General features: G+C 41.4%; 7 protein-coding genes across 14 annotated transcripts; 4 read left to right on the forward strand and 3 right to left on the reverse strand.

Annotated features, from left to right (window-relative positions):
- The first annotated feature begins 17,101 nt into the window (after positions 1-17,101).
- LOC146497919 (phospholipid hydroperoxide glutathione peroxidase-like) lies at positions 17,102-22,033 on the forward strand. The gene is made up of 8 exons (XM_085139437.1): positions 17,102-17,155; positions 18,397-18,454; positions 19,207-19,301; positions 19,395-19,539; positions 19,819-19,970; positions 20,851-20,875; positions 21,032-21,091; positions 21,463-22,033. The coding sequence occupies exons 1-8, from the start codon at positions 17,148-17,150 to the stop codon at positions 21,493-21,495; spliced, it is 576 nt and encodes a 191-aa protein (XP_084995563.1). The 5' UTR covers positions 17,102-17,147; the 3' UTR covers positions 21,496-22,033.
- A 111-nt stretch (positions 22,034-22,144) lies between these two features.
- On the forward strand, positions 22,145-47,521 carry LOC146497920 (phosphatidylinositol 4-phosphate 5-kinase type-1 gamma-like). 7 transcript variants are annotated; one of them, XR_014870491.1, is made up of 18 exons: positions 22,145-23,367; positions 27,130-27,158; positions 27,301-27,390; positions 27,529-27,659; positions 27,747-27,864; positions 29,542-29,694; positions 30,149-30,448; positions 30,682-30,890; positions 30,969-31,052; positions 31,422-31,470; positions 31,635-31,719; positions 31,816-31,986; positions 32,869-33,025; positions 33,125-33,193; positions 33,300-33,861; positions 34,019-34,053; positions 36,293-36,379; positions 36,485-47,521. XR_014870491.1 is itself a non-coding variant. In XM_085139434.1 (18 exons), the coding sequence occupies exons 3-18, from the start codon at positions 27,301-27,303 to the stop codon at positions 36,485-36,487; spliced, it is 2,343 nt and encodes a 780-aa protein (XP_084995560.1). In that variant the 5' UTR covers positions 22,145-26,641; positions 27,130-27,158; the 3' UTR covers positions 36,488-47,521. The 7 variants fall into 7 exon arrangements, 5 of the variants coding, with proteins under 5 accessions (XP_084995560.1, XP_084995555.1, XP_084995557.1 ...); XR_014870492.1 differs by having other exon boundaries at positions 36,296-36,379; XM_085139434.1 differs by lacking the exon at positions 34,019-34,053 and adding an exon at positions 34,445-34,519 and having other exon boundaries at positions 22,145-26,641.
- On the reverse strand, positions 47,061-74,501 carry LOC146497921 (ephrin type-A receptor 4-like). Its single transcript, XM_085139425.1, has 19 exons — positions 73,847-74,501; positions 73,121-73,188; positions 70,739-70,936; positions 70,313-70,423; positions 69,548-69,902; positions 60,687-60,842; positions 59,561-60,097; positions 56,573-56,697; positions 56,269-56,428; positions 56,068-56,179; positions 55,216-55,274; positions 54,901-55,014; positions 54,616-54,801; positions 54,482-54,543; positions 54,086-54,295; positions 53,596-53,772; positions 51,131-51,318; positions 50,746-50,931; positions 47,061-48,411 (listed from the first exon to the last, which is right to left on the reverse strand). Exons 1-19 carry the CDS (start codon positions 74,001-74,003, stop codon positions 48,294-48,296), a joined length of 3,279 nt encoding a protein of 1,092 aa, XP_084995551.1. The 5' UTR covers positions 74,004-74,501; the 3' UTR covers positions 47,061-48,293.
- A 6,927-nt stretch (positions 74,502-81,428) lies between these two features.
- LOC146497922 (C-C motif chemokine 20-like) lies at positions 81,429-82,920 on the forward strand. Its single transcript, XM_085139438.1, has 4 exons — positions 81,429-81,562; positions 81,683-81,794; positions 82,306-82,383; positions 82,509-82,920. The coding sequence occupies exons 1-4, from the start codon at positions 81,481-81,483 to the stop codon at positions 82,621-82,623; spliced, it is 387 nt and encodes a 128-aa protein (XP_084995564.1). The 5' UTR covers positions 81,429-81,480; the 3' UTR covers positions 82,624-82,920.
- Positions 82,921-99,503: 16,583 nt separating this feature from the next.
- Positions 99,504-101,341, reverse strand: LOC146497923 (uncharacterized). 2 transcript variants are annotated; one of them, XM_085139441.1, is made up of 4 exons: positions 101,190-101,341; positions 100,943-101,051; positions 100,745-100,819; positions 99,504-100,617 (listed from the first exon to the last, which is right to left on the reverse strand). In XM_085139441.1, the coding sequence occupies exons 1-4, from the start codon at positions 101,260-101,262 to the stop codon at positions 100,551-100,553; spliced, it is 324 nt and encodes a 107-aa protein (XP_084995567.1). In that variant the 5' UTR covers positions 101,263-101,341; the 3' UTR covers positions 99,504-100,550. The 2 variants fall into 2 exon arrangements, with proteins under 2 accessions (XP_084995567.1, XP_084995566.1); XM_085139440.1 differs by having other exon boundaries at positions 100,943-101,054; positions 101,190-101,340.
- A 9,185-nt stretch (positions 101,342-110,526) lies between these two features.
- On the forward strand, positions 110,527-111,349 carry LOC146497924 (monocyte chemotactic protein 1B-like). The gene is made up of 3 exons (XM_085139439.1): positions 110,527-110,648; positions 110,760-110,868; positions 110,991-111,349. The coding sequence occupies exons 1-3, from the start codon at positions 110,582-110,584 to the stop codon at positions 111,109-111,111; spliced, it is 297 nt and encodes a 98-aa protein (XP_084995565.1). The 5' UTR covers positions 110,527-110,581; the 3' UTR covers positions 111,112-111,349.
- Positions 111,350-116,337: 4,988 nt separating this feature from the next.
- On the reverse strand, positions 116,338-118,531 carry LOC146497925 (eotaxin-like). Its single transcript, XM_085139443.1, has 3 exons — positions 118,187-118,531; positions 117,971-118,085; positions 116,338-116,830 (listed from the first exon to the last, which is right to left on the reverse strand). The coding sequence occupies exons 1-3, from the start codon at positions 118,251-118,253 to the stop codon at positions 116,554-116,556; spliced, it is 459 nt and encodes a 152-aa protein (XP_084995569.1). The 5' UTR covers positions 118,254-118,531; the 3' UTR covers positions 116,338-116,553.
- Between the last annotated feature and the right edge of the window lie 24,913 nt (positions 118,532-143,444).

The following is a 143,444-nucleotide window of genomic DNA, read 5'->3' on the forward strand; positions in this document are numbered from 1 at the left end:
ACGAATATGACTGCACATTTACTCCAACATCATCCTAGTGCAAAGACAAGTGGAAGCAGACAAAAACAACAAGCAGCATGCTACAAACTTTACCCGAGTCATTTAGACAGCCGTTAGCACATGATTCTCCTTATGGGGACCTGATATGTTTAATATGCTGCTGAGAATATAGCCCAGAAGAAGCGTATAGTATTGCTTTTATTCTGGAAACAGCCATTTCTCTGTAATAAACTCTCTTTTCCAAAGATGAGTGATTCCTCAATCAGATATTAATTTTTTTTATTACTTTGTTGTTTCAGCAACATTAAATTTAAAAACTGTACTTTTGAGTTAAAATATATATTTATAATTTTAATAAATGACAAATTAAAAAGGCATGGACATTTTTTTTGTATCAAAAAAATATCAAACCGTGACACCAAAGTATCGAACCGAACCGAACCGTGAATTTTGTGTATCGTTGCACCCCTACTGTTTAGTCACATAAAATTCTCTGCCACTGCACAGGAAATATGAACCAACAGCTATAACATACCTCCTGTTTCTATTTTTACAGCATACATTTTCTCTGCTACATAAAAAACCCACACCTACATATAACCTACACAAGTAACGCTCCCATGTTAATGCATCGGTGCATGTTCCACCTTTAAATGTGATAACACAGACGGTTACATGCTTATGTGTACTTACTTACTGATTACTCAATAAAATACATCATTAATGCGGCATGTGTGTAAAATTCTTCAGATGTCTTTCTATTGTTTCTTCTGCATTCTCCAGCTGCTTTATAGGCACTAAAGAAAGGCCAGTAGAGCGATGGGGACATGCAGCACGTCAACCTCTGAGCGTGAAGCAAAGATATTATCATCGCCATACATATCCGAGTCTCCTGAGCACTCTAGCTTGTGAAATAGACAAAGAAGGTATTTTTTCTTACAATATCTTTCCTTTTCAAGTCACATCTGAATTCTTGTGCGGCTCTGACATTTACCAACATGTATCAGTACAGGTATTGACAATTCATCAACAGGCAAAAGAACATCAAATACATTCATATAAGGCTATCAAATTACCCCTGAAGGCAACATGACTTTAACTGTTTGTGCCGTTTGTGCATCGAATTTCTGCTACGTTTAAGTCAAGACTTGTCGACAATTTTACACGTGGTTTGACTTTTCAAATAAAGTACAATGTATCTTACAGGTCTGGCCCAATACCATTTAAGTGTACTATAATGTACTTTTAAATGTCAAAAAGTATTTTTGTCTATTTGAGCTTTCTTCCCCCCCAACTCCTCTTTGAAAGACAGCATGAACTCCTTCAGTTACTTGGCTACTTTTGGATCTCCTCCTCCTTGCATTTATACTTTTGTGTTTATGTGTGAGCTCTCTCCATCCCTTGCGACTGCTTGGCATTTTGACAAGTGTGTGACAGTTAAATCTGTTGACAACGACAGCATGATGAAGCCTTACACAATATGCTGGCAACGAACAGTGTCTCTCAAACAGACAGAGAGGAAAGAAGATCGACCAAATGGTACACTGCATATTTTTGACAAGAAGATAAACACAACAGCCTGGGTTCATCACCAGTATAAATAAATCGATGAATGAATCATGGCAGACGCCGATTGGCTGAGGGACAAGAGAAGCTCGATTTTGTTCCACCATCAACAGTTGTCAATACTTCTCGAAACTACTGATCGATGTCCACGACGCTCGTTTCTTCCAGGAGTTAATCGTCTAATTCGAGTCAAAGGAGATAAGCAGGATTTGTTTTCTTGCTCAGTTGTTTTAGAAGACTGCATAAGTGTAAGACATGTTCACAATCACCCAGAGCATCGTTAGGACTTTGGCAAAGTGAAAAATAAAAATAGTGGCACTTTAACATGATTCTCACACTTCCAGCACACTGCCATTGAACACGAGGTGATCACAGGTCTGCTGTGTCTCTGCACACTTTATTTGCTGTTGCTTTTCACGGGGAAAAAAAATGTTTCCATTTATAATGCCTATTTTTAATTAATTCACAGTCTGCAGAAGCAAAAAAAAAAAACTTCCCGCTGTCTTCGAATTAACTGCTCAGCATCAACTCAGAGCTTGAGGGGAACAAAAGGAAATGGCAAGGACTGAAGTACATTTCTAATAGGAAGAATTAAATGATTCGTGGACCCTTAAGGCTCCTTTAGTATATAACATCCTGAACAGTGCTTTTGCCGACCTTTTATAAGGGCAACATGTGGATGACTCATTGCCTTACTTCACAGTGTAAACATGAATGATTGCTGGTATTTATTGTATAGGGCGAAGCAGCAGCAGGAAAAGGGGAAAGGTAACAGCAGGGCAGTGAGACTGGAGATGTTCAGTGTGACTCTCAGGAGCACTTCGCAATCCATAATTGGGATCGCAGTAGTCATAGCTGTTTCACAGTTTCAGTCTGTCTTTTTAGTACACCTTATAAGTACTGGATTAGACCTCCTTTTTTGCCTTCAGAGTTACTTTAATTCTTCATGGGACAGATTCAACAAAATGCCAGCATCACGGAGTTGCTGCAGATTTTTCAGCTGCTCTATTAGAGGCTATTTGCATATGGTGAACTCATTCTCATGTTAAAAAAAAACAAGTTGGTGTGATCTGAGCTTTGTGACATGGTGCGTTATCCTCCTGGAAGAAGTCATCTGATGACTGGTACTCTGTGGTCAAAAAGAGAGGGACATGGTGAGCAACAATAGTCAGGTAGGCTGTGGCATTTAAACAATGATCAGTTGTAACTAAGGGACCCAAAGTGTGCCAAGAAAATATCTCCCACACCATTACCAAAGAACCTGATCTGGTGATACAAGGCAGGATGGATTCATGCTTTCATGTTATTTATAACAAAGTCTGACTCAACCATCTGACTGTAACAGGAGAAATTAAAACTCATCAGACCAGGCAGTGTTTTTCCAGTTTACTGTTGTCCAATATTGGTGAGCCCAGTTTCCTTTTCTTAACTGACAGGCATGACCTCCCCCTCCAGTGTGGTCTTCTGCTCCAGGTTTTACATCTTGAGCTCTTCTGTATACCTTGGACGTAATGAGTGGTTATTTGAGTTACTGCTGCCTTCCTCTGACTGCTGGCATCAACAAGGAATTGTTACCCAGAGATTTGCCACCCACTGGATATTTTCTCCTGTTCAGATCATTCTCTGTAAACCCTAGAGATGACAGTGTGGGAAAATCCCAGCAGATCAACAGTTTTTGAAATACACAGTCCCATCAGGCACCAACAAACATGCCACATTCAAATTCACTTAAATTACTTTTTGTCCAAATCCTGATTCTCTGGTTTTACTTCGGCAAGTCTTTTTGCTCATGTCTACATAGTTTCATCCACCGAGTTGCTGCCATGTGTTTAGATGTTTGTGTTATCAAGTGCTGAACACAGGTACTTTATAAAGTGGGTGGTTAATGTACATACGACAAAGTCGCCCAACTTGCTCAACCAAATGTCCTCAAGATCAGTGCCGAGAAGACCAAAGTCCTTACTACTGACAGGTGACCAGCTACTGTGCATCTCAAAGGCGTGCTAATTGAACTAGTGTGGGAATTCAAATACCTCAGCTATCTGGTGCAGGAAAAGAAAGTGGCATCAATGGCAGAAATACACCCAAGAATCGGTCAAGCGGTGGCAGCTTTCGCCTCTCTCCAGTGGTGCATCTGAAAGCAGACAAACGTTACCATCTTCACCAAAATCCGCCTGTATGGCACACTGGTATTGCCCATTCTTCTCTATGGATCTGAAACCTGGGTCATCCTCAAGCACGACCTCAACAAGCTTGAGGTCTTCCAAATGTGCTGTTCGCGTCAGATTCTCCAAGTATCCCTCCGTGACTGTCTCAGCAACAGCGCGATACGTAGTCAATGTCACCATCAACCCTCGATGGAAGAGCTGATCCAGAAGTGATGACTGCAATGGTTTGGTCACATTTACCGCATGAACAACCATCCCCTGCTGCATCACCTTCTGCTGCAGCAGCACCCCGCCCACTGGACAATCAAGGGTCACGCAAGAAGACTTTGATAAAGCAAATTGAAGACTATCTTAAGCAACAACGTCTAACCCTCAAGCAAGCAAAGGTCAAGGCCAGAGATCGCAAAGCCTTCAAGTGCATCGTTGACCAAAATAGAAACCCTAGAGCACCCACACCAGTGTATTGGCTTCGTGGACGACCTCCCCTGCCCACCGCCAGCTAGGGACAAAAGAAAGAAAGAAGAATGCACATACTGTGATCCACTGCACACTTCACATGCAACACACCAATGGACAAAGTTCTGTAAAAGACTGTTTAATGAGGTTTTATTTAGTTGAAAATATCCTAAAAAGATTGATCTTAACATTAAAATATCACAAAATGTACAATATGTTATGAAGTAGTAAATTAATTAGATGGCACGCGACGTGTGGGACTAAAAATTTATCAGGAATGTCAGACTAATCAGATTGTTCCAATATTTGCTTTTCTCTCTCTTTGTTTTCAAAATTACGACAAAACAAGAGGTAAATATTTCACAGTTAACTGTATAAAGTGTTTTGAAGAGATTGAGAACGGAAACTAGGAGGACTTGGTCAGTTGTTGAAGCGTGACCATCGCTCCATCATTTCACCACTTGGAACATCCAACATGAATTTCCAGTCTCAGGTGATGTGGGGAAGCCTGCTTGTCAGAATCCTTTAAATCATCTCTCTCAACAGGCCCTGTCAAAACCCTCAGAAGTCGCCTTGTTACAGTGTGCGTGATGTAACCGTGAGAAATGCGGCACCTGTCATATTATAAGATAAGCTTGAAGAATCAACAAAGGTAAAAAGCTTTACAGAGGGATGATTTTTTTTAAAAAGCCTACACACACTTGAATAAATTCAACCCAAATGTCTTTCTTTGGTTTTTATATTTTATTTCTAGCTGTCTGGCTTGTTATACGCACTGACTCATTCATGTGCAGAGCTGTTATTTGTGACTTAAGACAAGCCTACACGTTTGGTGAATGTGACCAGCAGGGCTTTTGCTATCTTATTAACAATCTTCCGTGTAAAGGTTCAGTGTCCTTGCTGTCGCCTTTCCTCTGTTAAGGTGCTCACACTGCCGGCCTGGCCTTAAGAGTGTTGGAAATGGAGGTGGTGAGACAATAACAGGCCACACTTAGCACAACAGACCCTGTGTTTATTTATATTGTTCGCACTCCCACAAACTACAGTTGGAGACTTATCAGGTGCCAGCTAACTTGGATGTAATTAGTATTATGATTTTATTGGATTACATTTTCCCTTGCCAAAATTTTGACCAAAAGCAGCATCTATAACTCGGTTGCCTTTATACAGGTTCTTTACTGGGACTTCAAAAACCATGGAAAAATTATTGCGGCTGTTATGCAAGTGACTATTGATACAGGATGGACATGCCTACACATCTCCCTCCGTGGGTTGTGTGCACAGACAGATGACAACCTGAAAGATAAATATGAATAAATGAGTGAGGGAATGCAGTGAATGCAGATGTTTCTGCACAGGTACAGATGTTTCCACAGAGCAATTAGCAACCAATCCTGCTCTGTGGAACACGTGACACGTGCTCTGTGGCTGAGCTCAGATTACTCTGATTTAGTACATGAGGATGAAAGGGGAAAAGAGCTAAGTGACTTTGAAAGATGGTTATTGTTGAGGATCCACAGTCAGAAAGACTGTTTACTCGTGCATTTCTGAACACTGATAAAAATGACATCAGTCAATAGGGTAGGAATTTGTAGTCAGTAGCCCAACATTTAATGATTGTGGTTCATTTGTGTGATTAATCCAATATATTAGGAAAAGCTGACAAACCAATCTTTGGTGACTGAGGATTTCATTTCAGAACATAATCAGGCTGCTGATGATACCATGCCGTATGAGTGAAACGGTAAGGTTACGATGCAAAGCTGCATGGACATTGAAAGTTTAGCAGTGCAAAAAGCACTGATGTGTGAAGAAAACTGGGGGGGGGAGTGTATATTTTGTACTGCAGGTGAGTCATTCTGATCACAGTTTAATTAAAAAGAAATTGAGATGTGATTGAAGTGCAAACTTTCAGCTTTAATTAGAAGTTTAAGCTACTAAAGTTCAAACCAAGGATCAGAATGGGGAAAAAGCTGTTTTTAAGCCTTGTTATTGCCTAATGTCAGAGGTCAAAGGCTGTAATAACACAATAGCCACTTGTTGCGGCCAAGGTATGTAGAAGAACATCTTTGAATACACAATATGGTGAACCTTGAAGCAGTTGGGCTACAGCAGCCCAACCACACCAGGTGGTGTGGTTGGGCTGTCAGCTGACAACAGGAAACTGAGGCTAAACTGTATAATTTACAGGGGCTCACTATGATTGGGCAACAGGAAATTGGAAAAAAAAGAGTTGCCTGGTCTGATGAATCTCGATTTGTCGTGCAACATTCTGATGAAAGTCAGACTTTGACATCAAAAGACACGAATGCCTTGTACCAACAGTTAGTGACTGTGGTGGTGTGGGGGATACACGTTTGGCTCTATACAGCTAACTGAGAATTGTTTAAATGCCACAGCCTTCTTGAGTTGCCGATCATGTCACAGTCACAGTATACTCATCCTCTGATGGTAACTCGCCATGTCAGAAAGCTCAAACTGGTTTCTTGAACATCCCACTGAGTTCACTGTTTATAAATGGACTCCACAGTCACCAGAACTGCATCAAATAAAGCAACTCTGGGATGTAGTGGAACAAGGGATTTGCATCTTGGATGTGCAGCTGATAAATCTGCAGCAGCTCCATGATGCTATTGTGTCAAAATCTCAGAGAATTGTTTCCAGTATGTTCATGTGTGTGTTTGAGAAAGAGGGAAATGACATTTCCTGAAATTGTATGCACTGCGTCTGTGTCAAGTCCACCAGACCATCTCCACCTGTCAAAGCCTTCCATCGTCCACTCTTTAAACCATGTCAGCTGTGGACAATTACAGAAAGAGAAGAGGGTGGTAAAAAAAAAAAATCATTTTGACTAGTACCCTTCAAGCATTTGAAAGTGTGACAATACAAGGGAGGGTCTGTTTTAATCCATGTTCTGTCTTCCAAATAATTATCCTTTCAATCAAGTTTTATTTATAGCATGGCAAATATATGCCTCCTCACTAGGTTATGCTTCATAACCACAGGAGTGTGTAATTACTCATGTCTCTGGTGGTATGGGTCTAACAGCTTCTGCAGAATTCCTCGCTGCAATTCAATCCATACTGATGACAGCTCCCACAAACAGCTATGTAATTCCATATGTAGAAGCTGAAAACAGACAATAAAACTTAGAGCCTGAGTAATGCCGGTGATGCTCTGTGCTGCATATGTAATAGCATCTTTGATATACTTAAGTACCTCGTAAAGACGCATCTGTTCTGCGGTTAAGTTATATATAAGCATATAAGATTTTAAATAAACTGAGTGGCTTGTGATGCCAAAAGGACACAGCATTGTTCATAATAATCCCCATTACGAAACAGTCATCTCCAGTCACGCTGAACATATACACATATAAAGGTTTAGTAAAAGGACTATCGTGGCTCAAGAGTTGGGTGTTCGTCTTGTAATCGGAAGGTTGCCGGTTCGAGCCCAGGCTCGGACAGTCTTGGTTGTTGTGTCCTTGGGCAAGACATTTCACCTACCGCCTACTGGTGATGGCCAGAGGGGCCGATGGCGCGATATGGCAGCCTCGCCTCTGTCAGTCTGCCCCAGGGCAGCTGTGGTTACAACTGTAGCTTGCCTTTACCAGTGTATGAATGTGAGAGTGAATGAATAGTGGTATTGTAAAGCGCTTTGAGGGGTCCCGAAAAGCGCTATATAAATGCAATCCATTATTTATTATTTATCATTATTATTATTACAAGAATTACTCCAGTCAGACAAAAAATAGTCAATAATTTGACACATTTTTATGGCATTCAACAATGGCCAGAAGAGTGTTGAAGTTGAACTTTGGCCGCGAGGATATAATAAGATGATTTATTAAGTTATATCTAAAATGTGCATTTTAAGGTCACAGAGACCTTGACCTACCAGTTCTGACATAGACTGTATATAAAGGATGGTCGTAAGTAGTGGTACAAATGGGTGGACCTTCAGGGCAACGGAAAGCCACGTGACTGCTCGTTATATCACAGCGGAGTGGTAGATACAAAGCCCTGTACTGCCCTATTAGATGAAACTTTATTTGGGTGGGTTCCTCCGGGAATTCAGTTTCCAGTAGCACAGCACCGACAGAAGTTGCAGAATGTGAGCAGAAATATATCATATATACACATATATAAATACAGAGAATACAAAAGGGATAAATAGAATAAAAAGGAATGAGAGTACAAGGGAACAGCACATTTCAAGTGTAAAGGCACTACAGCTTACTTGTTCCCCCCTCCTTTGTCCCCGTTTCCCCTCCAGAGAGGAGTTAAACAGTTTGATGGCGTGTGGGACAAAGGACTTTTTAAGTCTGCTGGTCCTTGACCTTGGGAGAAGCAACCTGTCACTGAACAGACTCCTCTGGTTGTTTATGGCCGTGTGCAGACGATGCCCAGCATGGTCCATAATGTCCATATTGCACCTTAATTTGTTTTTACACAAGTGCGTGGAATGAGTCTTCAGTTGAATGTTTTTTAATAGGCAAAAAATACTTAAATAAGTAAATGGCGAATCAAATTTTTGTCTTTTTTTTCTATTTTTGCTCATCCGAAAATTGATCTGATTTTTGATCCGTTGCACCACTAGTCGTAACTGTATAGTTTCTCATATACAGTATTTCAGTTCATGTAGTAAATCATGATGCAGTTTAGAGTAAAACGTGTGATAAAGCAGGTTACGGTGTCTGTTATGTCACGAGCAAAACTGATTTTAAAACAATCAAGATACAGTGTTTAAAATCCTGAACTTATGGCTTTGCAAACCAGTGGGTGACATAACAGTTGCTACATCCATTTTTTTGCGACGATATTTTTAATCAGCTTATTCCACTCATTCATCTCAACAATCGTGTCAGCTGAATGAAATTCACTCAAGATGCCTTTGTAAGAATTGACATTAGTTTATGACGTGAGGATACGGTGACCTTGACTAGATCTTAGATCTTTGCCCACAAACGTCCAAACAATTTCACGATTATATCCATGTGAAAGTTCAGGATCAATTAAAAGAAATCCTCTCAACCTTTCAACACCAGTGAACATGAAAACACAATGCCTCTGGCCCCAGTAATGCAAGACATAAAAGTCACTGGACAATTTTGTTAATTCACAAAATATCATATGTAATATTTATTATTATATAGTAAACATAATCACTATGCAACATATATCATCCATCCATTCGCTTCCGCTTATCCTTTTCAGGGTCGCGGGGGGCGCTGGAGCCTATCCCAGCTGTCATAGGGCGAGAGGCGGGGTACACCATGGACAGGTCGCCAGTCTGTTGCAGGGCCAGCACACAGGGACAAACTACCATTCGCACTCACATTCACTCACACATTCACACCTAGTGGCAATTTGGATTATCCAATTAACCTATCCCCACAAGCTGCATGTCTTTGGACGGTGGGAGGAAGCCGGAGCACCCGGAGGGAACCCACGCAAACACGGGGAGAACATGCAAACTCCACACAGAAAGACCCCGGCCTGATGGTTGAATTGGACTCAGGACCTTCTTGCTGTGCGGCAACAGTGCTAACCACTGTGCCGCCGTGCTGCCCTTACATGGTTGCATTTCAATGATATTACAGCTATATCTTTATGATGGTTCCCATTTATTTAATTCTACACGTACATGGATTTTTTAAAACCCCTATTGTTTTTCTTAATAAAGCTGGTTTGCATACATTGTTCTTAGATGTGCTTTTTTCTGTGTTTATCTTCCCATGATAGCAAAGAAACCCTTTCTGTGAAGCAGAGTTTGAATACCTTTAAAACACAAAATAATAAATCTGTTCAAATAGCTCCATGGGGTCTTTTTTAATATTCACCAAGTTAATTCCTGCGTGAATATCTGGACAGGTCTTACAGAGGTGGTTAGGGGTGGAATGTAATGATATTACTTTCTTCCGATGTTCCATCACATCATTTTCTTCAGTTTCATCTAAGCAGGTGGTTGAGCCACACTACATGAATTTCACAAGAATAAGTGAAAGTTCGGCTTATTAAAACAATTTGCTTTCTTTAAAACTGAATAATGTAGAGTCTGTGCTGCAATAAGTTTCACTGTATGTTGTTTTTTTTTTCATTTGAAGAAAATAACTGTCATAGATAAACATGTTGTACATTGTTACAAAATGTTTTTATTAATTGCTAAAAAAAACTGAGAAGAAATCGCCTTATATCTCATTTTTACTTTGCGATATCACAGGAAAAACACACACCAGGGACATCGTGACACATAGAGACACAAGAAAAGACTAATACTGGGGATTTTTTTTTTAAAGCAGAGGGGCAGTAGTAAAGGAAGCAAAAGAAATACAACAAACAGACATGAAAGAGAAAGACCTCATTTAAAGACAGCTGCTGAGGTAAGTCATGCTGTGAGGCAGCAGGTGAACACTGGTGTATTACGCTCCCTTTTGTGACATTGCTGACACACTCAACCCTTTTAAAAGAGCAGAGTTGTGTTGTTGTGATAGCCAGCAGCACATCGGGCAGCTTAATAGTATAAAATGGCACAAATTCGAACGAGCACATTTCCAACCGAGGCGCTTTCTCTATAGTCTATCACATGAATCGTGTTCAGTTTCTCTTTTTGAGTCATAGTGAAGCTACAAAAAAATTAAATAAGTATCCGTTTTCATTGATTCATTGACTTTTAGGGGGAAAAAAAATTTGTTCCTTCAAGTAATTTATCTCACAACAGGCTGCGATTGAGCTTCTACTCTTCTGCAGCTTGTTTCAAACATATCGGTGTCACTCTGTGAGAAATGGAGCCCATAAACCCACCAGTCAGGTGAGATTCTAAATTAGCACGCAGCCTTTCTTCACCTCTGAGAGCATGTCAGGGACCAAGCAGTAAAGCATAAAGGACACAGGTGTTTTAATTCAAAAAGGGGGTTTTATTGACCCAAAAATATGAAAATATATTTAACAAAGCCAAAACTTAAACAGGCAAACCAATAAAAGAGGTCAACTCAATAGACTAAACGCAAGATAATAATTAACAAACCCTGAAACAAACATAAGATAAACTGACCTGCTGAAATGACACAGGGGGAACTTAAATACTGGTTTAGCTAAACCAAATGACACACATGGGGGAAAATAAAATGGCTGCCATATAACCAACTAATACAAAACAATTAAACAAATATGAAACACCCCCCAGACAATGAAGCATGTGGTTCTATCCAATTAGGCTGTCAGTGGTACTTCAGGTCTCCCAGCCCTTTGCCACACCTTTTGCCAGACAGGAGGAGACGCCAACCCCCAGGTAACATGTGTGGTATGCCATCACAGAGCGGTAATAATGAAAATGAAGGAATTCCTTTCCCTCTGTTTTAATAAGAAAGAAACTGGCTTATCCCACTTGTTCCACAAAAGTGCAGTTTGACACCTGCTTTAAATTAGAAACGATCCTCATGAACACAAAAGGGGAAGCTGAACAATACAAGGAAAAGTAAAATGCTTTAGTCAAATCTTTAAAGGTGTCACAAATTTGCCAATTTTACTGCAAAGTCTTCACCTTACCAGGTTTTAAGACTTTAAGACTTACTTGGCTTGTGTTGGAAAACAGTCAGCACCAGTGTGCATATATGAAATGTTTCTCATTTCATGTCCACTGTACCTCGCATTCAAACGCCCTTGCCACTCAGCAACACTGCTGTCGCCTCATTGCCTCACTGTGGGTTAATGTTAAATGCTTAATGAGCTGTGCCTGGATTCCAGACATAGCACTTTCAGTTACAGCCAAACAGTTGATGGTGGAGCGTTTGTTTGTTTTTTAACTGTATTAGCTGTATGTTTTGTCATCTCTAGACATGCTTTTGTTAAGTGTCTTTTACTGCAGTTCTGAACAAATATGTTCATGTAATAATGACAACACATGAAATGTGAGAAGAAGATTTTATTTGTTGTTGCTGTTACCTTCTTTAGCAGGTAAACAGAGTGTCCCCAAACTGAGGAAACAAATGAGACTGCTGGAAACCTGAAGTGGCCACCAGCAAATACGCTACACCTTATATTTTTTTAATGAGGCTTGAGATGTTCTGTAAGAGTGTCTTTGCCCAGTTATTTTAAAAAGGCATTTAGGAAAATAAAATCCCTTGAAGTTTTATGTTTACGACATGTGAAGTCATAATATGCTGAAGTCAGATTGAGGTTTCTGATAGAATGTCAGGCAGTGGCTTCTGAAACTATAGGTGTCGATCCTGAGGAAAAATTTAAGAGCTATTGAAGTGAAATGCAGTGAGCTGGCTGCCAGTTGCTTATCAGCATAACGTCGAACATTTCAACGCAGGGCATGCCTGCCTGGTCTTACTACTATTCTCTCCAGGAAGATAGATGGATAAGCAGGCTGATCTGGACTGTTGAGATGCAGTCGTGGGAAACAGACTGCAGAACATGTTGCCTTGCCAACCAAACCCCTCAGAGTGTGAGGGTTAAATGTAAAAAGATTCTCTGCCAATGCAAATATAGGTTGCCATCTGTTTCCATTACACTCCTTTTGTTTTGTATTCCAAAAACATGTAAGAATGTGGCATGGTGGTGTAGGTGTTCTGGTGAGTGGTCCCTTCTCAGCGTGATCCTTTTTTTTTTTTTTTTTTTGCTGTGAGAGTAATGTGCATATTCAGATAGTAATTACAACACCATCCTATGCCTTACAAGGAACTGGGGTATGATAGCAGGCACACGTGGGGCCCTCATAACACATTCTCCAAACTCCAAATTAATAGCAACGGCCAATGTGGGAATGTTAGCTGGCCTGCACATTTGGGGTAAAAAATTTAAACCCAGTAAATACCAGAACATTTGATGTAAAATGATGTGATCGAGCCGTCCCTCTAACTCTCAGCGGTCCAAGTGAGCTGATGCGGGGTTTTACTGTGCCAATAAAAATAAAGTCAACTTCTGAGAAATTCATGAAGTTTGGTGGTCAACTTAATTTATATGTGACTATTAATTTCCAGCGGAGCCGACGGAGGGTGAAGGCAAGAAAACTGCAAACTTGTTGCTTAGGAACAGTGAGAAATAACCCTAACTTTTCTTGAAGCATCTGATCTTATCTCCCATGGTGCACATAGCTCTGCGTGTAAGTGTGTGCGCATGTGGTTGTGTGTGTGTGTGTGTATTGCGGGGGGTGGGGGAGTCAGGTTTAGCAGAGGTTGTTTCTAGGCAACTGTTTTTTGTTTTTTTTTATGTGAAACTTGTTTGTTCTTCTGTGTTCTCTGTTGTTTCCTATTCATTATTGCTCATTTTTTCACAAATACGACTTTTCATCATTAGGGCAGGGTTGTCTGGTTCTGTGGCGTATGAGCCAACATAACTCTGTGATGATTAAATGACAACAAATAACAGCAAAGTTGCTTTTATAAATACTTTTAATTACATTATACATGTATGGACAGCTATTTTCCAGGGGTAACTATCTGCAGTGCAGACTTTGATGGAGTGGAAATATTCTCACACTTTCAGTCTGAGCTTCTTTTTTTTTTACATGCTTGTATTTATTAGCCTCTTTAGTTGACACAGAGACATATGCAGTTTTCGCCTTCACTTTTTCCATCCAAACTTCAGCTGAAAATGTGCTGTAATTGGTTTACCTCAATGCTATGTTGGTCACTTGCACACAGATGTTCCATACGCATGCCTAGTTATTTGTGAATATCTGACCTATAACAAGCAGCTGTTGGCTGGCTGCTTAGTTCTGCCTCAGATGAGAGCAACCTCTTTGCCACAGTCGACATACAAATAAATAAACCGTTTATTTATCAGGCTTTTAAACAATATCGAGCTCGTGTCATGCATCAGTTTGAAATGTCATCTTGTGACCTTTTTATCCCCCGTTGTTGTGATTAAACCTGTATTTGTGACTCTGTTTGCTTGTGTGTGCGCTTGTCTGTAACAGGTGTTGATACATATTAACAATATTTCAGGATATTTGTCCGGCCTGGCGCGATGCATTGTGCATAATATTGTCTCAGCTTGACACTGTATTATAAATGAACACAGTTCATATGACATAGTTACACACTAATTTGTTTCAGCTGTGCTACGCGGAAGAAATTTAACCCCAAACCACCTGCACACCAGAAAACTGTATCATTTCATAAACATTCACTTCGGCAGTACACGCAGAGCAGCTAATTACAGCGTCCACACACACACACGCACACACCACATTGATGCTACTGATTCCTTTTACAGAAGAACCCCTTTGATTCAAGTTTTAATTGGCTATATGTGAGGTGCTTAATTATGGTCTTCAAATGATTCAGGTGGAAACCTGTGGTGGATTCCGCGTTTTGTCATATCCTAATTAAAAGCTTTTTTCCTCTGAAGACATCCACATCAGCCAACCTCACTGAGCGTTACGCCGTGCAGGAATATTAACAGCAGGTTTGCATGGGAATCCTTGCAATTATGCAAGGCCGTCCTTTGCCCTCATTATCAAACCAATTTGAACGAATCAAAATTCTAAGCTATGAGGCTCCATTTGTGCAAGAAATTATGCCCACATGCATGCTATGTGTCAAATCTCGACCATTCAGTGCCTTATAAAATGTGAATTTTTAGTCCATATCATCAGCTCATTAAACATATTGCAGATAAAAGTAACTAACTGGAAATGTTACAGATTTTCTCTGCTCAGGTGACTTAGTTATATCGCTGTGATGTGACACAATCCAGTTTATCAGTCCATGTTCACATTTCTACACTTGTAGCTTTGTTTTTCTTTGCATTAAATAAGATCTCATGAATACAGTGGAAATACAGTAAATCCAGGTCTTTATGTCTGTAACAGATAACACTGATATGTCACATTTTATTAAAAAAAAACAAACAGAAATCACAAGTTGTAATAAGCAAGTAAATAAATAAAATGTTTCTTTTATTAATCCAATAAAATGACACACAACATTTTATTTGAAAAAGAAATTACAGGCCAACTTTTCCGTAAACAATAACCTCTTGATTTACACTTTTAAGTTATTCCTTTGTGTTTTAAAGCCAACTCCAGTAACTAGTTTGAGGAAGGATCACATCCAAATTAAAGCTGCAAAACTTTGTCTTAAGGGGTCTGACATTAAACCACTGCAGAGTCCCAGATCAAAGGTATAAAGGAATAAGCCACCAGCCTAAAAATAAAAATGAGTTTCATAAACCACAGTCTTGTTTTTCTTTCTCAACTTAAATCTCATTATTCTTTCCAGGACTTAAAAGTTATCAACTGAACATAGTAAACTTTTCTACAATGGCGTAGTGCCCTCTGTTGGAAGAATAATGAAACTATGGTGCTTCTTTTGCTTTTCTGGACATCATGAATTATAGGCTCACATGGTTTTAAAAAGTCAAGTATCACATTAGATTAGTGTATATCTGCTAAGTGAGTGTAGGTATCCAGTGGTCCTTGAGATCTTCACTTCATTATATAAAAAATGTGATACTTCTTTAATATTTTCATGTGTTTACATACAGTAAAATAGGCTGTATTATGAATTATCCAATATAGTGTGCTCATGATAGAGAATAAACACATTCAGTCCAGTGTTTTATCCATTTCTCGCAGTCTCGTTTACAAAAATAAGCAGTCAGGAGTGACAGCACCTCAGGCCTCAATGGCATCTGTTAGTGTGTCTCTGTTGCTGTGACAAGGCTGTGCATCCAAGGCATCTGGCTCTTTCTAATTTCACAAGCATATTTAGACACAAACTTAAATGAGGATTTCCCTGAGTGGTCCTGGTGCAACTTGTTACCCAGTGAGTGAGTAAGCAAAAATCTCAGCCTTTAACGCTACTGTAGGAAGGAACAAAGTCTGTCCTTGTTTTGAGCTCTGAATCGGTTTTGTAGCACTTTCTCTTTTTGGGTGTTTGTTACAACTTGAATCTAAGGCTCTCGCTCGCAGAAACTGATTGAGAATGTCGAGCTTTAGGTGATCACTAATGGTCCTTAGAGTAAATAGGCCACATATACACATCTATTATAATCACACACTCACTTTTTTGGTTGATGACAATGGTGTATCATCATCAACCAGCTGGGTGGGCAGGAGCGCAGTATGGACATCTATCTTTGTGAACATGAGAACTCAAGAATGAGGCAATGTTGTTGCCATCAGTGCAGAGTCTGAATCTTAGTGAGTGTGACCTCATGGTCAAGATCATATTTTCTGAAATAGTATCAAATGGATACTATAATCAAAATGTCAAAGTCAAGGTCAGAGGTCAATTTCTCTGAAACTCTGAAAATGAATGTGGTAACTCAAGAAAGAAGTCACCCATGGTGACAAATTAATACCATAGGTGTGTCTACAAAAAGGCTGAGGGGGAGCATTGGCAGTTCCCAGTATTTCTTTTAGAAACAAACTCCAGTAGAGGAAAACTGGGGATGATGCAATTTCAATTAATTTTTTCAAGGGAATACTAAAATGACAATCTTAAGATGAAAATGTTCAATTTTATTTTATTTATATAGCGCCAAAATACAACAGCAGTCGACTCTACACACTTTATATAGTAAGGTAAAGACCCTACATTAATACAGAAATGTAAAACTGAAACTTTTGGTTTAATTTACAAAAGGACGAAAAAAAGAAGAGGAAGAAAAAGGATGAGGAACATTATGGATGTTATTCTAAATATCATGTCCATTTGAGTAATGTTGCCCTGTGAGGCTTAATTAACGTTGATTCGTTTTAAAAAGTCTACTTTACAAGCCATAACGCTGCAACGGGGTGCAATGCACTCAAAGTTATTTCAGCGACGCAGCAAGAAGGAAGCTGCTGCAGTCGTTCGTTAGGGCTCTGTATTTGCATGATTTTACGCAGGATATTCTGTGCTTACAAAATCACAGCTGATCCCATGTAACACCAACCCCTTTGCTAGGCTCTTTGTGGGCGGAGCCGGAGGGCCGAAGAAGTCATGTGATCATTGTGCCCACCATGTGGCTGTGGAGATTAGTGATGGGATTTCCGGCTCTTTTTAGAGATCCGGCTCTTTCGGTTCGGCTCACTAAAAAGAGCCGGCTCTTTCGGCTCCGAACCGGCTCTTCAGGTTGTTTTGTTGCTTTAATTAATTTATTATTAACAATAATATTAAATTATGCACAAAAGGAATTACTAACGTAAAAAAAGTGGTTTTATTTATATATGTTTATATATAAATATATGCGGTGGCCCCTAGAGACAAAACACGTACAAACTCCAAAACACATTTCTAGCATGAACTGAACTTCCAAAGCAGAGCTACTAGATCACTTAAATTACACAATTGAAAGCATGTGTGTATTGTTTGTGTATTTATACACAGGCACTCATATATATTCAAATAATTTAAAAACAATGTTCATTTACCTCTTACTACCACACGCCAAATCCGGTCGTTGGTACTTGCTGGCTTGTGTAGCCACTACGTAACAAAAGCTCAACACTGCGCCCAGCATCCTGGAGCACTTCTGTTGACTTTTGTACGTGTTTTGAGTTTTTATGTGCTTCCGAGTTTGTACGTGTTTTTACGTGTTTTGGAGTTTTTACGTGTTTTGGAGTTTGTACGTGCTTCAGGGTTTGTATGTGCTTCAGAGTTCGTACGTGATTTGAAGTTTGTATGTGCTTTGTCTCTAGGGGCCACCGTAAATATACTTTTATTTATTCACTCCACATAAAATGTAATAAATAAATCATATAATACAAAAATCAACTATTCACATTTCAACTTTTAACTATTTAAATTTTCAGCTTTTTCCTTTTACAAATGTAAAGTGAAACAACACAAAACACTGCAAACCACAACACAATTAAATACAAATTAAAATATGAAAACAAAAAGAACATGCATCTGTCATATGGGCCCGCATGAATAAACTTTCTGAATCCTTTATCATCTGCAACTGAAAATAGTTGTGGATGATTACTATACCTTTCTAATGTGACGTTGTTGTCCCTGGCTTTCTTTCTCTCCCTCCGGCTCTGTTCCTGTGCTACTGAGTGTAACTACCACCCCTCCCCCCTCTGCCCAGAGCAAAGCACAAGGCTCGTGTGCTGAGTGAAGCAGAAAAAAAGTGCGAGAGGGAGGCTGAGAGAAAGAAAGAAAAAAAAAACCCACGTGACGGCTCGCGATAAGGAGCCGGCTCGCATCGTTCACGTCAAAGAGTCGGCTCTAAGAGCCATTTCGTTCGCGAACGACCCATCACTAGTGGAGATCGTCCGCAGTCTTGAGTGTGGTAGGGAGCAGAGGAGTAGTGAGAAGTATGGTAAGTAGACATAGCAAAGCTAAAAACCTGCCCCCTGCTTTATATTGCCAGGAGTCTAAAAAACGCGAATATGTCTTCTTATATCCGCTGTAAAACATTAAGTGTGGCTATTTTTAGACCGCAGTGCAACAGATAAATGGATCCGATGTTTGTGTTGCTGCAGCTGCTAACGCTAGCTTAAACCCGTTTATAGCAGACCAGGGGCGCTATTTAACGGTTCAGCCTCAGTCGCTGCACACAGCGGACTCTGTTCGAGCTTATAATTGATGTCTTTTGTGATGCTACAATGCTTGGGTTGTCTGTATGAAGATTAAAAACACCTCTAAAGTTGCTAGTCATTCCCGGTGATAAGAGAGCTAGGTGATGTAAGCTAACGTCAGAGAGAGTCCGTGTTTTTGTGTAATCGCTTTATTTCCCCATTTAAACCGATTAAAGCTGCTATTGGGAATTAAAACGAAGGCTGACTGGAGAAATTTGTTTTAATCAGCTTCCCACCCCTCACCCCTTCCTCTGCTTATTAGAGGCAGGCTTGTGTAAAGGTACGAAATGTTGGCTTTACAGATTAAACTTGTTATGTGTAGAAACTGATGGGCGGAGACGTGAATGGTGACACAGATGGGCCAAAGTGCGCCTGTCATTGAGAGCACTGACTAACTTGGTTTCTCTTAGGCCCTATTTATTATAGGGCCTCCGCTGTTACTTAACCACACAGACTCACTCATGTACGCTTTCTTTTCTTCACCTCTGTGCAGTGTGCTCAGGTGGAAGACTGGCACAGTGCCAAGTCCATCTATGAGTTTTCTGCCAAGGACATAGACGGGAATGAGGTGTCTCTGGAGAAATACAGGTAAAAGTAATATTAACACAATCAACCACTTGGCACCAGTAGTTAATGCTTGAAATTAGCATTTTAACCTCACCTTGTGCTCTGTTTCGCCAGAGGGTATGTGTGCATAATCGTAAACGTAGCCTCTAAATGAGGAAAGACCAGGGTAAACTACACTCAGCTAGCGGGAATGCACGCCTCCTATGCTGAGAAAGGTTTACGCATCCTGGGATTCCCGTGCAACCAGTTTGGAGGACAGGTAAGGTGGATAAACTCCAGCCTTCTTTATTTTGTGCTTTCTCCAACAAAATTATTTATGTGGCCATAAATGCAACACGAGTTAATTTCACTGTTCTGTGTGAATAAAGTGGGCTGGCAGAGAGGAGACCGTACTAATTGATTTGCACTCTGTACCAAACATGCGTGCTAGACTGTTGCATACTTCGGATCTATTTTCCAATTGGTTATATTTATATCTGTGCATGCTAACATTTTCTAGCTTAATTTAGTAGTTGTTTGTTGTTTTCGTGGCATTCAGGAACCAGGGACAGAAGCAGAGATTAAAGAGTTTGCCAAAGGTTACAATGCTGAGTTTGATCTCTTCAGTAAGATTGAGGTGAATGGAGACAACGCTCACCCTCTGTGGAAGTGGATGAAGGCTCAGCCCAAAGGCAAGGGAACCCTGGGAAAGTAAGTTATTCTATGTTCTGTTTTCTTGGCAATATGTCTGTCTTTTAAAAGTGTACAGTGACAATGTTCATGTCGTATCATTCATGTCCTCCTGCAACAAAACCTTCCTGTGTCACCTGTAATCTCATAAGTGAAGTCTGTGACTGAAATTCTGGTCATGGATAATTACAAATTCTGTGTTTCTACACAGTTTCAAGTGTGGTAGCTTAAAATTGTAGCCATGGAACGGACTGAGTTTGAAGTATTTTGTAACTATTACCACACGGTGTTGAAACAGCTGGCAGGCATGACGTCATTTTACCCTGAAATGGGAGTTGCTCTTAATCCCACTGCCTTCATCCTCCCTGCTTCTTGTCGTTTTCTGCCGAGTTTGTAGAAAGACGTTTACATGATTTAATTTCTTGCACTGTCTACACTTTGCTGCATTGTAGATGAACTCAACAAGGGACATCAAAACCCTCTGGGTTTTTTTTCTTTTGACTGAGTTTTGTACATTTTCCTTCCAATAAAGAACACAATTCACATAACAGCAAGCAAAGAAATCATACAGTAAAATGCATAAAGTATCAGGGACAAAATAAGGTAAAGGAATGGATCGTGTTGCTATGCAAAATGTCAACTATTGTTTGTTATATGCAGAATATCCTCATTACTCACATCTGCGGGTAGGAATCGAATTTCCATATACAGGGATTTGCATAATTATTGATATTTTTTTTGTATGTTTTAACTGGGAGTAGGATAAAAGGTGGTGTAGCCAAAAAACAACAGCAAAATCTGCACATCAGTGTAAACCCACAGAATTCCAGTTTAAATAAACAACAGACTTTTAATGTTTGCAGTATGGTTTTCATTTGTACTTTTTTTTTTTTTCCAACAGCAACATCAAATGGAACTTCACAAAGGTAACTAAGCTAATACAATCAGAACTCTTACTGCGATGCTCTTCAGTACTTAATGCTGTTTTCTTTTCTTTTTTTCTTTTGGGGGGGTGTTGTTGTTTTTAACTACAACTGCATTTGAAAATTAATGCTTTTCATTGCTCTCTTATTTCTCACCAGTTTCTTATAAGTAGAGAAGGACAAGTAGTGAAGAGATATGGCCCAACAGATGATCCCAGTGTAAGCTGCAACTACACTTTTTCTCCAGTATATACTTGTGCATTCTCTAGAATACAGCACCTTTTGAAGGATGTGGGGTATAAGACGCTTTCAACCTCTGTGGGCATATTCTAGTAATTTCTGTTAATATATGGGCAAGAGGCCCTGTGCACAGTTTCTATGCTGATGTTAATGTCAGAGGATGACTGAAACTCTTCAGATTTTGAGACAGTAGGTTGTTTGTGACTTTTGCACAGTGCAACTCATCACTCAGCATCCCAGCTCTGTAACCATCTGGTCTGCCCAGTACACTTATCTGTGTGTTATATGCAGTATTTGCTGCTATTCTGCAACTCTGCCGTAGTAACATTTGCACTTGTTTCTCTGTGCAGGTGGTGGAGAAGGACCTGCCCACGTACCTGTAATAATACAGTCTCATCTCCCATGTGTTTATTTCACCTCTGACCTCTCTTATGGACCACAGGGTTGTGTCTGTGTGCCTGGACCAGTGACGGCCTGCCTGTAAACCCAGCACTGGGTGGGGCACGGCCTGATGATCCCTTGCGTGCAACTTATCTCCAGAGCCCACTCACACTAAACCTCGTATGACCATAAGAGAGAACATCCACTGGTTAACCAAAGTAGAGACACTTCACAGCATACTGCAAACAGCCATTGCTTTTTTAGTCCAATACAAATACCCTCTGTTCTGAATGGTACTTTGACAAGTTTGTTCATGTGTCATTGTCAGTTTTATGTGAAAACACCGAAGGCAATAAATTTAATCGATTTCTGCATAGCTACCGATATTATTGTTTGCACTTAAAACGACAAAGGGCCCAATGTTGTACCTGAAAATCATGGCTTATATAATGAAATTAGAAAATAAATGTAGTTGTGAATATTGTGTTGATGTGTTGTTTATGCACCTGCACAACAGAAGTAAATGATGGTAATTCTAAATTGCTAGAAGTGTGTCTGTTTATTTCTGATAGAGTATGTAAAAGCTTGGAACCACACAGCATTTTTTTTAACACTTATATTTTTACATATAGTTCTCAAGGCTTTCTGAAAGCCTTGTTTTTTTGTTTGTTTGTTTTTGTTCTGTCATTTTCAGTCCAGTCCTTGACCATTTTTAGAGGAATGCTTGTTTGTTAAGCAACTTAACACTGATCTATGAATTATTTAAGTATGATTCATCAACCTGTGTTGTCTACGCATAACAGAAAACTAAACAAAGATCCAGTTTTGTTTTATTTTTATTTTTTTGGTTGAATCTATGCAAAATCCCAGAGCTTGAAATACATAAAATAGTTTTTTGTTTTTCACCAGTGAGGTCATTCCTAAAAATTAAAAAACAGGTTTACCGGCATGGTGTTCAGTGTAAGAAATTTGTGGAAAAGAAGTGACCTTAAAAGTGATCTACAGCAGATAAACAGTATAACAGAGTGTTAGGGCCGCATTAAGGAAAAAAAAAACAAAAAACTAGTATTCATTTTGAGAATAAAGTCAATCCACCCCCCAACTTGTATGTCCTTAAAATACTTGTAAAAACGAATTGTTTATTTTGGGGAACTTTGTCTCATTTATACCTAAAAATAGTTTTTTTTTCTTAGAAGAGGTAATGATAGAATAAATAGGTTGTGTTGTGGATATTTTATTGGCCACTGGTGTCTTGTAACACAACATACATCCTCTTTATTGAATGACAGTGTAACCACTGGCATCCTTGCATCATACCTTTTAATATGCACCAATACATCCAACTCTTTATAGTTCGTGTGTTTTTTTTTCCTTGTGTGCAGCTTTCTGCGCCATTGTTTCAACGTCCTTATATTTACAGAAGCTTCTTACTTTTCTAAGTTTTAAGTAGCACCTTCTTACTTACACGTACAGGCCTATCGTTTCCCTCCAGTGTATCCCGGCCTGCTGTTACTTTGCTGAGAGCTGCGGGCTCGCGCTGTAGTGGCACGCGCCCTACCCGGTGCGTGATAACGACGATGACGCAGAACAGCGGCAGAGATGATCGGCACCGCTGGCACTGAGCATGTCCGCGCCGCTACACTTCCACAGCGATAAAACCTGCATCCGTGGAGTTATGTGGTGGGCATTTATAGCAATAAACATCGGACCGGGGTTCTGCATCCAGCAACATCTGGTTCCCGCTGAGGAAGGACGCGGCTGCGCATCGTGATCAGGAACCGTCCGGGAGATGGAAGCTGGAACCGGGGATGACGGCAGCCCGAGCGAGGCAGCGGCCGCTGGCCCATCTATGCAGCTTGAATTCGGGGACCCTGGTTCGTATGTTTTAGTGAAATTGTCAAACTGCCATCATTTCATCACATGGTGGCGGTTTTATTAATAGCCGCCGCCTATGAGAGCTGATCTAACCCGGGAAGTTGGGCATAGCTGGGCAGCATCCTACCCTGCAAACAGTGCGTGGACACAGCTAGGCACAGACGAGAAAATCACACCAAAACAGATCCACAGAGTAGTAGCCCAGGGTAATCCCACTAAAGTGTGGGACTAAACAATAGATTGGTGGGTTGAATAACTCAAGATTGAAGTCACTGTGTTCTTTAAATGCCACTGACTCACCGCAGGCTGGCACCAGCACAAGGTGCACATTAGGGATGTGTCCACACATTCCCACAAGACCAAATAAAGCTGAGCTGAGATGAAAGTTAATTTTCCCAAATGAGTACGTGGAAGCGTTTACTTGCATGGCAAACACACGACAGCAGTCATTTGTATGTGCATCATCATTAACAGGCTGACAAACACACCGTTAGCTGTTGAGCATCCAATGGTAAACGTTGTGTGCTCTCTCTCCGTCTCTGTCAGGTGTCATTTTATTCTCCTCCGCTTCTCTCCGTCCTCATAATTCTTGCCATCTGTCCGGTCCTCTTCCGAGCTATATCTGGAGAGTGGCTCATGTAATCTCTTGTGGAATTAAAACATAAATCACACAGTAATCTCTTAAATGCATATCATTTTCAGGCATTGCGGTGGACACCACTGCTTCACATACCACAGAGCATGCCATGGCATTTTAATTTTGTTATTTAATTTTGCAGCAAATTTCCTTTCTGTGCATGCTCAGGCGTAAGCGGTCCACAAAATATATCTGAATGCAAAGAGCATCAAAATCTACCCCCGTGTCTAGTGTCACATTAATGTCACAGCAACAGGCCACCATTTCTTCCCCCCAGCTGATAAGGAAAAGCTATAATCCTCTTTGCCATCAAACGAACAGCCCTCAAGGCATATTTCTCTCAACACTGACAGAAAATATGTCATAACAAGAATACCTCAGTGAGCTCTCAGTTACTGCACATGTCCTTTAAACTCGTTTATTACACATTCAAAGTAAATTCATCTTACAGGTGGCCTGTCACCCACATACTAATCTCAGATGACACAGTGGGGTTTGTCCTGTTTATTGCTTGCAGCTCAGTGACACGTTATTCTAGCCTGACCCTAATCCCACAGAGACTCTTTGTGTGCACGTCCACCCCAGGATACTCCTCATTGTTTTGCCTGAGAGGCTTTGTTGCAGTACTAATCTGCAGTTTACAGGTGCATACATCCTGACAAAAGGCAGAACGTTTTGCCCCATTGCCACTCAAAACAGTCCTCTTAACCTCCCCTCAAAGAAATCATTTAATTCTTCATCATCCACTTATTTTTGTTTGTGCAATCGTGCGCATCATGTGTTAAAATAATGGTTTTTGTGTGTGTGTGCAAACGAATTATTGAGCATTTTCGATTTTACCTATGGTGATGTCAAGTTGTAATCAGTCAGTTTGTCTAACACATATTGGATTGATTGTAATGACCAATAATTGTTTCCGGAGGATGAAAACCTTTGGTGATCCCCTGACATTTTCACTGACACTACACAGTTCACCTTTTAGGCTTTGAATTTAGTGCCTGACCAATATATTTGTAGGGCGATGGACCAGCCGATATGAGCTATTCTTCAATATATTGATCCTGGTATTTATTATATCAGAAAAATACAAATTTTAAAAGTATCACGGTCGTGGTAGTGTCCTCCAATGTCTTTGGCTGTTGCTGTGGGTTTATGGCAGGCTTTAGTTTCTCTTAAAAATATCTTCTATAATAAATACCAACAGAACAGTGTGTACTCCACTTTTTTATCTAACACACAAAATCTTGCACTCTAAAAACAATCCCACTAAAAACCACACTGCAAGGTAGGAACCAAAATTACTTGGCAATAGGTGCCATGAAAAATAATAATGCTACACATAAACGTATGTTGAGATAAATAGTAATTAATAAACGTAATAACGAAAAACCATAAAGTTGTATTATAAAACCTGATGTGCATTATAAATCAACAGCATAAGTTACACAAATGACATGTGACCAAAAATAAATGCTAGTGCAGTAACTATGGTTACAAAGGTAGGGAAGAAACACCGCTCATCCGTGTTATGAGTGGTTATGTTGCATAGTTTGTCCACCAGAGGGCACTTTGCACTTTCCTGTTGGTACCTGAGCTGAGCATAAACAAGTAATACACTAACAAGATTATTTTTACACTGTGTTGTCATATCATCTTAACAAGAACTCATAAGTAACTGCACATAATACATGTTAGTGAGATCTATTTATGTTTCATGTGTTGTAAAGAAGAAAATAATTGCTGATATATTGGATTTCTAAACTGACAAATATTTAAAAATCTTTCTCTAGCTCTGGCCCTAACAATTGCCATTAAAAGATAAACTCCATTAACTGTTTGCATCCTGTAACTGTAACCTAGGAACATTGTACTCATGAGCAAACACATGCAAACTAATGACACTCCTGGGAGCCTCAGCTGTGCATTGTCTTTAGAGTACTCAGCAAACGCCCCACTGAGATAGTGAACAGCTGCTATTGTGAAGCAAAGAGTCGGTAAGAGGAGAATACACTTGTATTAATGGCCTTGGAGGACTGTGTGCTACCCATACTGTTGTTAAATCAAATATTCTGCATGTTAGTTTAAGTTTATGACAGTTGAGATCATACTTGCATTTTGAAGAGTCGACATCAAATTATGTGATCAGCAAACTGCTCTGTTATGATTAACTGACAGCAAAATCTGCTACAGTGTCTGCTGTGTACTTTAACATGGCTTTCTCATGCATTATCTCAGCATGTTTTGTTAACGTTGACTCTCATACAACATGGAAGTTACCATGAAGTTGCTTCCTGCTCTCTCATCCCATTAAATACATACAAACACAGCCTAGTTGCGTCCTTCCTGCCGCTTGGAAAGATTTTTTCCTAATCCTTGCGTGTGATTGGTCGGTTATGTGATCTGGACACCTCGGCCAATGGCAGCACTCAGATTAAGAAGGAAGTCAATCCAATAGAGTTTTTACCTTCTCTCTACAAATCTCACTGATCCAGGAATAGAAAACACAGACGGTACGCTGCAGCAGCCTGACTGTTGGATGTCAGTTTGATTTAGACAGTTTCACTGCATCCAGTATCTTGTTTTTCTTTCTGGATTATCAAACAATTTTTAACTTGTAGAGACTAAACTCTTCTGCGGTGAGTTTAAACACCAATTTACTTGGCAAGATTAATAAATGCTGCAGAAGTAGCGTTTGAACATTTCCATTTTTAAATGAACTACAATGAAATGACCCTGAGCCAAGTAATGTGGAACAGAATGCTAATGACAATGCTGCTATACTGGCTTTTTCAAGCTCTACAGATAAAGTTTTTCGCGTTAAAACCTACAAAATTAAGAAAGTTTGAGCTGATGTTGCATACTATCATGTAGTGCTCATAATCGATGTTGCTACTCTGAACTAGGATCCTGAGCATCCACAGAATGAGTCTGGCTGTTTCTTTTACTTTGGGATATTTGACGTGTGCTTTCAGTCTAATTTGGGGCTAATTATTTAGCTTGATATTAAAGCTAGAGGTGCACACTCACTCATGCTGAGTAATGTACAGATGTGGGCACTGAGTGAGTGAAGTGTGAAGAATTTACAGCTAAACATTTTTCTCCTTCTTTCTGCTTCTGTCCACAGATTCAAGCAGGAAGGCTCAAATAACAGAGGTGCCATTGTTGCTTCACATTCTACACCCCTCACCTGTCTCTGTGTCTTGCATCTGCTCGATCTGTTTTCTCATCTATTTGTTGCTTGAATAGTTCATTTCATTGTAACTTTCATGGGAATAATACACGTTATCTGTGACAGATGCCATCCCCATTCGGATCAAGCCAAGGGCATGAGAAGAAGATTGGCCACAGGAGGGTCGATGCCTCAGGAGAGACGACTTACAAGAAGGTTTTTCTTTTATTGTTTTTTTTCTTTTTTGCCTGTTTGTCTCTTAATACTGTTTGTAGGTTTTCGTGGCATCACAATTTCAACTGTTTGCCACCCACACCTTGGTCTGTTGCTCTTTTCTTTGTTGTCCGCCTCCAGACAACCTCCTCTGCTTTGAAAGGTGCCATCCAGTTGGGTATCGGATATACTGTTGGCAACCTCAGCTCCAAGCCCGAGAGAGATGTGCTCATGCAGGACTTCTACATGGTTGAAAGCATCTTCTTCCCCAGGTACATTCATATCAGTAGATGTGCATACAATTTCCATGAGATATTGCTTCTTATCCTCTTTCTGTTGTCGCGCTTTACTCCATACAGTGAAGGCAGTAACCTCACACCAGCCCACCACTTCCCAGACTTCAGGTTTAAAACCTACGCCCCTGTGGCCTTCCGCTACTTCAGAGAGCTTTTTGGGATCCGACCGGATGATTACCTGGTGAGATACTTATTTTCTCTGATGACTCACAATGCACTCAGTGTATTTAAGTATCATCTAAATTACAGTGTAACTAAACTGTTATTCCTTTACACACAGGATGAGCAGTGAAGATTTCCATAAACTAAAGATAGCATAGCATAGCTTAGCCATCAGTCTCAATTCATCAGCTAATATCCTTCTACACATCCTAGTGGAAAATCTCATATAAAGCACATTATTTAAGTTGCATTAGCCTGCCTACAATTGTCACTGTCTCTGCAAGCCACTTTGTAACCCACCTCCAAAGTCATCCTGACTGAAACTTGATTCCGAGTATTTCACTGTAATTTAACCGTTCTCTCTCAAACTATATTAATCCTGCCCAATACCTCCTATTTGTCAATATTTAGCTAGAATTGTATTTGCATAGTAGGAACATTGTGGGAAAAGCAGTATGTCGATATCATTTCCACCAGTTATTAGACATGACGCAATATTTTTTAACTCAGATGATCATGTGACACGGCAAGGCGCCCATCATGTGTCCATCCACAATTTAAATATCAGTCCTCATCCTGGAGTATTAGTCAGAATATATTAAAGCTTACACATAATGATCTTCACCCGTGTTGTGCTCAAGGTCAAAGTAATAGTTGCTGTGCTGTGAGCACCTTTACATCTTTACAAGAATTACTCTTCTCCCTAAAGCATTGGTCAGATTTCAGTGAAACTTGCACACAATGATAACCTAATGAGTTCCCACTCAAATCATGCCCAAGGTCAAGGTCAAGATCAAGGTCACAGTTCTCAGTTGCACGACCATTCACACACTGTGCATGTGCACATGAGGTGACATAGCGTGTTCTCAGCAGCACATTTAAGCTCACATTCTACCTGTGCCAGAGGGAGATTAGCTGACTAAAGCCTTCCTTTTAAAATTCCAGGTAGTGTCAGCGGACGGTCAGAGCGGTTTGTTTTTGTGTATGCATGTGTTTGTGCTGCCGGTGGAGGGGTGGAGTAATGAGATAATTGCATTTTGTCAGCTAAGCCATAGAAAATTGCCTTCCTATGTGAGGCAAATTAGCTACAATCAAAGGGTACGCGCTTACCTCTCAGTTCATTTCTCCAGCCTCCAACCAGAGAATTACCTCAAATACCTCAAATGTCAGATATTGTGAGAAGTTTGCTGATGTTACTGGAATGCCTCCATGAGGCTAAAGCCTAATGAGCTTTGGTAAAACATCATCCCTGCTTTCTGCACACTTTTATAAGATAAATGAATGCAACAGTAAAGATAGTAAGTTCATTTGAGTGACTAATACAGCATTAATTTGTAGTAATCTCAACAGCCTATACACACATAGTTTCTTTATTGTGCTGATGAGTAATGTCGAGTGAGTGGGTAGATGCATTAGTCCTTTGGTTGGATGGTGGAAAGCTCTAGTGGCTCAAACATGAGCAAAGCTATGCAGCCACCCAAAAAAGACGTAATGAATATTGTACGAACTTCTGACTATCTAATTATTCAGTCAAAACAGGTGACACGAGCATAATATGAAATTAATGAATTAGTTTGCTTTTGTAGCATTTGCATGTTAAAAACATATTTCCAGAGATCGTAAAGTCAGACTGTTTGAATTGAGGAAATGCACCAGGTGAAATTGTACTCTGTTTCTTATCTGTGCTTCTGTCTAGTATTCTCTGTGTAATGAGCCACTGATTGAGCTGTCAAATCCAGGAGCTAGTGGCTCAATTTTCTACGTGACCCGCGATGATGAGTTTATCATCAAAACTGTGCTGCACAAAGAGGCTGAGTTTCTGCAGAAATTGCTCCCTGGATACTACATGGTAAGTATCTCATCCATTAGAATCATTTTGGGAAAGTAAGCCAAATGAATGATTTCCATAAGTGTGATAATATGTTAGGAGTTGGAGAATGAAATCTTGCTTTGGATTTGAACTGCACATGCCACAGAGCAGACCAGCAACAGAAACTTCGAGTCACCTTTATCCTCTTAATCTAAACCTCTGCGGTTGGCCCAGGTTAGCGGTGATGTCAGCAGTTGGTGGTGTTTTGATAGGTGAGAGCACGGAGTTAGGCTGGGTACTCCTTAATTGGCGAAGCACGGACACGGTGGAGAAACACAAGCATGAGCTGAGGCCTGGTGTTGAGTCACGCTGTTTCGCATGTGCATGGTACTGAAATGGGATGAAAGCCACAGATTGCAACCAAAATGAACCACTAATGTGCCACATTTTCTTCCCTGCGCCTCTCTCTCTCCCTTTATAAATCCCTCTTCAGAACTTGAACCAGAACCCCCGGACTTTACTGCCAAAGTTTTTTGGCCTCTACTGTGTCCAGTGTGGAGGAAAGAACATCAGAGTGGTTGTGATGAACAATATTCTACCACGCTCCGTGCGCATGCATCTCAAGTTCGACTTAAAGGGCTCAACATACAAGCGGCGAGCATCCAAGAAGGAAAGAGAGAAGTCCAAACCCACTTTTAAAGACCTGGACTTTCTGAGTGATATTCCTGAAGGCCTCACACTGGACCAGGACACATACGGCGCTCTGGTCAAAACGCTGCAAAGAGACTGCCTGGTAAGAGGGCGAATAGAAAGGAGCTGGATAAACTGGTCTTTGTAAAAGTAGATTAACACTGTGCATCTAGCAGCCAAGCCAACCACACATCTTCCTGGTAGTTCATGAAAGAATTTGAGGAAAGCAGGAAAAAAAAGCTTAAAAGGCTCTAACATTAATTCCATACTCAAATATTAATAGTTTTCCTCAAAGATTTCATAAATATTTATTGCATTTTATGTGTTTTACATCAGGTTCTGGAGAGTTTTAAGATTATGGACTACAGTTTGCTGCTTGGGGTCCACAACAAGACCCAAGCAGAGAGAGAGCGTCAGTCTCAGGGCTCACCCATCAAAGGAGGGGATGAAAAGAGGCCCGCAGGGCAGAGATCCTTGTATTCCAGTGCCATGGAGTCAATACAGGGAGGCTCCACATGCAGGGACACTCTGGAGCAGGATGACACGTAAGACAGCACTTCAAAAAGCCTCTCCTCGTCCTCACCTCAAATATGTACACAGGGTAACTTTTCTGCTCTCTTTAGCATGGGTGGGATTCCAGCTATGGGTGCTAAAGGGGAGCGCCTCCTGCTGTTCATTGGAATCATTGACATTCTGCAGTCCTACAGGTAGGTGATCAGTGTGTGCTACTTGTGAGACAGTGTGCCACTGAAGAAAACACAACTAAGGCTTAGTTGGGTGCAGAAGTAGCACAGTTCTGGGAAGATTATTAAGAAAAAATGCACTGTTAATACTCAAACCCTTAGTTTTTTACTGGGAACTACTTATGTCATCAAGCATGTCATATTTTAAATAGCTGCAAAATCATTTAATAATAATATGCAGGTGAAAGGAATGAGGATCTACATAAGAAAAACTAGAAATCAACCTTTATTTGGGAAGATTGCTTTATGTCGGCAATATTAGCCACTGATTTAGCAGCAAACTGCTAGATATGTGCGGCACCTAATAAATAATTGAATTTTTCCATCTGGCAGGCTGATCAAGAAACTGGAGCATTCCTGGAAGTCCCTCATCCATGATGGAGTGAGTATCTTTTATGTAACTGTTATGTAATAGTTTGAATCCAAGCCCAACAGACCAGTCTAAACCATATCTTGTTTTTTGTTTTACGGCATATAATAAGGATAGAAAATGTTTATATATTTTATCTTCACTCTTTCTTTATTGGGACCTGTATTCTCCCACAGGACACTGTGTCGGTTCACAGACCGAGCTTCTATGCTGAGAGGTTCTACAAGTTCTGTAGCACAGTTGTGTTCAAGAAGAGCTGCTGTGAGTTCATGCACGTGCATAGGTCGCCGTTTGTAGCGTTTCCTGTGGTCCTAATAAAGGGAACGAGTCCAAGTAATCCGTCTGCTGAATTTACAGCACTGCGATCGTCTCCATCCAAGAGAGGACGAGGGGTTCTAATGTCCAAGTCCAGCGCAGGAGCCAGCTCGACGGGGCAGCGTCCTTCACTGACTGATGACAGGCCAGAAAACTTGGACAACTTGGAGAACCTAAGAGGAGCTCGCAGTTTCCCCATGCTGGAGGACAATGGTATGACCTTTTCTAAGCTTTAATTGAAAGAAATGACTTGATAAGAACAGAGAAATATTTCCCACAGGGTGCACAAAGGTTTCCTTTAAGGGTTTTCTTTCTTTCTGGTAGAAGGGAGTTTTTCCTTCCCATTGTCGCTAAACCGCTTGCTCATTAGGGGCTTTACCTTTACCTTACAGTCTAAAGCACCTTGAGGGAACTACTGTTGTGATTTGTGTGTTAGAAAGTTACTTAAGAAAGCTTACGTCTCCTTTGTTGTTGTTGTTTTTACACCAAGTTAAAAGCTAATACAGCAACGCGATTGCCCAGTTGCAATGGTGATTTAACAGCGCAGCTTTCTAACGTTGACACCGACGTCCTCTATTCTCTGCAGCTGAGTGCTCCTTTTCCCTTTAAGTAAAATAAATCAAACATTACTGTTTATTATTAACATGCAGTGATGAAGCAGCAGCATAGCAGCATCAGAAACAAAGTATAAGTAAAAGTAACAAATCAATACTAGATGACACAGGAAGGGCATAATATGAGGTGTGCACATCAATACCAGATGGATATTACTTCAGTAAAAAAGGGAACATTTGTAAACTTTCTAAGACCTGTAAGAGCAAGAATGTAAGAAGACAATTAAATTTTAATTTTGTACAGGTAACTGAGTTTAAGGACCACTGCAAGCATATGGCAGAGTTCAGATATCAGAGGTTCAGAGAAGAGTGCAGTGCAGTGTCGTACACTCAGATAGATCTTTGTTCTGTGGTACAGCCTCCTGAGATGCACCTTTAATGTTAGCGTGCTCTCTGTTTCTTAAAGAATTTATGTCCTGCTCATTTTTTCATCTCTCTTGCGCACACAGCTCATGATCTCTTACCTAACTATGCCCCTCAGGGAAGGAACCGCCCTGCACCCCTCCTTCATTTGAAGATGCCACCACAGCATCTATCGCTACCACTCTGTCATCAAACAACTCCCTACCCACCACCCCATTCGATACACCTGAGCACCCTCGCTACAGGAGGCAAATGCTTTCACCAAACATTTCCAGGTGAGAATATCCGATGAATATAAAATGTTATATCTAATCTGCTCTTATGATATTGTTCTTCCACGGTCATGCTTGCCCTGTGCTTCTGTCTGCTTTCAGGTCACAAAAAGAGATAGTTGAGGTTCACGGTGAACGCCAGGACACCATAACAGTGGAGGTGGAGCTCAGGTAGATGCATATGCAGTGCGAAAATCCCAGGATGGTTTCCATTTATTCTATTCTATTCCATTCATATGTGGTATTCTAACATTGTTCTATGTCTTGGTTAATGCAGTAAAATCCCAAACAGCACGGAGCTCACACAGATGACAGAAATCCCCACATCCAGCCATCCAGCAGCTGATCCTCTGCTTCCTGTCACTGCATCATCTATGTCATCCACTCCTCCTTCTGTTAACCCCTGCTCTCAGTATTCATCACCCAGCCTTCCTCCTTCCTTTGTGTCCTCCTCCTCCTCCACCACCACCTCTCAGTGCAGCGGGTATTCATCCTCCACACTTACTTCATCAATCCGTCCGTCCACCAAGCCACTCACATCTCCTGCTTCTGCTCAGTCTTTAAGCCTTTCTTCTCCAGTCTGTCATTCCGCTGCACGATCCACAGGTCCAAACAGCTCCACCCTTCCTCCTGCATCAGCATTCACCCCCATCTGTCCGGCATCCTCTCACTCCTACTCCCACAACTCCTCTCACCACCTGCCATCGACGCCCCCCTCCTCTGTCCCTCAAAGCCCCCAGGTGTGTCAGCAGTCACCACGTACATCGCGCAATCAGCTGTCTGTCTCCAGCAGCCACAACTCACTGGATGGGGAGGTGCAGGTTTCCGACATATACTTTGTAAGTTCCCCCGTTTTTGCGCTCCAATTAAAGCTTGTTTTAAAGGAGGTAAAACAAACCACAATGATCATACAGCTGATTTATGAGAAAATCCATTTTCAGGGAGTAAAGATGATTTTATCTGATGTTTGTCTTTGATCTGCTGGGTCTTTTGCAGTGGCCCAGTCAGGACAGCGTGGTAGAGTTGTGATGGTGAGGGGGGGAGAGGGGGCTCTGTCTGTTTGCACGCACTATAGGAAATGCTCTTGCTTTTCAAAATGCTTTATTTCAACTGAAGCACGAGGCTGCCAGGAGCCACCGTCCATGCTTTTTGATTGTTGCCTTTTCTGCACAGCATGATTCTTAGCTGCTGATCTGCAGTCATTCCTCCTCTCAGCTTCACTCACAGCTCTCCACAGCTCTATCCTTTGTGGGATTTTTTTTTTTTTTTTTGCTGCATTCTTCCATTCATTACACATTTTCTGCTTTATGTTTCTCTTATAACTCCTTCTATATTCCCATGCATATTATTTTTCCATATAATTTTATGCTCAGATCACTTCATTTTCATGTGTGTGTCCATGTGTGTGTGTCCATCCATCAGTATGCAGATGGCAGATATTGGGTGTACTCTCCAGTTCTTGGCCGTCGTAAGCTAAACTCTAGTTCAAGTTACAATGTAAGTCACCATCAAAGTAGTTAGCTGTGCATTAGTCCAGGAGATGTTTGTACACACTAGACTACACTGGTAGTAACTGTTCCGTTGGGCCTGTTGCACACATAGCTACTTAATGATGTTTGAAGGTAAAATAAAGTCTGTTTCCTATGATTTATTTCATGCGGATGTCACAAGAAAGGGCGCTGCATATAAAACTGCATGTCATATAGCTTGTTGCCAGTAAAGATTAGTTGGAACATGTAGGTTTCTGGACCTCTAAATAAATGTAGTACAATATGTCTGAATAAATGTGTGTTTGGTTGATGATTTGATTGTTGTAACAATGCTTTTTGGCAGTAAATCTTATTCCATTGGAAAGCCAGTTTTTCCCCTTAAAATGTCCCACTTTTATAGGGCAAAAGCATGCCTATGGTTCCTAAGTGCTGACAGGGTGAGAATCTATATTGCCGTGGTAACAATGAAACATTGGACAATGAAAGTGAGGTCTATAGATGAAGAATAAAATAAAAATACAAATAAAAAAATTGGTGTTGATGTAAATACCAATGTTAACTGCAGTTGTTAATATGTAAACATAATATTGTGTTGTGTTAATGTAAACATTGTACATCAAAGTGGTTTTGGATCTGATTGTCTAAAATCTGGCAGCATTCAGCATGGTGATGGCTGAGGGATCAAAGCTGTTCCTTAGTCTGTTTTTGTCAGTATGGATCTGAAACATCTGCCTGAAGGGAGATGTTTCAGATCCATAAATGACCAAGGTGAGATGGGTCTTAAAGGATTTTATTAATGTTCTTGGGACAGTGGGAGCTGTGCAGATATCGGCTGTATCCTTCAATTTAGAGATTGCACTTGGGTTCACTCCAAATAATAATCCAGCTTAGTTTTGTGGAACATACAATCAAGTAGCTAATCCAGACCAGTAAAATGTGGCACACTGGGGGCAGACGCCAACTGACCGCTGCAACAGGGTCCATGCTCACAGGTGCTGCTAATCAGGCACAAATCAGCCAATTGATTGTCCGCACCTGGGGTACCAGAGGCTCGAAACAAGAGTCAACAGCAGAATAAGCTGTTTGGCATTAGCAGAGAAGATTTGGCAAGTTTTTCATGGCCTCGACCCACAAATGCATTTTCCTTACAAGTGTGGCAGCAGAAACAGGATTTCCACCAGTAAATACTTGGCAAGAAGCATTTCTTTGTTACAACAAAGAAATAATCAACCAAACACAAACGTCCTTACTTTTTGTGCTACATGTAATTGACTGTAACTTGTACTTGCTTTGTGCTTTTAGTGATGTTCAAGCTTCTTTGAACCTCTTTGAATGTAATCATCCTTTCTGGGGCAGTAAATGACCGTGACGCTAACATTTTAAGTTTCCATATTACATTAATTATTTGTGACTTTAAAAAGCAGCAGCGAAATAATTTACAAGCAACAAAGAGGGGAAGTAACATCTACTTCACACAGACCTAGTTTCCCTTTTGAAATTATAGAGAAGTTGGAGAAGCCGCCCTTAAAGCTGATCTGCATGATTTGGACAGAGTGGCTATGGCTTGATCTGATGATGAGGCTTTTATTTCAGATTCTGATTTTAATGTTTATAAGTGCATCACCTTCAGAAGCCACAACATGCAAAATTGCACATTGCAGCTTTAAACTGTTCCGGGAATAGGGATTGTCTCTGCGGAGCTCTGTTTCCCAAATCAGTGTTAAGTCCTCTGCTCTTCTTTCTTCTTGCGCTGCCCTCTGCCGGCTGTGTTTGGTAACAGCAGACTCAGGAGGATCGGAGCTGGGCGTACTCTCCTCTGCACTGCAGCTCAGAGTCCAGACGGGGCTCAGATGGGGAGAGTGAACCAGTAGGTGCACGGTTCATTCATGAGTCAAAGTTAAATCACAGAACCGACACGAGTGGACGCATTTGCTTTGCCAGCCTCTCTAATGTTAATCTTCTCTTTCTCCAGTAACTCACAGAGGAGGCAGCATCGATGGGTGCAGCCAGAGGTCATCCATGAGACTTTAACGATGAAGCCACCAGGACGCGCTGATTGGCCAAGCTGCATGTGAGAGCTTGCTTTGCCAATAAAAACCAAAGGAGTGAACTTTTTTTTGGAAGTATTTAGCTGAGCCGAAGAAACAATCAAAAATCTTACAGTATTATAGTCAACATTTCAAAGCATCAGCTCCAGGACAATCTTACTGATATCAAGTGGAGGTATCACGCTGGCACTGTGAATGCTTTCAGTGTTATAAAAACGGGGCTCTCTGTGCAACAAACACAACATGATAAATTTTAGAGTTGATCCCAAAGTTTCCAGATATACCAAACCTTCACGTGCTTATTTTCTGCCTCTTATCCAGAATCAGGTTGCCGGCTGGAGGCAGGCGAAGCAACATAGTCCAGATATCACTCTCTCCAGCTCTGGCTATGCAATATGGACATACTGTACGTGGTACTTCTTTGTTTTTGACTCTACCCGACTTTACTACTTCATGTTTTATTTGTGTGTCCATTTGTCTTTTTCACTAGAGGCATGTCAAAGCTGTGTGTAACTTTATTCCTAGCACTTTATCGGTGTACCAGTGGCTAAGGTCTTTTTATTATACTTATGTGTGTTTTATTATCTTGTCGTCAGCTGTTGGTCGAAAACACGCTCAAACACAGTTGATGTTGCGGGTGTCGTGCGTGCAGTGTTCTCTCTCTTCCAGTCCACTCGACAAACTCTGACGATGAAAGCTTTTGTTTAAATTGCCTTACTGATTTTAACTAAGGTATAATCGTAACCAGTGTTTATTCATATTTTCTGATAATATGTAACAATTGAAAAAACACAGAAACTCTTAAATCCATATGCGACTGTGAGAAACTGCGTTTTATAGCAGTTTAAACAAGAAATCGGCCAAGAACTTGCTCGTTTTCCATATTCAAAGAGGTCAAGAGAGGGAAAAAATGAGAAAAAAGGTCTTTTGTAAATTGTTGATAATCTGTGTGTGCTGTACCACATGCATCTGTGCCCTTATGCCTCTGTCTGTGCATGTGTTTGCATGCGTATAACGTGTGACTGGGAAACGAATATTTTTTGTTTGTCAAAAAGTTGCTATCACTGTTCAAGGCCATGAAAGTCCGAAGCAGCTGCACGCCTGCTGGCTACGCGAGAAGAGTCGAATCGGCCACCCCGGATTAATCAAGATTTACCAAATTAAACAAAGTACGAACTGAAGCATCCAAGAAAAGGCACGCTGTACTATCCTTCTTCCACACACTGTGATGCTTGCTAAAGCAAGTTTGTCCCCCTGACTGTGTCCATAAGCAGCACTGCACCACATCACTGCATTATTTGAAGTTAACCTGCCTCGTTGTAGGCGACGGTGTTTGTAGCTTGATCACTGTGTTAAATATAATTAAATTATATTGTGTAATTTGTTGTTGTTGTTTTTGTTTTCTAAATCACCCTCACAAACAAGTTGTCCACTAGATGGCACCAGAGTGTCTCAGAAAAGGAATTCTCAGTGCCTGAAACGTCGCACAGTGTTTCTCACCCCTTTTAGTTGAACCGTAGAATTAAATTGCATAAAGACATATACCAGAATATCAGCTGCTTATAGGTCATTTTATTGTGTTTCTAATGGATGATAAAAGGGGGGCTTGTATTTAAAGCCACGCATCCCACTCCTCCACATCACACTGACATTTCAAGGCATGCAAACATAATGATATGACATCTCGACTGCTTTTCTGGAGATTGTGTTCATGTATTTATTTTCATAAATCAGCAGAGGACTTACTGCTATAAATGCGGCGCCATTCGAAAGAGATAGGGCTTCAACCAAAACAGCTCACCAGAAATTTTAGCTGATAGTCTGCATAAAGTGATGCTGGTCATAGTGGTTTCTATTATAATGAACAGAAAACAGAGGAAAGACAGAGTGATGCTAATTATAATGAATAAAAAGTACTGAGGAAATATACTGAGCACGCACTTGGGTGTGGCCTATACAAAGATGGGGGACAAATTAAAGGATAAAACAGCATAAAGGTGTTTTAATAATGATTCTCTAAATGTCTGTAACACAACTGGAGAGATGACACAGCACCCTTACAAAATATACTCAGTCATTTGGTGTTTTGATGATAGCGGTGGCGAGATCCAGAAATCTGCCAAAGTTGTTCTGGTGACTGTGAATGCTGAAGCATATGATTCACATCATTTTTACACTCGTCAAGCAACCCCTCGTGCCTCATGAATGGGAGCGTCGTCATCTCGGAAGAGACTGCTGTAACTGGAAAGAAATGTTTCCAGTGACAGCAGATAAAGCTTATCGCTGGATTCAGCAGTCTCTCTCCTCGAAGGGGAAACGTGGACCCAAATCATGCCGGCAAAAGGGCCTCAGAGTTCAAGTTTTCCTTTAATTTGTAAGCATGTGAACACATTTGCTTTCAGGAAAAAGTAAAATACAAATAAAGTGCAGAGTAAATATAATCAAGTGTGCAGGGAATTTGCTGACTGCTGGTGCAGGTACACTTGTATTGCTGCGTGCTTGTGTGGGCCAGAGCTGCGAATGTCAGTCAGGGTGACAAGTCAGGCATGTCGGGCACTGATGGAATGTGTGATGGACAAGGATCAGCAGCCACCTGCCCAATTGTCCGAGAATGAAATTGTCCCTCTCTTGATTTTCCACTTTTTTGTCCTTCTACCTTTCAGTGCACACGCATATACACACACACAGACACACACCCTTTCCCCCCTCTCCATCCTATTTAATGCCTGCTTCCTGATTTTCAGCCAAAAGCATATTCTTTAACAAACCCAGAAGTGCAACTAACTCCATGTTTAAAGCCATGTTTTTGTAGCTACATTTCACAACTGTCCACTCAGGCAATCATCGAGATACTTTTTTCAAAAGAGGACAGCTGCAAGGATACACTTGCTCAACGTGTGTGTGATTGTGCCTGTTAAAAAAAACTGTCTGTTCAGGCTGTGTGTTGCAGCTTTCTCAAGTACTGCTCAGCTAGGTGTGTGATTGTAGTCATTTCTCAACAGAAACTAAAGACAAAAATACATTTTAGAAAATGAAAACATGTGCAGCTATCTTAGCGAGAAGCGATTTGAGTGCCCAGAGCGAGGAAATTTTGTGAAAGGTAGAACATTTTGGCTGGCTCAAATTTTTTCACACCTTAAGCAAATGCAGCCGCTTTAGAGTTAAGACCTGGTTTTAGAGCTAAAGTTAGAATAAGGTTTAAATTAAGGTTGCGGTGTGACTGGGCATTTTTTTGTAATAGTTAAACTTGCGAGTAAAAAAAGCCTCTGACTGTGTGTTTGTGGGTGTGTGTATATATACACATTTACTGGTTACTTCATTAGGTGCACTTGTTCAGTGCCTCGTTAATACAAATATCTAATGAGCCAAGTCTGAGTAAAGTGAGAAACCACTGATCTACTGGGATTTTCCCACACAACCATCTCTAGGGTTTACAGAGAATGTTCTGAAAAGAGAAAATATCCAGTGAGCGGCGCTTCTCCGTGCCAAAAAGCCTTGCTGATGCCAGAGGTCAGGGACGAATGGCCAGATTGCTTTGAGCTGACAGGAAAGCAAGAGCAAGTTAAATAACCACTTGTTCCAACTAAGGCATGCAGAAAAGCATCTCAGTATCCACTACATGTCAAACCTTGAAGCACCTGGGCTACAGCAGCAGGAAAGTATACAGGGCACTATTCCAGTTAGGTAAGAACAGGAAGCTAAGGCATTGCTTGGCCTGACGAGTCTCAAGCTCATTCAGATGATAGGGTCAGAATTCAGCGTAAACAACACGAAAGCATGGATCCATCCTGCCTGGTATCAATGGTTCAGGCTGCTGACGGTGCTGTAATGGTTTAGGGAATATTTTCTTGGCATGCTTTGGGCCTCTTAGTGCCAACTGAGCATCATTTAAACAAAAAAATAAAAGATACATGCTGAATCTATCGAAACGCAGGTCAACATGATAGCATCATCGGACTATTGTCTGTTTGTTTTCCCAGTTTTATTTTCACATGTTGAGAACCTCTGCTTTGGGGTTACTTTGGTGAAAGTGACCAACTTTTAACCACCAAACAGAGTGAAGACCAGATGTACAGAGGGCCAGACAGCCTTTTTTAAAAAAAAAAAAAAATTATAAGTGAGAACAAATAACATAAAAAAAAAATCTGTGTAGCCAAAGTTTGATAGAACAGTGAACAGTACTTTATTCCACTTTGCCATAGAGCACCATAACAGTCAAACATGTACTGGTAAAACATTACTAATCCACACAGTAACACAAGCAGGCATGTTATCCAGTTTTAACGAATATGGCATGGGTACTGTTTACTGTGCACTGATCCAGTACGTACACTGTACCACTGCTGTACATTCACCTGCAATGGAAAAAGAGTCCTCATTAAAATTCACTACATTTATCTTCTCTTCAAGTGATTATTTTACATCTTGCATCACTCTCACCCCCCACTGGTTGTGGCAGATGGCTGTACCTGCTTCTGCTTCAGGTTTGCTCTTGTTAAAAGGGAGTTTGTCCTTCCCACTGTCACCAAGTGCTTTCTTGATTGGTGGGTTTTTCTTGAATCTTAAACCCCAGGTCTATATTTTTGACCATTTGTAGAAATGTGTCTTCATTAGATAAAAAAATGGGCTCGCTTGATGAGCGCTAAAATGAAAAAAAAAAAAAATTCTTTAGTGTGAAATAGTTGCATCAGACCTGCATGATGTTTCCTAGCTTGGAGTTTGCATGTTCTCCTAATGTCTGCTTGAGGCTGTTTTGTAAGCTCCAAAGCCAATCACATGCATATTAGATGCACTGGAAACTGAATGACTATCTTTCCTTTCCAATCTATTTCTGCTCCTCCCCTTGCTTTCTGCTCGCATGCAGGCTAGGATAGACATCAGACACCTGTGACTTTGAAAAGTAATATTATCATGGTGATTATCACAAAAAGAAGAAACAAAGAGGTTGGGGAATGAAACATAGACCATAGACGAGGAGTAATAAACTAAAAATATTTCGAAATAATTCATGGATTTAAAGAAACACGGTGGAGCGACAGCATCTGTACCTGGGGTGAATGGGCCATCACAAAGCTGAGCTTTCATCTGCAGGAAACATAAACAAATGGCTTTGTTCTTTCAAAGCAGAGAGGGGCGAAAGCCAGAACAAACAGGGTGAGTGTGCAGTGTGTGTGTGCGTCTGCACACGCACGTGAAAAGAAGAGAGAAGAAGAGGAGCAGAGAGAGAAAGCAGAGAAAGAGAGATCAAAGCAGGGGGTATGTTTTTGAATCTCTGTGTGGGAGGTGGAGCCTCACCTACCCAGAATGCCTTGCCTCACTCCTTGCAGCCCACTCAGGTTTTTAGGAGCATCACTTTTCTTTGCAGCCAGCAAATTATGATACTACCTCTTCATCAGTCATCTCCAGCTATTCTGAGAGAGTCTTGAAATGGTGACTTGATGCGAAGTCAGTTGCTGATCTGTGATGCATAACCTGTATCTCCCACTCACAGTTCAACACTGCTGACAATGGAGTGATGAAGTGCGCTGGATGAAAAGTCTACTAAAATCCCAGCTAGAGCCTTGGTTGAATCTTACCGTAGAAGATTCCCACTAAGTTGGATCAGAGCCCATCTCCCCCTTTTCCCAGTCTCATGGCAGGGATCGAAACATCTCTTTTTAACTTGGCGTGAGAAGCTGCTAACAGATGTCTGCGCGTCCACGCGGAGGGAATGCTGTGCCCTCTCACACACACATGAAAAGCCTTGAAAGACTCTCCACTGCGTTGACAGTGTCTTAAGGCAGTGTTTATCTTTGGCAGGCTGAAGAAAACAAAGCCATCGATTTCTAATCCTAATCCCCTTCTACTGCTTCTCTCCTATTGATCATCTAGCCATCCTTAATGAGATGGATGAATAAAGGGATGGAGGGCTGATGAAGGACAAAACTTTCCCTGACAGCGTGCTGCCGTGCTTCGCCTCTGCCCATGTTTTCTTAATCTGTCTCTTTTGCTCGTGGGGTTCTCGTCAATTTAACGTGGTTTGCGGTGGAACATAATACAAATCCAGCTTGGTACTTTTGTGGAGCTTTATCAGAACTAGAAGCCTGCAGATGCGTCAAGGTTTTGCCTGTATGTGCACTGCACACATAGAGGCACAAAGATGCATGCAGAGCGAGATTGGATTGACCACTTATCACTTATTACATTTCTCCTCTGCCCTGCTTAAACAGAGTCAGACAAGCATTCCCCCAACTACCTGATCTTAAATCAGATATTGCTGAAGCTCTGGACTGGATGCTTGACTAGTCCTGTATGTTTCTGTGTGCCAGCTCTCATTGGTTATTTCTCTCTAGAGGTGCATGGGTAGCAGATAAAGGAGAGTGACGTGGATTTGTTCCATACTTATCCCAAATAAGACAAATGTTATATGTTATGGTTATGTTATGTTAGGTTTCAGATTTATTTAAATTATTCAAACAATTTCCTCCTTCAATTCAATTCAATTCAATTCAATTCAATTCAATTCAATTCAATTCAATTCAATTCAATTCAATTGGCACCAAATCACAACAACAGTAATCGCAGGGTGTTTTATATTGACAGGTAAAGATCCTACAATAATACAGAGAAGACCTCAGGAATTAGATGAGTCTCTATGAGCAAGCAGTTAGCGACAGTGGGAGGGGAAAAGATAGCTCAGCCAGAAAAAAGCTCAGTGAGACACTGTGGAAGTAATGTGAGGAAACAATGATTTGGTCTCCAGCTGAATTTTGTTGAGTCGAGCACAGAGGAGGGAACATTATGCTTTGGGCTGTTTTTCTGCTAAGGGTACAGGATGATTTCAACATGTTGAGGAGACAATGAATCTGTCCGTGTGCCGCACTGTCAAACCTGGACTAGAACCTCCTTCCCTTAAGCACACTGTAGATCATTTGTGACTGAGTCTTCCAGCATTGCAATAGTCCAAAACATCCTGCCAAGGAAACAAAGGAGCAGATAAGGAAGAAGCACACTAAGGTCATGGAGTGGCCTAGCCAGTCCCCAGAACTTAGTCCTATAGAAAATCTGCAGAGGGAGCTGAAACTTCAAGTTGCCAAGCAGCAGCCAAGAAATCTTAAGGATTTAGAGAATTTATGAGGGACTCCTGAGATTCATGCAAACCCAGTGATCATCTACAAGAAACACCTCTCTGCTATGGGTAAGAACAAGGATTTCTCCAGAAAGTCATGTTTTGCTTGTTGATGAAATACTTATTTCACTCAGTAACATGCAAATCAATATGTAACTTTTACGTAATATATTTTTTATTGACTTTAGCATAGCTACTAGTCTCTGAGGGGCTATTTTGAAGATATTAAAGGCTTTTTGAAAAACTATAATAAACAGAATCTTGCTCCTGTGATCATAGGTTCGGTCCCCAATAAAGTAAGTTACTACCAAAAGCAACAACGGTATTACAGTCAAATCCATCTAAGACCCCAATTCACTGTATATGTTTCTATACACTCACAAAGGTTTTTTGCACCAAGGGTTGAATCCTTGACCTCCTGCCAATCCTGGAGGCATCATTTATAAGAAGGGTAAACATATAGGCTAACCTAACACACCATGATCCTTGTAAGAAATATTGTTCCATGACCCAATAAAGCCTTTATTTGAACAGACACAATGTCAACACTGAATCAGGTTGTAAAGAACCCAAGAAAGAGCACCACAGGATATTGATGGTGGAGATCCTGTGATGGTATTTGTGTTGATTGTCCGAACCTGTAGGATTAATCTTAATCACTGTGGTATTCCCTTTCTATTGGGTGAGGTCCATGGACGACACCCACACAAATTCCTTAGGATTTACTTCTGAGCTCACAGACATCCTGGATTAATCCTAAAGTGTCTACTATCTTCCTTAAAAAGGCATAAAATCTAATTTTAAAAAAGACACAAAGGGGTAATCAAATCATTGCACTGCAACTGACAAGAGTTTCCATCTAAGCAAAACTGAATCTTGTCTTACAAAAAGGTTGCTTTGCTTGCAGAACTTCAGAGAAAATCGGGTGGTTTTGGATATTTAATGCATGTCTCTGCAAAAATGGCACCCTGGGGATCGTTTTCCCTAAGTGTGTGATAATGGCTGCAACAGAAGTTATTAATAGCAGGCTAATGTGTGTCAGATGCTACCTGTCCAGCAGCAGCAGCAGGGGAGAGAGAGAGCCAGGACACGAGTGACTGGCCAGCATAATGAGAGGGACATGGGCTGCCAACTTAGGCAGCTGCTTCTCCAGTGGTACTGAATGCTGCAAGTTTGTGTGTCTGGATGTGAGTGTGTACATAAATTTGTCTCCGCTCATTTCCTTTTTTTTCTCTGATTTTTATATATATATATATAACGCTCAACAGCAGCCGGCAGAAATACAGCCGCATTCACGCATACGCTTGGCACGCTCACGGCCTCACATGCACATGTGCACACAGAGGCAACCTCATCGGGCTTACCGTGGGAATGCTTGTGGCACTATGTCAGTTACTGAGGTGATGCTTTTAATCCTGAAACAAATCTAGACTTTGTGTTGTGCGTCTCCAGCTGTGTGTGAGCGAGCGTGCCCGTGTACAAAGCACCATCTCGCTCCCATTAGATTACGGCTGGCTGCACAGCAAAGATACCCCACTGCCACTCCCACATGGAAGAGCGGGTAGGATTAGCTGGCTCTGTACCCACCCTAATCTAGGGACAAAAACCCACAATCGCCTCCCACTGAGACACGTAGACAGAAAGATTCAATTTGATCTGCCCTTCTCGATATAACAAGAGTGTCTTTTAGGGTTAAAATATCTACTGCTCACTCCACCAGCAGTCAATGTGGATTCAGCACTAAACTGTGTCCTTTTCATCCCCGTGATTGATCAATTTGACGACAACTCGGAACGCCTACAGGCAGAGCTTTATCGTAATAAATGCAATGAAAATGTAACCTTAAAGTGGTGCAAGAAATATCTTCGCTAAAAAAACTTTGGCATAGACTCAAAGGGGAATCTTTTCAAGGGTTTATAGCGATTAGAGCTAAATAAGCTAACGCTAACGTATTGATGGTTCACATCTTAGTGTTTTGACATGCTAACAGTTTGTGCTTGACACTGAACACAACACAAGAAAAGTTAATTGGTCAAAGCCAGAGAGGGAAACATGCTGACACTGGAGCAAAAAACAAAAGATAACATCGTCTTTGAATTACAAATGTTTGCATTAAATTTCATTACTGTCCAATCAACAGCTGCTGACATTTCACAAACCAAGAAGACTCAAACTCCTGAACCTATGACTAATAAACACCTGCCCTACTGGCGGTAAAGTTTGGACTTTACTGATGCTAATTTAACATGACCTTTCCACAGTGGTGATGAAACTGTCTGAAAAGATGCGCTAAAGGTCAAAATGTGTTGATGTGCCATGTGAAAGCCCCTTAAAAGTAGGGTGCTATCCTTTAAAAGTAGCGTTTGACACAGAAAAACGACATCTGGCTAATAACGCGACGATTTCAAATTAAAAGCAACACAGTGAAGCGAGGAACAAGTCGGACTGTGTTGTTTTAGCAATGATGTTGTAAGAATGGACTGCAATGACTGAAGCTGAGATACAGTGTTTTCATTACTTAAAAAAAAGTGAGATAAGGGAGAGAAACGGGAACGACTGATGAGAGAGGCTCTTTCCCGTGCCTTTGCCTGATGGCGCCGTTATAGGAAATATCAGGTAATCACCAAAATCAGCAGGATTCAAATTTGCACATTAAGTGACTACAAAACCAACAGAGTCACCTGCAGAGCACATCTACCAGCTTAGTCACACACGCTACATCCATACAGCCAAGTTTGAAACAGTGGATAGTGAGTTTATTCATCCTTTGAAGAGTTTTTCTTAATAAGACAGCTGCTACTCTGTTTCTTTTTTTTCCAGGTAGAGTTCAGTGCATTGATGCATCATTCCAAAAGGCTACCTGCTAAATGTGGTGTCAGTGTCTCATTATTTGACGAAAGCTGCCCGTTTCATTGCTCCAAGCCAACACAACTCTTTCCTTCTGTCTCTCTCTTCCTCTTTCTGTCTCTTACTCAGAGGCTTCCGCCTCATTAACCACCATCAGCATTTTGCTTGCTGTGTGTGATTTGGACGTACTGAGAGGGAGGCAGGGGGTCGTGTGTGTGTATTCGCTTCTTGGTGCGCAGGCAACTCTCATTAGGACGGAAAAACATTGACATTTTTTGCCAGAATGAAACCCAATCGTATCTTCGCCTTTTTTATATATATATATCAAAGGGTTCCTCCAATCAACTCGCTGGTGTGTGTTTGTGTGTGTCGCAGCATACACATATATATGCAGTGTATATTTCTGTGGCGGTGTAGCGGGAGACAGATGTTTGCTGATTTGACATGTTTGCACTGCAGGCTCAGCCCAATTTAGTGAGAAAAAAACTGAAGAAGAAAGAAAGAAACCAAAATTTTTTTTAAAAAGCACGAGGCCACACAGATGCTCTTGGTGACAGCCCACTCTTAATTTTCTCTTCTTTTAATTTAAGTTTGTTTTCTCCTCACAGCTTTTCCTTTCTCCCACTCTGTCTCCTTCTTTTCTCTTCTTCTGTGTCTCTTTTCTCTTTCGTACCCACTCAAACGCAACACTGTGTGCGATAACACCAGCAGACTTTCAGCTGGGTGTTCTTCTGGAGTTGTTTTCCTTGTTACAGGCACCTCTGACTAAGTCTCGACTTTCACAGAGGACACTTTCTTCTGCCAAAACGGAGAAATTATAAACATAAAGAGCCCGGAGAGTGCATTACAGTGAACTTTAAATATATTACAGTTCCAAACTTCTGTTCAAACACAATTAAAAGCCTACATACACTGATGGTTTGGCATTTATTGCAATGCAATATGGCACTCATTACAACGTTTCTCAGTGTTTCTATTTTACTATGCACAAACTAGATTTTTTTTTTTTTTTAAAAAAGCTCATAAATAAACAAACTGCTTCATGTATCTATTTCTTAGCATCAAACAAGTGACAAGTACACGGACACCGATGGACAACATCCTAATCTAAATGTCTACTTCAACAGAATCAAAAGTTCATACAGTTTAAAATAAAAACATGAATATAAAAAAGAAAAACACAAGCGAAATCATACAATTGGTTAGCATCATCCTCCTGTATGAAACTAGTAAGAGCTCGTAATGATACATTCTTTCCGGCTTCTCCTGCTCCCTCTTTAACGTTGCATATTAAGGTTATTCAATGATAGCTGACATCTTGACGAGGGAGAATTCATGTAGGATGCACTCACGCTACGCACGCCGCACAAACACACGCACAAACACAGACACACGAGCAAACAAAATACATTTTGTTCAAGTCGAGCACAAAAGCAGCCAAAGGGACAAAACTAGGTTGGAAGCCATTCTGCTTATGCACATGTCAGCCTTCAGAAAACAGATGAGAAAAGAGGAGAAGAAGTGAAACTGGATAAGAGGATGAGGCTTCAGTCTAAGCTGCCGGTAGCTCAACGCTATCGGCGACCACGTCCAGATCACGGTTTATAGAAAACTCCACAGGATGGAAGTTCACAAAAAGTGCTGCTTTTCAATCTTCCTTTCTTCCGTCTCGCTTTGCGTTTCTACTTTACGCCGCTCCTTTATATTTCCACTGGTGAAAAGTCCCTCTAAAGTGCACAGATGAGGTAAATGAAACAGGTTTGTATCCGTTCGCCAGCTCAGACTGGAACCATAGTGTGCTGCATGTGTTGCATTTGAGAAAATATTTCTTGCTGCACACTAGCAATTAGTATGTCCTGATGTGACGGTGTGATTATTCCAAGTCTGTCCATCTCCCTGTGGGTGCACAGACAGAGATAAATGTTCAGACACACAAAGGCACAATATGCAGTATTTAAGGGATAAGGCTGGCTGTTATTTTCTTTTGATCACGAGCCTACTTATTCTAAATTGACCGACACTTTGACTTTCACCACACATAAACATTTGGAGATATTTAGGGTTTCGCATCTGCTCAACTATGCATTTAAATCACTGGGTAATAACAGGCCAGCGGTCTATCAATTAAACTACAGCCGTAATATGAAGAGTTTAATATACTTCATGCCTTTGCACCGCAAACACCATTGTCTCCAAGCACTAAAAGAGTAAAGCAACAAAACGAAGCAACGTAATCAAGAAACCACATGCTAATTTTAAAAAAAGACTGTATATAAAAGATGGCCACTGCAGCTAATGCGATGTCTAATGTGAATTGGTCTGTGGGTTCCCATCTTCAGGGCTTGAAATATTGAAATGATCGCCAACTTGCTTTAAGAAAAAAAAAAAAGCAGACATGATGAGTGAGGAGTGGGTGTGGCTTAGAAGTCGAGGACACTGCATGCTTACATGTCAATGCAACACATTCTCACTCCCAAAGCGAAACATTTTACACTAGGTGACAAATCGTCAGTTTAATACGCTTCCTGCCACCCAACACGTCCTTATATTACGAGGTCAGAAAAATGAGGAAACATGAGAACCTTTTGGAATGAATCTACACATATATGTTTGTTTTACTTAAATCGCTTTGGAAAACACTAGCTAATGCCATTAAAGTGCTGGTTAAAGTTCGGGATAAGGTTAGAGTTAGGGCTCGAATACATAGCTGGAACGTGTATTACCGTGTAGCATAAGAACGCAGTAGGTCACCTTTCGCGTTACTCAGGAACGCCTCGGGACTTGGCAAATCATCGCTATATTATGCCTCGGGAGTGAGAACTGGCTGGTCAATGATTTCGCAGTTGGAGTGTAGCCACGTCCAAAACATGTCTGCCTTTTACATTTAAATGGGACTAAAATTTACAAAATAAACATTACTCTTTGTTTAAAAAAAAGTCTTCATACTAGTGGTTCAGTTTACAGGTTTGTAAATCTAGAAAAAACACTTGGACCTTTGCTTTTTTGCAACTGGAGTGATTGAACCCTGCTGACTATTAGAAAGAATCCAGCATTTCAGAGCTAAGCCTGAAGTGAAGAAGCAGAGGACGATAGATGGATGGATGTGTCACAGTCCCATGTTTTTGAGAAGTTTGTGACATTTTTAGTTTTTAACTTCCTTTGGTTTTGGTTTGTTTTGATTTTGTGTTCTGGTTCTTGAGTTAATCTATTACCTTTATAATCCCCCCAGGGTTTCCCTCTTCCTTCTCTCTTCCTAGTAACTCGTGCCTTACACGAGTTGTGTATCGTCATCTTTCTACTTTTATCAGTGTTATTTGTCATTTGGTTAATCCCTAGTTAACATTGAAGGTTAGTTTTTATTTCTTTTGTTTCCATCTTTGTGATTCTCTATTTATTCCTGCTTTGTTTCACCTGGGATTCATTATTTCCACCTCTATCCTGCTCCCTCGTGTGTCTTGCTGTGTAATTAGCTCACAGCGTATTTATAGTCATTGTCTTCTTCTCCGTTATGACGCATTTTTATAATCTCAGCTGTTTCTGCTCGGTTCTAGTTTTACGCTTAATTTTTACCTTTTAGACTCTCTCCCAACAAAGGCTCTTTTGATTTTTACCTCCCCTGCCTCTGTGCCTCACGCTGGGTTTGTCTCATCACCATTCATCACAGAAAGTTGCATCCTTCTTTTATATACAGTCTACAAATGCAAAACAGGTCTGTTTTAATGCCATTAAGAGTGAGTGTGAGCTAAAGTCGCTGCTAATGAGAACACCCAATTAACACAAAAAGAAGCATTTGTAAGATTATGAGGTGACACTAGCTTTTTAAATGATGTAATGTTATAGTCGTGAGTAGCTTTTATCACTCACTTTTCCCCCTAATTATGTTTCTGGTTAAACTAAACAAGGCTTACAAACAGAAGGTACTTTAAAAAGACTGTAATATGGATCATCACTGATGTTTTTCAGTTAATAAGCATTGAAATCATTAAAGTGTTAAATATTACAGGACAGAATGAAAGCTGCGATTATACAGAATAAATAAACTTCTTACACCCTGTTTCAGCTTTTCATGACACTGAATTTTGATTCAGAAATACGAGTGGGTTTCTGTTGCTAGTTTTAACTCGATTATGCCCAATGCTTAAAAAAAAAATCACAGATTCCATTTTTAAGACATTTTTAATGCCAGAGTGGCTCCTATTTCAATCCATTTTCACATGAAGGTACACTTACTGGTGTGTGAGAGCCAGAAGACTGTCAAGGCTGGTGTAACCCGCTGCTGCAAGGGTGTCTCTGTACCTCTCCAACCCAATGGACTGCAGCCACTCACACAGCGACCACTCGGGCGCACACATCTCCGGTATGACCGACACACACACCTCTGAACCCACCCCTGACTCCAGTATTGTGCCTGTGGGTCTATATGTGCAGAAAAAAACAGCAGGTTGGTGGTGGCAAGGGACTGAAATAGGAGTGTGAAATCATAACTGAAAAAAAAAATCATAAAGATGTGCGAGTGGGTGTGAGTACAGTATGAATTTGGATATGTGTGGATGTGCATGTAATTGCTACTTTGCTGGAGGAAAATACTGTCATTGCTTTCGTGCACTGTAAGTACCTTTCCCCTCCTGTCCGGCGCAAAGTCCCAGGGTTGCGTATGAGTTTATCCAACATGTTGAGGATCTGGCTGAACGTGGGTCTCTCTGCTCGATCCCTCTCCCAACAGTCCAACATGAGCTGGTGCAGCACCACAGGGCAGTCCATGGGCGCAGGCAGTCGGTAGCCCTCTTCTATTGCTTTGATCACCTAAAAAAGGTTTCACATTGTTATCAGAAAACCCAAAACCCAAGATGTTCCAAAAATTTGGTCCCATGTGAAAATTGTTAAACGCAGACCAAACACAAGAAAATGTGAAACTGCACCTGTTTATGTTTAAATGGCCATTTGAAGCTATAAGATGAGCTTTCCTGACAACTTAGCAGCTGACTTGGTTAGCATTGGTAATTATCCTCATGCAGAGCACAGTTCATGTGTTGCTTTTTAAGAAGCATAAAACGTCCATTTACTAATTGTCCTTCTTTTCAAAGCAGTAGCATCAGCTGCTTATCTGTTAGCTTTTATGGTAACAGGCTGTCATGTAAATTCTAGCCAAATAACCCGGGTTACGCTCTCACTGAATGGGCACTACACTAATCTACCTAATGACAATGTGTAATGTTCACCATGTTCATCATCTTAAATTTGGATGATAGCTTTCAAACATTTAGTGACCAACTTTGACCCGCTCTTGCTTTTCTGCAGCGCCAGAAAAAATAAGGATGACAAATATTATTATGATTCATTCTCTGTGAACCACAAATATCTGGGTAAAATATTATGGCAACCCATCTAAAACTTGTACAGTCACTTAGCTAAAAAAAAAAAAAATGCTGTGGTGTATACTTACTGTCAGAAAACAATTTTTTTTAGACTTTTAAATAAATCTGTGGTTTTTGTAAGGAAATGATGAAAATCGTGCGACTACCGTTTAAACTTCACGAATAGCAAAGCAAATTCTTCTCACTGAAGATTTATTACTCGCTTGTTGTTTTCCAAACGGTTCCCAAAGTCGTCTCACCACTAACTGCGATTGATTTTAATTTCCTGCAGATGTGTGCAGCTCTGCATTTTCTTGTGTGCAGTGCAGATATCAAGCAGCACATGTCTGCAACACACTCTGTAAATCTTTGCGATACTAAAATGCTACTCAGTCAAAACCCGTCTTGGTATGAAACGTATAGCTGGGATATTCATAAAGAAAGAAAACAAAGTTCACTTGATTCTGTTAGTGAAGTAAGTTTATAATATAAATCTATGCACTACAAAAAACTAAGCTAATAAAGTGCATAGTGCACCTCTGCTTGTGCAAATTTCCCCTTTTAATACTTGGACAAAATAAAAATCAACTAAATATCCAAACAGTGCTCCAGATGAAATCCATCACATTGCAGACATGTCCACACGTCATCTTAGTTATTTCAACTACTCCAAATGAACTCTGTAACACCATTTTTCTTCATATGTCGATAAAAGTTTTGAACAAATCAAGTTATATTTTACATCCATTTCCCCTTCTATTACTGGCTTACAACACCAAAAGCACATTTGCAGCACATGATGATATATAATTTAATCACTTCATCTCTTTACCCTCTCCGGTGTAATTAGCGTATGAATTCTTGAGTTATGTCCAAAAAGCTTGTTCTATGTGGTCACAGTGACGTTTATCCAGAAAATCAGTCTAATCTAATCTGCCCGCCCTTAAATTCAAGTAAACATATGTAATGAAATCCTTTCCCGCCATAGTGACCTTCACCTTTGAACGTTTGTGCCAGACTTGAAAAAAATTCCCCTGAAGGCATTCCTGAGATATCATGTTAACAAGTAAGAGAGAGACTAATGATGGATGGAAAAGCAGAAAACAAAGTGCCTCCAGCTGCGTCTGTCGCTGGTGCAGAGTCCTAAAAACACAATTACTGCCTGGCTTGGCTGAGGAATGACTCTAAGCAGCCAATTCATATAAGTCTCAATATTTATCTCCAATAAAACGTCCTCTGATTGCTTTCAACTTACCCAAGGATCTCAAACCCAAATTTTGCACATTTTACAAACAGCACAGAGGTCAAAGACACTGCTCAGAGAGAAGTACACAGAGGACAGTTTATTTTTGTCTGAAATATGCAAAAGAAGTGGGGTGTGTTATGTAGACGGGGTTAATTTAAGTCCCATGTCCTGTGTGAACATTAGCAAAAGTTTAATTTGACTTCTAGAGAAAGTCACAGCTCACAACTTGTTTGTGAAAATTCTAATTAATGTTAATGCTTGTGGCTCAGAAGCTGTAGTATATGTGTATATGTCATTTTAGCTTCAGAGCTGATCACATGTCCAAAAACACAGCTTTGTGTTACATCACATAAGCCATTGTTTTTACTTTCACTCTTTCTTCCAGGATAAAGATCATTCACACACATCAAGAATTCCAGCATTCCTTTTCTTTTTTTCCACAAGGCATCGCATGGATTCAATAATATTAAAATTACTTACATCTTGGTTGTTCATGTCCCAGTAGGGTCTCTCTCCATATGAAACCACCTCCCACATAACGATTCCATAACTCCACACATCGCTGGCTGTGGTGAACTTCCTGTAGGCTATAGCTTCTGGAGCAGTCCATCTGATGGGGATTTTCCCCCCAGGAGAAAGATAAGTCCCAGTGGCCTCCTATAACAGCAGTAAAAGTCACACTGGTTAATTGAATAATTTATGTTTTTTATGATTTCATTTAATCAGTCGGGGGCGAAAAAACCTCCTCACTGCTAATGTTTATTGCTCTAAGCTTCGCTCTTTCAGCGGCGTCTATTCATTTGACGAATTCTACAGCTTTTTGGCCGCCTTTAACAACAAATGTGTGAACTGAAGATGTGATAGCACATATATATAACCTAGAAATATGTACGTGATAAAGAATAATGAATTTGCAATCATTAAAAGCAAAGCATTGTTTTAACATGAGGAAAATAACAGTATGTCTTACCCTTGTAGTGTAGGCGGCCTCTGGGTCGTCCTCCAGAACTCGGCTCAGGCCAAAGTCGGACACCTTACACACCAGGTTGCTGTTCACCAGGATGTTTCGTGCTGCCAGGTCTCTGTGCACGTAGTTCATGTCTGACAGGTACTTCATACCTGAGGCGATGCCGCGCAGCATGCCGACCAGCTGGATCACTGTAAACTGGCCGTCATGTTTCTGAAATGGTACAATTGCAGAGACAGGAAGGCAAGTTAACACAGACACCCACAGCTAGCAGTACAGTCATGACTGACTGCATTTCATCTTAAATCTTTTTCACCACATTTTTTTAAATACCACTCAGAACCAAAATTTATATTCGTTTCATAACAGGAGATGACAGCATAATAAAAGGGCCCATACCCGAAGAAATGCATCCAGAGATCCATTTTCCATATATTCTGTGATGATCATCAATGGTTTACCTGAAGAGGTAAAGAGTTTTATAAATATCAGGCAAAATCTCCACACTGAGTTCTAACCTGAGCACTACTCACATCTTGTGACGACACCCTCCAGCCTAATGATGTTCGGGTGGTCAAACTGTCCCATGATGGATGCCTCAGACAGGAAGTCCCGCCTCTGTTTGTCAGAGTATCCTGCCTTCAGACTCTTGATGGCCACGTAGATCTCCCTCTTCCCCTGCACACGCAGCCGACCACTGCACACCTCCCCAAACTCTCCTACACACACACAGAGATAGCAAAAACAGCAGCGTCAGCGCCAAGTAAGCATGTGTGTGTGGGTTTGTGAGTGTGCGCGAGTACCGATGCCAGGCTTACCCATGCCAATAACCTTCTCAATGTGAATACTGCTGACATCAATCTCTTTGGCAAACTCGTGGATGGCCTGATCGGGGTCTTCATAGGTGAACGGGTCCACATAGATTTTCACTCCTGCAAAGGTAGGAGAGGCGAGGAGAGGAGACAAGATGAAAGAGGAGAAGGAGGGATGCAGAGGAGGGTGAGAAATTGTTGTATAACTGCATATGTTATGTAAATATCTTTTGGCGGTATGTGTATAAGATGTGCAGGTGGATCTGAAGGAATAGTTGGAGAAACAGCATCCACGAGACCTTACGTGCACATATGCAGTACCTGGGTTAAGATGTTTCTCTTCCTCCGAGTCCTGCTTTGTTTTACTGTACTTGCTCCTCCTGATGAGACATAAATGAGGGACAGACAATGAAGATAAGTGAGCCCGTAGCCATCTTCTTCATTTATTGGGTCTTTTGTGCTGTCATTTTTAGTCATTTGACCTGACAAAAGGCCATGTGTGTCACACTGCTTTTAACTTTGTGTGCTTTCTCTTCTAGCACGGCTGTGCCTTTTGCTGGATTTTCAAGGATTTGCCGCAACAGAAAGCAGTGACAATGAGGAAGGCAGAGCAACGGGCTGCAGGAAAGCATAGAACGACCAGATCAAAGCATTTAAGCGAGAGAGGGAGGAGGCACAACGCCTCAGGTAGCGCAAGATAAAAGGTGTTTTCCATTAAACAAAGAGACTGTCAAAAACACCTTTGTGTCTGAGCAGGTGTGTGCGTGAGTGTGTGTGTGTGGGCATCTGCGCATGCTGGTGAGGGTGCACGCCAGCGGAAGCTGACACACATGCTATGTTGCTGAAGAGACTGTAATGACAAGTCAGGGACAAAGGGATTATCACTGTCTCCACTTTAATCCCTTTTAAAAGCTTCAGGTAACACACACACATTATTTAGGCCCACAATAGCAGGGGAACTGTGGCTGTTGTTTGTGTGCGCTGAAGCAGTTTGGTCAGAAGCAGTAGTTAACAGAAAGGCTGCACTCGTGTTGACGTCAGCTTTGCACTGATGAGAACTTTCTAGCCGGCCTAACAAGTCTATAGGTGTGTATGGCTACTGGATGGGTTCTTTTGTGTTTGTATGTCTGTGTTGCTGTGTGTGTGTCTGTGTGTGTGTGTATATATATATACCTGCGACTAATGATGAAGACAGCTGCAGATATCAGCAGTAAAATTCCAACCCCGCTGACAGACAGCAGCAGGAAGGCAGAGTTGACTCCTTCTCCAATCAGAGGGAAGGGATCTAAGGAGGAAGGACACAGAAGTCACCAACCAAAAAGTGATAGCTGCTTCTTTTAAAACTCCCACTACTGAACGGCGCTGTTTGAATACCTGAATTTGTGGAAAATTCGAAGGGAGTGCTGAACTCTCCATATCCAGCAGCTGTGCGAGCGCGCACATGAAACACGTAAACAGTGAGGGGGTTGAGACCCGTGACATCGACACTCCGAGAGAAGGTCCTCATTATGCGGTACGACCTCTCTCTCTGATCCTGATTAGCCGGGACAAAAAGAAGGGTATCTATTCAGTGTCTGAATGCAAATCCATCCTCACCATCAGTGCAATGCGAACAGCGAGCCGGCATATTGACATTCCAAACAGCTGCCTGAGCTGAATTAACCTGCGGGCAGCTCACCTTTTCATAGAACTTGACCTCGTACTCCAGGATGACCCCGTTGGGTCGATCCGGCTGTTGCCATGACAACGACAAACTGTGCCGGGTGACATCAGTGGCTTGGATAGACGACACTGGAGAGGGTGCTGAGAGGAGAGAAACATGATGAGAACTAATACAAAGACAATAGTCTAACCCAGTGTTTCTCAAATGGTACTCATACCCCTAGGGGCACTTCAGAGTACTGCAGGAGGTACTTTTTTTCCCTAAATGGTAATTTAATGATATATGAGCCAAACATATTTTTTACCAACAATTATTTCAATAACAAAAGCTTGCTGAACTACATTTCATTTTCCATATTCCTATTTTCATCCAACTGCCGCAATACCTCACAGAAGGAAAAAGCACCAAGTACAATCCCATCTACTGTGAGCACAGAACCACATCCAGATATTTAATGATAGACAAAAATCGTGAAAATGGTACGGAGTTTCAAGCGTAGCACAAGTACAGACACCACAGAAAAAGAGGTGATCCATATATTTGTGCTAAGCTTTCCTTTGTGTAATGACTCTGATCAAAACAAAGCAAAGACACCGACTGTGCCTGGAAAAGAGTTTGATCGCTGCAGTTGCCTCTCTGGCACAGAACATGACAAAAATCCTCAGTGATGCACGAGTCCCTGTTTGTTACTAAATCTGAGGTGCAACCCACAAGAAAGACTCGGTTCAGTGAAATTGCGGCTCTGTCTTTGGTGGATTTCCACCACTTTTGCAATCGGTAAATGCAAAATTTAACGGTTTGTATTTTTATTAACAGACACTGACACTTTTACATCATATTGGCCTTGAAATATTTTAAATAGTTTACATTATTTAAATAAAGCTTGAGGAGCATCAATATAACATATATGCAGAATGACAAACTGAATATGCTCTAATGCTGTCAGGATCTGACGGCGCCCTGACCGGTCGACCTGCCAGTGTGTGTATATTTGTGTGTGTGTGTATGTGTGTCTCTCCTATCGCCCTGTCTTCCCCTCCGGCTCTGCTGTGATGTGTTAGGAGGTAACCTAGCAACAGGCTACCTCCGACCCGGAAGTGCTGTCGCCCGGAGCTGCCGCACCTGCAGTCAATCCACCAGCTGCTGCCAATCAACTACCATCTTCAGCAGGGCTACTTAATGGTGTGGCTGAGCGACAGACAGCGCTGGAGTATTGCACTAAGCCTGGTAGTGTTTTCGAGTCGCTAACGTTATTGAAGTACTGTCTGATCTTCATACTCATTTTGCTGTCGTGTGTGTGTTCACCCAGGGATTGACGGAGGATTTACGGACACAAAGGAAGCACTTGGAGGAGAGACGGGCACTCACTACCACGCACGGGCTTACACGGAAGGAGGGACGCACTATCACCATTGTTGCACATTTGAACTGTTGTCACCTTGCTGCACTGTAAATAAATGCACTGTCATTATTTCTGAGCTCCGTGCCTGAGTCCACTCTTTAACAACTGTGACAAATGCTGATTCTAAGGTGAGCCATATGATAGTTTGGCGTCACTGAACGCAGTTCAGAATGGCTGTTTATCAACAGTCCCATTGACCCAGTGCACCCGAGAACTGACCTACATCTCGTTCCTTCCTATTCCACAGAGACAAGCTTCATTCTGCACTCTCTCCCCTTAAATCCCTCCATATTTCCCTCCTTTTAACTCTCTCTTTGTCCTCCTTTGTGGCTGCTCATACGATATCGAGCCATATGGTAGTGCAGGTTGGGCTTGACAGATCCCAGGCACGCTCTCATGCTGTGCACACGCAGCTAAGTTATTTCCCCGGGGCACCTGGAACCAGGCAGGTGCGCTGCTTTCTAAATGCCACCATAAAGACTTACAGCAATGACAGTTGAGATGTAACAGCATCAAAAAAAGAAATAAATAAAAGCACACGCATGAAAACTAATGGAGAGCATGTGCGAGGAACGCCACACACCAGCTGACACCTTCACAACTAAAATGAAACACTTCATAAAATGTGAGTGACTTTTCAAATAGTTTTGTGGTTAAGCATTTTAGGGCAAAAAAAAAAAGAAGGAAAATCCCACCCTTTGGTACGCCGGCGCTGTTGAGTGTCGACACGATTCTGCTCAGTTATTTAAGTGTGGCGATTTACTTTTTATTGCATCCGCTTCCCCCTTTAACCAACTCTCTCTATTTGTTTTTAAGTCTGTGATTTACATTTTCCAGAATGCTTTCTGACATCCTCTTGAAAACACCCCTATAATTAATTCAGCTGTTGTTAAGTGTAGGAGGACAGAGTAATAACTATGGCAACTGTGACAGTGATAGTAAGAAAACAAGTTTCCGGCTGGAAGAGAGCACGACACGGGCCTTGTCGTGTGTTTCTCCATTAACAACTTAACCAGTTTTCACACATGAAGCCTGAACAACGTGGAGACAATGAAGCCAGGATGACATTAAAAGTAGTAGTCTGCTTTTAGATGTGATCTCACTACCGGGATACTCTGTTTAACCAAGGAGCTAAACAAAGTATTCCTAAGTAAAGCATGCAGGAGGCAGAGGGGCAGGAGATAGGACCGCTGGCTCACTGTGAATCCTCCAGATCATTACCTGCTAAATTCTTGCAAGTAGCTAAATTAAAATATCCCATTGTGTGGTACATTTGCGTTCTCACATACAGCTCCACACATACAGAAAGGTTTTGGAAAAATTGCCATTGTTTTACAGCTTTAAAGTGCTTACAGCAGATGCTACTTTCAATACACACAGATGCAGTATACCTACATGCAGAGCATGTGCATATCTGCTTGTGCAATCTACAGTTTGGAGCTTTACTCATGCCACCTAACTTCCCGTGGGCCTCCTCACGCACTGAGTAGCGGCTTGTATTCTGCTGACCCACTTACGGACAACATCTATAAGCAGATTTTGTGTTACAGTCAACAATCTGACAAACAGATTTATCACAAACAAACACTTCTCTTTCTCACCAGCTTGGTTGGTGGTGACGCTCACAGACACGCTCTGTGCTGCCCCTGCACCACTGGCCTGGGAAACCCCATTGCGCGCATGGACAATGAAGGTGTAGTGCGTGTGGGCCCTGAGCTCGCTCACCACCACCCTGGTGGTCATGAGGCCAGTCTGACCGGGAGAGAAGAGCACATCTGAGCCGCAGGGCGCGCAGAACTGAGAGCTGGAGACGGAGCTGCCGCCCGCGCCAGGCCGGGGAAAATCTCCAGGCCTGCTCTGGAAGACACCTCTGCCTAGATGAGAAGCTTCAGGTCCCACAATCCCCTGGTCTGACTGCATTCCCAGCCCACTGTGCTGAGCCTCAGGCTGAGAGATGCTGCGATTCCTAGGAATGGCTCTACCACCAGTGTGGCTGTGGCTCCCAGTCTGACAGATGAGACACTCCAGACTGTAGCTTGTGTCACTTCTTCCTCCCAAACGATGAGGGGGGGTCCATTCCAAGACCACTGAGGTCTCATTCACCACTGAAATGAGTTGCTGTGGGGCTGATGGTGGCTCTGAAAGAAGAGCGTAAGCGGTGGGGGGAGGGCATAAACATAAATGAAATCAACCATATACCGTGAATTCAAAATGTGGAAGTAAATGGAATGTGCGGGGCTTCTGGCACAGCCTAAAATGCAGACATCTGGCATTAGACTGAAAATCATACGGCTGTGAGATGTTTTTGATGGGGTTGATGTTTTCGTCTGTGGCCTTTATTTTTTTGTATGTGTGTCTGAGAGATTGTGTGTATGTGTTTTTGCTTTTCCCAGGCCAAGAAAACCATGTGCTGTATATAGGCATAATTAAGTTAACCAAGGCCACCAAGTCTGTCACACAGAACCTACTCATAGACTTACACAGCGAGAAAGAAAGGGGGGTGCATTTATTCACTTCCTGATGTCTTTAGTTATCACTCCCTAACAGAATGTAGATGGTGGCTTAGTCATAAGGAACGGGATTGTGAAACAGGAGTGGCATTCAGACACATTTGTGTGCCCCTCTGTTTGTTAGAGATATAGACTTTGGGTAAAGACGGCTGTGCTTATTGCTTTTGTTTGTGCAAATGCATACACGTATCGTTTGTGTCTGCGTGTGTACTCTTACGGGTACAGGCCATGGAGGGAGGGTCAGTATCAGCACGGAAGAATCCAGCATGGCAATCACAGATAGTTGCTCCATCTCTGAGTGAGTGGCTATGTGGAGGACACTTGGCACATCCTGGATCTGTAGACTTGGCCTTGTAGAAACCAGCACGACAGGCTGCAGAGACACAGAGAAAGAAAGATTCCATTTTAAACATCTGCATTAAAAAAACAATGAAATAAACAGGCCACACTGACTCAAACATGAACATTATTTTTTGGAGAGCACAAAAAACTGCATTCGCATTGCTCCAGGAGCACTGCTGTGCTGGTCCACTACTTCGTAACATAAAAACGCTGACCTCATGCATCACACCTTCCTTCCACCCTTGCTTTGTAAATGAGTATTTTCAGAGGTGAGAACATGTCTGAACCTCACTATTTTTGCTATGTGCTACAAAGAATAAAGGACAACTTCAGATTAAATTAAATTCATTTTTTAAAGTGTTCTTGAGGAATTATTCTCCAGGCTTTTTGAAGGTGTCTCAAGACTTCAACCTTTGCAACTTCTTCACTCTTCTCCAGTCTTTCTACCTGACCATTTTCAGGGAAATAATCTTCTGTTTGCTAAGTCACTTAACACTGACCTATCATTCAAGAATAAAAGGCACCTAACTCAAGGGACAAACCAGCGTTGTGTCTAGACATAACAGACAACCTGGCAAAGCACCAATTTCATATTCTATCATTAGCACGTTGTTACTAGCAACCTAGATGCAAAAACACATTGTTTTTTTCCCATTTCTTTAGTTGAATCTATGAAGACATTATCACAATTTGAGAGGCATAACATAGAATCTTTCCACCAACAAGGTGACTCCCAAAGAGCTGTTAGCTGAAAAAACCTAATATGGCTGGACTGAGGTTCGAATTTAAAATTGTGCTCTCCGATGCATCCATCAGAGAGTAAATGTTATATGGAAAGCACTTAAGCATAAAAATGTATTTGTATAAACGAGGTATGTTGTGTAAAACAGAGGTTGCAGAAAGAGTAGAAAAGCACTATCTCAGTATTTACCATGTACCCAGCAAAATATAGAGAAATAAAGGCTGCTTAAGACTTTTGTACAGGGCTGTATATGTAAGCGGAGGAAACAATTGTGTTGTTTTAGTGTTAACCTGTCTGGGATTTATGCAGTTCGCTCTGATGTTGGCTCTGACTGTGCGCCCAGTCACACAGGTGGCATTATGCAGTTTTCTACATTTATTACATGCCAAACACATCTAGTTTAAAAATCAGTTTATGAATTCAATTCATAACTTCTAATGAATTTGAAATGAAATGTATAAATTCTTTATAGGCAGTGAAATACATTCTGAGCGTATTAGATTCCAAATTACACCCAATAATTTTTGGTGTGAAACGTTGTGCAAGATATCTTTACAAACATATTAATAATTAATGAGATTATAGGAGTTAAAGTCCACCCCGCTGCAGGCTGCAATTAGTGCTGTCAACATTTACTTCCAAGGTCCTAACCCCTGATACAGTTCTTTGTTTTTGCCTGTATTGAATGCTTGGAGAGCCTTTGCAAAATTCAAACTGACAAGCGGAGTAGGTTTTTCCTTGGACAGCGTTTTGATCCGAAGACAAACAACTGCTAAGGAAAAATCTGGAGAGAGAAACAGATCCAGCGCGAGGGGGGAGGGGCACGTTGACTTCTTTTATCTTTAACTTTGATGAGCAAAGAAAGGAACACCTAAAAGAACACTTACTGATCAGCTCCCACTCACACGCAGAAACCAGAAACACTAGAACTGAATACATCAAAACTCCTCAGCGCCGGCAGCCCACACAAATATAATTGACATTTAAATATATGAAAGAGGAGAAACAGAGAAGGAGAGGGGCTGAGAGAGAGACAGAGGAAGAGTGGAGGGAGATACATCTTCTCTCTGTATACCAGGGAGTTCATGCATTGACAGAACAACAATACAATAAATGAGTGCATAATTATACTGCTTGACATCCACTGGTGAAGCAAAAGAGATGGCAAGGCATGGCTGCTTAGAGCAATTTCTTCTCTCTCTTTACTTTCAGAAAGAAATCCTTTATTTGTTTCCACTGCAATCATTTTTTCAACACCTTCTTTTTTCATCATCACACCCTATTCACTCTCCTTCCTCGATCCCACCGTCTTTCCCAATTCTCCGCTTTTTTCCCCCCCAGCCCTTTTCACATTTGCACAGGGAGATGAAGACATCCCAGTGAGAGTGGATAGGAATCTGGGAATGATGTGTGTGTGTGTGCGTGTTTGTGTTTAAGTGCGTTAGTATGCTTTATGACACTCTCGTCGGTAGATGAGAGGGAGGAAGTCTCCTCTGTAATCTACTCAGACCAACCATCCTGCCCCATCTGTGTGTGAGCCTCCACAGATTTGCTCTTTCACACACTCATTTGCCCTCCCTTTCACATTTCACAGTCTCCCTCCTTCGCTCCCCATGCACTTCCTCCTCGACCTCCACTTATCTGTCTTTCTCCGATAACTCTTCTCCATACATCGCTCTCCTCTCGCAGTATCAAGCCACGAGAAACCTTTGAAGCGTTGGCTGGCATTCTTTATACCCCCATATCGATACCAGTGGTGCCCCGCACAAGTACACACAGCTGAAAACTACTCGGTCGAAACCTGTAAATTCATAAAACGCACTCACGGCTGATAAGAATGGCTTTCATGTGGCGAGTGACTCATCGTGTTGTGGCAGTTTAGACAATAAAGTGCAAGATAAAAATACAGTCATTCTCCAGCTGTTCTCCGCATTCCTTTATCAACAGTGTAGGTAAGACAGACAAAATTATCTGAACCTCTGAGGAGGACTTAGAGGTTGATTACAAGGCTCAACAAGAATCTGCCAGGGGGGTAGCACACTGCTTTTTGTTTCTGTCCCATCTAATCCTCCATCCTCCTCACAAACAAAGACGACACACTGAAGGGGGGAGAGAAAGAAGCAAGCAAGTATTTGAAGCCATAAACTTCCTTCAGCGCCCTCTTATGTCTCTATTCTCTCTTTTCTCTGTAGCCTTTTGTGTCTCCTTTAGCACCGGTTACTGGAGGAGGGTGGGTTTTTGGTGACCTGGAATGAGAGCCCATGAGGGTGTCATTAACCCGACATTAACCCTACGCTACCGAAGGCCGCGCGAGAGCTTGATTTTGACCGGTAAAGTAGCAGCGATAGGGAAGCACACTTACTGATAAGGTGGAAATTTGAAAAAACAAAACAAAGACGCATGTGTGTGTGTCTGTGGGCACATTAACATTCTGCCTGTTAGACAGGACGATAATTACAAAGCAATCAGCTGTTCGGCTGCTTGAGACAAGCGAGACAAAGTGACAGAGTGTAAAGGATTGGGAAGGTTGACTGGGAGAGGCAGCACGAGAAAAACACTGACAAGAAGCGAAAGATAAAGAGATGAAGAGAGGGGAGACGAAGTGAGAGGGAGAAGGGAGAGACATGCAGGAGAAGGTGCCCTTTGATTACTATCAGCATTGTCTTCATTTGCATATGCATTCTTCTGCTACCCAAAATGCAAATGCAGCTCATTCCAAATCCAACTAAAAGCCTCGTCGGCACACTGTATGCATGCATGTGTGTGTGAGGGTGGGTGTGTGTGCGTTTGCGTGAATTCTCCTTGACCCCGTGTTAGCTGTCATCGTCCCTTGGTTCTTCCCAGCAGAGGGGTGGAGATGGAGGAAGTACCCCTCACTGCTCCGGTCTGACACCTGTCTGCGTGATGGATGGATGGAGGGATGGCTTGACGGATTGATAGACCGTCACGCGAGAAGGAGGGACGCTGTTAATCGCAGGGGTCATGCCCCATTTTAATTAACGCCCAAGGAAATGCTGGGGGAAACGCTGGAGGTGAGGCTGAAGATAGGATCGGATCCTTATCTTTTTCAAGTGTAGGACTTCCTAGAATGGACCGCCTGGCTCCAAAATCAAAAGTTCCCCTGTAGCCAATTTTAGCTTGTATTTTACAGGGTCAATGGAGTCTTGCATTTAAAACATCAGAAAAGCATAGAAACGAGGCTGCAGCTTTAGGTTTGTCTAAATTTAAATATTCACATAAACTGGTGGTCTGAAGCGAGAAGTGTGTGGATTTGTGAGTGTGTGTGTCTGCCTAAAGCCAACAGTGTTGAACATTAGCATGTGAAAGGGACTCTGCAACAATAACCCCCCCTCCCTATCAGACACACACCACCCCCTGCCACCACCACCACCACCACCACCATAGCAGCAGCAACACCCCCACCCCCTGACTGTGGATCGGGTAGAGGAGTTGGAGAAGCGAAAGGAGGGATAATAGGAGCAAGACAGAGAGGGAGAGCGGAGCTTGTGCCCATGCCAGGGAGCTACAACACAGCCTGGTGAAGCTGGCAAACCTCCTGTACATTAAGAACAACCTGGGAGAGGCAGACAATAGCACACACGCAGACAGACACACACACGCAACTCTGATTGTTACGGAGGAATGCAAAGCATTTCCCCCACCTGAGTTTGGCTCACTTCAAACAATCACTCGTGCTATTCCAGTGTCTTTGCTTGCCTCATCACCTGCCATATGCGCACATATACACAAACGCACATGCACACACAGAGACACAAACTCCTCCCTCTCTGTTTGCCCCATCACACTCTTCTCTAGGCATTCCTGGGCAGTCCTCCAAACTGTGAGTATATTGGAAGGAGGGCTTTGTTAGGCAGAAAATCAGAGATACAGTACACAGACAGACACAGTCACACACACACACGTGCACTTGTTCACACTCGCACATACACACACTCTAAGTCAGCAGTCCAACATGTCCGGAGTCCAGAAATGCGATGCAATAATTAGAGGGACTGAATACAGCGATTACGCACTCATTCTATCATCCGCTTGCTCTTTCTATCATCTCTCTTTCAGTGTTGCCGTCTCTCCCTCTGCCTCTTTCTGTCCAACTGCTTTCTGCTGTTGACGAGACACTGCAGGTGCGTTGGAAAGAAGCACAACCATGAAATCTCTCTGGATGGAGGGAACACACATGCAAACACGCTCGCACACAGAAACATTCCAACCCTCCCAGGCACTGAGCAGAATTGAGGAGATTCAGACGACAGAGAAAAAGGAGGCCAGCAGAGAGAGAAAACCAGGAGGCTCCGCTTTCATTCCACCTCTTCAGCCGTTCACATTTCACATTCTCTCTGTTGTCTCTCCTCCCTCGTTTCCAATCCTCCCAGACGGATCGCAGCTGTCAAACTTTTGACGTCTTCATCCACCTCGGTCGTGACCCCGCTCTGTGCGACTAAACTCTTTCTGCAAGTGTGTGTGTGTGTGGCTGTCAGCCAAAGTTTTTGACGTCTTCATAAGGCTCAGTCATGACCTCGGTCTTAACCAAGGGTTTAGAAAGAGGGGGAGTTCCCTCTCTCTTGTGTTTCTCCACTCGCCCCCTTTGCACCAAGTGACAAACCCCCAGCAGGGGAGGGGGAGCTCTGTATTGATGCCTTCTGCTGTCAGTGGCCTTCTTTCAACCCCTCTCTCACCCCATTCATGATCTAATCCCTTCTTCCTCTCTAGAGCTTCTCCGCTCATCCTCTCCATCCTCATTATTTTGCGTCAACACTGAAAATGAACTTCTCACATTTTACTCCTTTAAATCTATGCTTGTTTCAGTTTAAATTAACCGCAACTGTCGCAGAAGCTTAAATGCATTACCAGTGCAAAAGTGCACATGCAGATAATATTAATGTGGGTAACAATCCATCGAACCAGGAGACATATAACTATGAAACATTTCCAGCAGACAAGCATAGATTTTTCATTTATAATTAAATGTACTTGTTTGGTGTTTTACTATCAGACTAGATTTTTCTCCTGTGTTTTTATAAACACCTTAAAAACTCATGCAAAAAGAGAAAGTGGGAGTTATTTAGGAGGCAATCAAATTAATCCTTGCTTGTGTGAATTATTTTTCTCTTACTGCGTCACAAAACTTCCACACTGACAGTTGCCATTTCAGTGCACTCACACTGACATTTAGTGCACTACGAGAACCTAGATTGTCTAGTGATAACTCTCAAACCTGAGTGTGACCCATCAACGGTCGCTTGAGCTTGTAAAGCAGGAGGGATGAATCACCAAAATCTTTTAAAGCATTAAGAGGAATGTTGTTAATGCTAATCCTTGCTAGCTAGCTAAGAGCACATTTTTAAGATGCTGACAGCTGATGTTGATGTTCAACATGAGGTAACACTGCACAGGCCTAGAAACAGGTCACCAACCCCCAGTAATCTCTGGTTTTTGTGGCAAACTTTCTATTCCTTGACAAGTGGGTGAGTGGTTGCTACCAGGTGAAATTGGTTGCAAAAAGAGTGCTGCACCAAAAACCTCCTTGTGATCGCTTTGGTTGATAGCAGATTGCCACTCTTGGCTGTAGTTAGCATGGAAGATGCTGACTTGTCTTCCAAATACACCCAATTCCCTCTCCAAGTTGTACTGAAATTTGGAAAAAGTGCAATGCAAACTTGTGCAAACTTGTGCCTTATCAGTGTAACAACAAATTACAAAGGCACAAATTTTACTTTGAAGACAAACTGTCTCCTTTTCTGGTTTGTGTAACACTTGATGCCAGCAACCTGAAGCAACCACTCCCTAACCAGTTTCAGAATACACATTTATCACTAGCAAAAGTACTCACAAGGGTCCCTGACCTGCATGAACTGGGCGTTAGCAATCAATTTCATAGTGAATATACATTTTCCCTTCCAACTGGTGGCTGCTAGATAATCTTAGACAGGTCTCTAGGTCTGTGCATCACGGGTCTAACATTACTACATTAGATGACAACTCTAACTTACAAGCATGACAACTGTAAGTTGCAGTGCTAAGAGGAGACTCCAAACTGAGACATACGATTGTCTTTCAAGTGCAAAATGAGCCCAGCTTCTAATGATGGATTGCCAGCCAAGGTTAGTTTGCCTGGTTTTGTCTTCACCTGAACGCGTTGTGCCGACTCAGAGATGGCACATGAGTCTACATGATCCAGAAATCTCTTAGTGTCTGTGACATGTTGAGAGACAGATCATCTTAATCTCTTCTGAAATCTATTTCTCTTCCCTCCATCCCACTACGCCCTCCTGTTCTGTTTCTCTCTGCAAATTTTAAACTTAAAATAGGAGAAGAGTTAAGGTGTCTGTCTAATTCAGTCGGGTCAGAGGTTTTGGAGAGATGCATTCTGTATTCATTCAGACCTTGATGAATTTCCACTGAGGCAGCTGCGCCCAGCCAACAACCTGACAGGCAGAGAGAGTGGGGAGATGAAGAAGAGAGCAGCAGATAGATAGATGGCACTTCACATCTGCTGGAGGTTCAACAGAGTCAAGGGTCTCTCCTAAATCTAGTTGAGGAGGAACATCTTTCAGGCTTCAGGGACCACCCCACAAACCTCCCCCTCCTTTCAGATGAAACAAATGAGCTAAGCCGGGTGACGGTTTCAGAGAACATCTGAGACACATACTATTCATATTCATACAGAATTTTGGCAACTGCATCTCTCATTGCAAAGAAAAAAGTAATGTTTTTTTCTCTCTTAATCACCAACTGGCCAACTGGCAATGCATCGCTCTTTTTTATGTCCATCTCTGTATATTTCTCTTTCTCAGTGTCCCTTCTTTTCTCTTTGAATTATGGGTCTGTTTGTTATACAATTAGCCTGCTGGGATGGGCTTCATAAATAAAACCGAGGGAGCACATCAGTGAATCGTTCACCCCCACCCCCACAGCTCTTCTTCTATTGGTCTCTGTCCATCTGTGTATGTGTGTTGTGTGTTTGGGTGAACATGAATGGAAAGAGTCGAGCCATGTTGTAAAAGTGTCTCCACTAAGTCTGTCCGACCCCATTCACCCCACTTTGTCACATAAGCGCGGACATTTGCAGCCTTCACTATCACAACAGTCGTTTCCAAATATTACACGTCATCCGAGCCACATGTGAGTCGGTGAAAGGTGTGAACAGCTTGCATATTTGTTACAGTAAAGTTCAGACCAAATTTGTAAGCGACAGAAAGACATTTTTGTCCAGATGGCTGTGGTTATGCGAGCACACCTCATATGGAGACCTTAGCGCTCGGTACACAAAGCAGAACTTCAACTTGCAAAAAGATCGGTCTTAATTTAACCCACTCTAAATGATGGCTGGGCATGTGTCCATACAGATAAATGCCACCCTGTTGATCTGAGCAGGCCAATAATAGGACTGCACCACTAAAGCTCACTGATTTTAAAAGTTGTTGAATTTTTACTAAAAATCAAGTGAAAATTACACTTTTACACGTTGCACATTGCTTTTTGACTTTGCCGTGCAGTTGCTAAGTATCCAGCGGAAACCCCAGAAACAGAAAACCCATTAATTTGATTGAAGACATTCATAAATGGATTTTTTCACCTTCAGAATGACCCGTCTTATCTCTTTTCTCTGTTCTCAGCTTGCAACCTACAATCTGAATATTATTAGATTTTGAATGGTGTCAATTTTCTTTTGTGTTCTTTTGTGTAATTTGCAATTTCAGTTGGATACCTTACAAAACACTAAAAAAGTGCCACTATCTACTGTTTCTGCAACAGAATAAAATTTGTTATGTTGTCCTCTCCAAACCACATTTGCCAAGCTAGCGAATGCCCCTTTAAAAAGGAAAGGAACCGAATATCAATATTTTCAGAGTAGCTTGTTAAGCTGAGCACATTTGTGATTGTTGTTCACAGAGATGCTAAACTTCAAAGTGACAACACATTAATTCAGGAGAGCATAAAAGAGAAGTAGCTCTGTTGTAGCCAGCAACACTTACCTTTACATGCACCTCCCCTCTCCTCATATCCGGGGTTACAGAGACATCCACCAATAGGAACCAACCACTCTCCATCAGCACCGCAGTACATTTTAGGTTCCTCTCTTTCTTCCGATTGGTTGACACAGGACCCCCGGACCTCCACTAAGGAGGACGTGTCGGCCCCGGTAATGGTGTCGGGAAATGTTGCCAGGTTACGAACGGTTAGCGGGCAAGTTTTGTAGAAAACTCTGACAGAAACCAAAGCAATGCAGGCGCCCACATCCTGAAAGGCTAGATAGAAGCCCTTCCGGGTCGTGACTTTTACATCTCGCACCTCTGTGTTCAGTTTCATGATGCGGTCTCCAACATCCACCTGAATTGAGAGGAAACAGCATTGCATTAATAAACAGTGCAGTAAACCGTGTCACCTCTTATTAATTCAATTTGCTTGTTCAACTTAAAGTGGGCGTTTCAATTGAACCGCCGCTGATCTCCACATCTTCAGCACTTGGCTCCGATTCAGAATAACTTTTATTGATTGCTAAGGCAAAATAAGCTTTACGGCCTGCAAGATTAGAATCTAAGTCACTTTATCAAAGACTGAGCAAAAGCACCTTGCCAACATTCCCGGGACAGCAAAACAGACGTCCAAGATAAAAGTGCTTGTAAAACAAATAAAACGTTACAGCTAAGTGCTTTTGGGGGGGTTTATTTTCCACATAGGAGCAAATTACACTGAGTGGCGGAGGGAACTCAAAGCCTGACTCAGTTGTTCGGTGTTACCTGGGTGAAGCTTTCGTCTGCTGCCACTGTATCCACCTTAATGAAGCTGCTCTCTTTGATGTAGCTCTCTCTGTCTTCGTTTGACTCATGGTAGTACAGATTGAATGTCTCCTACAAGACAAAAGGGGGATTTAAAAAAAAGGGACAGACTGAGGCACCTATTTATCGTCAGCACCAGCACTCATCTTTTCTCTTAATATGATAATGAGTCAAAGTGGGGTTTGTGCTTGAATAAACATCAGCTGTAATATAAAATAAAGGTCCATTAGCGGCAGTCTGTCCATTAAGTAATTATCATGAGAGTTAACGTATTAAAAAAGGTCAAACCCTTTATCAGAATTCTTTGCTGTTTTGTTAAAACTTTTTACCGCAGTCAGGCCATACATTCACCAGCACACTACACATCCTGAGCACGCTTTCATGTACCTTACAGGTGCCGGTGACCCCTGGGAGGCTGTTACAGTCTCTCAGTGTGAACTTGACTTCGACGTAGACCCGCTGAGCTCCAGACCGAGGGATCCAGTCTGTCCTGAGCCAGTTGTTTTGATTGGGCTCCAGGACATTGCACACCTGGTACGTCCTGATGGGGATGTTTTTCTCATCCATAATGCTCACCTCTTCCCACTTCAAACAAGCACATTTGTATAACTTCGTTAGTTAGAGCAATGATTGTGCATGTAAGACATATGTTGCTGCCTACAGGCGTTAGACTACATCCCAAAAATGCATTTAGTTCAGGCCAACATCACGAAGACCAACTTTGAAGTGACTGGAATTGAACTGAAGCAGATGCTCCATCAAAGTTGCCTTGATGAATGACTTGATATCAATGAAATGTAACTGTCATGTGGAGAACAGCTTTCCAAAACTTCTCCTAATTCAAGATAGTCTGAATTTTTTCAAATTAAAGAAGTCATTTGCCAAGCAGCAGTCATTTAAAAAGGCTGCTGGCACTCAAATTTCAGATGACACGCCAGTTTAATTTCCCACAATGCACCAACAGAGAAGGGTTTTCAAAACCCTTCCATGCTGGCAGCTGCGGACTGTTATATAATTTTGACAAAAGCATCTAAATAGCCGCTGTGATGGCAGCAATGTTAAAGTGTCTGAAAGTTGATTTTCATACTGTGCTGGCGTGAACTGAAACTGACTGCATACGTCGCATAAAGTTGAACTCTTCAGCGTAGGCACAAGCTTTAAACGCACACATAAGCAGCGGTGGCTGGCAAAAAAGTGCACACTGTGAAAAACTTTGGTTGCCTGTCCACTGGGGGGTACTTCTAGTCATCATATATACAAAATAAATTTCAGATGCCGGTGTCCACCCTCTGATTCACCGCTGCTGTGTGAAGCCTCACGGGCTAATGCTCATTCTTGCATCAATATTCTGCAGTGGACGGTGGTTCAGATTTGTTGCGACTCCAAGGTTTTTGCAGGCACATTTCCATACGAGTGAAGCAGGCTCAACCTTCACCGCACCATCCATCTCAATAGAGACGATTATTTGCCTTGTACTGTGACCCTTCAAATGACCGCTGAGCCTCCCAAGTCCAAATTGGCTTTTTATTGCCACTGAATAATAATCTGCTCTCTCCCTGCTAGTGAGAGCTGTATACACACTAAATGCACCGTGTCCAAAGAGAGAAAAAGAGAGCGAGAGGAATGACAGAAGAATGTGTGTGTGTGTGCTTGAAGGACATGCTTGTGTGTCAGTGTGTGTCTTTAGACTGATCGATATGCCATCAGAGTCGATTTCGTTGTCTAATGTGGGCTTATTGCCTATCAGCTAATAATAATATTATGTATATGTTGGGTGATTTGTAAGCGGTGCAGTAAATATGTTAGTCTTTACAGTTTTATGTACATTTTAAGACCATTCTTTATTGATTTAATACTCAAAATGTATCAGCGCTGCTATTGGCCTGGAATATCTAATCGAGACTGATCTTTTGTAAGCCACGCATTTCTTTATGTACAGTGTGTTAAAATGTGTGTGAGTGTGAGGGTGTGCACATGCCCACATAGTGTGAGCGTTTGTGTGCTGTTGTAGTGTCTTTGCTGGTTGAGGAAGTTAGCTGTATAAAAGCTGACATGGGGTATGATGTCTCTGTGTCTAGTCTCCTTCAGAGTTTTTGTCAGCCTACGCAGCTGTCAAGGGAGAAGAAAAAAAAACATACAGAAATGGAGTTTTGTATGTATGTATGTGTGTAGCTAAGGGGTGAGGAAGGTGGGGGGAGTGCCTGTAATCAAAAGCTCAGTGCGTGCAGACCAGGACCCTGTCAATCAAGCAGCATGTGAGAGTATAAGGGCAATGGCAAGTGAAGAAATAACAGTCAAGTTCACCACTAACTCTTAAACCAACAAAAGAGGTAAGAGAGACACTGAACAACAAAGAAAGAGAGAGAGAAAGAGAGGAAGAACTATGGATGGCAGATCACGACAATGACAAAAAAACACAAAGAGAAGATCAAATCTGAAACAGATATCACCAGGATTCATTCTGGCAACTGTACGGTAGTAAAAATTCCTAAAAAATGACACCCACCACCAAGCTGGTTTATGCCTTTACTTGTGCCAAACGCAATGGCAGCAGTCTCATATTAGCACTTAGGCTTGGTGAACAACAGCGCATTTCAAAATCTGTGGGATGATTATTTACAGTTTCCAGACCGAGCATGTGCATGTGTGCGTGTGAGGAACGAGAGAGGGTGTGTGAGTGTGTTTTCCAAAGAGAGAACAGGTTGTAAACAGTGTATTCATAAAGAATAAAAAGAAAAAAAGAAAAAAGAACAGGCAGCTCCCACTCACCCCTCCCTCTGAAGGACTGGCTGCCCATTTCAGCTCTCCTGGCACTGTCCTGGTATCCAGCAGGGTCACTAAAATTGCATACACACACATGCAGGTGTATTCAGGACAACCAGTCTGGAATATTTTTTTTTGAATTGCTCTTAAGCAGAGAAAATTAATTTGACAGACTTCTCAGAAGAAGTAAGTGATGGTTAAGCTGTGAACAGTTATGGAAGTAAAAGCAGTCGTCCATTGGTTTGGCACTGTTAGGTTTCAAATTTTTATCTTATTTCCACTGCACAGAGTCATATATGTACATTTAATATCACATACATTTATATTTTTCACAGAATTTTAAACTGTTGATTTAAGACCTCGGAGCTTTATTCATATACGAAACCACAAACTATGAATTCAACGGTTTAACTGTTTGTAACAAAAACACAGAGGTGCTCAGTGTTCGCCACCACGACCAAACCCACAAACATGAAGAAACAAACAAAAAAGAAGAAAAGGGAAAAATATTTCAAGGAAGAAAAAGCTCACAGCTGGACTGCACAAATATTACAAAGATATCTTAGAATTCAACTTTTTTCCTCTTCTAGATGTTTTCAAATTTTTCCCTGTTCTTTGCTATCCTAGGACGCGCCTTGAGCGCACGCAGGATCTCTCCCAGCTCGCAACAGCGGAAAAAAAGACCCGACTGTGCCACACAAGCAACACGGATTCGAGTCCCTCCTTCCTTACCTTCATTTAGCGGATAAATCCTTGTTCTCGAACTTGAAACTAATGTTAATATCCAGATAGTAGAAGAAAACGTTCGCCACAGATTTGCAGCCATGTGTGCAGCGTGGAAGCGTGTGCGTTCCCCGTTGGCTCCGCGCACTCGCTCTAGCAGCTCCATCCCGGTGGGAAAAAAGTGTTTGAATGAAACCAAGTGTGAACGCGAGTTGGATGCAGCAGTGGGTACTGGGGCGGTCTCCTACACTTCCTATGCTTCCAGTAATGATAAATGACACGAGGCAAATGACTGTTCTAGACTATACGAGCGTCGGTGTGTTATCCTTCAGCATCTTTGTTAACGTTTCCAAGAAGGCAAATGCAGATCTGCAGCTTCTGTGTTTAAAAACGGGTGACATTAGTTGAAAAGAATAACTTCGCTCTGGCTGTAAATCTAAACTGTATTATTGTATAATTGAGACGTTTTTCACTGATTCGACCACAAAACTTAGTCAGCCCACTTTAAAACACCTAATCTGAGAAATATAATGGTGGAGTAAATGAATGCTGTAGTCAGAAGAAGCTGTCTGGCGCACGTCAGAAGTGGCATTTAGCAGTGATAACCCAAAGGAGGGCCAGCTGGGGTACAGGAGGCCATAAACGTCACAATGCTGCACTTAAAAAAATAATCACATAGTCACGTGCATTTCAAAACATGAATATGTCACATTCTCCTGATAAAGGCCTGAAGTGCCTGATTGGAGTTGAGGTTGTCCTTTGTCCTGAGAAGCGAAATACCCATGAATGTGACTACAGCGCCACCTGTTGTTGATGGTTGCCGGGTGAAGGAGGAGAAACCCAAAGAATGGTCAGGATCATCTCACAGTGGGCTGTTGGTTATTTTAAGGCTGAGAACAGGAGGGTTGATGGAGCTTCAGTCATTTCTCTGCCGTCTGTCAGCTACAGTTTTTAGTATTTTTTCAAATCCCACATGGATGTAAAAAAAATGAGCATGTTCTTAATTAAAGAAGAAAAACACTCGTAAACAAAAAGGCTCAAGAGCCCGGCCTTGTGTGTAAGCGTGATGGAGCGCACAAAGAGCCAGGCTCATGACCTGTCCTCCTACACGCTCCTTCTCTCAGAGACCCTGGAAAACGTATCACTGCTGAGGGGCCGCGCAGCTTGAAGAAGTAAATTCTTCGATTTATATTGACCCAGTCTGGTTTTCTCTCCTCTGTCGTCCATTTTAACAACAAAAGGTGAAGAAAAGACTTGCTCCATCATGTTCGGTCCTTGTTTAACACGTACAAACGTATGCTCTGATGACCCCTGTTGAAGACCAGCAACAAAGAGCACTAAATGGCAGGTGTTTGTCTGGTTTTTAGGACTTTTTTGGGGACTCTCTGTATGTGAGACTTCATGTGTGAGTGTGTGCGTGCCTGCGTTTGCAAGTATGTGTTTGTGCGAGCCGGTCTCCATCTTGCTTTTGTGTCTGCACAGTTGCTACGCCGAAACCATCTCAAAGCCCTGTGTGGCATCATAATGGACCCAGGAAGAGCATCTGGCACTTTGAGGCGGCAAAAACGATCTCCCCGCATCGACCTGCCACTCTTCCCCCACCCGCCATAATAACGTTTTCACGTTTCATTCTTCGCCAGGCCCACGATAGAATGCGCAATCACAAAGGCCCAATTAGCCGAGAGGGGACCACGATTTCGCTCGGGGACCAGCAAGCCAATCGCATCGGGCGTCGTATGGCGAAGGCCAATGGGGCAGCGGCACAGGTGGGTGGGACATGGCAGCGAGGCGGAGGGGACACGGTGACATGGATGGAGAATGCGCCGTTGTTTCTGGTCATTTGTGTCACCAAAGTTTTGATTGATGACGGTCGAAATGTTTTTCCCACTCTCCCCTGAGAATCACAGCTTTCTGGAGAGGGGTTTGCACAAAGATCCCCCGGCGTCGAATCCCTACTTTACGTTTGGCCCTTAGCCCTACGCCACACACAAACACACATCCCTACACGCTTTTTTGTTCCTTGCGAGGCCCCAGATGGCTCCTGCCCACACATGTGTATTGTTGACCACTAGATACAGGCGCTTGTTAGCGTATGAGCGCATGAGAACCAGCATTTAAAGACAACCAGAATCGCCAAGTGTCAAACAGCGATGAGGAGAACAGAGAGAAGAGGAAGAAATTTAAGCAAAGTACATACAAAGTAGCCAAATGTAAATTTGTGCATGTGCGTGAGAGTGTTAAGAGAAAAGCCCGAGGGACGGTAGGTGTGTGGGCGGCTGAGAGAGATGAACAAAAGAAGCAGGGAAGAGAGATGAGGAGCAGCGCATTGCCAGTGAGGATTTGATTGGGTGGGTGGGTGGTGGTGGTATATGTGTGCGTGTGGAGGGTGGGGGGTGGCTGGGTGTTGAAAAGGGATCTTCCCTCAAAGCCTCTCTAAGATATTCCTGGAGCGAGCTAAGGTTTCATTTGGCTTGCAGTCCTACACAGAGTGCTTACATCGCACTGGGAGCTAAAACCATTTAATATTCACAAAACCAGGCTGATATTCCCGGGGCTACATGACAGTTAATAATCAGATTTTCTAAATTTGTATGGTGCGAGCGTGTGTGGTTGAACTCCTTGGGTCGACAGAGCGTCATTAGCATGTCAGAGGCGTTTCGCTGGTACCCGGTTTTCTCCATAACAGCTGCTAGTCTGGCGAATTACTCAATTCGTGTGTGGATGTGCGTCCGTGTCCACGCACGCGTGCGCTCAGTATCAACAAAGGAAGAAGCGAACAGAAGGTTTCATCAAAAACACCAAAACACCAAAAGTGTGTGTGTGTGTGTGTGTATGTGTGCTGTGCATCATGTGCTCACTTTAATGACTGAAGAAATCTCCATCAGCATCTTTCTATGAAGTGTATATGTGTTTGTGCGCGTGCATGCCGCGTGTGTTTGTGTGGTGTGTTTGCATGTGATTGCATAAACATGGTGTCAGAGTGATGAGATGTTCCCTCCATCCATCTGTTCTGCTGGCATTTACATCTTAAGAGGGCTACAATAGAGGAGAGACAGATAGGGAAAATTGCAAGAAAGCGAGATAAGTAGTGGAGTGACGAGATTCTGCAATATTGTTGGTTTTTGTTGTTTACTCTTTAGAGTAAATACACACTCCTGGGTCACCTGTAACAGCTCTCTGGTTCCATTCTGAAACCATCTTTTAACACGGTTGAGGGTTTCTAAGTATTTGCGAGAAGCCGTGTATGAGTGAAGCTATGGTGTATCTTCCTGTGGATGTGGTTGTTTTGTTTTTTGTTTTTTAGTGTGCATGTGTGTTTTTGTATGAGTGTATGCATGTACAAGAGACTGAGAAAGAACCCATTGTTCCCATCCTCCTTATCTATCGTCCCAGCCGAGAGCCCGTGCTGTTTCCCCCCTCAGCGATATGACCTGGCTCCGATACCGCACGCCCTCGTCTCCACAGATAACAGACCACCCTAAAAATACTCATCTTTCTAGCAACTTACTCGCTTCCCCTCTGTTCGCTTCACCTCTTCTGGCTCACTCTATCCTCCGGAGTCTCCCCGGCCAGGAGTTAGCTTCTGCCAGACTAAAATACCTCTGGGCGCTTCCTAGAGTCACAGAGGTCTTCTAATTCTATATTTTCCCCCCTTTTCATCTTCTACTACTCATTCTATTGGAGGCCGTGGATGTTGCAGTGTTGGTTTGAACAACAAAAGTGTAACTCAGACTGTTACATCACAAGTTTTCTTATAATTTTCCACAATAATTCCTCATCTCCCCCCGCAGCTACTTCAGTCACCCACAGTCTGGACACACGGGGCAGATGGCATGTAGGAGGAAAACGATGAGGACAGAATCTGCCGGGCTCACTTAATTACACATCAAATAATTTACCATAACGCAATAAAATATTGAAGAGTGCATTGTTTTTTTTCGTGCCTCACGGGTTTGACAGTCTGGAACGATACTAATTATGATGATTTTTTGAAGATCATGCCACAGCCAAGAGCTTTGGGAGATTTTTTCTTAATCTCTCTGCCGATTCTCTCTCTGGCTAAACTCATCTCTGCTGTGAAGTGCTTTTAAGGATCCTGACAATGCCCCCTCTCTGTTGATTCGAGGAAGTTCTTTTTTGCTCATTTAAAATGCTTTTATTCCAAAGTACTTTAGTACGTTTGACATTTGGGGTTAGAAAAGCTGCTGTTTTGTTCTTTGTGTGTGCATGTGTGTGTGCTCACGCGCATGTGTGTGCTCACGCACGTGTGTGCGTGCATCCTCGCCCTTCTTTCGGCCTAAACCCACGCAGGTGACCAGAGGGGGCCTTGTGTGGGTGGACAACTCAATGGTGAGCCCCCCCACCCCACTCCCCGCCCCCACCCCCTTACACTCTCGTCTCTCCTCCCTTTCTCTCTTTTCTTGTCCTCCGTCCACCAGCATAAGTTCAAAACGAAGGAGAGGGGCCTATGAGGAGAAAAAGTCTACTTCACACCCACTCTAAAGCAAACAATCACCAAAAATACATCTATAAAAAGAAGATGATACAAGAATATATATGTATGTATTTAAATATATATAGATAGATAAATATGTGTGTGTGTGAGTGTGTGCCCTTTGACTGTGAAGAAGTAGTTTATGTATATACAAGTGATAAAGCATGACTAATAACAAAAACTAGCTGAGCAAAAAGTTAGTCAAACTGAAAATAATCACAAACGATCTCTATCCCAATTAGCTGCTACAGAGGCAGCAACCATTTTTCCCGAGGTTCACATAACTAACCACTACTTCACAGAGTAAAATAATAACAGCACTTTAGCAAACAAACCAATAATATAAGAACCAAACAGAAAAATGAAAAGGGCGATACAGGAAACAACAATATAAGGAAGGAGTTACTTTATTGAAAAAGGTGGTATTTACAGTGATCAGCCCACAAGGAAATTGTTAAATCCTCGCTGTGACACAGTGTTGTTTGAATTATGTTGCTTGTGTCACTTTTTCTGTTCACTGTAGCTGCAGAAACAATGCTTCAAGTCACATAAAGCAAGCATTTTCAGTGAGAAACACTCTGTACTACCTGTGCAATGGCATACAGTTGTATGCACTGCCTATCAAGTATTTATTGGAGAATTTAGAAGGTGGAGGCAGATAGTAAGAGCTGTTAAAAAGCAACAACCAGTTAGAGGTGGACTAATAGTTTGCATGGTGCCTAAACACAACTCTACTTCAATACAATGAAATACAGTAGTTAATATTTTTGAGCAAGAAAACAATTTCAAGGTGTAACATTCATCTGGATCTTTTTAGGCTTAAATAATAATCCCCATCCTGGCATTTCTGCATTAACTGTTTACTTTTCTCAATAATGTGTAAAAAGAAAATACAATATAAATTTATAGATGAAAGACTATTAGAGTGATTTCAGGCAAACAGCTGACTGGGTCCTTAAAAACGATGAGTAAATTCTCTGTAATAAAGACTCAGTGCGGCTGTAACCTCACAGGAAGGTGTTTGTTTTTCTTTAAGTGAAGGAGACAGGACGGCAAGAGGCTGTGTTTTATGTCGGATTAGCAGGGATTAGGCTGTTAAACCAGACGTTGCTGAGTTAATCATGCCACCTTTCCCTTTATCAGTGCGTGCCGCAGATTTCACACGCAAACGCCTACATGTGTAGAAACAGAGAGGTTGAAATAGAAGGTGGGATGTTAATGAGTTACCTTAATTCTTGTGTTGATTTGAACCTGACTCATTTTGATTTTGATATGTAGGTGACTCCCACACGCTTACTTTTGGTACCGTGAGAGTTTCTTCATTTCTTTTACTCAATGACACAAATAAAAAATTGATGAGAAAAGTTACTTGCCCTGTAACATGTTTTATATAAAAAGAGAAAAGAAAAAATAAAACAAAGAATTTGAATTTTACAAATACAAGACAATTCTTGTTGGTGGTATGAAAAACGATTGTACTGCCGTGGGTTATAAAGTGGCTAGATTTGCTTTATTTCTATTTATTAAATCTTGCTGGGCATCCATCAACGGGCCATGACCACAGTGCCCCCTATGGATAAAGGGATAAAAGAAGGAAGCAAAAACTGCTGGAGGACACCAACAAGCGTGGTCCATGCATGTGTGATGCTCTAAATTAGATGTGTCGGTCAGCCTGCCAAGTAGGAGGACAGCAAATGTTTCAAGAAGGGAAGGAGTTGTGAAAGTCATAATGACACAAAGCTCACAAGAGTCAGAATTAATTTAGGATCACAACTTCAGGCTTCAGATGACTTCTCATCTGTCTCATCAGATTCCTCATAAAAGCTATCAGCATGCATAAACAACAATGAAAATAAATACATTTTAGGCATTTTGTTCTCGAATTACTGAATTACTTTATGCTCTAAGACACATAAATTTCAGGGGAAAGAAAATTGTTACCATGAAAATTACTCGTTTTCATAATTACTCCGTGACGATGGATATGAAAAACCAGCCCATGAGCACATGTGTTAATCAAACAGCTGACAGTTGACTCAGTGAGACTCTGAAGACTTACTCAAGTAGCGGTCCTCTCTATAGATGCTGTGTCAACAAGCATTTATGCTTCTGAAGTGTCCTTGAGCAAGGCCACAGATTCCTATCAACTGCACTGGATATAAATGCGTGGCTGGCCTTCACACTTGTGATTTCCCACTGATAAAGGCCAATCACGTGGAGTATGTGGTGCAAATAAACTCATGTTAATTGCAAAACATTCATATTTGTCCCTAAATAAAATACTGTAGATGTCAGTATTTTACTGTAATGGAGCTGTTTATTTTTACACGTACTTGTAAACAACCTGTTTATGCTGTTTTTGAAACATATTGTATACTTATTGTATGTGCTACAACTTGAAGCTGTTGCACCTATCTAGGTCAGCTGAGCGAGATCTGAAATTGTCAGCTTTCTGCAGACTAAATAGGTCATGCTAACCAGAACCAGGGGACGGGGGTGGGGAAGTTTGACAACCTTCACATACACTTTGAGTTTTCACCACAAAACAATCCCAAGATTGCTGATAACATCAAAAACCCAAGATAGACAACCGCTTCAAGCTACAATGTGAAACTACTGTACGACAATGGCTATGGCAGTCATGTTTTGGTAGGACTACAACACGCTATGGGAATCGCATGTGAGTGTCACGTGCACTCGCATGTAGCCATGTGGGCATGGCTACATGCACTCACACATGAAGATGCAGCCATGAAATCAAGAGAAATCAAAGTAAAGCTATGCTATATAACGATTCAAATCTGCTGTGCCATATATGGAGAACTTCACTGCACAACTGTTCAGAAAGAAAGTATAACATGCATATGCAGAAAGTATAAATCCATATTAGGAGATATATGAACTAACTGCATCAGAGCACCAGGCCCATATCATCCCACATAAACAAATCCTAGCGTTGCGTAATAGCATGGTACATGCCGAAATTGGTAATGAAGATGCAAAGTTGCAGCATGATGCAACAGTGGGCTTCCTGTCCTCAATTTAGGAGCCACAAGGTGCAAAAACATCAGTAGTGGAAAAAGTATAAATATATGTGCAGAGACCATGTATTCAGTGAGTCCCCTGCCACCCTTTTTGCACTGTCAACATGGCTCCGAGAGGTACAATCACCCTGACGGCCCTTCTCCTCTGCTTCATACTGGGGATACTTTGTCCAGCTCCAGCTGAATGTAAGTTTATTTTGCTGCATTTAACTTTTGGTCAGTTAATAATGACAATATGACATAACGACTCAAAGATAACATGTTAATGATCTGGTGCCTTTGCATCTGTGTCTGTGTGTGCATTAGGTGCCCGTACAGCCTGCTGTACCAGCTACAGTAAGACGCCCGTGTCCTTCAATCGCATCAAGGGATACAGAGAACAACGTAACTGGGAAAACTGCCGCATCGAGGCAATCATGTAAGACTCTTCTAAACCACCAAATTTTGCCCGCAACCTCTAAATCACTCATTATAATACTTAACTAGAACAATCATAGCATGCCAAACATTTGCAAGTGGATTGGTGGGGACTAACAGGGTGGATTGGATCTATTCCAAAATATTCCAAATACATTGGTAGTTTTTTTGTGGCGAGAAGTATTAAAGTTATTTCTGCAGATTTTTGTGGAATAAAAATAAGACTTTTCTTTTTAACATTTTAATGTTGTTAAATCCTAAATCAAAATTTAATTAAAGTTGCAGTTGTTCTGAATCAGTCTAATCCAACAAAACTTAACCACTTTTGATTCATATTATATTTATATTATAAAACCTAAAATCCTTAAATTGAGTTATTTAATGATTGAAGCAGAGAATCTGGTATATGATATTATTTATCATATACCAACACATATACATGCAGCATAAATGAATACGCTTCAGTACTATGATACTCTGTGTTACTCTAATGATGTGTCTCGCTGTTATAGTTTCTACACGGTTGCAAACAGGCAGATGTGTGCCAATCCGAAAGCTGAATGGGTGAAAAAACTCCTCGAACAACTCAGGTATGACATGCTTACTCACTTTAAAATGTGAATTAGGGGCTGTTTAGATGCTCACCCGAAGATCTGGAAAATCATAAAAAGGTTTGTTTTTGGCATATCACATGTAAGAACTACTTATTTTTTAGCGCAAAACTGAAGAACATGTCCAAGGGTGGCTCAGTGAAGAAAACTGGAAACGCTTCAGGTCGTGATGGAAGTGGATCTGACCTCACTGCAACAGAGGCTTTCACTGCTTATTAGCAAAAACCAGGTGTCGCCTTAGACAGCTCGACGTAAAGAAATCGCCATGCAGAATTACCCAGTGTGCCTATACATTTGTTATAAAGATACTCGAGCATTTATAATCAAGTTAATGCTGAGGACATTGTCCCTTGAAAAACTGACAAAATGTGTAATGCCTTTGCTTTACTGTTCGCTCTTAACTTCTTCAGCTTCAGGTCTAAATTCAGTACTCCTGTATTAAGACTGTATTAAGAACAGATTTGAGACAAATGTTGTTGATTATTTGTTCATTCTCTCAATAAATTTTTACAATAACATTTGTATTGTTTCATTCACTGCAACAAATCTGCTGCATAAACAAATGAATGAGGTAAAATATACATACATTGCATTTCAGACAAGTATATGAGTTTATTTCAGGGTAATGTAACGCTGTTGTCTACATTTCTTTAGTCAAATTGCAGCTAAAATCTGCCATGTCACTTTCACTGAATGGATTTTAAAGTTATTTGAGTGCCTTTAGAACTTGTTAACCAGTTTCACAAAATATTTCAGGTAACCCAACCATTCATTTAGAGAATATTTTCCAATCAATTAATGAGTTAAGTTAGGAACACTTTAAGCACTTGTACTTAAGTGTTGGATGGTGAAAACTTTTCGATGAGCAATACTGATCTCTGAGCTCATGTAAATGTATGACATGGCTGTTAGGGAGGCAGTTTCCTGTGCTATTTCAGATTAACACCCCAAGAGGTTGGTGTACCAGTCATGCAAGGTGACACACTCCTTTGACTGAATATGCACTGCAGTCACTTAAAGCACCCACTAGAGGGCAGAATGAATCTGAGAATAACACCATGGTCTGCTGCGTCATGAGATTTTGATAGTCTGGCTACAAGGACATGAACATTTTTTGAAATGCTCTATTTTCAAAAAATCAAGGCTCTTCTTTTTTTCAAGGTCTATGCCTCACAAACAGAAAGAAGTCAGAAGAGTTTATATCCACAGTTTCATTAAACCAGTTGTTATTAGTCATGTATTAAAGTTACTTTGCGATGAGCTAAAAAAAGGCAAGTAGAATAAGAGCGATTTAAAGGAATAATTTGACTTGTTTAATGTCTCTTCAAATGTCCACCTCACATAAATACTTATCCAGGGTTGCATATACACCATGACGCTTAAAAAAAAAAAAAAAAAAAAAAAAAAAAAAAAGCTTGCATGCTTCAGGCACACAACAGTACTCACTTGTTTTTGTAAATTGACAAAAATGAGACATACATGGGAAGACACACAGCAACATGAAAAGGAGGAAGTATCATGCTTTGTGGTTTCTTTTGCCAGAAGCTCACTAGAAGTTCGCAGCAGGAGAATGACTGTAAAGACTGAAGTTAATCCACTACAGAACAACACTGAGAGATCAGAGCCCAGGCTTAAATGCTTTGGAATAACCTCAAGAAAGTCACTGACGTCCTAAGAAGATGGCTGATAAGTGGTTCAGGAGGGGAGAATGATGTCAAATTGCTTACTTCTTCCATCAGCAGTGTAACTGTTAACAACTAGTATTGCATTCAAATGTTGGGTTTGGTGTGTTCTCAAAGCATTACTTCTCTGTTTTATGGATGTGTTCAGTGAAGTCAAGTAAGGGAGTTGTAACTGAGCAAAGAAAATCAGATAACAACAAGACTGTGGATACATGATGGGATCAGTCATTTCATTTATGAAAAACACCATAAAAGTCTCAGCTGTATTACTCTTGTCATGGAGATATACGGTGTGTTTGAAAAGAGCAAGCACATACCATAAGCGGAAATTTAAATTAAAAAGGCAAAACAGAAAAAATAAACATCACTGGTTATACAATACAAATGAAATTAGAAAGCATTTAAAAGTATTTCAAATTACAACAAATGTCTGTAGTCGTTTCTATTCGTAATAAAGAAGGATGCTCGCTATGAGCTGGAGTTGAGAGCAGTTTTCCTCCTCTGCGTGTGTGCCTGTAAAACACACATACAGTGGATAATGGTTAAAACAAGCTTGTGGTATACTTCAGCAACATTATAGCCAAAGAAACCAATAACTTCTCGAAACAGGAAACAGGAAACAGGCTGAGATAAGAAGGCATACTCACTCTAGCTCCTTGATCTTTTCATATACCCAGTCTTGTTTCCAGTGGCTGCAGACTTCCCCTTCTGTTGTCTCAAATCTGGGTGGAAAAAAAGAAAAAAACTCAAACTTGATCCCATATTTTTCACTCGGCTTTCATAAACTTGCTTTTCCAACTGCATCAAAATTATAAATGTAAAATGTTTTGATCGAGGAAATAAATCTTACATAACACAGAGTGGGTTCTTCCTCTGTGATGGGATTGAGACTGACCACTTTGCTGCAGTCACTTGTCTTGATCTCTGTTTTTAGTAAACAATAAAGCTGTTCAATATTATGAAAAGTCCTTGCATTTTCTGGCAGGTAATGACAGCCAAAACAGAGAACTGTAGTTACAACTGTAATGTAAATTGTAACAATAATAGTCTGATGGGAAACTTACCAGAGACCGCTTCTGATGCACAGCTGTATGGCTTCTGTATAAGCTGATCAGAGGATCCTGTAGGTGGAGAAAACTGATCTTCTTGAAGCAGACTTGTAGCTTTTATCTCATGAATGGAGAAAGCAGGCCATACTGACTGGGTGAATTCCGTATTAGTTTTTTCTATGGTGTCTGTTTACATCAGCGTGATGGACAGGATGACTTGGATGACACTGCATTTCCGTTTGATGTGATTTCATTATGACTTTGACAGAGGTCTTCAGCACTCGTGTTTGTGACTATTACTCTTATTTTGTTTTTACATGCAGGGCTCAGTTTGCTGTGGGGGATAGGGGATTTACATGGGAAAAACAAAAACATACCCCCCACCCACGCTTTTAACACAAACCACACTCTGATTACGCACATAGAGAGAATAACCATCCGTTATTCCTACTGTACACCTCACCACTATTTTGCTGTCCTTATCATCATTTATTTTACTCCTTTTACTCACATCTTAAACATATGTGAACATCTTGAGGTGTGTATGTATGTGTGTGTGTTTTATTTGTATCTGTTCCATTTCGAGGTAGTGTGTAGATTTTATTATATTAGGGGTGCAACGATACACAAAATTCACGGTTCGGTTCGATACTTTGGTGTTACGGTTCGATATTTTTTCGATACAAAAAAATGTTCACGCCTTTTTAATTTGTCATTTATTAAAATTATAAATATATATTTTAACTCAAAAGTACAGTTTTTAAATTTAATGTTGCTGAAACAACAAAGTAATAAAAAAATAAATATATCTGATCGAGAAATCACTCATCTTTGGAAAAGAGAGTTTATTACAGAGAAATGGCTCTTTCCGAAATAAAAGCTATACTATACGGTTCTTCTGGGCTATATTCTCAGCAGCATATTAAACATATCAGGTCCCCATAAGGAGAATCATGTGCTAACTCGGGTAAAGTTTGTAGCATGCGTGCTTGTTGTTTTTGTCTGCTTCCACTTGTCTTTGCACTAGGATGCTGTCGGAGTAAATGAGCAGTCATATTCGTTGTGTTCCCACTAGTGCTGTCAGCGTTAATCTCGTTGAAATGACGTTAACGCCACAACACGGCAAATCTCCGTTAACGAGCTACCGCGGATCGCCCTGTGGGTGGGGCTGGACGGCCAACACGTTAACGAGCTAACTGCGCTAACGCACTAGTTCCCACCCATGCAATTGAGCATTGCGTGGCACATCCGACATACTGTTTTACTTTAGTCCATGACGGGCTTACCTTCAGGATCATACGTCACATGAAAACCAAAATAGTTCCAAAGGCCAGATCTGAATGAGGGTGGGGGAGGTTCAATTTGCCATGTTGCAAGGAGAGCTTAACTTCTGTCTCGCTAGCTTGCCCTGCCTCAGTGAATCTGCGTTCGACTACTCCGCCTAGGCTGCACTGTAGAGCGCAGATCCACTGAGTGCTCAACACAGACAGCATCGTCAGAAGAAAAGTTGATAAAATAAATTAAAAATTTTGTATTGTTCTGTACCGAACCGAAAGCACTGTATCGAACGGTTCAATAGCAATACGAGTATTGTTGCACCCCTAATATATATATATATATTAACAATGACAAAGAAATATTTAATTTTGACACCTATCACTAATCTTAGTCTTCCCTTTTCTCTGGTGTTGACAGTTATGTTTATTATAAGAAAACGGGAAGGAAAGTGGTCCTAAGGCTTTCCACCAAAAAACGCAGATTCCTGAGTCTCCTCTAATCCAAATTTGGTCATTCCATCCTCCGTTACATGTCTGAACTTGCTTAGTAAGCCTTTATGATTTCAATAAGTAAGAAAGATTACAAAAGAAGAGTTGAACTAGATCTTTTTCTTTTAAAAAGATAGGATGATTATCGTACCTATAGCATTAATTTGCTCATATTTTAACTACAGTGTTTATACTTAAATACTTTTCTTGCAGCTGGTTCTGTTCCAAAAGACAAACAATTTAGCAGGTACAGCTGGCTAGTAGGAGCTGTTAAAGAGCAATAAATAGTCAGACCTGAACAATTAATTATCAGGTCAGATAAAGTTTTTTTTAAGACATTATGTTATTCTGGAATTTAAAGGGTATTCTGATTAACCTGGCATTAACTTACTGAATTAACTAGTTAATATTTTGGTCAATAAACTATAAACATAAAAAAAAGGGAAAAAAGAGAAAAAGAGCATAAACCACCAAAAATTACATCTGATATTTTTCATTAACAGTTGTTTCAGCTTTAGAATGGTTGAGTTTGTCCATAAAAAGTGTCTTTCAAAAAGACAGGATAGTAAGAGGCTGTGTTTTATGGAGGATTAGCGGAAATTATTGAATCATGCCATCTTACTCTTTATCAGAACATGCTGTGTATTTCACCTGCATATGACTATATATGCAGAAACAAAGTGGGGATAATTAAAAAAATACTAATATTATATTTTACATATATAAATAGATTTTTGTTGCTGACATTACAAACAATCGTGCTGCTGTGGGTGATAATAAGTGACCACATATACTTTATCGCTTATCGCTGGTGCAGCTACTAAACAGGACAGGTGCAGACTGCAGTGGACTGTATGGGCAGCAGAAAAGATCATCAGCACCCCACTGCCCTCCATCCAGGACCTGTACCTCTCAAGAACCAGGAAACGGGCAGGGAAAATCATCACAGACCCCTCATACCCTGGACACAGACTTTTTGAGCTGCTGCCGTCTGGCAGACGGTATAGAAACCTGCAGACCAGGACCACCCGACATAAGGAGTTTCTTTCCACCAACTCCCTCCTAAACAGTTGAACTGTCACAATGCTCACACTGCTAGACTCTAACTCAGGGGTGTCAAACTCAAATACACAGTGGGCCAAAATTAAAAACTGGAACAAAGTCGCGGGCTAGCGTTAATATTTATTGAAATATATTTATTCCTCCAGATATAAGAATGAATCTTTTCTTATGGACTCAAACACGTTTTGCTGAAAAACTGAATATGGAACAAGCAAAGCTTAATACTAAACAATATATATATTAGCTGTATACTACCAGTAGGCCAGCTCTAATAGTAATTTGGTATGGCTTCGCGGGCCAAATGTAATTAGGCTGTGGGCCAAATTTGGCCCGCGGGCCAGAGTTTGACACCTATGCTCTAACTGCACCTTATGTACATTCTATGGTATTCATTTCATTTCTGTCATTCTGTATTTTATGTATATAAGATTTAGATGTAGATTCACTATCGGCCGGAACCAAATTCCTTGTATGTCTTTGCACATATACTTGGCAGCTCACTGCAGTCGTGAGTTCTCAGAATCGGCTCTCTGAGCAAAAGAATGACAACACCACAGATCACAAGTTTGATACCATCATGGGGAAGCTCGCGGTTCTCCAACGGGAGATTGAGAGACCAGTGTCGGAGTGTTAAAGAACAGCTTTGAAATTCTCATGAGTTGTTGCAAAAGAAAAATTACCATCATAATCCGGCTACCCCTTTGGCGCCAGCTGTGGGCTCAAGGCTGGAGCCGAACAAAAACTCCCTGATAACGACTGTGTTGAGTCTCTTCCTTCCCATTCCATGCAAGGCCACCTGGTTGGCTGGAAGACTGTTTACTTAGCCTGGCAGGGCGAAGGACAGTCTCAGCTGAACTATGGACACGCACACACATACATATACTGATACTGATAAGCACTGACTGACGCATCACCCTCCCTACCCCGGATCCAACGCCACCTCCAACGCTTACCTCGCCTCTGATGTGGACATCGGGTCAGCTGGAGGCGCAGTCGAAGATTGCAGTGGTCCCAGATCAGATGCACACACTGGAACACTTTCCCATGTTGCTTGTCTGTGTTTATTGTGCTATGGTGTGTTGATATCTGTGCATTCCTGTATTATCCTTTTGTGTTACACATTTCGATGTTTTTTTCCTCGCTACCTAGCCTGACCTGTCTCCCCAATGTGATGTTTGTGTATTGTATGTACGGTCAGCAAGGTCTGTCATCTCGGTTGTGGGCAAAAGACCTGCAACTGACAAATAAAGGCTATCTCTCATCATCTCATCAAATAAACATAATTCTGATTCTGATTTAGTCTTGCTGGGGGTTAATCAATGCCCACACTGCCCCCTACGGGTAATGGAAACGAAAACTGCTGCAGGATACCATCAAACATGATCTGTGTATGTGTGATGTTCTAAATTGGACGCGTGTGTCACCCTGTCCTCCTTAAAGCTTTTTGTTGCCAAACCAGGAAACCTTTCAAGAAGGGCAGGAGTTAGGCAAACCATAATGACACAAAGCTCACAACAGTCAATACTAAGTCAGACAAGATGATGTCTCACCTATATACTATATACTCAAAGACACATAATAGGAAAAACATTTGCCATGAAAATTACATAAATTGCTCTGTGAGGCTGGACATGAATAAGCAGTTTCTGGCAAGAGCATGTTTATTAACCAAGCAAAACGTTCAACACGTATTCGAGTAGTAGTCTTCTCTATCACTGTGTGAACAAGCATGTGTGCTTCTGAAGTGTCCTTGAGCAAGGCTATGAATTCCTTTCAACAAAAGTGGTAGTGATGTGTTGCTGGCCTTCACACTCCTGATTTCCCACTGAAAAGGCCACTCACAGAGAGCATGTGGTGCAATTAAACTCCTGTTAATTGCAAAACATTCAGAAACTCTTGTCTAAATATTGCAGAAGTTAATGTCAGGTGTTAATTTTGCATCTATTAATTAACAACTTGTTGTTTTTCATATAAACTGTATGCTAGAAAGCATTTACCACTTGAAGATGTTGCAGTTGTGTTCTCCCCTTTTGGCACACTAAATAGGTCACGGTAACCAGGGGAAGGGGGCGGGGAGTTTTCACCACAAAACAATTTCAAAGTTACTGGTGATGTAAAACATCCTGACAGCAGCTTTATGCTACAATGTCAAAATATTGCATGAATAAAGCTATGCCAGTCTTTTTTTCTTTTGTAGCACTGCAACACTATAAGACATTATCATGTGTAACAAATTGCATTCAGGTGTAATTATGTAGCCATACACGCTGAAAGATAAAGTTGCAGCCGTGTGCTGAATTTTACTGAAATATGAACTGAATTCATCAGTGTTATTAGGGTTGCATAATAGCATACATGTCTAAATTGTGACCAAGGCGCAAAATAGGCAGTATTGGTTGCTGTGAAACAACACTGGGCTTCCTGTCCCCAGTTTAGGAGCCACAGGCTACAAAAAAAAAGCATCAGTAGTGCAGTGACTCTTCATATATATGTGCAGAGGTCATGTCAGTGAATGCTCTGCCACGTTTGTATTTTGTATTGTCAACATTGCTCCAAGAGCTATGGTCACCCTGATGTCAATTCTCCTGTTTCATACTGGGCATGCTAAGTTCAGTTCTGCCTGCCTTTAAGTTTATTTTGTCACATTTAACTTTTGGTCAGTCAATAATGCCAATATGATTGATGTTTATGATGTCCTGTGAGCAAAACACGCTTTGCAAGTTACAAGCTGAAGTCAGTGCCTTTGAACTGTATCAAGGGATGCAAAGTCCAATATAGTGATAACTACCATATATATATATTTCATGTAATACTCTCTCTTCCAAGCCATCCAACTTTGCCTGCAACCTCTAAGTCTCACTCTATAATATTTGAATATAATGGTCATAGGTGTGTGCTAATCTGAAAGCTGAGTGGGTGAGGGAAACTCTGGAAATACTCCAGTATGCGATGCTGACTAACATTTAAATATCAATTAGATGTTGCTTAAGATCTCTGCAGGCATGATCAATCCGAATAAAAAGCATTCGGTTTTTGGGATATCACTTGGGAGAACTACTTATTTTTTAGTTTAAAACTGGTCATGTCAAAGGGTGGCTCAGATGGAGGTAAACATCAGTGAAGAAAACTGGAAACGCTTCAGCTGGTGATGGACGTTGTTACAAAATCAGTTTCACCCCGGTTCTTTTTATTCCTCGGGCATCCAGAGACGGCACCGGAACTCATTAGTCATTTCACAAAACCTTCATCTTCATTTAAGCATGCATCTTCTAGAAGGGAAGACGTGCAAGTCCGGTGTCCCTCTGCAGATCTTCACTGCTTTGGCTGTGAAACACAGTTTTGTAGAAGTGACCCCATCATAAACCCCCCATGGTGTGCTGCAAATTCTGTGTGTCTGTGTGTGTGTGCACGAGCATGTGAGTGCCTGTGTGTGTGCGTACCCGTGTGTCTATGTGAGTGCATGTGAGTGACTGTGCATGTAGGTGTGGTTGCGTCATAACAGTCAAAGCACTGTGTGTGTGTCTCTGTGTACGTGACTTTTTGCCGGACATAAAAGTAATCTCCTCACCCAAGCTACACCAAATTCCTCTACACAACAGAGAAAACAGAGTTAACATATTACAAACACTGAGACCTGCACCCAGGTCTCCCCTGGGGAATTTCCACTCAACATTAACTTCTCTTTGTCTTACTTTCACAGTTCAAAGTGGGGGAGGGCCTCCTAGAAATCTACTCCTAAATTCATGACACACTCAGGCCTTTATTGCATCCAGGGCAGTGTCAGCGTCTCTACAATAATTCTACATCCTACAAATAAGCTACGCATATCTTCAACGTGGATATTTTTTCTGTATAAAAGAGGCTTTCCTTAACAGCAATTAGCAAAAAACAGACTAAAAAATTTCAGTTTCCAAATCTTAGTCTAAAAGAATCTCAAGCTTGTGCCATCAAGTTAACGCTGAAGATATTATCTCTTGAAACTGACTGACAAACTGTGCTTTACCTTATCTTTTACTTTATCCTTTAACTTCATCAGCCTCAGACTTAGTACTCAGTATCAAAACTGAGAAGAACAGATTTAAACAAATGATGGTGCTTATGTTACGGGTCCCAAGGATGAAGACCACGGTGACAAATATGTTACCTGTAAAAGCAGGTGAAGAGCGGAGTAAGGAAGACACGATGCGTCTCTGCTTTCCTCCAGAACGTGTCTGAGGAAGCAGCGGAAGGTGGGCTCCACTTACTGCACCCCGAAACTCCGGAGCAACCACCAAAGTTCCGCCCTCACTGCTTTCTAACACAAAATGAATCCCTGTTACATGGACTTTTAAAGAAACTGAAAATAAATACATATAGTAATGAAAATGTCCCGTTACATGAGTGTTTTACACAAAATAATATTAATGTGGTCATTCCCTCACAGGGGTGCCACACACTCCCCTACAACAAAAGTGGCTCCTGACACTTGAAACAAATTTGCACTTACAGTCTCGGTATTCTTATCAAATCTCAGACAGTGAATAATCAAAACCCTTAAATTAAAACTTCAAGCACTTAGGAATGTTTGGTTCTTTAGGATTAGGTAACCACCATAGTTTAGGGCTCCTTCCTAATAACTACATATGGGGTAGAGAAGAGAGATATATGGGAACTGGATGACCGGTGGGCCTTGGAATGAAGATAGGCTTGGTTGTGGGGGCCACAGGGCGGCCGAAGGCACGAGGTAAGTATCTACCATGTTTACAGTGGGCCGTGACTGGTATGTTGGATGACCTAGAGATGAATAGGTGAGCATTTGGCCTGGACGCCTCTGTCGGGTGGATCGCCTCAGTGGGGCAGGTGAGTTAGACTGAGAGTCTCCTACCTGCTCATCACAGCACTCATGTTGAGGGGACTCGGGTTCTACCTCTGACTGAGGTAAGCTAAGGGCTGCCGAACTGTTACTCCCCTCGCGGTCACACTGGTGAGTCTCAACTTCATCTCCATCCTCAGGTGCCATGGGACCCTCTCTTCCTAATCGACCTCCTTCGTGGGCTCCAGCCATCTCTGACAGATTCTCAACAATGTCCTCGGCATCTGTCACAGGTGTCCTTCGTCCTGGCTCCTCAAGATCCCTCGGACTCAGAACAGATCCTCCTTCAAACTGAGCCTGCGTCTGCCTCCCCGGTTCCAATCTGTCCTGGCTGACAGCCTGTTTCTCGGAAGGGACAGTTGTTCTGAACTCAACCTGGATTGGTGGTACCCTCAGCCAGTAGCCACTACCCGGGTCATCATCTGAATCAGAGGTCTCAGCATTTTCTATCTGTCCTTCCCTGTCTTTACCTCTCACTCGAGCATTGATCTGTTTGTGTGTCGATCTTAAGGTTAGTTTAGTTGGTTGTGGTGGGAACTCTACTGGCAAATCATTGACCAATAGGAGCAAGTTCCGGTGCAGGGTCCGAGTTCTTCCCTGGTCATTACCCTCGGGATGGACAACATACACTGGGTTATCCGAAACCTGTTCCTTGACCACATATATCCTGTTCTCCCAGTAGGAGCGTAATTTGCCGGGTCCACCACGCTCGCCTAAGTTCCTCACCAACACTCTGTCCCCTGATTTCAGTACCACTCCCCTCACCTTCTGATCATAGTACGACTTCCCCTTAGCACTAGCCGAGAGGCTATTTTTGGTGGCAACCTGATAGGCCTCTGTCATTCTCTTACGCCACTTTTCAGCATACCCCCTGTGCGACACTGGTTCAGTTTCCTCCACCAGGCCGAACAAAAGATCCACCGGAAGGCGGGGGTGACAGCCAAAAAGCAGGAAATGTGGGGAATAACCAGTGGACTCATGACGAGTACAGTTATATGCATGTACAACCTGTGGGAGATGATCTTTCCATGTTTCCTTTTCTTTGTCTGTCAGGGTACGCAACATCTGCAGCAAGGTGCGGTTGAATCGTTCTGCGGGATTACCCTGGGGGTGGTATGGGGATGTCCGAGAATGACCAACCCCTGAAAGCTGCCCAAGAGTTCGGAAGAGCTCATTTTCGAACTCTCGCCCCTGATCGTGATGGAGTTTGTTGGGGAACCCAAAGCGAGGTATAAAATCATTGTAGATCCGCTCGGCTGCAGTCCGCCCGGATTTGTTCTTGGTCGGGTAGGCCTGAGCGAACCGTGTAAAGTGGTCGACCACCACCAAAATGTATTCATACCCGCCTTTGCTTTTCTCAAGATGTAGGTAGTCTATACAGACAAGTTCAAGCGGTGAGTTGGACTTCAGGTTGCCCATGGGTGCACGCACATGAACTGTGGGTTTCTTTTGTTTAATGCAACAGCATTTCTTAGTGACGTAGTCCTCTATGCACCTCTTCATGTGAGGCCAATAGAACCTCTCTCGTGCGAGATGAAGGACCCTCTCAGTACCGACATGACCCATCTGGTTATGAAGATGTTTCAATACCATAGGCTGGTACAGGAGAGGTAGGACTAGTTGTTTCCGTTCGGGTGTTCGTCTGTACAAGATTCCATTTTCGAGGTGTAATCGGTCCCACTCGCGGAGGAGTTTACAAGCAGACCCTTCTAACGACCTCCTGATACTCTCACTGAGTCTGACATTAGACTCTTTAAGCCTGATGACCTCCTTCATCATAGGGTCATCCCTTTGTGCCTGCATCAGGTCATCAGGTTTGACTTCCTGGAGAGCCGCGCCTGGCTGCAGTATGACGTCCTGAGAGGAAGCCAAAAGGACAGCCGCCCACGCAACTTCTTTCTGCTGGGCTACTCTTGCTCCCTCCCAAGCCGCTCTTACCACCTCCTGTGACAACTCTTCGGTACACACTGACGCAAGGTTGTTCACATCCAGAGGAACGCGGGACAGCGTGTCGGCATCTATGTTTGTTTTTCCTGGCCTGTATTTGATGCTAAATTGGAAATCCGACAATTCCCCGACCCATCGATGACCAACTACGTTCAGCTTAGCTGTGCTCATGATATATGTAAGCGGGTTATTGTCTGTATAAATGGTGAAGTGTGGTGCGTAGAACAGATAATCTCTGAACTTTTCGCACACTGCCCATTTAAGAGCCAGGAACTCCAACTTGCCACTGTGCAGGTGGTAGTTCCGTTCAGCAGGCGACAGGGTTCGTGACCCATAGCCAATGACGCGCAACTTCCCGCCCTGCTGTTGGTAGAGCACAGCGCCCAGTCCCTGCTCGGATGCGTCAGTGTGCAAAACAAAGGGTTGATCAAAGTCTGGATATGCTAGCACTGGAGGATGGACCAGCATGTCGACCAGTTGTTCCAGTACCCTCTGATGCTCAGGAGTCCAGTCTATGGGCGCCCTCGATGGCATTTGGGGCCCTTTGGTTTTACTCTGACGGCCATGAGTGGGCCGTTCTGAAGACTTGCTCTGGAGTAGCTCGTACAGTGGCTGAGCTATCCTCGAAAAGTTCTGTATGAAAGAGCGATAGTAGCTAAGGAAGCCCAGGACCCGCCTAAGATCACCTACTGTCTGTGGTGACTTGGTCTTCAGAGCCAAGACAGCCTCCAGATCCTTTGGGTCAATCCTGACGCCCTCAGCGCTAACTAAGCGCCCCACATAACGAACTTCTGCTTTAAAAAGCTCACACTTCTCAGGCCGCAGCTTCACACCGTGGACCTGTAGGACCTGAAGCACTTTGCGGACCACCTCGACATGGGCTTCAAAAGACTGTGAGTAACAGAGGATGTCGTCAAGGTATGGTACACAACAGTCATCCCTCAGCGAACCTAAGATCTCTTCCATACTTCTCTGGAAGGCGGCAGGTGCATTAGTGAGCCCGAACGGGATTCTCACCCATTCGTATAGGCCCCAGGGTGTGGTGAAGGCGGTGAGATGGCGGGAGCCTTCATCCACAAACCCCTGGTGGTAAGCCTTGCCTTGATCAAGGATGCTGAACCAGGAGTATCCCCCTAAGGTGTCAAGCAGGTCGCGTATCCGAGGTAGTGGGTGTCGGTCCGGAACCGTTTTCTGGTTCAATAGACGGTAGTCTATGCAAAGACGGAGTGAACCGTCTTTCTTCCGTACACACACGATGGGAGCAGCATAAGAGGACTTGGATCTTATTATCCATCCCTTCACCAGGAGGTCTTGCACGTACTCTTTAACCTCCCGTAGCAGCGGCTTAGGTATGGAAGTATATGCTCTCTGCACTGGTATGTCATCCTTTAGGTTTATCACCATTTTCAGATCAGGATTACAACCAATATCATTCCCATCCCTCGCAAAGGCCCTGCACTCATCGAACAACATTCTCTCAACAATCTCTTTTTGTTCCTCCTCCAAACGTTCAAGGTTCACTGGCGGATGCCATGACGTTGGGAGGGGTTCAGCCGGCTCCACCGTTACCTCGCGAACTGTTACGGTAGGTGGGGACTCGTTTGGGGCCTCAGCCTCCACAATACGTTCAACCGGCTGTAAAGTGCCCAGGGCCGTCTTCCTCGTCAAGGTGATATCATGTTTGGTGTCGTTACTCAGAGCAATGGCGACGTACGGCTTAGCTGGATTCTGTATTTCAACTAACCCCGTCCAGACATCCAACTGCTCTAGGGCCTGGTTACCCTCATCAGCCTCAAACAGCACCAAACAATCAGGTGGATTCATGGTTGATGGAACCCGGCACTTTACCCAGGTGACCTGTCCAGCAGGGATAATCACATCCCTTTCACCTGTTCTCAAGCGCCCTTGTGTCATGTTTGGCTCTGCCGTCTGGATGAAGCTTACGACCACCTCAGCTTTCTCAGGGGGAAGACAGATGGCATTACACAGCAAGGTAACAAGAGTAGGTATCAACCGCTCTGGTTGCCCCTCAATGATCTGTTCCAAGACATTAAAACCGATCAATGGTTTGTCCATTAGCAAGGTACTGACGAGGACCGGAGTACTGACGGAGAGGCTGGGGTCTTCACCCCCCGGTAAGTTGATCATGATGGGTACCCAGCCATCAAATGGTATGGTTTCCCCATTGACTGCGCACACTTTCAACTCATCAATTTCCTCGATGATCTCTGACAGAGGTCGCATGACTAAGTCAGGCAAGTATCTGTCTTTCCAATCTCGACTTATGATGCTAACTTGAGCACCTGTGTCAAGTAGTGCTTTCACTGCTAAGCCATTCAAATTACACTGTATGAGAGCTTTCTTACCAATTAGCTTAGCAACTGCCCCACATTTAGTGTGGGGTGCCATAACACCAGACGTAGCGAGTGCCTCACCCTGCTGCCAGTTAACTACTTCTGATGTGACTGGTGAGGGGAAACTGGGTTTGCTACGGTTAAGGCTAGGTTGGGTCCTCACCTCCCTTAAGCGCTCACTGTGGGGCTCTCTTTTGGACTCGGTCACTGGGCGCCCCGCTGCAGAGACCGGTTCACGTTTCCCTGGTTCTTAGATTTTTTTAAGCAGCCAACCGCCCGGTGACCCTCTTCCCCACAGATGAAGCAATGGCAACAATCTGGACGGTTCTGTTCAACACAGTTTGGACACCCGAAGGTTTTGTCTTTTCTATTTCTTGACCTGTTTTGTGAGTATGGGTTCGCTAGGTCTGAGGCTCGTGCTAGAGTCTGTTGTCTCATCGCCTCCACCAGCCCAGCGAGCTCATTAACTTTAGCTGTGAGTTCTTTAATCGGGTCAGTCTTGGTCGTGTCAACTGGTCGGTCTTGCTTACTACATTCTTGGATGGTGTTGAGCTCAGACTGGGCACTATGTGCGCTAGTTGTGTTCTGTCGACGGGACGAACCTATTCTCTTTTGCCTCTCACTTTCTTCGCTAGTGATTCTCATTATATGGCGCAAGATTGTTTCATCACTCACCTCTCCGCTTGACAACAGAGGTTTTAACTCTCGCCTAATGTCACTGTGCTTATACCCAAGCCCCTGGTAGACCGAGTGCAAGAAAACATCCTGAACAGTAGCTGGACTGTACTTTATGCCCGCATCAGACATTTTGGATGTGAAGAGGACCCGCTGCTTCAACCCTATCACCCGGTAGAGAAACTGCTGTGGTGTCTCACTCTCGTCTTGTCTGGCACACATTAATTCTTGAAAGAGTTCTGTACTATTTTTCTCTCTCAGGTGGGCCTGGAGGAACCCCTTCAGTTCAAGTACAGTCAAATCGTCTTTATTGATTAGCATATCTTTAAAAGTTCCAGGCTTTATTATCCTGAGCACTCCACGAACTATCTCTGCGTCAGGGAAGCCTTCTCTAATCCCCTCATCCATCTGTTTGCAAATGTTGTTGTAGCTAATGTCTGATGAATGGTCACCAACTTGACCCCCTTGTACTCTAAATTCTCTTCTCTGGGGATAAGAGAGGTCTCTCAGAGAGATCATCCCCTCACGAGTGGGCTGGGCCCTTGGCTGCCCGGGTGGGTTGGGTTGAAGTGGGTTGCTCTGTGTTAGGTTAGCTTGAACTAGCAAACCCGTCGGCTGTCGAGGTGACTGTTCAGTGGGGACCATTACACTTTGTCTTAGTCTTTTACCAAGCTCCTCATAACTATTTAACATCTCCTGCAGCTCGGCGTTAGTGATATCAGGGATAGAGCTGGCTAGGCCAGTCGGGCTAGTTGTACCTGCAACTGGCAGCCGGTTAACCATGTTAGCTATTGTGGTCACCGGAACAGGCTGTGTAGGACTATCACCCATGCTACTTGAGGGGTGAGCTGGTTGCAGAGTTTGTGTAAATGTCTGTGTAACAGGTGAATCTACGTCCTCACTATCATCACATACTTGTCGATTTTCAATCACCTCATCAATGAAGTCTTTTAACATTAGCAAGTCCACCATCCCACCATCTTCTGCCTCAAGCAATGGCTTACTGTGCATGAAAGAACTGATGTGGTCAAAGCAGTCCTCCTGGTCTGTCGCGTCGAGCTCTGGCTGACCCGGGCCCGCTGGACCCACCTTCTTAGCGACCTTGTAGAGTTCTCCCGCGGACAGGGTGAGTAGGCTTCTCCTAATGTCCCACACTAGGCTCTTCCTCCCGCCCTCGGCCATGGCTGCAACTCCTTGCTGTCCCTCTCAATGGGCCACTCAGCACGACGATGGATCAGTCTCGGCTCCAACTCTCAGCTCGCTCAGACGGCATCAGCTCGCGTCCTGGTCCCAGATGTCATTTATGGATCAGCCCCGACCACAAGGTGGCGCCGATCCCGGACGAGCCCCCAAGATTTGTTACGGGTCCCAAGGATGAAGACCACGGTGACAAATATGTTACCTGTAAAAGCAGGTGAAGAGCGGAGTAAGGAAGACACGATGCGTCTCTGCTTTCCTCCAGAACGTGTCTGAGGAAGCAGCGGAAGGTGGGCTCCACTTACTGCACCCCGAAACTCCGGAGCAACCACCAAAGTTCCGCCCTCACTGCTTTCTAACACAAAATGAATCCCTGTTACATGGACTTTTAAAGAAACTGAAAATAAATACATATAGTAATGAAAATGTCCCGTTACATGAGTGTTTTACACAAAATAATATTAATGTGGTCATTCCCTCACAGGGGTGCCACACTTATTTGATCAGTCTGTCAATAAATGTTTATATGAACATCTGTTTTGTTTTATTCATAGCAATGGATTTGCTGCGTAACCAAATTAATCTCTTAAAATATACCAACTGCATTTCTCACAAATATATGAATTTATTTCAGAGCAGTGAAACTCTGTCTATGTTTATCTAATCAAACAATACTCTATCATCATAATGTACATTTAAAAAAGAAAATCATGTAACGTGCAATATCCTTAGTTCAGACGGAAACGCAATCATCGATTTAGGGAATATTTCCAGTCAATGAGTGACAGGAGATCCAAGACACTACATGAGCACATTGTGTACACCTGAAAGGGTTTATCTGACAAGGTAAGTCCCTCAATGAGACACTTGTTCAACTGAAAGAACATGGCTATCAATCAAAGCACCCACTAGATGGCAGGATTAATCATTAAAACAACATACCTTAGTCAGGTACATCGTACACCTTGGTAGTCATTACAATATGTTTAAGGTGCATAAAACTTTTTGAAATGATCTGCTTCTATGTATCCATTTAAGTTAATCTATTTATGCTAATCAAATGGTAATAGTTATATAGCTGTTGTCCATCTCTGTCTCTCTGTGTATCACGAGGCATGGGGGGACTATAACCGCTAAAGGCTTTGATATGAATGTAATAAATAGTTCCTGATTACTAATATGAACAGTAACATGCTCACATATTTGGTGTCTTCTCAATGAATATGTTCAATAAAGTCAGAAATGTTAATTATAAGCTTAGATTTAGACAAGATTACATTTTATAGATAAATAATACAAAACCAGATGACTGTGGACAGATGACAGGATCAGTCCTTTTATTTATAACAAACACCATATCTCATCATGTCTCATCACAAAGATGTGTCTCTGCACAGAGCGCACAACTATCATAGGCAGAGAATCATAAAGAAAAAGAGACAACAGAAAAAATAAATACCGCCAATTATAAATATGACATACAGATAACATTAGAAAGCATTTTAAATTATTTAAGATTAAAACAAATGTTTCTAGCTGTTTAGAGTGAAGAAGGATGCTCTCTATGGGCTGGAAGTTGTAGTAGTGGCAGTAGTTTTGAGAGCAGTCTTCCTTGCTCTGCGTGCATGCCTGTAAAATACACACAAGGTGGATAATGGTTAAAACAAGCTTGTGGTATAGCTCAGCAACTTTATGTGCAAAGAAACCAATAACTTCTCGAAACAGGAAACAAGCTGAGATAAGGAGGCATACTCACTCTAGCTCCTTGATCTTTGCATGTACCCAGTCCTGTTTCCAGTGGCTGCAGACTTCCCCTTCTGTTGTCTCAAATCTGGGTGGAAAAAACAAAAAAAACTCAAACTATTTTTCACTCGGCTTACTTTGATAAACTTGCTTTTCCAAGAAAATGATTTAATCATGTCTTTCTTTGATAAAACAGGGAGATAAATCTTACATGACAGCGTTGACACAGGGTGGGTTCTTCTTCTGCACCCTGTAGCCAATGATTGGAGCTGTGATGGGATTGAGACTGATCACTTTGCAGCAGTCACTTGTCTTGGTCTCTGCTTTTAGGAAACAAAAACAGAATTTCAAACACATTTCTTTACAAGTAATGACAGTCATAGCAGAAGACTGTAGAGTTAAAACTATAGTATAAATATAAGAACAATATTGCGGAGGAGTCTGACAGAAAAACTTACCAGCGGCTGCAGCCAGTATCACAACCCCGACGAGAAAGGCCTGGCATGCGAGTCTTCTGATGCACAGCTGCATGGTTATCGTGTAAGATCTTTCTGAGGTTCTTTGCAGCAGGTGACCTGTAGATCTTGCAGATGAAGTCTGACTCCCTGCAGCAGACCTCTGGCTTTTATCCCGTTGAAAAAAGAGGAATCAGGCCATACTGACCGGATGAATTGTGTCTTCGGGTTTTCTACAGTATCCATTTGCATCAGGGTGGGGGACAGGACGACTCGGGTGACACTGAGACTCTCATTTCCTTTTTTTAAATAAATTTCATCACCACTTTCGCACAGGAGTTAAGAAATCATGTTCATGACTTTTTATTTTACTTTTTTTTAATATTACCTTTAATAAGTAAATAACAAAGTGATGTGCATTGCAAATATTATATAAAACACACCTGAAGCAATCCAGTGATAATGACTCTGATCCTATATTAAAGCACACTTGGTCCACTTAAAGGACACTTGGTAATCTTTGTTTATTATGCTTGATTTCCTAGTATTACAGTCTTTGTAATGTGTTAAACTGCAGTTAAAAACATGAAGTAAATTATATAAACTGACTTTGTTTTACTCAGGTATTAATAAGATTTTAGTTAAATCTGCTGATTTAAGCAATTACGCGTCATATCATGAACGCCACTTGACACAATCTCTATCTTCCTTTTTATCCCTCTTTTTTTCTGATGCTGACAGCTATTACAAGTACAAGGAAAAGGGAAGGAAGCATTTCCTAAGGGTTCCACCACAAACCACCGATTTCCGAGCATCCTCCATCCAAATTTGGTCATTCTCTCATTTCTAAGTAAAGCTACATGTCTCAATGATCCTTCAAGATTTAACCAAGTAGGAAAAGTTAAAAAAAAAAAAAAAATGCAAACCTATAACTATATATTTTTCTTATAAAATGATAATAACATATTCAAATTTGAGCGTTTATTTACTTTTATTTGAAATACCAAGTTTGTAGTTAAAAGCTTTTTTTGGAAGCAAAAGAAGAAAGAATGAACCTGCTCTCCGTAGCTTTTATTAATATTAAATAATGTGTTGGATATTTTAAATGTTACATTTTAATTTGAAATTTCTGTTCATTAAAGATTACCTGTCTTAAAGGGGAAGTAAGAGGTCTGTGGCCACTATTAAGGCAAATCTGGTCAAATCTCTAACCATAAATTCATGGCAAAGACTTCACCCAAAGTTAAGCACTTATTTTCCTTGTGAATTAATATAAAATTGTGCTGATTGTAAACAGGCTATATTTAATAACTTTTCTAACTATGTAAGTCAGTTGACAGTGACAGGCTTTGGCCTGTGGTTCATGTGTAAGAAACAAAGATCAAACCACTAGTCTTTTAATTAGGAGATTACTTGTGAAAAAAGAATTCAGATTGTAGTATTTGGTATGTTTTCTATTTCAGAAACATTCATTAGAATCTGATATTCAGATATCCCCAAGTCTAATCTGCTCAGGGAACCACTGTCATTGTTATAAATAAAACAACTGCTTTCAAATACAGGTTTTTATCATTTCACAGAAGGTCCTCTTGTCTACACTTCCTAACTTTCAGTTACCCCCAATTCACTTTAATCTCACCAAGCTGTCATTGTAATGTAGCCTTTATTACACAAGGACTTTAAGATTGCTGCCTAATGTTCTCACTGTTTAAGGCTCAATAGATCACCGGCCCATCGCAGACCTAAAACAGAGAGACAGACAACTACATTTAGAACAATTTAGACTCACCAGTTGACCCAACAAGCATGTCTTTGGACTGTGGGCAAAACCAGAGCAACCACAAGAAACACACAAAGATGGAAGAAGAAACGGCAAACTTCATACAGAAAGGTCCATCTGACTAATATGACACAAAGTACTAACCACTGCGCCACTGTGTGGCCTGAATATATTAAACATATAACCATGTCACTAACAAGAATATTGAGGTATTTTTTAATGAAATGAATAAATGCAATGGTCTCAGTCTTGAGTTATCCTCAACAGACATAGCTGTATAAATGGTTTAAAATGCTAAAAGATATTTCCCCATTTAACTTTAACATTTAAAGTGAAATATTATGAGATCTCAAATAGCTACAGCACAAAATGCGTAGCGTGTCATCTCTTCATTTACTGGGATTAGTAGCAGACTTTTGAGATTAAGAGTTACTAAATATGTGAAAAGTTCTTGGCTCTGTAACATGCTTTACAGCACAACGACATCAAGTCACAGTAATGTCAGCTGATGGGATACTTCACTGGATCTGGTCATTTTCAATAATGTTAAAAATACTTGTCAAAGGAAAGCAGAAATGATAACTCACAATGAGGAAGGAAGCATGACCATAAGAAACTGAAAAAGACAGGTTGTATCCAGCACCACGGTTCCCAATCTAACAATGAAATCCACTATTTCATTACAGGTGTCACTGCATGTGATCATTCAGGAATCCAGACTACTATGTGCTGTGCCATATCTTTATGGGCTCCAACTTTTGTTGGAGCTTAAAACTTCTGTTTTAGGTTAATCGTAAGGAAGCAGCCCCTGAGTGGAGTTGAGTCACCACTGACATTTCCAGAGATTTAAAAGAAACAGGAAGGACCACGGTGCACTGGCAACTTCACAACAATGCAGTCCTTGAGGCACACTTGCCACAGCTGCTGAAAAACGCACAGAGAAGCCCGACTTCCAGAAATTACTCTGTGGACAATGTGACAAAGACACTGTGAGGCACATAAAGTTGGGGGCAGCCACACAATTATTCAAAATCTGCTTTATCAATCCCAAAACTAACAGCACCATGTGGCACCTCATCCCACATGTGTTTCACAAGTGTCTGTTGGTCAATTTACCAGCAGCATTGTAGACGGGTGGCATGACTCCCCACTGCTTGCACAGAGTGGACTGATATTATGGCAGGAAATGTCACAAATGTGTGTTTAGCCAAAAAACAAAAAGTACTTAGATAATAATTCTCATGTAAGATCAAATACACTGAGTTCAACTTCAGGGATTTCAGTTTGTCCTAAATAATAAACCACATTCTGGAATGGTGGCCACAGACCATTACTCTTTCCTTATCCCTGCTGAGTGACGTTACGCTTGATGCCAGTATCCTTCTCAGTACTGGTAGTAAGAGATGGCATCGGCAACAACACAAGTAAACCAGCTCCTTCAGGATGGCCTGTCCATATGTGCCATTTACAGAGGTGGAAAAGTACAGTCTTTCTTTACTTAAGTACAAGTTCAGACACCTGGGTTTAGAAATGCTCCAGTAAAAGTTGAAGTACTGAAGCAACTCTTTACTCAAGTAAAAGTGAAAAAGTACAGGCTCTAAAATGTACTCAAAGTAAGAAAGTAAAAATGAGCTCCTTGAAGGACAATTCTAATAATCATCTTTGCAAAACGGTAACTGAACCTTGTGCTATATAATATACAACATAACATTTATAACATAATATAAAACAAAATTAGTACAGGAGAATGCAAATATTATTCAAATCTAAATTTGAATTCTCGTGAAAGCTTCAATCTGTTATGTAGGTTAGTGTAGGTGCTGTAATCAGCTAACCTGCTGCTATTTGTGGATCTACACAGAAAAAAAACCTCACTTCCTTAATGCTTCCTCCTCTTCTGTAGCGCTAGCTAGAGTCTGAAGTACCACAAACACAGCATGCGGACACACCTGCTGTACTTCCGGTTTAAATCCCCCCACCCGTGTAAATGCTTTGGAAGATCCTGAAGTAACGAGTCTGTTTTGAAAATGCAAGGAGGAGAAAAGATATTACAGACATTGGTTTAAAAATGTTGGGAATAAAAGTAACACTATTTGTATTCGGTTACGTCCCATCTCTGGCTACTTAGTCAGCAATGCACACAGGTGTCAGCTTCAGAAATCAGAGTTCATGTAAGCTTTGTTGCCCCATTTTGGTTATTTCTCTCTACTAGTGCATCTATAACACATATTTCAACAGCAGTCAAAATATAGCTAGCAATGTGAAGAACATGAGTCACTGACATTTTATTTGTTTCCCTCAGCCATCTGTGTTGGGTTTTTTATAGACATTAACAAATACCTGCGGTGGCAGAATGTAAGAGGTGAGAGTAATGTGTGCTAGCACAGCTGCAGTAATCTCACCGACACAGAATCAGACAGAAAGCAATTTTTCACTAAACACACAACTAAAATTATTCTAAAATGCACTTTAATGTAGGTTCTTCATGAGGGATCTCTTACATATTATTAAATGCTTGTTTGTTTTAATGTAATATATGCCATATATGCCATCACAAGAAGGTGCGCTTTGTCTTCCAGCAGAGTCTCAAGTGTATGGAGCTGATACCAGGATATGTGCCACTACACAGGGAGAACTGAACAGGACTAAAGGAGAGCACCAACACAGCAGGCGTACCTGTATCTGCTCCTTTTTGCAAGACAGAACAGAAGCTGCCAAACAAACTGTCCGAAACAAACTATATGAGCTTGGTGTGAAGTTCCAGTAATGTTTAGTGCCGACTTGCCATGCAGCTTGATTGGCAGAGAATGCCATAAATGGCAGTTCTGCCAATGAGGTTATTCCCCCGACCCCAAGTGGTTGGACTATTTCAGTCATCCAACCCCAATTATAAATTAGGGTTTCTACTTAAGGAGAAAACTGTTCTGATTGAAAATGTCAACAAAAATATTGATTCCTTAAAACAAACCTAGTAAAGCAAGTGATCTAAGATCCTTGAGGTGTGAATATTTTAACTACTACAACAGCAGAAAAATTACTTCCAGCCACCAGTGATGAGTAATGCAGGGATTGGATTTAGTTAATACTGTAAATTTCTCAGAGTGCCAGTGGGGAAAGTATGCAAGCAGTGTAGGTGTATGCTTTCAGTGTTGCTGGTCTTTAAAAGGCTTGTACTTAAAACGACAATTCTGATAGGCAATGCTAATTGTTGTCTTCGTCTCACTTGTGCTTCGTAGCCTTGAATGCAGTGCTCAAAGTAAGGTTAATTTGAATATTTGCATGCATGAGGAACTAGCTTGTCCGTGTTCATGTCGACTCTGTTGATTATAAGTTTGATTTCAGATTATGGTAATGATGAATACAACATTACAGTCTTGTGTCTCTACTTTAACCTCCTAGGGCCTGGCGTCCACATATGTGGACATCACATTTTGGGTTATTTAGACCAAAATACTCAATTTTGCTCTACAAGGGCCTGATATCCACTCACGAGGACATTATACTGCTACTGTTCTATCAAAATTTTAAAGGAATATCCTCATATTTGGCTCTTATTTTTCTTAAAAACAAAAATAAGGTAAAAAAAAAAAATCTGGTAGTTCTTTGTTTTTACATTCATCGGGCCCCAATATGCCCAAATATCAAAGAGAAATTAAAAATGCATACTGTGGAAGAGTTCGGGTCTTAGGAGGTTAAGGTGTGTCAAGTTGTGAAAAAACCTCAAATATCCAAATCCATCAAGACCGTCTGAAGAGTTACTATATCCAGCAGCCACCGTCATGTTCTGTAACTACTGTGGTGTAAGTCAGAAATGGGATCTAGTATTAGATTTAGTGTTAGTGTTCACATCTAATAACATCTAATTAGATTAGATGTGAACACAGCTCATCTTGAAGTGGTTTAAAACAGTGCTTTTACAAACTGATTTGCCTGAAGTCTAAAAATGCTCTTTTGAGAAAAGCTGTAGCGCATTGTTTTGTCTGTACTTTGTATCAGATTCACCACAGCGTGTGGCAGGAGAATCTGCTCTGACACCATGAGACTGTGGACACAGATGAATATGGCCTATCTTGATGGAAAGTCCCTCAAAAAAGAGTCCACGTTCATATCAGCATAATGCCAGTATCCATGGTGCTTTTTGTGTTATACCAATTAAACAAATACCTATGTGTTCTTTAAAGGATAATAAGTAAAACACACATGGCTAAATTATAAAAAAATATTATGAAACAAATGTACCACTAAATTGTTAGAAATGAAAAAAAAAATGTTTTTGCCTGTCACTCTTTAAAGCCTGACTCATGAAATAACTACCAGAAATCCAAGTATTTTGAAAATTAAATATTATTCAATATTTAATTTGTATATTTTAGCTTTAATATGCATCATATTTGCTATATTTTATTTTATTTTTTTCTAATCTATTAGTTAAAAATGTAGTGTGCTCTTTGTTTTGGTTTTTCCAGGGGGGGGAAACTGATGGTGTAGTAGTCTCAAAAGATCTAAAAACTGTATGTATCTGTGGTAGGGGCGTGGTCTTTGGCCTGCTGCAGAGGAGGGGTGGCGCAGTAAGCTCACAGGGCATCATGGAGGCGGGGAGGGAACAGGTGTACAGAACTGTTTAATGAGGGAGACCTGTCTTATGTCTTTGGCAGTGAGAAGGAGCACTCACTGGGAGTGACGGAGTGGCTGCATCCGAGGCTGGTGCCGGAAACCGCAGGAGGAAAAGAGTGTATTTTTCAATAAAGCACAGTTACAAGCACAACCCAGACCTGTGTGTATGTGGGTCCTGTGTCACAGTATCAAATATGATACACGAGGCATTAAGGGGTTAAACATTATGAACAACTGTTAAATAATTGCTTTATGATCTGTCACTGCAATAGGTAATATTTAGGAGTGGGAATCAGAGAGTACATACAGTAAGAGATACATCATAACACAATGCTATCATGAGATGTACACCAATAAAAAAGATCTCTAACATGATACAGTGTTTTGGCAATGTACAACATACTGCAGGACAATAATCTAACACATCAGTGATATAAATATAAATAGATATAAATTAGGAAGCAGCTGTTTCAAGCAGAGCCTTGCATATTTCTGGCCCTTTGTAATGCTTTTTAATACAACAGAATGAATGAAGTTAATGTGAAAGTAGAACATGAACAGTTCCTCAGTATGCCAAAGCATTCCTGTTTCAACTTTTCTTTCACTTCTACACAAATTTCAGTTTGTGTGTGTGTGTGTGCGTCTTTAGTCAGCAGTGTATATCAGTGTCTCAGCTTCACAATTTAAAGTTCATGTAATCTGCTTTGCCTCATTTTGGTTATTTCTCTATACTGTTGCATCTTCAACACATCATAACATCTGTCAAAATATTGCAAACCATCTTTGATGGTCTAAAGTTTAGACCAACTAAGATGGCTAGATTGTTGCTAAGCTTAGTCCAAAGTGTAACAACATACCATTTACTGTAGTTGCCATTTTGAAATTCTGCGGAAAATTAGTCACTGGCACCCTGTTTGTTGCCCTGAGCTGGCTGTATGTCTGTGGCTTCCTATCTACATTAATAAATCCCTGCGGTATTTCATGTGTGCTAGCACAGCTGCACTGACCTCACTGACACAGAATCAGACAGAAACTCTTTTCACCAAACACAGACCTAAAAAGGCTCTAAAATGCTAATTAGTACATGTATTTAATGTAGTTTCTTCATGAGTGATGTATCCCGTGCTTTGATTTCAATTTCCTTCAATAAAAATGTAACATTTTTGCTTTTTTATACATGATTTGATTTTTGGAAGGTTTTCTTGTACAGTAACGCCCTCTTAACATTGCACAGGTAATCGCCAACCAACACCGGACATTTGTTAAATGTTCTTTAGGTCGGCGGTCTCCAACCTTTTTTGCGCCACTGACCGGTTTATGTCCGACAATATTTTCACGAACCAGCCTTTAAGGTGTCGCGGATGAATACAGCGGTTGGGGACCGCTGCTTTAGGTTACAAAGAGGTGTACAAGTTCGAGTTCATATTACATTGCTTACATTGCCTGAACATGGTGAACAGCACCACCATCTTTCTGACCTAGGGTAGACTGAAGCATCAAATGGTCACTGGAGCATGTTAAGTAGGGACCAATGTGCCAGAAAAGCAAAAAAAGAAAAAGATTTGTTCAACTTTGTTTGTCAGCAAAGAATACAAAGTCCAGCTAAGATTCATTTTCCAATTGCACATTAAATTATATATCTTTCTATTTCATTCTTATTTCAACAGGCTATCAGTGTGTAAGCTAACAGCAGCATAAAAAACATTTACAGTTTATTTATTCAAATCACAACATTTTACATTTGGATGCAAACATTTAGATCTCTTTATATGTCGTAAATGTCAGTCAAACATTTTGGGTACCTTGTATCTTGACCTCTGCTGGTTTTCTTTCCTTCTCCTCACAGATATCTTCAAGTGCCAGCGCCCTCCCATGGATATCTTGGAAAAATGCAACAATTCCTTATATTCCTTAACCACTCTGTATGATTGGTAGGTCTAACCCTTGTAAATATACAGAGTCTCCATACATCCATGAGGATGTTAATTCTTTAGTTTAATGTTAGTATCACCTTAATTAAAGAAGTCTTTCTCTTTTTGTGAAAGAATGACTGCTCTCACGTCTCCCTTGGGATTTTGTGACCTGCTGTAGTGATGTTACCACTTCATAACATTTATTCATATCTTCTCCAACCATGACTGCTGAACTGCACAACAGCCATGACACAACAGAGCTAAATATAACTCCTCCTATGCTCTTCCAGAAGAATGGATGACCTTAAACCATATAGGTTTAAGTGGGATGATGTAACATTTCCAGCATCACTGCACGAGTGTGGATTTAAGTATAACCTCACATATACTCTTAAATGCCATGACACCGACACGGGGAAATGTATTTCTGCAGTGTGGTTGCAGAAATGAGTACATCAGCACTGAGCGCACAGAGAGACGCTCACCTCAAAAACCTAACAGTAGAAAGCTTCCGTGCTAGAAAGTGAGAGGAATTCACCATAACATATGCAGTTACATTAAAGTCCTTATTTCCACATCATTTTCCAGATTCCTTTGAGTTTAACAAAGTACTTATATATTTCACCAGCTTCTTTGTCACTTAATGATGGAAATATAACTATGTGAAGGAGTCAACAAATCACTTTTTTAATTAAAAATTAAAAGAAACAAAGAAGAATCGCATCATATCCACTTGCCACAGTTGTTAAGATGGTGTTCTAAGATCTTCATGTTGTAGCTACAGGTATTTTCCATATAATTTTCATTATGAAAATAAATTATAATGATCGTTACAGACCACATTCAACTGCAGTGGAAAATGCCTTAACACCCTCAGACCACCGTTGATGAGAGTGGAGAAACAAAGTGCAACACTGGTGAGCTGTTGTGGGAGGAAATTGTTCTACTACTTTCCAGCCGTGTGCGTATCTGTGGGTGCTTCACACCTTGCTGCAAGCGGAATAACTGAATGCTGAATGTGTCGGTGGTCTTTAAAAGGGCTTGCAGAGCAGTGCAAAAGTCAAATCTGTTTCAGCTACGGCCACACGATGAAGGGACTTACAATTATCTCGCTTTTGCTTGTAGCTATCATGGTATCTACAGCCGCTGCCCAAGGTAATGCATGGACCCTTCTATGGATGAATATTGAGTTCGTTTTTGCACGATTTCATGTTAGATTTGGATCATGCCGATGATAACACTGGAATCTTTTATCTTTATTTCAAGGTGGGATTTCAAGTTGTTGTCAGAGAACCTCGAACACCCAAATCCATCGAGACCTGCTGAAGAGTTACTACATCCAGCAGCCGCCGTCGTGTTCTATACCTGCAGTGGTGTAAGTCAGAAAAATGATCCAATATTAAAGTATCCAAGTTTTTTCAAATGTTGAGCCCAAATTGTTCATGTATATTCTTCCCTTGCTGACTGTTAATTTTCTCTCTTTGTGATTTTCAACAGATTCACCACAATTAGTGGCAGGAGAATCTGCTCGGACAGTTCGAAAACATGGACGCAGACCAGCATGGCCTATCTTGATGGAAAAGACTGGCAAAAACGAAATAACACGGCAAAGAAATAGTGACACAAAATCTATGTTCACCCAAAATTGACATTACTATTTAAACTACAGATTTTGCCACAGACCTTAAATATTTGCTTATTTTTCTACCTTATCTAACTTTCGTGATGTTAATATGACATTGAATGTCTTCATTGGATTTCTGCATGTAAATATGTAAATAACATGTTATTGTGTATGTCCATATATTGGAAATGATATGGATTGAGATTGGGTAATAAAAGGTGTCACACTGTAATGGCTATATTGTGGTGACTGTATTTTTTTTTAAGATTGCTATTGCATCTAGGTGCGTCCAGCGAGAAAAGCTTATATCTTGAGCATTTCTTCACCTCTTTATCTGATGTTTCTAAATGTCTCATCTTCATGAGAATATGACAAAACCAAAACGTTCCTTTATTAAGATGGCTAAGTCGATGAGGAATGTCACCCTCAGCACTGATGTTAGAGAGTTTTAAAACAGAGAAGCGATCCAAAAAAAATCCCACATCTAAAAGATCTGCCAGGTGTAAAACATTTATAGTTCAAGGCCTTTACTAAAATAGAGACAGAAACCATACTAGAAGGTTTCTAAACGTGATATAAAATGCTGCTTAAGTAAAGGTAAGCGTGATGTCCAATAGCTTAGTAGGCTTTATTATACATTTACTAAATAGATTGTCAATGATGGAATAATAGATGATAAGCATTTTACTGTTAATATGGTTGGGGCAGTTTTAAATAAATTCTAACAGAAGGAGGCTGCAAAGTTGAGTCTTTGCAAACCACAAGACTCAATCTTCAACACAAGACCAAAGTGAAGATGTTCGGCCACGATGTGCAACGGGATGTTTGGCAAAAACCAAACTCAGCACATGAACAGAAACACCTCATACCATCTGTCAAGTACAGGGGGAGGAGGCGGGATGGTTTGGGTTTGCTTTGCAGCCACAGCACCTGGGCACCTTGCAGTCACTGAGTCAACCATGAGCTCCTGTGTAAACCAAAGTATTCTCAAGTCAAATGTGAGACCATCTGTCCGACAGCTAAAGCTTGGCTGAAATTTGGTCAGGTATCAGTACAACGATCCCAAGCACAGGCGCAAATTTACACGGAATGGCTAAAAGAAGAAAGGAATCAAAGTGTTGCAGTGGCCTAGTCAAGGTGTGGACCTCAACCTGACCAAAATACTGTGGCGGGATAATTGTGCATAACTGAATACCCACAAACCTCACTGAACTGTAAAGAAGAGTGGTCCAGAATTCCTCCACGATGATGTGACAGACTGGAAGTACAGAAAATGATCACTTTGAGTTATTGCTGTTAAGGGTGGCTCTGCAAGCCATAACAATGCGATGCACTTTGTGTTGTCCAAGTTTCTGTTAAACAAATAAGGACACAGTGTAACATGTCATGTGTTGTTGTTCGTCTGAGGCTGTATTTACCTAAAGTTAAGGCCTGCTTAGGACCAGACAATTTTTTAAATGTTCTGATACAGAAAACTTTAGAATTGATCACTGCGGTGCTTTCTATTTTACGATGACTGTACACAGATTGAAACATAATTCACACAACTAAGCATGGACAGGCCCAAATGTTCCTTGTCCATCCTCAAGTCTGCACTGTTTAGGGACTGCAGACAGGAAGGATTCAGAGTAAAGACTTAGTAAATGTATTAAGTGATTGTCTCTTTTGGAAGAATTCAAATAAATAAAAATGAAGGTTTTCAGTGTGTTTCTCAATATGAAAGCAAGAGTGGGCATTGTCCAGCCAATGGTTTTCAATTTAGGCATATCGACCAACAAACTGACCAGATGACCTGCCAACTAGTGTGGTAGTGAGCTAATGTTTCTAATATTTTAACTATCCTATTACTTCCAGTCATAGATAACTGGTGTAATATGTAATTTTCAAAATGACGGGGATTTAAACACATAAAAATAGACATAAGTACATGTTGTCTCTAAAGCCACTTTCATAAATCATAATTAAAACCGCAAACAAAACATCAAAACAGACACATTTTTGTTGATCAAAAGTCTGAATCTTCTCACGATCTAGGCTGAGTCATTTGCATTGACAGCTTAATCATTTTGCTTCTTTAGTGGTCACCGTGTTCCATGTCCCTTACTAAGACGTGGTGGGCTTCAGGCAGACCAGGTGGAAGTTTTAGGGGCTTTACTTTGCATGTTTCCTCCATTCTAACACAATGATGTGTGATTAAAAAAAAAAAAAGCTATTAAAAGCCACGTTTACTATGTGTGGGTAGAAAGAGAAAGTACAGCTCTGTCTCAGTGTGCTAGAGCTGGGGGAGGTCTGAGGGGCTGAGAGCGTTTGAGGTCGATGAGACATTTTACTCGCGCTAAAGAGTAATGGGTTTTTCCCAGCCCTGAACCCACCTTAGTGGTCCACCATTGTTGCTATTTGCATGACAGAGCTGTTAAACATTTAAGCAAAAACCCTAAACTACAAATTAAGCCGTAGTTAAACAAAAGTGTGGCGTAAACATTGCAAAAAACCCCACTGGCACTAAGGCTTTTCTTTCAGTTGTCACATTCATGTGCCGTCGAGTCAAAAAGTACTGCGCACGGTTCAGTTTACAGTAGGTTTCAGAAGAATCTCTGTGAAGTTTTATTTACTTTGTACTGTATTGCATTATTTTTCACACTTTTTCATAAAACTGCAAATGCTTGTGTGGGTGCATGCATGTGCAGTATGAAGGTGACAATGAATAACTTCCTATGCCTCAATGACTAAATTATACTCACGCTGCACGGAGCCAAAAGAACTACGTGAGGTCGCACTTTCCTCTGTGCGGGTCTACCACAAAATGCATATGTAGTGCCGAATACTAGAGGATATGTGGCAATATGTACTATTGCAGGCAAAAAAGACGTAAGATTATATGAAGAAAATAGTCCTACCTTTTACCTCGGCCTACTTATTTTATCAGTTTTAATAACAAATGCAGGTCAAAAGTTAATTTTTGTATCGACACAATTCCTGAGTCGCCTTTTGACCCCAACTCTATGAACAACTTCCTGAAATGCTTTTTAACCTACATTAGCTGTTAAAGTCTTAGGCCAGATCAATGCTGCTGTAAATGTGAAATCAATTTAGGATTCATTCCCCCAAAGATTTCACCTTTTATCAATGGATTTGATTCAATCCTTTTTAAAGCCTCATTACATGCTTTGTGGAGGTAGATGACAAACGCAGGAATGACTCAAAACCGCAGGCTGTAGGACCAAAACAGTGAGTTAAAGATGCTGAAATCTCTCATTTATTTATGTCCACATTCATCTCTCATCTGTCACCTAGCACACAGTATTTTTTTCTATTGTTAAGGCAAAAGTATGACAAAGTATTCAAGTATTCCTATAAATACACCTTGTACATATTTGTCTGTGTCAGCTATTTCATGTTGCACGGACTACTGAAACATGCCTAATGTTCTTAGAAGAGAGGAAATAGCCCCTATATTAGCCTTCTGCTAAATTAGACCCCGCAAGCGTAAACTCATCCCACCTGCTCAAGTGTACTCAGGAAGTGGTGGTTAGCATGGTATCACAGGCCCCCAGTTTCAGAGAAAACCAAACTCGACCCTAAAACATAAATGCAAAAATATTGCAGGAATATGACCTATATTAAAAAAAATTGCCCCAGCACAATTAAACTTTTAAAACCTTTATGCTCATGCTGAAAGCAACAACACCTACTCTGAAATTTCTATCTCATTTCTTGATGTTCTTACTCATGGAAAAAACTAGTCTTCCATTAACAAACAGTCATTAGGGGAAAAAGTTACATGTTAACATATAATATACAACTAATATAATGCATATTTACATCTTATAATATGTACTTGTATTTTGGGTTTCTGTGCACCACAAGGTGTTTTTGTGGCATTTTATGTGCGTCACAAATAATCAGGCTGAAAAGAAAAAAACCCATACAGATTGTGAAATTGATAATTCTCAAATGCAATTACTAGCTATAACATTAGCTTATCTAGAATTTTCGAATGTACGTGAGTAGCAAATGTCACCAGTTATCATGGTGATCAGTCAGAGATGTGTCTGTTCTTCTGCACACCCATAACAAGTAGACTGTTTGCATGAACCTGACTTGTGCATTAAAATAGAAAGAAAAAAACACTGTAGGTTTTACACCCTGATACTAACACGGTACGTGAGCCTCTCTGCTATTTTAGGCGTAAGTCAGCTTTATATCAGAACAAGCTGTTAAGCCAGACCATGTGATGTCCAATTTTCTTTAAAATTACCATGCAATCTCCATAATGGAAATATATAACGTCATTGCATATTAATTTTAGAACTACAGTGAAAGGATAGTAACAACTTCACCTACTTCCAAAGTGCATGGAGAGGATGAGAAACTAACAATGCAGGAACTCCAGCAACACTTAAAGGTTGCTGAGGGAACAACTTTATTAACTGACCAATGCGTTTCGACTTGTGGCCTTCATCAGGGTATTCCTCACCATCCTGACCCATCATGACCCTGATAAAGGCCACAAGCTGAAACGCATTGGTCAGTTAATAAAAATGTTCCTCTTTACCTATAACTACAGTAAAAGAAATATCAGTTACAATTTTAGGTTTTACACTGCACTTTGGCATTTAAGTGGATGAGGCAACTGAGTTAGCTTAAGTGATTAGGACAGTTACTAGCAGCATAGTTTTGAGTGGTACTACTCTAAGCATGTTGTTGTTTGATTGGTTGAGCAGCATGTTGGAGGATACAGAGACGTGCTAGCTGGTTTAACATCTGGTTAGTTGGTTGTTAATTGTTAGCACACTGCACTGTTAGGTGATGTTATTGTCTGGCAAAATTATAGCAACAAGTGAAAAGAAAAGTGAAGAGACTCCTTAGTAGAGCTGCTTTGAGGGTATTGGCAAAGGCAAAGTGATAAAGATCAAAACCACACATACCACCTTCCCTTAACCCCTAGACTGGCATTGAAACTATCACTCAACTTTTAGTACAGCTTATTGGTGCAAGGTTTGTGTGATAGCTGGCACAAGTCTGTTTACCATGCCCTAATGATGCAAATGATGCACATCTCCAGATTGCTATCAGTCTTTAGCTGTATTTCTATATTGGCTTCCGTCCTGCACATTGGTTATTTCCATTTTTGTACAAAAACAGTGAGACTTAGTAAGAACAAGAGTTCCCAGGAACATTCCTCACCCACATTTTTCATATTTTACAACAAACACAACATTTGCTTAAAAGTAACTTTAATTGATTGTGGGAAAGCTTCAAATACATACTTTTTTAAAACAAACATATTTATGACAATGAAACATGACAAACTGACATTTATATTTATATATATTTATATATTATATTATACTATGTAGCTATAGTATTCCTTTTTTTTAACTTTAATGATGAAATATAGCAAGAGTGGTAAAGCTAAGTAGAGTGGCACTGATTTTAATTTGGGGGGGATTTCTCAGACACATTTTCACTGCTCCTTGTTCCTCCATCCTGCGTGTCCTCTCCCAAAGTGACATTCTTTTGAGGGATCTTTTCTGATGTTGGGGGTGCAGTGGATGTTGCTGGTGTGGATGTTGCTGGAGTGGATCCTGTTGGCGTCGTGTCACTTGCGAATCCCTTTTGCGAATTCTCCCTGTCCACCTTCTCAATTGCTTTTCTTGTCCAGTCAGCGCCTGGTTTGGCACAGATTGTCTTTCCAAGCACGGTCCGTAACCTGCAATTGTTGGTTGGCTATTAATGGCATTGTAATACATTTCTAACATTATTTGTATATACTGGTAGGTGCAAACAGATTAAGAGGCCTCACAGCAAGCCTGCATGTTCTCTCATGTTGTGGGTCCTGGGTCTAGATAGGTGGTCTGCACCTATCTAGACCCAGGACACTCTTACAAAAGAGAGTCTTGATTCTCAAATGCTTCACTTCTTGCTTTTAAAAGTTAATAAAAAAAAATTTTCACCTCTATTGCATCTAGTGGCATGCAATTAGCTTGTATTGGACATCTCCATTCTCAGTACACAGTAAATTTGCTTATCAAATATTTTCCCCTGCAGCATCTCTTTACAGAGTAGTTTCTGAAACTCGAAGGCCTTTCTGTGAACATGTTTTCAAAGAATTTCCTCCAGTACAAAGAGGTTTCAGTGAGAACTGCTGACAGGTTTTTGGATTGTTAGGAATGACATGACTACTAAAGTCCCAACTGGCCAATTTAATTGGTATAGTGGTGAAAATCAAAGACAGACACTGTATTTGAATAGTCAAACATGTAGAACCAAACCTCTCTGAATGACTGGATATCACCACAGGAAAATGTGTTTTCATATTATAGGTCATTTATTTGTCATTTTATTGTTATTTTAAAATAGTTGGATGGAGTGTATAAACTTTATTAAATTATATCTATTCCTTTTTTTAAGCGGTGAAGACAGCGAGGTTAAAGTCTGAACGGAAAGCACAGTGTCAGATGTCAGCTGATCATCCCAGAGTTAACACAGAAAGAGGTGGGCATCCATTCCCTCTCACATCTGCACTTACTGTAAGTTTATAGTCATTTTTAATTGAACAAGTATGGTTTTGGAAGCAATGTGGAATATAAAAAAACTCAATACAGTGCCAGCCAGGAGTTTACAACCAAGAACCTTGTTGTGCCCACCTCTGTGTCACTGCCCGTTATCTATGTATTTTCAAATACAGTGTGAAGATAATAATGAAGCATCTCTTTGGAATGGGGAAGCAAACACCTAGAAAGACCCCAGCTGGCCAACAGCTTTGAACCCAGAACCTTCATGCTACATGTGTTTATATTCATAAAATACAAGTTAACATGCAGTGTGAGGTTTTTTATTGAGCACTTACTGTACTGCTTTGATGCGACAAGTATCTTCAGACTGAATGTCGTAATTCACAATTCGGTCAAGTGGGACTCTGGTTTTGGACCACACGACACAACAACTGCGTATGCTTATAGGGGCTGAAAATGTCACACACAGAAAAAGTCGCATTAATTTTATCCGTTAAAAACAGTCAGACCATAAAGTAAATGAAAAATTATTTCTTCCTTGCAGTACTCACTTGTACGGACTGAGCTCATCCAGGTAGTGAAACAGAGAAAAGCGGCTAAAACCAGGCTGGGCTGCATCTTTAGTATTCCGCTTTAGGTTTGTTCTTCAGAAGCTGAACCTCAAAGCTGTCTGCACAAACCTTCACAGCCTGTTAAATAATCTCTGTGCCTCCCTGAGCTTTTATCAGAGTATCGATTCAAATGAGTCTTGCTTACATGGCAGACGCAGTGCATGCGTTCATGGTATTTCCTAGTGTGGTCTTTCTGAGCAATCAGGTTTTGATGTTGATTCTAATAAGAAAAAAAGACCCCTTTGCGCTTGTTCTTATTTTACCAACACAATGGGGTAAAAAAACCCACTGAGTTTATCATTTATAATTAAACTGTTAACAATGCAACAAGTACAACAGCATCAGAAATACAAACTTAAATAATCGTAACTATGTGCATGCACAGAAGCAGATTAATCCACTTCCTTTATATTCAATCTGAAAGCCACAGGTGACCTGCATTTTAGGTGGCATGTGACGTGGTAATTTAAACCGTGGAAAGTTTTCACAGTGAGAAAGTGAGTTAAGATCAGTGAGTGATTGAATTTGAAAAGCATCAGTGTGAGAAGTTTTAGCAGACTGATACTAATGATTACATCACTAGGCAAACTGATGATGTAATCGAGTCAGTTTTTAAAATGAGAGATTTGGTTAAATTAAAGTCAGTTTATTATACTAAATAAAGAGTGAGTAGGTTCAGAAAGCAGAGTTTCCTCATTTGACAAACATTAGAGGTTAGTGTGCAGTTAAAGGTACGAGCAACGACAGCGACCAGAGTATGAATAATTCTAATGACAAAAACACAATATTTGCTGGAAAGTGCTTTATTGGCAGTTAAAAGTGGGAAAACTTTAAAGTACATTTTTGTACATTTTCATAAAAACAATATGAAAACAAAGAATAGGGATATATGGTAATATATAGAGAGATTAATGTTACTTTTATCAGGTACTGTTGATGAAATAAAGCAGGAAGAGTACAATAAAAGAGAGCAACATTTGCCAACTATGATAAGTTTGAAATGTTTTGTGATTTCTCAGACACATTGTTTCTTGTTCCCTCTCCTGGCCTTTTCCTCTGTCCTTTCCTTCTTCTGCACTTCGTCAGAGAGATATTTTTTGATTTTGTGGATGTTGTTGTTGTTGTGGATGTTGTTGTGTGGATGTTGTTGTGGATGTTGTTGTTGTGGATGTTGTTGGTGCGGATGCTGTTGGTGTGGATGTTGTTGATAGTGAGGATTTTGTTGTTGTAGATGTTTTAGTTGTGGATGTTGTTGTTGTGGATGTTGTTGTTGTGGATGTTGTTGGTGCGGATGCTGTTGTTGTGGATGTTGTTGTTGTAGATGTTGTTGGTGTGGATGTCGTTGGTGCGGATGCTGTTGGTGCGGATGCTGTTGTTGTGGATGTTGTTGGTGTGGATGTTGTTGTTGTGGATGTTGTTTTTGTGGATGTTCTTGGTGCAGATGTTGTTGGTGTGGATGTTGTTGTTGTAGATGTTGTTGTTGTGGATGTTGTTGATGTGGATGTTGTTGGTGCGGATGTTGATAGTGAGGATGCTTCTGGTGTGGATGCTGGTGTGGATGTTGTTGATGTGGATGTTGTTGGTGTGGATGTTGTTTTTGTGGATGTTCTTGGTGCAGATGTTGTTGGTGTGGATGTTGTTGTTGTAGATGTTGTTGTTGTGGATGTTGTTGATGTGGATGTTGTTGGTGCGGATGTTGATAGTGAGGATGCTTCTGGTGTGGATGCTGGTGTGGATGTTGTTGATGTGGATGTTGTTGTTGTGGATGTTGTTTTTGTGGATGTTCTTGGTGCAGATGTTGTTGGTGTGGATGTTGTTGTTGTAGATGTTGTTGTTGTGGATGTTGTTGATGTGGATGTTGTTGGTGTGGATGTTAATAGGGAGGATGCTTCTGGTGTGGATGCTGGTTTGGATGTTGTTGGTGTGGATGTTGTTGATGTGGATGTTAATAGGGAGGATGCTTCTGGTGTGGATGCTGGTTTGGATGTTGTTGGTGTGGATGTTGTTGATGTGGATGTTGTTGGTGTGGATGTTGTTGATGTGGATGTTGTTGGTGCGGATGTAGTTGGTGTGGATGTTGTTGGTGCGGATGTAGTTGGTGTGGATGCTGGTTTGGATGTTGTTGTTGTGGATGTTGTTGGTGTGGATGTTGTTGATGTGGATGTTGTTGGTGCGGATGTTGTTGGTGTGGATGCTGGTTTGGATGTTGTTGTTGTGGATGTTGTTGGTGCTTTCTTCTTGTCCACCCACTCCATTGCTTTTATTGTCCAGTCAGCATTGGGATTGGCACATATTGTCTTTCCACGCACGGTCCGTAACCTGTAATTGTTAGTCAGTCATTAATTGCACTGAAATACAGTTTTGACATTATTTCTAAATATATTTTGGCATATTTGGTACATGTTAAGTTTAAAGAAAGAGAGGCTGGTTGGCTCTGTTGCCTCACTGTGTGGCGGCCCTGGATTCAAATCTGGGCACGGTCTGTGTGTAGTTTGCATGTTCTCTCTGTGCTCTGGTTTCTCCTGGCTCTCAATAATATTACCGGTAATAGTTGCTTTTCTAGGCCAATGACATTCCCACAAAGAGTTTTTTGTCTAAAAAGTTTCACTTTCCCTATAAAATAAAAGTTAATATTTATAGCAAAATTGTTCCCTCTCAGTTACACCTAGTGTTACGTTGTCGGAGTCCGTTCTTGGTCATCTAGGTCATGGTAGTCATAAGAACTTGAAAAGAGGGCGACTGTACTGCAGTTAAATGAAGACGTTTCGCTTCTCATCTAAAAGGATTCTTTTTCTAACAGTTCAATATGCACTCAGTTTTTAAGAAACTTTTCCTGGACCATCTCTTTGCTTAGAGGGTTAAATTCTTTATTTGTTATTTAATTTATGAAGACAATTTAAAAACATTCAGGTTATTTGATTTTTATTATTTTATACCCATCCATACATTTCAGGTTTGGGAAAAGTACTCTCACCCCAAGTCAGCCTGAGGCGAGAGGCAAAGTGGACTCTGGACAGGTCGCCGGTCCATCACAGGACCACATACAGTCATTCACATGTACATTTACACCTGATGTCAATTTAGAATGACTAGTTACTCAGGCCTGTCTTTGGACTGGTGAAACAAACATCTAGAAAAGACCCCAGCTGGCCAACAGCTTTGAACCCAGAATCTTCATGCTTCATGCTTCATGTTTCATGCTTCATGCTTCATGTTTTATTTTTTATTTTCCCTAAAATACAAGTTAAAATACAGTGTGGGGTTTTATGAACACGTACCATACTGCTTTGATGCGACAAGTATCTTCAGACTGAATGGCATAATTCACAATTCGGTCAAGTGGGACTCTGGTTTTGGACCACAAGACACAACAACTTTCTCCAGGTCCTGAAAAAGTCACACAGACAAAGTCACATTAATTTTTACCCTGAAGAAAGACCACACAGTGAATGAAAAGCCTTTTTTTTTTCTTTCCTTGCAATACTCACTGGCAAAGGCCAAGCTCATCCAGGTGGTGAAGCATAGAAGAGTGGTTACAATCAGGCTGGACTTCATCTTCAGTATTGCGCTTTGGGTTTGGTCTTCAGAAGTTGAATCTTGATTCTGTCAGAGCAAACCTTTACAGCCTGCTAAGTAATCTTACTCCTTCCTGATCAGATAACGGAGTGTCGAATCAAAGCAGTGTTGCTCACGCAGCAGGCGTGGGGTATATGACGTTTCCAGCTTGTGAAGTTCTCTCAGTCGTTCTGAGCATTACATTTTTGATCTAGCCTCTTATAAAACATAAGCCCCTCCGCTTCTCCCCCACCCAGACCTTTCATCATGGGGGGATAGTCACTATGGCCACATAGTGGGGACAGGAAATATTGACTTCATCTGTTACAAGCTAAAAATGACAAACAGTCCTTTCACCACAGACCTGCCCACAATGCAACACAAACAGCAGCGTATAGAAATACAAACACACATAAACATAGTTACTTGTACACACACAGAGATACTCATCACTTCCCTTTGTGCTCACTCTGAAAGCCACAAATTGCCTCCACTGTCACTACGAGTTTGAAAAGTTTGCTAGCTTAAAGAAGCATTGAATTTGAGCGTGAATTAATACTGAAAGTTAATTAGGAAAGTGGGGATTTCACACAGTCAATCAGTGAATTGAATTCAATGAGTGTTTGAATTTGATTAATTCTTATCTAAAACATCTATGAGAGAATTAAGTCACATCTTTCATCCTGCTGTCAACCACAGAATCATACATGAAAGGGTGGTGCTCCGCTAAGCCTTCGTCAGTAGCCCTTTACACACATGCTATACCCATACAAGAGGTTACATTTATTTTTGCCCTTTCTTGCAATTGCATGGGTGTGTAGTGACTAACATCGCAGGACCGTTAAGCTTAATTTCCTTCTTTTAAATTAACAATAAACCATGAAATCAGCAGTTTTAGCTTTAGGAATCCTGGGAAACTGACTTTAAACATCAACCAAATCCTCACAGTCAGGAGCAGAACAGGATTTGTAATTCAACACTGGAAATGCAAAGGATTTAAGAGGACAATGATATTGTCCCCTTTGTAAACTACTATGAACTATAATCATGTCAACATATTGTTAGAACATCTGAAAATGTGTCACAGCTTGGAGTTACATTAGAATAAATTCCCACAAATAAACAAAACAAAGTTTCTGGATATATTACTGAGTTAAATACGTGTTTCTTTTATTTTCAGAATAAGTACAAACATGAGTGGCGTCCCTCACAGCTGCTCGTGAGAGAGACTGCAGGCAGTTTTGTTTCATACCAAAGTAGAACAAACCAAAAGAAAGGGTAAAAGCTGTATTGGAGAGCAGGAAGGAAGGAAGTAGTATACAGGAAAGAGTAGGCATCAATTGTGTGTGCATGAGGCAGCACATGCCAGTCCTAGAGCATAAAACCAGCAGTTTACAACCAGTCATGGAGACCAATAATGTAGTTGTCTCATTTTAAAATTTAAAATGACAAAGAAATAGATGATGGGTGAAATTAAAAAAGGAAATAAGTGAGTGACTACTGTGCTGTATATAGTAGAAGAGGTCAGGGCAATGCATGCAAAGACCACAGAAAACAATGTTTACAAGACACAAAAGAGAAGCATGAATAAGAAGACAGCATAGAATTATACCATGATGGGTTTAATTAAACAGAAGAACATTTGCTAATTTTGGCTTTTCATGTTTTTGCCCTTTTTTCCTCTTTTTGTTTTTTCCCTGTGTTCTTTCCCCATTCTGCCAGTCTTTAAATATGTGTGTTTTTTTTAACGCTGCTGGTGTAATGTCATTTACTGTTGCTGCTGCTTAGCTAGTTAGTGGGACACAACATGTTCTTAGTCCATGGAACTACACCACAGTGTATTTGACAAAACATAATCAGGCTCTGCCCTGTCTCCTTGTCCTTCTGAGGGATGTTTCCTGATGCTGGGGATGCAGTGGATGTTGTTGGTGTCATGTCACGTGCACATCCCTCGGCATTTAGCTTTTGCAAATTCTCCCTGTCCACCTTCTCAATTGCTTTTCTTGTCCAGTCAGCGTCTGGTTTGGCACAGATTGTCTTTCCAAGCACGGTCCGTAATCTGCAATTGTTGGTTGGCTATCAATGGCATTGTAATACATTTCTAACATTTTTTGTATATACTGGTAGGTGCAATCAGATTTAGAGGCCTCACAGTAAGTCTCCATGTTCTCTCATTTTCTGCATCCTGTGTCTAGATAGGTGGTCTGTACCTATAGGTGGTCTGTACCTATCTAGACAGAGGAACCAATCGCAAAAAAGATTCTTGATCTAAAAAGTTTCACTTCTTGCTTATGAAGGTTTTTTCTCTTTTTCTCTTTTAAGTACTTCTTGTCCACCTTCTGAATAGCTTTTTTTGTCCACACAGCGTCGGGTTGGTGAAAATTATCTTTCCAAGCACGGTCCATAACCTGCAATTGTTAGTCAGTAATGACACTGTAGTGCAATTTTGACATTATTTCTAATCAAACACAGAGATGTTCAGTTAAGTTTGAAGACACAGCCCATATGGAAAAGAAATAGTAAAAACTTATAAAAGACTTGCATAAGATGTGGCCTACTTCATATAGTGAATCATATAAGGCTTATATGATTTACTCATGAAAGTGGCCACTTTCTCATTACCAGTGTTGGGACTAACGCGTTATTAAGTAACGCGTTACAGTAACTACGTTATTATTGTGGTAACGAGCACGGTAACTAGTTATTATGCCAAAATCAGGAACGCGTTAGTTGTTACTGGGATTTAGATAGGGTCGTTACTCGTTACTTCGTGTGGTGGCTATCGCGGAGCTTCCACAGATTCAATAACATTAGCAAGTGGTGGAGGCAGCAGGTGGATGAGGGAAAGGGGACGCAGAAGGAAAAGAGACCCGAGGCGGCCGCCGGTCCAAGTGTGAACTGAACTTCAGGTAAGAAGTTATGACCTGCAGTCTATCTGGGTCAGATATAAACCAAGTTTAGGTGGAGTTTATTTTCGTTATTCTGACTTTTTCCATACTGCGTACTAGCTAGCATGACGGAGTTTCTATACTGGGTGGGTGCTATGAAGTTAATGATGTTGAACTTTATTTTGTTCATAAGTTATTAGAGTTGCCAACCGTCCCGTCTGGTATTCAGAGAAAATATTACGCGTTTCTTATTGAGGTGAAAAGGAACAGTTTGTCCCGGACTTCAGCTACAATGAAAAAGGCACAAAGCTGGAGTTATTCTGTGTCTTTGCTGCACAGCTGCCTCTTCTTCTCTCATTCTTCCCCTCCCTCTCCTGTTTCTACTTCAATCATGAAAACTGATCAATGATCAGCTGATCGGCTTTTCTCTCTTGTTTGTTTATCGCCCACTTTGCGCCAGAAACAGGAAACCAGCTGATGTCGCGTTAAACAACAGCAGCACGTTTAAGCTTGATCAGCTGTTGTTAGAATTTATTTAATATTAATTTCTAGTATCAGCTGATGTTTGCTGGAGCCACAGCTGCAAAAAAGCTGCTGGTCATGATATCGGTTTGGTTATCTGGTGAGAGGGAAACATGAAGATGAAACCAGGAGATGTCCTTACTGAATCATCAGAGCTGAACAGGTGATGGAGAAACAGGTTTACCTTTTAGGTGACATGAATGAGTTGAAGGGAAGTTATGAACTGTTTCTGAGAGACAAATAATACCAGGATCCTTTTTTAGGTAGCTGACAGCTGGTAACTGTGCAGGTGCGGATCTAGCAAAGTTTTGCCAGGGGGGCCAGGTAGGGCATTAAAAGGGAGAGGGGGGCACAAAGAAATACTTTTCTTTCTTATTCTCATTTAAAATGTCTAGCTTTTAAAAAATAATTATCTGAATCTTACAACAAAGGATTGATAGATTGATGCATATATACCATCAAAACAGTGTACATCACTGTCACAACAGTGTTTGTTTTCATTCAAAGGCTTTATGATTTTTCCTATAATGGTGGCCCAGTCTCTAGTCAAAATGCCCGGGCCGATTTTTTGTCCCAGTCCAGCCCTGTATGCAGCTCATCTGCAGTCTGGTGTTACCTACATCTTCCTATTCAGAAGGCAGAATTTCTGAGTTCTGAGTACAATCAAAGCACCACGACTGCAGTTTTTGTGTTGGATGTAAAAGGCGCACATGACGCTGTGACATAGGCTAGAATCATGGCAGCAGTCAATGACGGTCCAGGCGTGGGATTTCTCTTGTGGAAATATGCACATTATCTTTTCCTTTCTATTGGTAGGTGGCACAGTGCACTTGTGGCAAGTAAGCAAGCTAGAAGACCGGCAAAGTTGTGGAAGCAACACATTAACAAGAGAATTCTCTTGTTAAAGTTACTTTCCCTAGTAACTAGTTACTTTGAAAGTAACGAGTAACTTGAAGTAACTGAGTTACTTTTGATAGAAGTAACTAGTAATGTAACTAAGTTACTATTTTAAAGTAACTTACCCAACACTGCTCATTACTTACATATATTGTTTTAGTAAGTATCCAAAACATACAAGTTTCATTTATATAATTTTTCAAGGGATCTTATATCTGTTTTCACTCTTGTATGCTTTTCATACAAGTTTCACACAAGACAGATACAAACTTTATAAGATTTATATATATTTTTTTCCATATGAGAGAGGCTCTGTTGGGATGGGAATCAAGAACCAGTCCTTGTAGTTCTGCCTGCCTGTCGATCCCGCTTATCAGTTCTTGCACTTTCACTACAATTTGTGATTTGTGTATATACCTAAATACTAAGAGAAAGATCACATGTGTCCTCATTAGGAATTTAAGGATTTGATTTGGTGTGTTGGACTATAGCCTGTAGGTTTATATCGCTGTTTGGTAATTATGAGACAGTGTTCAGATCATTTTACAGAGTAACATGAAAGCAACATAACCAGTAGTATAATGAATGTCTTTCTCCTGGGGGTAATAAAGTAACGTACTGCATTACTTTTAAGAAAAGTGTTCTGTGTAATATGTGCAATAATTACTTTTTTACTTTTTTGTTGAATGACCTCAGAACTGATCACAAAAAAGAGGAGAAATACATTCAACTAGGGATGGGTATTGATAAGATTTTCACGATTCCAATTCCATTTTCGATTCTGTTTAACGATTCGATTTTTTATCAATTCTCTTATCGATTCTTTTTTTTTTTTTTTTAAAAAGGAGAACACTAAGGTCGATTAGCTTAGAACTTTGTTTTATATCTTCTCTTTGAACAAGATAATTAAAGAAAAGAAATTTAGGAGTAACATGGCCTTACAAACCCAACAGTGACATCTTAAGAGATCCACAGCCTACGCTCTTCAATGGGGTGTCACAGGGTGCCAGGAAAAAAAATTGTAAATATAAAATAATAAAATAAATATTCTCCTGTAGCAATAACAAAGTATAACATAAATTATTCTGTAGCAATTACACAAGAATATCCAGTAATGTCCCTGACTACAATTAAACACCTTCACTTACCGAAAATCGGTTGCATCTGCTGTGGCAAATGGGTGCAAGCCTTTTACCACAAACTTAGTCACTGCTCTGTGACATTCATCTATCCTGGCCTGAAAGGAGATGCTACCAGTAGACTGCAGCGAGAACTGCCAGCATCTGAGCCAGCCAGACTCTGTCTGTCTCTCTCATCATGGTCACCTAAATGCACAGTAATGGCAGGTTTTGTAATAAGGCAGATCGCGCTAACATAATATGAAATGTTAGTTGATTATTTACCTGCCGCATTAACGGGAGAGGACGTGCAAACGTTACCGCTGCTGCTGGGTTGAGATTCACGAGTCCGGAGCGGAATTAAAAACACGAGATTTATTTAAGGTCATCGCGTGTTTTGTTAGCAAATGCTTTTGCATATTCGTAGTGTTTCTTCACTTAAATGAAAAATCTACTTTGCAAGTATTGCAAGTTGCCCCATTGTCATCTGTTCTCGTAAAGTATAATCAAACTTTTGAGCGTTTGAGCCGCTTAGGCGCCGTGTTTCCTGCCAGGTAAATGACGCTCCGCAACGTGGTGACGTCATTTGGGGCGACTGGAATCGATAAGGGAATCGTTTGCAAAAATGGCAAATAATTCCAAGGAATTGAAACAGTGGGAACCGGTTCTCAACAAGAACCGGGTTTTGATACCCATCCCTACATCCAACCTGCACAAACATTTGACCACGCAGCCTTCATATTCATGAAGCAGATGTGAGGAAGCAGTTTAAGAGTCTGAATGCTCGAAAAGCTCCTGGCCCAGACGGCGTGTCTCCTGCCACCCTCAGACACTGTGCAAACGAGCTGGCCCCAGTGTTTTCTGGCATTTTCAACTCCTCACTGCAGGCATGTCATGTGCCTGCCTGCTTCAGGTCCCCTACCATAATCCCTGTCTCCAAGAAACCTAGGATCACTGGACTAAATGACTACAGACCTGTGGCTTTGACATCTGTGGTCATGAAGTCATTTGAGCGCCTGGTTCTCTCCTACCTCAAGACCCTCACGGCCCCCCTCCTGGACCCCCTGCAGATTGCATACAGAGCCAACAGGTCTGTAGACGATGCTATCAACATGGCTCTACACTTCATCCTGCAGCATCTGGACTCCCCAGGAACCTGCGCCAGGATCCTGTTTGTGAACTTCAGCTCTGCCTTCAACACCATCCTTCCAGACCATCTCCAAGGCAAGCTTTCCCAGATGAATGTGCCTGATCCCATCTGCCGGTGGATCACTGACTTCCTGGCGGACAGGAAGCAGCATGTGAAGCTGGGAAAGAATGTCTCGAACTCCCGGACCATCAGCACCGGCTCCCCTTAGGGCTGTGTTCCTTCTCCTCTGCTCTTCTCCCAGTACACTAACTGCTGCACCTCCACCCACCAGTCTGATTCAACCTGCCAACACGGACAATGATGCAATTCTACACTGCAATCATCGAGTCCATCCTCACCTCCTCCATCACCGTGTGGTACGCTGGAGCTGTACACCTCCAGGACACTGGGGCGTGCAGCTCGGATCACAGCTGACCCTTCTCACCCTGGACACAGTCTGTTTGACCTGCTCCCCTCAGGCAGGAGGCTCCGGTCCATTCGCACCAGAACCTCTCGCCATAAGAACAGTTTCTTCCCCTCTGCTGTTGGACTCATGAACAATAACCATATGACTGTTCCCACCACTAACACATGACCCTACACTGTGTTCTCAGCATCATTCCATGTTTGGCACTGATCACCACCTGCACTCATGTATATATCTATCTACTTAGCACTTTTAATTGTAATTTTTATGTTTATTTGAGTGTTATCTGACAGAATGCTTGCACTAAGTACCGCAGCAATTTCCTAATGTTGTAAACCTGCTCAACATTTGGCAATAAAACCATTTCTGATTCTGATTTCTGATTTTGATTCTTATTATTTTGGATGAATGTCATTTCTTTGATATGCTGCTTAGAGAGGGTCGTGACTCTCAAAGTGCAGCCAATAACAATCGATAAGGGAATCGATAAGGAATTGAAATTGCATGTTTTCTCTGTGCTCTGCACCTATCCAAGCCCAAGGCGAAGAATCTTACTTCCTGCTTATAAATAATAATAATAATAATAATAATAATAATAATAATAATAATAATAATAATAATAATAATAATGATAATAATAATAATAATAATAATAATAATAATAATAATAACAGATCCTTCTCAATTGCATCTGGTGGTAAATTTACAATTCCAGTATACAGTGAATTTGTAAACCTTTTCTGCAGCATCATCCACTAAACCAGAAACCCCTACAAATGATCTGCTGGAATTTCTGTGAATGGTTTTCAAAGAATTTGCTTTATTACAAAATGGTGCAATGGAATACAGAGGTTTAAACCTGTATTTTTGCTTGCACTGAAAATTTGGTAAAAATTCTTTATAGTCGCTTATGACCCACATCTGTTTAGACAGTACCTCACATTTTGTATGTGAATCAGTTATTTGTGATTATAGGTACACTGAAAGTCATTTGGATTTTTGCAGGTTAGAATAAATCCTTTTGGAAATTTTACATGATATTATCATGGTAGGCACTAGTTTGCGCTTGAGTTTTGTATTGCTGTATTTGCTCTTTTTTTGAGGTCTGCGTTGAGCAGGTGGCCTTACCTTTGGGTGGAGCATCTATCGTATGCTCCTCAGTTCTACATCTGTTGCTTTTTCATTCCCAGTTCCATTTCTGAGATGTGCAAGCAACTCATTCTGTACAATAAAACCTTGTGAGTTTTTTAATTAGTTTCTATTGGGTCTATTGGGTCGTGCTATGAGTTTACTTTTTATTTAAGGCGGTTTTGTCAACATTATTTAAAAAATCTGTAAATTCATAGCTTTCTGTAGAATTTATTACTAGTGTTGGATATCAACAGGAAAAAATTTTCACCAATAGATGTTGGAGAGGCATTTTCATCGAGCAACATTAGAATGTTTTCAGTAGAGGGATACATTAATGTATCCCTGTTGTGAAGCGATGTGAACACTTACAAGCATTCAAGTTCACATCTAACCCTGCTGTCAATTTAGAATAATTAGTTAATCTATCAAGCATGTCTTCAGACTGGAGAAGGAAACTCCACCCACAACAGCTGGCCAACACCTTTGAATGAAGAGCAAGTATATATTTTTCAATACAGTGTGAAGCTGTCTATAAACTTACTGTACTGCTTTGATGCGACAAGTATCTTTAGTCTGAATGTCGTAATTCACAATTCGATCAAGTGGGACTCTGGTTTTGGACCACACGACACAACAACTGCGTATGCTTATAGGGGCTGAAAATGTCACACACAGAAAAAGTTGCAGTAATTTTATCCGTTAAAAACAGTGAGACCATAAAGTAAATGAAAAACTATTTCTTCCTTGCAGTACTCACTTTCACAGACTGAGCTCATTCAGGTGGTGAAACAGAGAAGAGCGGATACAATCAAACTTGACTGCATCTTCAGTACTCTACTTTAGGCTTGTTCTTCAGAAGTCAAGCTTCAATTCTGTGAATGCAAATGGTCTGCACAGCCTAAAATTAAACAGAAAAGATAGCAACTGTTCTGTTCACCGCATGCCAACCCATAATACGACATATAGAGCTCAGAGGTAAAACCACACATGCATGATCATAACTACTTGTACATATCCTGCGCATAGACACAGAGATACTTATCACTAAAGCTACAAGGTGATACAAGCCACAAACTTTAACGGATTTCATTAGAACTGTACACTTTTCTCACAGTCAGTTAGTGAGTTAATATCAGTGACTGACTGAATTTGAATAGGTTATCAACAACACAACTACACTTTGGCTAATGGCCCTGCATTGGCAACCCCCCAACAGAAGGTTGAAATCATTTTTGGCTATTGGAATATTGGAAGCCACGTCAAAACTTACAGCTACATCAGAATTATTTCCAGCATGAACACAAAAACAAAAGCATTTGAATCACTTTATGGGTGCCGTGCATGTTCCTGCCACTTTCACACCAAGTCAAAACACAAAGAGGGTTGCAGCTATTGATGAGAGATATTGTAGGCAGTTTTATTTTAAACTAGAATAACTAAGAAGAAAGGATAAATGCTGCATTGGGGAGAAGGAAGCAAGTGGTATGGAAAAGAGTAGGCATCTGAAATGTGTGCAGCAGGATATTTAGAGATTTAAAGCAGCATTTCAGCCACAGAGACTTACAGTATAATCAACTCGGTTTAAAACTCAAACTAACAAAAAACAGGAAGAGGGATGAAATTTAAAAGGAAAAAAAGTGAATGTAGTAGAAAAGTTTTGGACAGTGGATGTAGTCCACTAAAACAAATGCTATGTTTTTTAAAAGAGATTCTCCTATTGAAACTGGTATGAAAAGAAAAAAAGACAACAAAAAAGTAAAACTTTCACTGAACCTTGATGCATCTCAGGAAGGACAACATTATTACTTAGCTCCACAATTATAGCAAAAATAAACACCTGATTGGCTCTCCAGCTGCTGTCAGGGTGGAAATACCGGCTTCATGCCCTTGATGACTTCACTCAACAACAGCAAATCCCAAGACACAAATGTCTGACATCCCAAACATCTCACCATTAAAATCAGTGAAGACTTGGCTGGTGCAAGCATTCATGGAGCACAAACATCTTACAAATACACATACTGAAGAACACATCCACCTAACAAAAGTGCACAGGCACACATGCAAACAAACGCAACCTGGCTGCTGATGCACAATAATACACGTACACATTTCCCCACAGCCAATATCCCAGACTCATCATTATCGTCCCCGTAGCAACCTGTTTGTCAGAGGAGAAATGCCTCGCTGGATTATTCACTCCTCTCTTATTCATTAGCTGTTGTCCTGGGCAGCAGCCAAGGTTGTTGGTTGGCCGACAGCGTAGCTGATAGGAATTAGTCTCCTGATAAAGCAAGAGAGTGGAACGTAGCATTGCAGGAAATTGCAATCAATACCGACTCTCATATCCTCATCCAATATCGACTGCAAATGGGAATGAGAAGCACACTGTCATGCCCCTATATGTGGACATGAGGGCCTACTTAAGAACGTATTCACACGTGAAGCACAGTGAAGCTGCATTAATTGCAGTGGTTGTTTCAGAAACCATACAAATAAAAGACGAAGGAAGCCAAAAACCCGTGCCTCAAACCGCTGCTTTCTCATCGTACTGTGTAGACCTAATTCACACCTCGTCATGAGTCATGTACGGTCGGGCCCTCTTTGTACTTTTCTGTGCCAGCTTCTTAAAGTGTGTGTGGGATCAGACCGGGGTGAAAAATAGAGTTTTCCCACATGACACAGCTCAGTGGTTATAGCACAGTTCAGAGCACCTACAGGCAAAGACACAGTTTGAGTGGCATAATGGAAATGACACCAGTAATTAAAGAAGTGTCTCATCAGATGCGTGTTTTTGGCTGTGTCTCCTCTCTTTGTTTGATGAAGAATCGACTCCAGATAGATCAAGGTTTAATTTTAATCTCCCCCACCTAACACTGAGGGCTTATATTAATCAGTTTGGGAAAGATTTTAATTTTTGCGGCATTATTGTGATCAAACAGACATCTTTCCATTTATCTCAAGCACAAATAAGAAAATACTGCCGGGGAACTCCTATAAAGGCCACGAATGTGGTAACAAAGAACTATAGGTCTGGGTTTGGAGCCTAAAAGATGATGTTGCCTCAGCTTCACAAGCAGAATGGCTGTCTGGGGACGGACGGTTGTAAAGAGCAGTGCACTTCAAGTCAGTGTTGGGAAGCGCAAAGATGTTTTTGATATGTAACAGTGGAGCCATACGCACCGATCAATACGCCGACCTTTCTCAGACTGATTGCACGATGCTCTGCTTTGGCCCCAACACCAGCACCCACCAGAGGTCCATCAACCATCAACCATTGTTATTGTCTGGTCCAGATATACATAAGATCAGTTCTCCTGTTGACTTTTACCTTGGGACTCGCAGTACTCTATAGGTTCTTATGCTCTTTTCATTTTTCTCCCCCTCTGTCTTCTTCTTAAACACACACACATACACACGTGCAAAAAACAGAAACTATTTGACAAAACTTATTAAAAAGCATAGAAATGTCTGAATTAAAACTAGTGACAGATTGATCCTCAGCAAATGAAGGTCTCTGACCTCTTCCCCGGGGCCTTTATACATGGATATTGTATATTTCTGTTCAGTGCCGAGGGACGAACAGAAATCCCACTTGGAATTGAGAAATGTCATTTACTTTCCAATTAATGCTCCAATTAACAAAGCAATTCGCAATTCATTTCCTGAAACCGGTGAGGTTGAAATGAGACTGACCCCATGCCCAGTATCAATCTCCTTGCTATTGACCCGTTCACATAAAGCTTCAATTGTGGATCAACCGTCCATTTAGAGAAAGCATCAATAATCGACTTAAACTGGGGGCTATATTACCATAGACATTAGCATAGACATTGCCCCTGTGGCTCTGGGGTGATTTGAATGTCTGTGAGAGTGACCGACCCGCCCCGTGCCTCTGGCTCATGGTCCAGGGGACGCAGGAGCGCAAAGTCTAATCAATAAGCGCTTTAATTATAGGAGCCCTCGGCTCGCAGTTCTTCACGGTTGGGAGACGCGCAATGCCACAACTGATCCAGCATGATCATTTCAGATGGAGTGGGGTTTCTTCGCCTGAGTAACCTGTCTCTTTTGGCCTGTGCTATTATAGACAGCAAATTGTCCACTCCTCTTCATAGATTTGGTAAAATGGGCCCATTAGTCCAGAGGGGGAGGTGAGCTTTTTTTTCCAAAGTGTTTTGTGGTGTTAATCAGGACTTGGTGAATACTGTGTTCCAAGTCTAAGAATATTTGTTTCTTTGTTGATGTAATTGTGAAATAATATATGAACATCCAGAGAGGACAACATCAGAATTTGCATTCATTCTTCATTTCATTTTGTGTATCTTCCAGGAGATCCCAGTGTGAAGTTATGGAAAATAAAAATAATGTGGCATTTAAATCATCTTGGCTGTTTCCCAAGATGAGAAAAACCCAAGATTAGACCAGATAACACAAATTTTTATTAAATTTGAGGTACACCATTAAAATAGTGTGGGACTTTTGGAAGTTACAAAAGATTTAAAATATATTTGCACCCTAAATTCTTCACATCCTACCTTGTTGTCATCTCCACAGGATAAATAATTGTCTTTGCAGTACTCCATCTAATTTTCAACTTTTCCCAACTATGAGTAAATAAAACGTGCTATGAGCCATCATCGACACAACTTTTCTTCTCAGCTGCAACTGAAATTAAATGAGTCAGCACAGATCTTATTCTACAGTCATCTTTTTTCTTACTCCAGTAAAGCGTCACGTCTTCTCCATAGATGACACACACTGATGTACTGCTCTAATACGTGGTCTGCTTTTCGACTTGTGAGCTTTCATACTGGTGCACTAGATGGCGTGCTTTCTCTTCAGTGAGTAAATGAAAGCTGGCACTTGACAGGCTCTGAGAGAGTCATCCAAATTTAGCCCAGTAGACCAGAGTGGCAAAAAATACAGCCACTGCAACCCCTAGGCTATAGCTGACATTATTCTCCTCTTCAGTCAAAAAATGTCAGCGGGCCCAGAATAATTTAGACTTCCCGTTCTAAACATCACAAATAAAGTCGAGCGGTTTGTTGTGCTTAAAAAAGTGATGCAGCGCGCAGACAGCTGATAAATCGACTGATTGATTTTTTTGTATCTGGTCGTCAGACATTTGTCTCCCTTTGGCAGTGGAATTTCAGATGAGGTTGTGTCTAAGAAACATTATTAGAGGCAGATCAAAGAGCACAAGTCGCTTTTAGACCACCAAAGCTCATTCATAACTCACTGCATCAAGGTCTCCCCCGTCTCTACATCCTCTCTTTATTTGTCTGCTTTGATCATACAGTCCATTCAGTCCATATCACCCTCTTGCTTCTTCTGAAGTCTGTTAGGGAACATGCGTTAGATATCTGTCTGTCGAGCACATGCCCCTTGATTGCCATAATCCCCTTCACCGCCATATTTTGTCTTTCTGCCCACATAGACCCCCCACCCTTCAGAACTTTTTTCCCTCAGCCCCCCTCTTCCCCTGTGACACCCCGCCATTTGTTCCGCTGTTGGGTTAAGCAGGGTCGTATCAAAGCTTTAATCCCCAAATGTGTGTGTGTGTGTGTGTGTGTGTGTGTGTGTGTGTGTGTGTGTGTGTGTGTGTGTCTCAAGTCTGTGCGTGCACAAGGGAAGCCTGGTCCCTCCTGCTTGAGCTAGATTATTTCAAGTTCCTGACCTCTGGGTGGTGAGAGGGGCTGATGTTTGGAAACACAGGCACTTGTCTTTGTCTCTTGAACCCAGCGGGAGAGCTCAGCTAGGGGCCTTTCTTGTCAGGCGAGTCCACGGATGCGCTCGGCCTGTTCTGGAGCTGCCGGTCTGTCCTCTGATCCTCGCCTCTGCCATCTTAATATTAATATGCCATGAATAAGCAGACAGCCGGTTGAGCAGCCTAACACTCCCTCTACACACGCTCCAGCACACACACACACATATACACAAAACAACCGGACGAGTTTGGCTTCCGAGCAAAAACATTGATCCTGAGTCGCCTCACTGTGAGTCAATCTGGCCCCAATAGCCATTCAAGTGTATCAGCTTGATCTGATGTTTCCCGATAAAAGAAATTCCTCCCAGGGTATGAGCACATGTGCGAGTGTGTGTGTGTAAGGGATATTGATTGCTGAGCGACATGGCAGTATAGATCCCAAGCAGCTGCTAAGAGTTTAAATGAGGCCTGTAGCATATCATTAAATCACTATGATAATGTCTAAGGAGACAACAGCAAAGCATTTCTCTTTTTTAGCCTCTAAAGAAGAGCCAATTTGTGTGAGTATTGCACTTCTGGTCGCATTATCACCTTTGACTCGCACTTCAAATACGTCCATACAAGGGGTTAGACGTTGTTAGGCCAGAGCTGTGGAACCTCTGCTGATTAGGATACAATAGCTTTATCCTTATAGGTGCAGAGGTTCAGCATACTCTGACCTCCATGTCAGTTTCACTCCTGGATTTATCCAAAGATTAATGCACACAAACAAAAAAAAACTACTTTCAGAATCTTTCCTCGGAGTCTTCCCCGCTCTGTGGTGGTTCAGGGGATCTTTTTCCTTCACGGGATCGATATAGACTCTTTGCTTTCTTTTGATGTTTTCCCTCTTAGCTGTTCTTTTGCTGCTTTTCCAGATATGTAAATGAAGCTCACTCTCTGCACGTTACAAGGACTGTTATTTAGCCAGTGAAAACTATTGAATGAAGCTAGAAAACTCTGAGAAAACTGCACCGAGGATACCTTGAAGAATATTTTACAAAGATGTTGTGCTGTAATCATTACAGCTTTGCCATCGTTATCACAGTTTTTAACCTTGTCATTTTGTTGCAGCTGGGTTTGCTGTTAAGCCTGCTCTATATTACATAAATCTAGTATATGTAGCAAGTTTTGTTGACAATTTACCCAATAGTAGACACGTTTCTGGCAAATGTTTTGAAAAGACCAAATTATCCGACCAACATTCCCATCGCTGTGTCCTATAAATGCAGGTTATAAATATGTTTACTGTGTGATACACTGCTCAGTATGTATTCCACCTCTTATACCATACGGAGGGAGTGTTTTAATGCCTTAATTAGAAATAGAAACAGTGAAAAGAGAGAGAGGGAGGATGACGTGTGACAAATGTACTCAGTCAGATTTAATTTTCCGTGAGGTCTAGCTGATATCTCCATAATGCTGCAGAACGTTAACACTGAAAAGCAATGACCTTCCACTTAATACAACTTTATATGTGACTGTAGTAATTCCAGTGAAAAGATTCAAGGCCACTACAGTACTTCCATCAATGAGAGGAAAGTCTTTGTGCTTCGCTTTCCATTAACTTTGACCATTCAGGGCACATTTTTACACAAGCTTGCATTGAGGAGTTTCCACACACGCATGCACACTTCCGGATGGCAGAGGTGCTGTGGTTATAAGCCGTGTTACCACAGGTAATGCGATCGCGGCGCAGGCAGAATGATGTGTTTATGTCATCAAGGGTGAAACAAGATGGAGGGAGGATGATGAAGAGTAGCAAAAAGGAGGGAGGAGGCGAGGACAGGCACGACACTGAAAAGCAGCGTGACAATTGAAGGATCGAAGGATTGAACGTGTAACGAGCAGGAAGAGGTGAGAACGTGTGAAAGGAACGGAGGAACGTATTCAGGAGGAAGGGTGGAAAAATGAGAAAATGGGTGATAAATGGTGAAAAAGACAGAAGACGGGGAAGGCGAGGGTGTCTCCCTGTCAATCAGATTAACAGAGAATTGCTTTGACCTGAAACCTGGCGGATCACGTTCGCTCGCACATATACACATTCGCAAATGCACTCAGAACGGTTTCCACACAGCTGTATGGAGATAAATGTGTCTCACTCGCATCCAGTCTGGTGTTAAGTGCATGTATTAGGGCGTATCAGCATTCATGTATGTGGATGTGTGTGCATGCATGCGTGTGTGTGTGTGTGTGTGTGTATGTGCGCACGTGTTTCTCAGTGTAAGTAAGTGAATGAGTAATGAGTGAGTGATGGATGGACGATAATGCACATTTGCCCTCTCTCACGAGGGCTCGAAGTGCTTAGATGTCTAGCCTGGCTCACACATACACTCGCACAAAATGGTGTTAGATAAGACTTCTTTCCCACTTATTCAGCGTATAGAACACATGAATCACTTCCCCCACACTCCTTCCCTTTTATGCTTACCTTTCACTACATTTATTTCCTTGCATGTCCCTTATCTTAAACCTCTCTCTCTCTCTCTCTCTCTCTCTCCCCCCCCCCCCCCCCCATGTGTCTGTCTCACCCTTCTCTGCTTCTTAGTAATGGAGCTAATTTGTTTAGCACACAAAGAGTGTCTGTCCATTAGTGTAGGCCTAGGGAGATGGTGACAAATCATACCAGCATGTGCCTCTGCTCTGTGTTCATTATTGTGAATGGGGAAAATGTGAAACACCTCATACTTCATTAGAAAACATGTATTTACCTTTTAGTTACTTTGAAATAAATATCATTCTTTTTTTGAAAGGGTATCAGCCAGTTGGAGCCATTTGTTTTGCCGTGCACGAGTCAAACAGAGAGACTTTCTGTACGTCTGCACTTCACGTTATCGAATTAAGTCAGCGCAGCAGGAAGGTTTCTGTGCTACCTGTAATACAATAATATTATGTACCCTGCTACTGTTGCTGCTTACTGCCATTAAATGGACAAAATGATTAATGTGGCTTTAACACCTGAGAGACACCAGGCTGCTGAGCATATTTGTTCTTCACTTGTAGACATTTCTCCCTGCTTCGTTTGTTTGATTTAAGCACCATTCTGTTTGTCATGCAGTCTGAAATATTTAAATTGTATGAATGGATAAATGTAATAATATATAAAAAGGAGCACTTTGAAAACACATCAGATCTCACTGGAAAAAGAAATCATGTTTGATATCTATACTGATATGGACTGGGTAATGTGTTAGGAACCAAAGGATGTCATATCATTTAATGGAAATGAAAATGATCAACCTACAGAGGGCTGAATTCAAAGACACTCTGAAAATGAGAGTGAAAAACTGAAGTAGCTGCCTCGTCTATTTTGCAGAAATTCAAAATGGTAGCAACTCAAAATGGTACTCAGTATTTTGTGTGATCCCCAAGTTGTTGTTTTGAGGAATGCTCCCGATGACATGATGGATGGGGTCCTTGGGCCTCTCCTCCCAGACCTGGACCAAGGTATCACTGAGCTCCTGGACACTCTGTGGTGCAACGTGGCAGCGCCGTGTGGAGTGACACATAATGTCCAGAGGTGTTCTTTTGGATTTAGGTCAGACGAGTGTGGGGTGGGGTTAAGTCAGTGGTATCAGTTCATTCATCCTCCAGCCAATACCTGCATGCTCTCACCACAGGAGGCCGGGCATTGTCGTGCACAAAGAGCATTCTAGGACACACTGCACCAGCGTAGGGTCTGACAATGTTCAAGGATTTTGTTCTAAGCCTAATGGCATTCAGGGTGCCTTTGCCTGTGTGTCCTACCATAGATATGCTTCCTCCAGACTATCACTGACCTACCACTAAACCGGTTATGGTGAACAATGTTACAGGCATAACACTCTCCATGGCTTCTCCAGACTCTTTTCACATTATGTCCTCTGGGTGTACCTGCTCTCATCAATGAAAAGCGCAGGGCACTAGTGGCAGACTTGCCAATTCTCGTATCCTATGGCAAATACTAATCGGGCTTCATGGTACTGGGCAGTGAGCACAGGGACCACTAGAGGATGTTGGGCCCTCGGGCCACCCTCATGTTTCAGATTTTTGGAGTTAGACTACCTATGCAACCTCTGTAGGGTCCAGGTTTTGCCTCATGCTACTGTTCACTAGCTGGACCCACATCCTCATTTTAGGTTTGGCGGCAGTTTTTAGTAGATAAAGATGAATTGATTAACCAAGAATTGAGCTGCGGTTCGGGGAAGGCCTCGATGGGGACTATCGGCAGCTCCCAGGCCTGGCAGATGTACTAATGAGAAGTAAAGAAAGAATTGAAAAAAGGGTACGGAAAGAGGGGCATGAAAACCAGAATGAGCAGTTTGTAGAACTGGGGGGGGGGGGGGGGGGGGGGGGGGAATCATATATAGATAAGACCCAGAAGGGGCCTGTTTCGAGGCGTGATCCCACTCCTGAAATTCAAATAATTTATCTCCAAGTAGCAACCCAGCCAAATGCAACACCAGTGAAAAAAGCTGTCAGAAATGATGATGAGTGTAAAATGTCAGTGGTCTCCGCCTCTAAAACCATCCTTGTTTTGGAGGCTGTCTCACTGCACGTGCTGGTAATTTCAGCAGAAACTGATCAACATCACCTCTCCTACTCAACTGATCAAATGAATATTGCAGACGTTTAACTGACTTGAGCTTATATTCTGATTAAAAAGTTCAGTGTATAATTATCAACGCCAATCATGTGAAGCTACTTTCAAAAACAAAAATACGGAATGAGGAATAAGCATAATAAGTAACTTTAAACGCTTCAAAGAGCAGTTACAACCTACAACAACACCTATAAACAAATGATTTCATAATTCATAATCAAAAGTGATGATGCAAAAGGTCTTTGTCACAGCAGAAATTTTTCATGCCCTGTGTTCCTCCTCAAACATGGAGTGGAACAGACTCGGGTGGGTGAAATTAAATCATTTCAGTTCACTTGACGACAGCTTGGGATCTTATCACAAGTAAAAGCCTCCCTGTTTACGTCAAAGCTGACATAGTGAAAGTGAGGGGGCAAGAAGGGAAGATGGAAAACATAGTCAGTAATCAGTTGTTTTTAATCGCGTTACATTAACTTACCCTTTTCAGTTTGTTAGGTCCAAATAAATCACTATGTTTACTTGTATTTTACTTTATTTCGTTTTTGTGATAATGAAATAATAATGTTTGTTAACACACAAACTAACAAATTTCTCCAACATTCCTGTCACACATTGCTGTGCCAAGGACGGTTTCTGACTGTAGAACTTCTTAATATGATAACAAGCATAGAAATGCTAACAAACAAAACAACAACTCTTTATTTACATGTTTTGTTTTTTTGCAAAAAGACCATGGAAACTTGGCCAAGAAGGTTCAGGTAATTCTACTTCATGTGATGGTTAAAAACATAATCAAAAGAGCTTGTTGCAAAAACATGACATTAAGTACACACAGTGTCTCCATGCACACAAACAACTGTGTCATAACTGTCCAAGTGGTGGCCACAAGAAAAAAAAGTCAGACCGTCAGAGGCAGCTCTGCCCATGTCTTCACTGGTTTAAACAATATTGTGTAAAATTGTAACTCATCGAGGGATCAGCCCCTATAAAAGTCACAGCATAGAAATCAATTGCCAGCTTTTATGAGTGATGTATAATATTCAGCTTGATATCAACCACTGCACTGATATCTGGCACTAAGCGAGCAAGAGGAGCTCCGAATTGGGCATCTCTACCTCTTCTCTTGCCAAGACACTGTCACTGTTTGGGGACGCTCCAATGCATCATGCTGACTCCATTCTACCTTTTATCCATTCATTTCCTTTTCCATTAGCACTATTAAAATGATGTGGCATTGGCTGAAGCCGGTAACATAAGCACTCTGGCTCATTCCCTTTTGTTTTTTCTCGTATTCAAGATAATGTAGGCAACATGAAGATTTTCTTTTATTCAGTGAGAAAATGTTTTGGAAGAAACATTGTTTTGATCCCAAATGTTATTTCAATTTTTGCTCACGTCTGCTGGCAAATTTGCATGTTTTCTCATCGCTGGCTAATAGGTCAGCACCAGTGGGAATGTGATACAGGGAGGCAAGGTCAGTTTTCATTGATTGTTTAATCAGTCCTTTGTTTGAGAAGGACACGATTAAGATGGGAAGACATGGACTGCTTTTCCCCAGCAGGCTTACAGTACATATACTTTCTAAGCTATATGCCAAACAGTATTCACTTTGCCTGTGACTGAGCACGACTCTATGTGTGCTCGTCGGTGTGTGTGTGTCTGTATCCCAAACAGTTTGAATGAGAGCAACCCGAGTAAATCAGGTACAAATAAAGCCCAGATGACGAGACATTTGGAAGAGTGTGAACAGTATCCTCCTCGCTCTGCCCTTCTATTTGTTTGTCTGTCTGCTTGTTTGCCTCTCTGTCTGCAATGCTGGCGTCAGTCTCAAGGAGATCCTCCTTCTCTTTCCTGCTCCCTTTTTCTGGGCAGAGCTGACGGACACCAGCAGATTTTTCTCCCTGAATAGCTGTTTTTATCTCTTTCTCTCTCCCTCTGTCCCACTGTCTTCCCCTTCCTCAATCTCTCTTGCTGAATAGCTGTCTGGCCCGAGTTAAAGGATTTTTTTTTCTAGATGTTGCTGAAACCTGATATTGAGATATTTTGGCACACTATCTATGAACATATATATTTAGGCTTAGTGGCCAGAATAGAAATCCCTCCTGGCTGTGTTAGTGTTAATGCCTCAACTAGGGGATACCACAGCAGAAGCAAGCCTGAGATATGGAAGTGTATATATCCTGGTTTAGGGAGATTGGATGTGTTTTTGCAGATAGGGGCCTCATGTGCTACAGGGTGGGGGATGCTGAAGGGGCTCTCAGCTTCGCGTATGCAACCGAGACAGGGCGACAGACAGGGGCAGGGAGGGCTTTGTGCACCAGCCCTTTCCCACACTCCCTTTCACCTTTTGTTGTATGGCAACACCAGGACTCTCTGACATGACGAATCGCTTTGCCTTCTTTACTGAGATGGTGGCGGTATCAGAAAGTAAGAATGGAGTGAGATGAATTGATGTGTGCGTGCAGATATATAGGTGTGTGCGTGTGTGTGTGGGTGGGTTGGAGAGGTGTCCTTTAATCTCAGTACCTGAAGCTGCCAACATTTCCCATCCCTTGTCCCCCAAATCTCCCTCAGTTTGTCACCAGGGTGAGGCAGAAAACTCAATGCTTCAAGCTCTGCATGGGCAGATTCCTCAGTGCATGAGCCAGACGCAGCCACACATGCACATGCTCATATGCGCACACATGCCTCTGCCCAAATGCCAGCACCAAGCTGTTGCCCAAAAAGCGTTCAGGGCGTCACAATAGAGACATTACCACATGAGTGAGTGGCTTTGAATAAGGCTAAGGGTGTGTGTATATAGAGAGTGTGGAGGGTGAGCGGGGGAGTTCCTGGCAAGGCAGACGACCCTGCCATCACCTCTGCCCCCTTGTCAAACAAGCAATCGCCGCCAATGACACATGCATGCAGCACGCACTCCTGCTTCACTTCCTTTTGTGCTAGTCCGAGTCTGTAACTTCTCTTGGTTTTATTAGAAAGGGAGCGCTCCAACAATGTGTTTATTTGTTTGTAAGGAAACGGCACAGAAATAAGTTGGCTGGTTAGTAGACCACTGTATTGAATAGCTGACCCAGTCAGGCTAATCAGGGTGAAGGGTTAGAATCTAGAGGTCAAAAGGGAAAGGAAAATGAATGAAAGAAGAATCCGTCTGCAAATAAATTACAGGTTGCAAAGAAATCTGCATTTCCTTGTGGAAATGCATG

The sequence above is a fragment of the Neolamprologus multifasciatus genome, chromosome 18, assembly GCF_963576455.1.
Source record: "Neolamprologus multifasciatus chromosome 18, fNeoMul1.2, whole genome shotgun sequence".
In the NCBI taxonomy this organism is placed as follows: Eukaryota; Metazoa; Chordata; class Actinopteri; order Cichliformes; family Cichlidae; genus Neolamprologus; species Neolamprologus multifasciatus.

What these genes read in the sequence shown, in the direction of transcription:
- LOC146497920 (XM_085139429.1), top strand. Translation starts at nt 23,283, where the DNA reads ATGGAAGCTGGAACCGGGGATGACGGCAGCCCGAGCGAGGCAGCGGCC. An exon ending in GAGAGACGACTTACAAGAAG is followed by an intron (nt 27,391 to 27,528) that starts GTTTTTCTTTTA and finishes GTCCGCCTCCAG; the next exon opens with ACAACCTCCTCTGCTTTGAA. An exon ending in TGCTCCCTGGATACTACATG is followed by an intron (nt 29,695 to 30,148) that starts GTAAGTATCTCA and finishes ATCCCTCTTCAG; the next exon opens with AACTTGAACCAGAACCCCCG.
- LOC146497921 (XM_085139425.1), bottom strand. Translation starts at nt 74,003, where the DNA reads ATGGAGCTGCTAGAGCGAGTGCGCGGAGCCAACGGGGAACGCACACGC. An exon ending in CGCCGGACAGGAGGGGAAAG is followed by an intron (nt 50,932 to 51,130) that starts GTACTTACAGTG and finishes CTGCACATATAG; the next exon opens with ACCCACAGGCACAATACTGG. An exon ending in CTTCTGGCTCTCACACACCA is followed by an intron (nt 48,412 to 50,745) that starts GTAAGTGTACCT and finishes GTGCACCCACAG; the next exon opens with GGAGATGGACAGACTTGGAA.
- LOC146497922 (XM_085139438.1), top strand. Translation starts at nt 81,481, where the DNA reads ATGGCTCCGAGAGGTACAATCACCCTGACGGCCCTTCTCCTCTGCTTC. An exon ending in TTGTCCAGCTCCAGCTGAAT is followed by an intron (nt 81,563 to 81,682) that starts GTAAGTTTATTT and finishes TGTGTGCATTAG; the next exon opens with GTGCCCGTACAGCCTGCTGT. An exon ending in AAACTCCTCGAACAACTCAG is followed by an intron (nt 82,384 to 82,508) that starts GTATGACATGCT and finishes CTTATTTTTTAG; the next exon opens with CGCAAAACTGAAGAACATGT.
- LOC146497923 (XM_085139440.1), bottom strand. Translation starts at nt 101,262, where the DNA reads ATGCAGCTGTGCATCAGAAGACTCGCATGCCAGGCCTTTCTCGTCGGG. An exon ending in GATACTGGCTGCAGCCGCTG is followed by an intron (nt 101,055 to 101,189) that starts GTAAGTTTTTCT and finishes GTTTCCTAAAAG; the next exon opens with CAGAGACCAAGACAAGTGAC. An exon ending in CCCTGTGTCAACGCTGTCAT is followed by an intron (nt 100,820 to 100,942) that starts GTAAGATTTATC and finishes TTTTCCACCCAG; the next exon opens with ATTTGAGACAACAGAAGGGG.
- LOC146497924 (XM_085139439.1), top strand. Translation starts at nt 110,582, where the DNA reads ATGAAGGGACTTACAATTATCTCGCTTTTGCTTGTAGCTATCATGGTA. An exon ending in ATCTACAGCCGCTGCCCAAG is followed by an intron (nt 110,649 to 110,759) that starts GTAATGCATGGA and finishes CTTTATTTCAAG; the next exon opens with GTGGGATTTCAAGTTGTTGT. An exon ending in TGTTCTATACCTGCAGTGGT is followed by an intron (nt 110,869 to 110,990) that starts GTAAGTCAGAAA and finishes GATTTTCAACAG; the next exon opens with ATTCACCACAATTAGTGGCA.
- LOC146497925 (XM_085139443.1), bottom strand. Translation starts at nt 118,253, where the DNA reads ATGCAGCCCAGCCTGGTTTTAGCCGCTTTTCTCTGTTTCACTACCTGG. An exon ending in GATGAGCTCAGTCCGTACAA is followed by an intron (nt 118,086 to 118,186) that starts GTGAGTACTGCA and finishes TGACATTTTCAG; the next exon opens with CCCCTATAAGCATACGCAGT. An exon ending in TGTCGCATCAAAGCAGTACA is followed by an intron (nt 116,831 to 117,970) that starts GTAAGTGCTCAA and finishes CAACAATTGCAG; the next exon opens with GTTACGGACCGTGCTTGGAA.